Below are 144,179 nucleotides of genomic sequence, written 5' to 3'. Positions count from 1 at the left end.
GGAAAAGTCCATTATCTGAGTCAACAAAAATCCTCTGAAATATTTGCTGAATGACCTAGCTCACCAAATGTTTCCAGACACTTTTCTATTTACATGTATCTAGCCTGATCTCTATTTTCCATGCTGCAAAACACATAGAGTAAGCCAAGCCCTGCTCCTGGAAAGTTGGAATGTTGGCAGTGTGTGGTCCAGGAAAATGTTGACCACCCTCAGTTCCCACCATGGGCAATGGAAGTTGAAGGTATCCAGCACCCACAAGAAGCCCATGGACAGCAATGGACACTATTTGGACCTCCAGTGCAATGCCTGATTAGATAATGGTCTGTCTCTAGGTAGAACGTATATTCCCTCCCTCTCGTTCTCCCTTTTTCTTTCTCTGTCTTAATAATGCATGTAGCTCTGATTTATTTTTTATCAAGATTAACAATGGAACAATACGGCTTCAAATATTAAAAAGGCACAGAAATGTAGGTACTGAAAAGGAAGCAAAATACCTCAATTTCAAGCCTAAAGATTACTTTGGGTCCCAGAGGAAGCAGAAGCAATTTAGTGGCTCATACCCTTAGCAAGAAAAAAGGTTGTAAGATTAAGACCAACTGCTGTTTGGATAAGTGGCTGGTAATTGCACATACCAGCAATTATGTGCTGTCATATCATTTTTCTGTTACCTTACTCCTCTCTTGTGTCCTGTCAGGGTTTACTTGGAATGACCCTACATCTATGGTCCTCTTTGGATTCACCTTCTTAATGTCATACAACACTGTCTCGCAAGTTCAAAGAAAAAAAGAAGTCATTATCACAGGAGATGCCTGTTGGAGGTGCTCCTCTTCACAGCTGTAGCTAGAGGCTACTGCTGTAATAACCAGGCTTCCAGAAGAGAAATAAAGAAAGGCCTTCTGAACCTGCAAAAACCCTCCTTGTCCTCCAGCCTTGCAGGGGGAGAAGTGGGTATGTGAGGGGAGAGTGTTAGGAGGGAGAGGTTTGAGCGGGGCAGGAGAGGTTGTCTCTGCGTGGTTGAGGTGCCATCCCACCTGTGATGCTGCAGCACCTGGCTCTGGGTCACACTGGGGGGTCTCATCGGGAGCTGGGGGCCCCGAGGCTTGCTTGGTCAGCACAGGTTACTATATTGAATCCTCTTGAAATGAAAAGGGGGAGCTTGAGTTCACTGTATGTAGGCTGCTTATAACTCCTGCCCCATCTGGGGACACTTCAGGGGATAACGGTGGCCTGCCCTTGAGCTGAGCGGCGGGGCTCACTTCTGTAGCTTCTCAGAGGCTTTGCATGGCTCAGAAAGGCGAATGCCATCAGAAACACCTTTTCTCTCACAGAAATAACTGATTCCCCAGTAAACTGTCAAAAGATAACAAAGTCTGTTCCAGCTAAACTCATCTGCTCATCGCCTGAGGGAAGCCTCCAGCTTATATGGCACGGGGTGCTCCCATGGAGCAGAAAATATTTAGCTCGCTAATCAGATTCAGGCAGGAGTTGTAACTGCTGCTGTCTGCAGTGCGCCTACGGTATATCTAGAGAGGACAGGCAGTGGTTGGCTTTCAGGTATCCCAGTACTGACCTGCAGCGATGCCTCTGAGGGTAATGACTTTACAGGGATGTAAAGGAGCAGGGTTTTACAGGGGGATCCCACTGCACAAGCAGAGTGAGTCCTGTCTCTGCAAGGGCCACCATGGTGAGAAGCTCTGGGAAGGACGAGCAAACCGTTGTGTCAGGCTGTGGAAGATGCCAAACCGCAGCCGAACGCAGGAGTGCGAGCAGTGATAGTGAGGTGCCACCTAACAGCTCATGGAAGAGCTAATACCCTTTGAAAAGCAGATAAAAGATTCATCAGCACAGATGAAGATATGAGGGCTTGGGCTTAGACAGCGTGTAGCTCCTGCCAAGAAATTGTGCGGAAGGTAGAAATGAATTTAAAAGGTTGAGTGGGGGCCAGCAAGTCAATAACTGAATAATCCCACCCAGATAGGAAACCAAAGCATAAACAAGAGTCTCCACATACTGACGAGTTAGCACTGGTTGCGCTCTGGAAAGGATCCTAAAATAACAGAGATTCCTGGAGACAGAATAAACACATCTCTCAGTTGTCATCCTGAGCAGAGGGTAATTGCTGAGATGTCTGATTGACTCGCTGCTAAAACTAAATATGTAGCTCTCTGACACGCTGTCACCTCCTTCGCTGTACGTTTTGAGATTTTTCAGTAAAGCACATCAGGAATCAAAGCAAATGTCCACGAGGAAAGATGCCTCTCGACCTTGAACTTTAATCACCAGCAAAAGGCTGAAATTGTATTTAAAAGAAGTGAAGTTACTGCATTCCTGAGAGCAACACTTAATCTCGGAATTCCCTGGAGGCTTGTGCACACACGATCCGACCCCCCCAACAGAGGAACATGGAGTTGCAGCCCTTGTCTGAGGGCTGGGGAGCTGACGCGGGGCTTTCTGAGCTCCCCAGTCAGACCATGACACGGTCCTCGACTTCGCGTCTGATCCCCATTTCCTTTCCCGAGGTTTTCTTCAGGGTTTCCTTCAGCACATCTCTTCCCAGTTTGCACCGCTGGAAGAGACAGAGGAGCAAAGTTCCCAAGTTAGTCTCCCTTCTAGTTTTAGCAGCTCTTTCCCCCCAAACCTGAGTGCTTGATGCCTTCTCAAAGCCACCACAAGGCTCTTGGTTCACGATTCCTATCGAGCACTGAGCAGTCTTGTTTATCCTACTCATGCTTTGCTTTCTTCCCACCTCAGAGCTAGTCTCAGTTTCAGCTATGTTAAACTTCTATTTATGTAAATGTAAGAGAACCTACCCAGAAGACTTAACACTGCAACGTTAATATGAATTTTCAATAAGTCTTGCAAGTTGCAGGTAGCTGGAGGACCGTCCACATAATACTGATTTTCAAAAGTCAAACGACCCGGCCAAACCCTAGGCTGGCCCAGCTCCTGGGAAGGATTATGTGCTGGTTCAGAGGTCATTTCATAATAGATATAAAAGCTAATACACTAAATGCAATGCAGTGAGCTCATGAAGGTAACAGTTTGTTAACTTGATATTATACTCTAATGTGTAACAGACTTCTATAAAATAATTATTTACTCCATACTCTGTGACAGCTTAGGTACTGAACTCAAACCAAAATTAACCTGGCACATCATAGGTGAAAGGAAAATGTTTAAACAACAGGCCTTTAAAGGTAACTATAAAAGAAAACTATCAGTAAATGAAGGTAATTCTGAAAGTGTCCCAGTTCTAAGTCCTCAGTTTTTCATATTATGCATTTGAGGAAAAAAGTAAAATCATCATCAGAAGGCACAGACATTGGATGTGTGAAAGGGTTATCAAGCATTTGAACAGGCTGCCCAGGGAAATGGTGGAGTCACCATCCCTGGAGGTATTTAAAAGACGAGTAGATGTGGCACTTAGGGACATGGTTTAGTGGTGGGCTTGGCAGCGTTAGGTTAATGGACTCGATGATCTTAAAGGTCCTTTCCAACTAAAATGGTTCTATGATTATATGATTAATAGTGAAAGGATAAATCACAGATGTGGGGTGATCTGCATCACCCGGTGAGCTGCACATGGGCCATCGGTGCGGTCATGTGCACAAAGTAATTCCTCAGCAAACAAGACATGCCGGAGGAGCTGCCACACAGGCTGCACTGGAACCAGCTGAAAGCCAGCGTGAAAAAGGGCTAATGCAAAACCTGGGGAAAATCTGCGAGTGGCAGACTGGAGGAAGGCCACATCACCTCCCACGGCAGGTCTGCTATGGGCACTGCTGTGAAACTGGGCTGCCTCCAGGATGGCAGCCCAGCAGTACTATCATGTGATGGAGTAGGAGAGGCTCTGAGAAGCTCCACCAAGAGACCAGGAATCATGGCATGGGGTGGGTGGAGAGACAGCTGCTTCTTTCTCCCCCCCAAAAAAGTGACACTGGAGGCACAGGAGGGCTCAGGCACGTGGCGAGGCAGTGGAAACCACACACCTCAAATCCAGGTTGGTGGCCCAAGGACAAGACTATCTTCTCGATCTCTCTGTGTTTGAGAGTTCACCCCGGAGTAAAGTGAATTCCAGGTCAGAGAGAGCTTATGAGGCTGGTTTACAAACCTGTCCCCTCCCCTCGCCTTCAGCCTGTGCCAGAAAAAAGTGTTTTCTAACAGAAACTTCAACGGAGCTATCACTTTGTGAGCACTGCAAATATATATAAATGAAGCAACTTGTCTAATATATGTTCAAGATAAAAGTTTGAGATGTCAGAGAACTTTATCTGAAAAAAACAGGTATTCATGCACAAGAGGATAACTTCAAACCTATCAACCTACCTATTAAACTCCGAGCTCTAGGTAGATAGGGAAATCTAGCTGAAGCTAAAGCAGGCGGACACATGTGAAATGACTTCTGCAGGCAGAGAAGAACAGGACGACCCTACAGTACTGCTAAACCGAGTTTTGGAGAGAAAAGTGGCGATTACCCAGCCTGTGCCTCCTGCCCTCCCACACACGACCTTGGGAGCGAAGTGATGCGCTCAGCTGAGACAAACGTGCCCCAGGGGACTGGGATGGCCCACGTCCCCACTGCAGCCAGTTCTTTTTCTATCCATGATGACCTACTCATCTTTCTCTTTCACTGTAGGAAGAATATTACAATAACCCAGGGAACAGCAGGGTAGGAAGGTGTGCAGCGCAGACAGGAGGAACCCAGCCCAAGCAGAAGACCAGGTGCTCTGTCAGTGCTCCCTCAGTCTGATTTCATGCCAGGAATGATCAGAAATAAGTCCAGCGATTTAAAACCAGTATAAATGAGTCCCAGCTTGGGCTCATCATACAGTGAATTGCCTTTTTCTCCAAAATTTTGACATCAAGAACCTTCACTCACAGAGACTGTAAAGCCAGAAGGCTCTCTCCATTCATTACATATTACAACTCAACAGATGATGAAGGAGATGCAACTACTCAGGAGACAGGAATAGTAGTTTTCTTAGTTATGTTTATTAATTTTATTTTTGCTCAGTAAAGTCTATGCTCAACAGAAAGCTGATTGTTTCAGACACCGTTGTAAGTGGTGTTTTACACCATCATACACTAGTACACAGCACGTTAACTTAAAGTGATTTAACACAGTCAAAATGAATGAGATAACAATGCAAAGGAAACATGCGGCAACATCTTTTGCTCCTTTCACTAGCAATGCCTGCCTACACACCTGCAGGGAGCCCTGCCATTTCAGCTGGGCTGCGTCTGCCCCTCTGTTAGAGGAGAGGTTTGTCCGCAGAGCCCAGACCTGAGCAACACCTTGAGGCAGTGCTTAAGCGAAGGGTGCTGCTCCCCTGCCCTGGACAAACAGAAGTTCACCTCTGCCCCAGCAGCAAACTTGGCCATTGCAGCCTTATCCTTGTGATTGCTAACGGGATGGGTGCTCTTTCTCACCCAAAGTCCTCTGCGCAGAAGATGGATCCTGGAGATATTTTAAACTTCCATTTTCCCTTCAAGTGCCATTTGGATTTATTTTTTCTCTCTCCCACATTGTTTCACGTTAACTGTACTCAACTACAGGGAGTATCAGAAAATATTACCTCAGCTTGAGAATAGATTTGCTCTCAAGTGACATCTTCCAATACTACTGATTTATACCCTTTTCCTGCATTGATCTCTTGGGAGCTTTCATCAGCTATATCTGACATAAACACTGTATTATTCTGTATTGCATTATACCCTAGAAATCCACTCAAATCCCTTTGCTCCTCAAATTAAAGCAATATGCATTACAGTGTCCTGATTTCCTTCTATTCTTGCATTTGCATTTTTGTATCATGCTCTAGATTACTCCTGTATATTTTGGCATAAGCATCTCCCTGTTCATTTAAGAATATTGCCTTTAATCTTCGTTATACCTTGAAGCACACAAAATCCTGGCCCCAAAGGACACACGGAGACATTGAGTTCTCACAGTGGCTGAATTTCTGTGGAAGTTATTTAAAGCAAATGTCATGTTGTTCAGAAGCCCAAGCCTTGTTCCAGGGCGATCCCGTGGACACCCACGATGTGCCTCTGGTCTCACCGCTCCACACGGCACGTGAGGTTCATCTGCCGCACTGCAGATCACCGTGCTTTCAAAAAGGGATTTTTCTTCTCCTCCTGCCACCACAGCACTGACTGCAGCTCTGCAGCCAAAAGGTTTTAGTCGTGTGGCTGTGCCGGGATGTCTGAGCTCCTCAGTAGTTTAACCATGGGGTTCGCTTGCCTGCAAGCAGCTTTTTGATGGCAGAAACAGAGCAGCAGCTGTAGGTTGTACTTTTGCTGCAAGAGATTGGGTGGATTCATTCCATTGTTCTTATTCACTCTGAGCATCCCTGACCATCAGAATGACCCACTATTATATTTTTTACAAAACATAATGCTACCAGAGTACACCTATTAATAGATCTCATAGTTTGGCAGTTTGGGTGGAGTTAGGATTTTTTTCTGGGTCTGCATTGCTTCCCAGATTTTTTCTGTGGTAGGACTCCATGTAGGTGCAATGTTTGCCCCAATCAGATATTAATGGTTATACTGGGAATGTATTCAGTCAGACAGAGTCCTGAGTTCGGTAAAGCTACATGACATATATGAAAGGGCAGGATTTTCCTTGAAAGAGGAACTTCAGACTTTTCTGAGGTAGTTTACAGGCATGTTGGTTCAGAGCTGCTCTATTCGACAGCCAGTCTAGATAACCTGGCATATTCTTTATTCTAGACTTTCATGGATTATTACATCTCCCAGAATGTGGTCTAAAGTAAACCTGTAGGAAAAAACATCTGTAATTTAGGGACAAGTAAGTAAGTCCACAGGTGGGAAGGAAAAGAGAAGATCCAGGCTTTATTCCAGTTAAGGCTGAGACTGTCATGTTCAAAGTGACCCTATTATTGTCTACTCTTATTTTCAAACATCCACCGTAAGATATCTCAGATCTGGCTTAAAGATCCGAGCACCACAGACTCTGCAGGCAATCAGAGCACAAGGTGCACAGAGACACTAAAAATGCCCATTCGACCAGGCTCAGGATGGGCTCTCGAGAAACATCTTAAAAGCTGCAGTCCCTTATAAAGAGCAGCAGGCTACCCGCAATGCCAAGGAAGATCCAGAGGCACGTGCAAGCCGTGACCCATCACTGTGAGCACATGTGGCCTTTGGGTCCAGCATCAGAAAAAAACTGAAATATTGACCACGGTACATGGAAGGGAGGAGCCTTTGTACAAGGCAGAGCAGAAGCTGAAGATGGTTTGGCAAGAAAACCACTGTCCCACCAGTCATAGCAGAAATGTGTCTGCAGCTTCCACGTCAGAACAGGAAACCTTTCTCCACCCGTATTTAGGCAATGCGCTCATGCAGAGCCACTAACCAGTCCAGCGTAGCTTCAATCACAGCCAGTAACATGGAGCTCTCCTTGGAGGCCAGTCCAACATCATTGATGTACCCTAAAGGACAGCATCTCCTGGAATCTCCCACAAAATGCCCCTCCCTGGCCTGTTCACATACAAGAGCAAAAGATGCTATCGCTGCTAAAAACGACAAAATTTTATATCCAACCCAAGCATAACAGACTCATCTCTGCTAATGTCCACTAGGAGAGAAGCAAAAAGCGCAGACAAAAAGACAGAGAGCTGACAAAACCAGTTTTGTTGTGCCTATCAGAGAAAGCAAAACATCCTTGCATATTCATTAAGATTTGTTCAAAAGTTCAGAAAATTCCCTCCAGTAATATAATGGGTGATAATTCAATTTATTTATGTTTTTAAGGCATGAAGACTAGCTTTAATTTCCCTCAACTGTGCCTCTATTATTATTAATCTACTTATCTTCTAAAAAGATCATCTAAACTACACTTCTACAGGGAATGTGATCTTTGGCCATGTAGGGCTTTGCAATTATCCAGTTCTGAATGAACTTGTTGTTAAAACATTTTTTAAGTCTAATGAAAACATTAGATCAATTCCTCGCAGTGACAGTTGTCATTAAATCAATAGTGTGTGCAAGTCCATTACACTGATATTTGACACGAGCTGCCGAAGGTCTGCTAACAATGAAACCATACTGAAGCGTGTCCTCTGCTAAGCATATTTCATACGAGATAAAAATCTGTTAAGTCTACAGTAACTGAAACTTTTCTTCTTTAACTAAAATAAACAGATATCTGAAATGTTGCTGTAACTCACACTAGGACCACCATGATCACACAGGTTTTGGAGCCAGTCCTTTTATCACACCTTTATCACAGCTGTGCTCTCAAATCAGTTAGAAAACCTTTTTTTTTGATTGTTTATCTGTACGGCTTATGAAGCACAGGCAGAGATTTCGTAATGAAGTTCTGCTAAGTACAGAGGACCTGATCCTCAGGTCGGACTGTTCCTCAAGTCCCTGGGAAGGGAAAGGTCTTCCCAAGGAGGAACAGCATCTGCATCGCAGTGGAGCAGCTTGCAGGGGCAAGAAACCCAACCAGATCCATTTCCCCATGGAGATGAGCAGTTTCTTTCTATATGCCGTTATATTGCAAATGGGAAAGATTATTGAAAGACCTCTGGCTCTGTGTTCTTTAAGCATTTTCCCAGTGGCCTGCAAACTCAGTTTCCACTCCTACCATGGGTGCTTCAGAAACAGCATTACCACCAATGCAATCCTGCGAGAGTGTCATGTCTGATGTACGTAATATATTATGGGATTTTTACCATAGAAATATAAAACTTGAGAAAATGGCTAGCTGATGGAAAGACTGAAGCCCAGAGAAGAGCCATTCAGCATGCCATTTCTTATGATTTATAAATCCAACAATTGTTTCGTAGTAGTATGTAACATTTGCTCACAGGCACAGGAGCTGTGAGCACACAAGTGTAAAGGGAAATAATGGTCAATGGCAGACATTGACAATTTTCTGGCTGAAAAGGCCACTTCAAACTGAAAATTCAAATAATTTATTTGAAATATGTTAAAGATTTACTATGGATTGGGCAGAGGACCAGTAAAACTCTTCATCAGACAATTTTTGGAAATTTTGGTCCTCAGAAAAGGTATTTTTTTTTCACAAACAAATGAACTAATTGATAGAAAAACAAATCACCTGAGACATTCTCTGAGACTTTGGCTTCTGTAATTCTTGCAGCAGAAAATCCCAACCAGTGCAGGACTGGAGTGAGGATCCAAGCGGAGCAGGGTCCTGCCCTGCCCTGGGCTATGGCTCCCACTAACGGCAGCAAGGGAAAGCTCGGGCACTCCCAATAGAGCAGAGAGAGAAGAAAAAACTGCAAAATGTTCTTCACCCCATTTTTCATGTTTGGTTTTCAAATGTCCAAAAATACAGTTACTAACTAGATTTTCCTGAATCATTTCCACACTCAGAATATGAGTTTAACAGAAAATAATCTGAATATTAGTCTCCTTGGATGGGTTTTATCTCACCTTCAGACATCTGCAACGTAGCCTTCTAGAGCTGCATCCTTGTTGCAGTCAGGGGAGCGAGACACAGGGTGTGATTCCCATTGATGGTCTGAGATATTTCAGACATGGGATGAATCATGATGTCGATTTCGCTGCCAACTTCTGCCTTGCCTGTATGTGGAGCTGGGGCGACCGGTTCAGACACGTGGTGGAGATTGCCCTGGCGCGACTGCAAGGAGATGCCACGCAGAAAACAAAGTCCTTTTGCTCAGCCGGCGAGGATGACAGTGGTTGAAACGAGGACATTATGTAGGACTCCCCTTCAGGAAGCCCAAATAGGGGGATCATTGCCATGGGATGGAGGTTCTCCTTTACGGTTGAGGAGATCTTCAACGTCCTTCACGTGGGGTCATTAGATTTTGGTCAAGCCTATGCTTCAATTCTGTTACAAGGAGGGGAAAGTCAAAAAATCTCAGGTGAGAACTGGCAACTGTGGAAGGAGATGGACAAATATGTTTGTTTTACATTTCGGTTCTGAGCATGACAGAGATTATAAAAACAGCCGAGTAATTTTCTGTTGGTAATGCTGCAGAGATATCTCCCCGCAATCAGACGCAGAGCCCAGGTGCAGGCTGTCCTTGGGTCCCACTTCTAAATCTCAGAGACATTTTTATAAGGCCTCTGACTCAAGGAATAAACACGAGAGGATTACAGCTAATCAGAAAATATGTCTTTATTTAACTGCAACATCAAAAATTAAGCTTGCAGTATGTTCTTAAGAGATAGAGTCTTCAATCTAATTCAAAGATTTTTTGGAAAGATTTTTTTCCTTTAATTAAATCGTGTTGATTTTATTTGACATTTGATTTCAAGAGAACTACCAGTGTTTCTCCTTCACCGTCTGTCTCTAATCCGTGTGTCACGCGTCACAGCCAAAAGGCTACCCAGCTCCTCCTGAAAGTTGCTGTATTTTAGCTTCTCTGTGGGTCACACAGATCAGCCAAGGTACAGATCAGCCACTTAAACATTTCCCACTGAAGATGTGGATTTCTATATAGTGCAGCAGAGAGCTGTCAGGCAGCACAGGATGCATTCGGCACATATATATGTGCAGGGAATGTAAACAGGCTGACACAAGGTAGGCTTTCCTCACACCGAGGAACAAGTTACGCTGGGATAAGCAACAAATATCCTGTAAATACCAGGGAAGAGGTTTCGACCATCTTGTCTGCGGTGGGGCCAGATCGGGGGCAGCCAACAGTGGGAGGTTGAAGCGAAGTAATATCGCTCCTTTTCATCAGCCTGTCCATATTGCAATGAATTTTATATTTCAGCTCCATGGATGAAGTCTCAGCCTTAGGTCTTACCCTGGGTCAGTCCTCTGGTCTGGCCTCCTGTGTGACTGCAGCAGGTACCCACGATGGTGGTACCGTGGTGGAGGTGGGAAGGGCAGAGCTTTCCCTCTTGATGGCAACGCTCCTTGCAGGACCACAGTGGTGGCCTTTGGGGACCTCCTCGTGTTCAAAAACCACACGCATAACTGCAGAGCCCAAGAAGTAACTTGCAGAGATACTCCATATGTTAAAACAGAGTGTAAGTTCTTTGGAGATGGGATCCGATGTACCAAACCATAAAAGAGCTAAAAAAAGGATGCTGTGCTCTACAGAAGTAATTACACAAATATATTAAGGTTGTAAATCAGGATCTCAGAAGTCAGAAAATGCCTGCCTTACTGTCGGCTGGCAAAGAACTGTGTCCACTGAATTCCCCTCTCATTTGTTGCTGAAACTGGAAGCTGCCCAGTGAATGAGGCAGGAAATTCGAGGCGGAGGAAGGAGACATGGTGAAGGCAGCTGAATGGTGTCCTGGGGAACTGGCTGCTATCTCTGTCCCTGCTGAAGAGTTTCTCTGAGATACTGCCAAGTCATCCAAACCATACATCGAAAGCTTTGTCTCGGTAATTGTGTGGGGTTTTGTTTTTTGAATGCATAAATTAATGCCCCAAGTTCTGATTCACAAAACTGCTGAGCACTCGTTGCTGTGAAAGAAAACAAGGGCACTGTCCTTCCAGCGCATAAAGTGCTAGAGAACGTGAAGCGTTCAGAAAAATCAGGTCATTAGGCATGCAAATTGGGTCATCAAAAATAGTGGATCTTTTTGACATTAATCTCTCTAGACTTCTTCCTGGGAAAACAGGGAGATCCCATACCCTACAGGAGAGTTGTGAACTAAATTAATTTAATGTTTGTTTCCCCACCAGCTCCCACTCCATCTGATGCTGATGCTATTTGCATGTCAGGCGGGCTGTTTCCATCTCTTCCTCGCTTGCTGCAACCACCGAGGACACGGTCGAGGCAGGGATCGCTGCCGTACCAGTAAGGAGCATCCCCAGCCCTGGGCAGACATGGAACGGGAGCCCTGCCCTGGTCCCTACAGCTACACCAGGCACCTCTGGTGCTGATGGGTCCATCTGGGCTGCTGAGAACTATGAATTCCAGGTCTCAAATTCTCAAATTTGGTCATATTTGAGCATTGTTTCACATGTCCAGAGTATAGCGAAAGCCAGCATGACCTGCCCAATGCCCAGCTTTAGGGCAGTGCTCCAATATGTAGAGCTTCCCCACAGCGAAAGCAACTTCTGAACGTGCTTGTTCCTCAAGGTGTTTCTGCTCCCCTTCCATTTAGACAAGCCCAAGTCTATTATCCCTAAAGTAAAACACTAAAACTCCTACTGCAGATGTTTAAAGCAAGCATTTCTCAGAACAAAGAGCTTATTCAGCTTGAAAAGACTTACTACCTATGGAGAAGTACTAATGCCTCAGCTCCTCGCATCTGGGGGCCGTCTCAGTCACTGCTCAGCCTGCCGCCTCAAATCCTGCTGCCTCCGCTGGCAGGGAGGGTGGGACCCCTCAAAACTGCTGTGCCTCCATCACCCACGGCTTCGTCAAGGGATTCGGGGAGAGAGGTATGGCTCCGTCTGAAGCCACGGCGTTCATCAGGGAGGACTTATTTCAATATGTTGTTGAAACTATCTGATGTCAGGTTATACGTCTCAGGGGGATGTGCGTTTCGTGTAGTTTGTTATGCCATCTGTTAAGAAACGCAGCCACTCGTCTCTCCACTACACGACCACAGATGGGGAGTCTTTCCCCCCGTGTGCATTACTGTCAGTATATGACAAAGCCTTCTTAGCTGGAGCCAGGTGGAATCACCACCACGACGAGCACGCCTGGGAAGAAGGGTGCTGCACGGGTCTTCCCAAGCACCTTGGCTCATGGCGTACAGGCGAGCTTAACGAACAAAGCCAGCCTACGCCGGAGAGGTCTGGTCCCCAAAATCCCTCTGGCTTGCAGGGCAATGAGCGATGACTCCAGCAGTGGAGCTCCAGGAGGAGGTCGCGTGGCTTCGTGCAACACGGCAGCCCCGGTTGCAGCTTTGACCCTCCTGTTGGCTGGCTGTGGATGGTGCTTGCCCCCAGTCACCATCTGCCAACAGCACCGTGAATCTCAGATGCAGAAAAAAAATCCAAAGACCTCAACTGCTGCCTCTGTGGAGACGCCGCAGCTCTCAAGGGAGGCTTGGTGTGCGCTTAACTAAACACCGCGTCTCCAGCGCTCCAGACTGCGAAGGAAACCATGCTCTGCTGCCTGACTGACCGAGTCTTGCAGGGGAAAAAGCAAACACGAAGCAAGCAGCAAGTCCCCCAACGGCTATAAGCAGCTATTGACTTAAGCATCAATAACGGTCCTTTTTTTTTCAGGGGTGATTATCGCACCTTTTAATATTGAGCTGACACTTTTCCAGAGTGACTGGGTCTGTTCCTGAGCCTGTGGGTTGGAAGTTTTAAAGGGAGGTTTTATAGAAAGGGGACTGTAACTGGAAGTTTTACTGAAAACTGGAAGTTTTACAGAAAGGGGATTTCATTGGGAATGGAAGTTTTAGAGAAAGGGGGCTGCAAAGCCAGCCTCCACTCACTGGTCTCTTTGGGGCAGGTATTTCACCCAAGCAGAACAGGAGCTGGTATCAGATTCATTTTCACTGGAAAGCAAACGGTCGCCCTGCTCTCGCAGCACTGCTCCCGTCTCACGGGCGGCAGCACTCGGCAGCGTTCCCCAGCGCAAGCAGTGCTGCTGTCCTCCGGGAAGGCCCACGTCAGCAGCAGGAGCAGCAAAGCAGCTCCCTGGGGGTGAGGAAGCACTTCTGAGGATGGGGGCCATGCCAGAAAGTCTGTCTGAAAACTGAACCAAAAAAATATAAATTCTTCCACCAGTGTTAGAAAGATCTTCCCCCGCTTCCCCGCACAGCCCCGCTCCCATCTGTGGGTGGTGCTCAGCCCTTCTGCAAATCTGCTTTCAAAGCTCAGACCTGGGATGCTGCCTTGGAAGGCAGCATTTTGGGACACTAACAGATGTTTGTGCCCCATTGCTTCTTATAAAAGCCTGACTGGCCTCAGAGAACACAGACCCCCACTGAGACCCTCACCTCTGCAAAGCTCTGCAGGCTCCTGCTCCCTGTGCCCACTCTGGCCAGGCTCCATGGACCAGTAGAGGAAGGTGAGGTGGCCTCAGCTCCAGGGGTGAGGTGGCCCCAGCTCCAGGGGAACCAAGCAGCAGCCCCAGAAACCACTGGGGACAGTGGGGGACCTGGAGGTACCACCGAGTGGTTCTGAGGCACCAAATGACCAACACTTGCTCATCCTAGATTTTTATAACCAAATGCAACTTCTGATTGATGTCCGGTTCATGCAGCAAGAAGGCAGATGCTCTACGCAAAGATTTCACTGGTGCTCTGTGTGGACTTCAGGCTCCTTCCTCCTGTCTCATACCGCAGGATTGGGGCTTAATTTACCAAGTGATGTAAGCAAATAAAAAAGTTAAAGCACTTTAGTATAGTACTGTGACTAATAGAAAGGATATCTTAATTCACAGGTATCTTCTCTACTTCTGCCATAATTTAGTTCTGCCATAATTTAAGTTTGCACATGCGCATGGAAAAAACCCCAACATCTCATAAAACAATTTTCAAATAAACAGATATCTTACATTATGCAGGCTCTGCCTGCCGTGAACTCTCAGCAGGGACTGCCTCTGTGCATTTATTTTGAGTGCCCACATATTGCACCTGCATCTCTGATGGCACGGCAAGGAGACAGCTGGCAGGATCCCCTGGCTTGGGGATGCTTCAGCCATGGACCGAGTTCGTCAGCACTTATGTGGAGCCCCACGTATCTGCAATTTTCCTCCATGTCTCTTACAACTGGGAGGCTGCCAGTGCTACATCTGCCTCTACAAGTTACGAGTCCTGTAACAAATATTTGGACTCAAAAAAATAGGGCCCCAGGAGAGAAAGGATTAGGCACAACCCTTAAAAAAAAAGAAGTCTTTGTGTTTTAATATCCGCATTCATATCTCAGCCTCTGTCAAGCTTTTCACACAGTGCTTTGGGTGGGGGGCAGCCAAAAGTCGTGGCACCTTGGAGGGAGCTGCCGGTTGAGGGAGCACGTCCTTCGACGCCAGAAAGGGCAGCAACAACACAGACCTTCGAGAGTAGAAACACTTGCTCCGTTCCGCACCTGTATAATTCCCCAGATGGACACCCACTAGGGCTGCCAGATTTAAAATCTGAAAATACGAGACACAGCAGCCGCAGCAGCTGGAGGAAGCTGTGAGGAACTATTTTTCCATCATGTCACTGCAAAAAAAAAAAATTGGAAATGGAAGAGAAGATGGACTAGAAATAGAAAAAAAAAATAGAAGAGTAAAAACTGTGGGGAGGCCAGAATGGAAAGGAGAGAAATAGAACGAAGAGAAAGATTAGAAGGAAAAAACACTCGCTTGCAATCCTGAAAATGAGTAAATTTGGAGAGAAATAACAATTCTGCTCTTACAGAAAATTGCAAGAAAACCCAAACAAAAAACTCTGAATGGGCAAAAATGCTGGCCCACATAAAAACTCAGGATCTCCTCAATTTTTTAGGCAAATGACCAGCAACATGGCAACTTTTGTGCATCGATCCTTAGGAAACAGCACTCCTCCCGACTCCTGTCAAGAAGGACAAGGGATTAGCTCCGGCACCGAGGAGTTGACATAGTTAAACACTGCTGCTGGCAGATACAATCCAGTTTATGACTGAGGTTGTAAAAACACGCATGAAAGCAAATTTGTAAGAAAGATACTCTAATGAAGATGTATAGAAGGGCTGTAATGCCATGTAGCCTCTTGATAGCTAAGGCCCTGATCCTGCAAATTAAGCTAAGCGGCGAAGTTAATCAGATGCATAAGCATTTGCAACATCAGTGGGGCTTTTTTTCTTCCCCAAATGAGCTAAATTCAAAAAGCCTTGGTTTAAATTACACGAAGATATTAGCAACGTCGGTCCTTTATTAGAAGCAGTTTATTCAGGCAGGGTGTACAGTACAGAGCAACATGCCTGGCATGGTTAGTGATGCGTGAATCTGAAGGGGAAGAAATCCCTTTGCATTCCCTTCACAGCCAAGCCGCACAACAATTCAGGCTGCTGCCTCAGCAGCCAAACAGGCAATTTTCCAAGCCTAAAAGTCAGCAACAAACCCAAGTGTTAAGGCAGCTTTGTTCTCCCTTAAAGCTGACCACATACCCTTGGAAAGCTCCCTCAGATCATTCTTTTTCCTCCCCATCTTCTCTCTGACAGCCTCTTTCACTAGGACAGTACAACCATGATGCTGCGTTTCCCAGCCCTCTGCTCCAAAGCAAAGGGTAAAAACTTCACGCAGCCTCACAGGGTCAACAGCAAAACCTTTGGCTCGAGGCAAAGCTATAAACATCCTGGTGAGGATGATGGACTTTATTCAAAATTAGAGCAATGCACTTGAGGGAAGAGGAGAAGAAAAAAATCCAGACTCTCCAACAGCTCATGTTCTATCTCAGAGGTAAGTTTAAAGCTGTGGCAAACATGTGTTAGCAGCAGGCATGGCGGGGTAACCCTCAGGAGCCGTCCTGCGCTCGTCTTCATGGCAGGGGGTGAAATACTAACTCAAAGCAGCAAATCCTGCTTACAATTTGCACACCTCAAAGACGTCACCAAAATCATCTCTTTTGTAGGATGCAGTTCAATGAGAAAGAAAAACTGTCAAAAGCTGAACAGCCAAAGGAGAGTGAGAAGCTGCCTCTGTGAGCAGAGGATCTCCGTGATGGTAATATAATGCAATCAAGGTTGAGAGGGCAGGGGAGCTTGTTGTCCTCTCAGCACACCCATCAGCACCCCGGTAAGATTCTTCACGTTGATCAGTTGAACACAGTTTGTCATAACAAAGCACCCGAGCAGCATCCATCAGGTACGCTCGTGAGATATCGGCGTGTGGGTGATCAGGGACTACCTGCTCCACAGTGAAATGTAGGTGATGTGGGGATGGGATGTTTAAGCTACACTGTAACATACAGCAATGCTGTATAAAGGGGAAAATTGTGTAAAACCTTTTAGAAATAAATTACTTTATTCAGGAAGAAATACAACACCGAGGGGAAAGAGGAATACAAAAAGAAAGAGCAAACAAACAGATCTTGCTTTTCTCCATCATTTTTAAAGAGGTTTAAGTGAAAATTTCTAAACATATTTTTCAGTTAATTTCCAATTTTTCTCAGTGTACATCCTCTTAATTTTCTACTGTCTCTGATAAAATTCATTTCTCATTCAAGCATTCCAGCAACCTCCTTGACTAGTATTGCCTATTTAACAAATATTTCCATCCCACACCATGGCTGTACTTAGCTCTTTCGTAGCCAGTCTGTGCTGAACAAGTCACAAGGCATTTAGAAACCAAGAATATCTACAAATATTTCACTGTGCTTGACCTGAAATTTCAGGGAACCTCCCCCAAATTTAATGGTCACTTGTGGTTGTTCATGACTGCACTTTTGCAGCAGGAGCAAAGGATCTAACTTTGTCTTTGAACCTTGGTCTCATATCAAGTGAAAAGGAGGATGGCAATGACAAGAGTGAAAGAGTATTACGTGCCAAGGTACCATTTCTAGTCCCCTAGCCACAAATGTCTAGAAAATATTTTGAGTACATATAAATGTTCTTGCTCCCTTTTTCGGTCTTGGTTCTACATACTTCTTTCTGGTCATTCTTGGAGATAAATACTGTGCCAGATGGACTTTTGTTCTGACCTGGTACACAACTTCTTACATGGCTGTAGGATCAAGATCTAGCTTTTCTAAATTTCCCAGGTTTGGAAGTGTTTCAAAGGGAAAAACAGAAAAGAAAAAGAAATGCTATCAATCTAGTAACATTTTTAAATGTTGTTTTTTTTTTTTTACCATTCTTTCTGCACCATTTGTAATAAACAGACAAGTATTAAATAGCTACAGAGGGGCACGAGGAAAAGCAGATGGAAAAGGGAAAAGAAAAATTCCTAATATCTCTTATTATTTCCCACAAGGCAAAAAGAGATAAAGCGAATATTAAAATTATCTTAAGAAGCAAAAATAAATGTTAAGAATGATTAGAAAAACAAAATGCTGTTTAATTTCAAATCTGTAAGAGAAAATCTACTTTTTTTTTTCCACTTCATTAAAAATGAATTCAAATAATTAAATTAATTCATGAGGTAACCTCTTCATTTCAGTCTAACTCCTCCACATCAGAGTGCCGGATGAAGGGGACATGGAGGGAAAAGAAGAGGTGGCTTCCTGGAGTGCTTTGTGCTGAGGCTATTTTGGGTTGCATAGCAGCTGGTGGGCAACTGTGGGCAGCATCTATAAGCTATAGCAACGCTTGGGGTGATGGCTGGCAGCTGTGCCAGCCCTTGGATCAGTCCTGAGGCCCAGAAACGCAAAGACATCACAAAGCCGTCTTCCTCCCTTGTCTTGCTTTGAGCCGCCTGGGAGGAACAAGTCAAAACCTGGCGCTGACATTCTTCTTGATCTCTATCATCGGCAAGAGCCTCCACACCCACAACTCACAGAGACATCCACCCTATATGCATTTGCAGAATTGGTCCAATGTGTTTCAGATATCACTCTTTTCTTACAGTCAGAATGATAACAAACTAGATATACGTCAGCTCTTTGGAATAACGACTGGAACAAGATCAAATTGGTAGGCAGGATTTTTAGTCCAACAAAGTCTGGCTTTCAAGCCAGAAACGTTTCGTAACAGTGCTCCCTTAGCTTGCTGCAGGAGATCCCTTTTGCTAAACTCAGGCACTAACCAGCACTGCTAACTTGTTCTGTTCATGGGGTACCTGGAATGGTCCGAAAGCACTTTCTGAAATAATCTGTTTTACACAACTCTACAGCTGCTGTGTAAACTTAAGGACTGAACATGAGCTAGTACTTGTGCAATCACTAAGACATTTGCTCTTGAGTTGATTCACATTGACAATGGAAGCGAAGCAGGTTCTGGGAGGTACAATGCAAGGTCAGCGCTGTCGGTACCGGAGCAGGCAGCATTGGTTCCTGACTGCAAGTAAATGTGCGTTTTGGCATAGCTCCTGCTGGAAAGAGAGGAATGGGACTGTTAATCCCTGGCTTCTGAATAACGAAACACAAAATGCTTGTCAAGAAAAAAAAAACAACAAAATTAATCTTTTCTCTAAGTGGTTGCCAAACCTGACATAGACAAAACATCAAGCAGGCGAAAGATGCTGCTGTTCTCCCTGCAAATCTCTAACTGCAGAGAGCACTCGGCCACGGCTCTCCCCCAGATTAGCGAGAAGGTCAGCGGCTCCCATCAAAGAGCAGCCTTCGCTCCGCAGCCGCAGCCTGACACCTGTCAGCTTCATCAGCTGGAACTGAAACCTTTCCCAAACCCTCCGGCTCTGCCTGGGAGCAGGCAGCCCAACCTGAGCTCAGCCTGGACTCATTCAGAGCTTGATGCTGATCAATAAGTGTCCTCCTTCCCATTGGCATCTGCAATCTGGTGCCCACGTTGGAGAGAAATAGTACTTGCCAGCATGTCACGGGTCTGCTTCAAGGGCTCTCTGCTACTGACACTACCCCAGGAGGTGACACCAGGGACCTAAATGAAGAACCAAGGAGCCTCAGCAGCAGTCTCCTGCCTTGCCTGCATGAAGCTCCAGCCAGGTAGCACCAGTGCGAGGCTGGAATTGGAGTTACCATGGCAAAGCACCCGGCATGAAATGACCTCATTGGAGACTTCCTCCTTACAGGATTTTTGGGGGATGTGGTAAAGCTGTTTGTAATGCTAATTTTCTTGCAGGACTGCAGTGCTGTGCTTATGTCAGATGCTGAGCATCGCTGGTTGCAGGAGTGGTCCCCTCCCGCTCAGAGATTGGGAATCCTGCTTTATGTCATCAATAAAAACAGGATTTCACTAATCCCCAGTTGGTTGCATCACAGGAGTAACTCTCACACACACACACACAGAGCAGTGTCTGCTCCAGACAGATCCAGAGCGAGGACTTCAGGGCTGTAAGGAGGTTTGGGTTGCACCTTGCAATGGCTTCAGCATTGATGGCTGAAATCAGCTCTGTGCTTCAAGTCTTATAAATTCTCTCATACTAAGCAGCACATCTTCATCCCATGGCAGAGGTGAACACTGCTTCTTCCAAAATAACCTTAAAAGCAACCCAAATGGTTGGACGTGGCTGGTCTGCTAGGACAGCAGTTTTGCAAAGTGTTGTATGTGTGTGTCATACAATTTATTTGATAAAATAAAGCTTAATCTAGCAAGGTGGATTCGGTTGGGAAAACTATGCATTTTGGTGTCTAGAAAATCTTGAGTTCATGCAACGAGGTTGAGACTTCTGTTACCTTTGGGGTTCACACTGTCCTATTCATTTCAATCCACACAGCAGATACTTAAAGCACCCTCAGAATACCTGCAAACATGACCATGCTGTGCCTAGGACACCTCCAAGTTTTCCCACAAATCCTTGTAGTATCCACTCTGAGGCACTTTTACCACTTGCTCCTCCCTCAGCTCATCCACATCACTCTCCAGACCTGCTGCTTTGCTCATGCCCTTACATCCCCCTGGGGTTACCTTGCCTAGCAGCACGTTGCAGAGCTGCAGCTCATCAGGGTGAAGGATAGAGCAAGAGGCTCCTGACAGCTCCACATGCTGTTTGCACGGTTGTCTTTGCAAAGGAAGCCAGTTGCCATATTTCTCAGCACTATGAGGTGTGCTAGCAAGCCACTCTTCAGGACTCCAAGAGCATATTTCAACAGGGCATGGCTCAAATCTCAAGTACACATTGGTAAGACATTCTTCCCCTTTTGGCACCAGGGGAATGCTGATTTCAGACTGTAAGATGCCTTCCCTGTCATCCAATTTTAGATGTCAGTTTGGTACAAAATGGAAGAGCCCTACTGGCTCAGAATACTTCCAGATGTTCCACACAATGAAGCACAAGGAGATTGCTGGATAAATCTGGTGTGCATTTTGTCACAGATGCTAGTGTTAGGTAGCTCTAATGGCTTGTTCCCTGAGTGTTTCAACTTTAATATCTAGGAGACTATTCAGCATTGGTGAGGCCACTCCTGGAGAGATGTGTCCAGTTCTGGGCTCTCCAGTACAAGAGAGACATGGACATACTGGAAAGAGTGCAATGAAGGGCCATGAAGATGATGGAGTGGAGCATCTCTCCTACAAGGAAAGGCTGAGAGAGCTGGGATTGCTTAGCCTGGAGGAGAGAAGGCTCAGGGTGGGTCTTATCAATGTATATCACCTGCAGAGAGGGTGCAAAGAGGACAGAGCCAGGTTCTTTTCAGTGGTGCCCAGTGACAGGACCAGAAGCAATGGGCACAAACTGAAACTACAGGAGGTTCTGTCATCATCAGGAAACACTTTTTTTACTGTGAGGGTAGCTGAGCACTGGAGCAAGTTGCCCAGGGAGGTTGTGAAGTCTCCACCCTTGGAGTTATTCAAAAGCTGTCTGGACACGGTCCAGGATAACTGGCTCTGGGCGGCCCTGCTTGAGCAGGGGAATGGGACCAAATGACCTCTCCGGAGGTCTCTGCCAACCTCAACCATTCTGTGATTGTGAGGCTGCTGCCCACAAATCTATTGCCAGTCTGTGAATTACATCACATTCTTCACTTCTTATAATCCGGTGTAAGCAACTTTGCCTCTTCAAGCCCTTACTCCTTTTCCCATCTTCTCTGTTTTATCTTTTAGACTGTCATTTTGTTGGGACAGGAACTACCTTACCCAGAGCTTGTGAGGTACCTTATGCAACAGGATGATGCTCTCACTAAAGTCTTTTGATTGACACAGAAATGTTAAAAACCACAAAGATAAAATGGAAATCTAATGTTAAGTACTGAGTGCTTAATTTTTCCCCTACTTTTGAAGTAAAACTGAAGACTTCACTCCATCCACCCCACCTTGGCTTCCCGTCAAAGTCAAGTCAAAGGATGTTCCCACAGTGGCGATTCTGAAACCAGACCACATGAACAGCCACTGAGCAAACAGCCATGCAGCCAGCTCTGCTCTTGTCCCTGGGACTGCCCTGGGGTGCGGAGCATGGGTGCTTGTCCCTCTAGATCCCAGCTGGCACCGCTTTCCCTGGATGGCAAGGCATGAAGTCAGCATGCTGGACAGCCAGTGCTGCACAGCACAGTCTCCATACAACCTTCATATGGACATCTCAAGTCCTCCGGTGTCTCTTAACTCATTCACTTTTCTTGTTTAAGCAGATGAGAAAATGGTGGGTCTTGTTTTTTTTTCTAACAGGTAAAAATCAAGCTTGTTCCATATTGAACATAAAGAATTTTTAACTGTCTTGCAGCTATTGAAAAGAATTTTCAGGTATTTTGCTGTTTGAGGTTGAAAAATGTTCTTCTCTTGAAATATGTTGTCTAAGCTTAATTCTTTGTCTAGCTAAATCAGTAAACTGATGTGTGACCCAAACATAATGACTGCATTTTTAAATCAGTAAAAACTTCAAAGGAGCATGTTCATTGCAGACTACAAAACCGTCCTAGAATATTCACTGACATACTCTACATCAGGAAACATATACATATTCATTAGCGGTTTTTCTTTATCTACAAAACACTACAGTTCTGAAAGAGCAAATCAAACAGAAGTGTAAAAAACCTTTGTATTCAGCTAAGACCCTTCCACAGCTTCTCAGGCAATGATTAGTGTTATTGCAGTTGTACTGAGTAGACAGGACTATTAATTAAGACATATTGGTTTGCTCTGGTGCGCTCTATCCTGAGCAGAAGATCCTTTTGTACAAAAGTCTTCTCCACATACCATTTCTCATGTTTTCTAAAATTAAAGCTCTCTCAAAGTCTTCGTGTTTTCAAATTTCTCAGGGCTATATTCACTGAAAACTGTGGCAAAATTCCTATCAACTACAATCTTAACAGACTCAATCTAGAAACACATTTGTTACAGATTTAAAAGTATCTTGCTGTCCCCTCAATAGATAACCACATAATTTATTTTATGGGCCTTCAAGTCTGGGAACAACTGCCAGCAGTCTGTGTTCTGTGAAACAACGACCTTCAGGAGACTCGTGTTTGATATGCCACAGAAATGAAATCTAATCTCCTAAAGAGAGGAACAATGAGTCAACAGTCCTGTATAAGGCTGAGATTTAGGGAGGGAATTCAATTTTGCCATAATGTCAAACTTCTTGTGTGATCTCGGACAACACTCTTGTGAAGGTCTACACGGCACTGTCTGGGAAGCAGTCTGACTGTCATGAATTGGTGTATCTGGAGCCTCATGCTGTTGTGGCTGGCCTATTTACGGGTCTTCAGCCAGGTCCAAATGAGTTCATGCCGGTATCTTTACACTGATCTGCACTGTAACCTAGAGGGTACAATGTCATAAACCTGAGAAGACCAGAAAATTAGCCAACATTGAGTCCTGTGACACTAGACTTCTAGCAATAACTGAGGTAGCTCAAATATCTCTATAGATCTTTAGTCCTCCTGTATCATTTTATTCTTAATTTTAAAATGGGGATGATAGTGCTGACTGGTAAGGTGAGTCTGGGCACCCTGTTTTGAGGGTAACAGTTCAGTGAGCTGGGCCACTCATCCCCAGGGCCAGAGGGTGATCTCTGATGTCTTCTCTTTACTGATACAGGTGTAGCCACTCTCTTCATTCCAGGACTCGTTTGCTTTCTAAATAATGATCCTATGGCAAATAGTTTGAAGTGAGATTGTTCTGACTGAATAAATGGCCTGTGAATGTATCAAGATCTCAACACTTCCTGACAGCATTGATGCCTAACAGAAGGAAATCTCTATTTTCCCTAAACCGAAACTGCAATGAAATATAAGCAAATTTGATCCAGACTCCAATGAAAGGCAGTAAACAAGATAGATCTTCTGTTTCTTGAGCTACTTTTTCCAGTAGCTGCTCAAAGTATAACTGCATACTGATTCTTAATCTTCTTCAAGCTTTGACCAAAGTGACACTCTTATGAGGTCTTTTGTGTTTCATTACACCTGGAGACTCTTAGTGAGAATGGGATCTGCCTTTTCCTAGCTTTTGTGACTGTCCCTACCTCAAAGACCTCACAAAGTAAATGTACAAAGCAAGACAACCAATATCTTTAAAAACCAGTCCTGAGGATCATAAAGGAACAGAGGAGCAATTCCGAGAAGTGAAACGGCCACTGTCACAGCATGCCAACTCCACATAAACCAAGTCGCGTGTTTTATGTCTTAAAGTAAGCACAGCCACTTCAGCACTGCGTAAAGGTGTTCTTCTGAGATAAGCACAGGTCACAGCAACTCTTCTTCTACCCATCACACACTCAACGCACAGTCCTCGGCACATTTAAGGCTGCAGACTGCATTAGCACAAACTTCTTCCTGCAACTGCTTATTAAAATCGGTCCTTCTTAAAAAGTATTCCATCTGGAAATTTCACAGATATTTTGTCTGAAAAATGTGCATCGAATGCTTTTTGGAGGTTTGTTTTTTTTTTTCATTCTTCCCTCAAAGTCAAGAAGAACATTTTGGTCTCAATGACAAATACAAAAGCGTTTAATTGATATTTTTATATTTTCTCTGTCAAGTAGATGTTACTGGATTCAGCCCAAATCCCTATGTCCAGCAAAGCCTGAATTATCATCAACAACCTGACATGACTATCTATGGTTTGAGTTCTGTTGTGCTTAGCTGGAACTGTGTCTTCTTCTTTTTACAGTTTCTATAGTTCTTTACCTTTTTTATTTTTCAACTCTCCTTACTCCACAAGCCTTGTAAGCATCTTTTCCTTTGTTTAGGTTCTCCCCAAGAGACTCCTCATACCCTGTAGTGGGAGGACATACAGAAAACTGTTACACTTTCAGCTCCTCTGAATCTGATTCTCAGCCCGGAAGTTCCCTCTGCCATACAGGTCACCTCTGAAGAAAGGAAAGCTTGAGCCTGGATGGATGCTGTAAAATACTCCACGGAAAATCCTACAACTACTCCAATTAAGAGGGGTAGTCTTCATATACCATCTAGCAGATGGAGTAAGACTTGATCTTTGGCTTTACTGAAAGGCTCTTTGCAAACATTAGGGGCTTGTCTGTGCTGAGGTAAAGTAAAACTCTTCTACTTCAGTGGATTTAGGATCAAGATGTAAAAGCAAAGAGATATCCATAGTGATGTGGAGCCTAATTCAGAGCCTCCTACAGTGAACAGCCCGTTGGTTTCTGTGGGACTTCTCTGGGTGTTATGTTGTATGGCTGGTGCTAAAGATTTGCACATGAAAAAAATCATTGCTTTGAAATAATGAAAGCATTTAAAATCCCTTTGGATAATAATATCACAAAGAGTTCACAACATACACATGGAGAAGGATGGGAAGGAAATTGAAGCAGAGAAAGGTGTTGTGTAATGAAGAAGGTCCCAGAAAAAGTCGGTAGCAAGACTCAGAACAGAAACCAGGTGTTCTGGGTAAACTCAAGCACCAGCCAGACACCTTTGCCAGTAAGGAAACTCCTAGAAATTTTGGCAGGCACCTGCTATGGTGTCAAACGATCTCCTCCTCAGAACACAGCACCAACATATGGCTGTGACATGTGCAATGTCATGGCATTGTATCAGCAATACCTGGCAAAGTCCTTTGAAAAATCCACCTGCATTAGATGGCACATTCAGGTGCACACAACCTCAAAAGCAATAATAACAAAAGTAACAGCTGTGGAGTCAGCCCTTACGGACTGGCCATTCCGCGCAGAACTGTTTTACCTACAGCCAGTGCTTTTTCTTCAATTCTTTTTTAAAGACTAAAGGACTTTTCCCTCATTATTTTCTCATATTATACAAGGCATTCTAACAGCCGCTGGCAGCTTAATACCATGTTAACAATACATAATTTAGTAAATATGTGCCCATATTGACACTGAAAGAAAACCTGAGATTGCACCACCATACTGTGTGTTTTTATTATACTGTAAGTACAGTCTCAAACATAATAGGATTTATTCATAGCATATTTACTCCGCTGAAGTGAGCATAAATATGTAAATGTCTAAGGCTTAGACTGGGAATTGCCTACTGCTGCTTTCAAGTCATGCAGCGCTCTCCGCACTCTAAATGTAGGCTGACAGCAGCAACGGCAGAACTGTACTTCCAAGGAAAGTATTACAGAAGGATCAAGCTTGCATATCATTACCTTACCCCTGACTTCTAATACAGAATGACAGTGGACACACAGTTGTAGTTTTCACACTACTTTAATGGAACAACTACACAGAGAGAGAGAGACCAAACATTGCTGACTGGGGCAGCCTCACCAGAGTGTGATTTGAAGGAAGAAAAATCCCTTTTTATAAGATACCATTCAGATGTATGAAGCAAAATAATTTTGTGTTGAAATACATGTAAGCGAAGGGGGTTGATTTTGTTCCCTAGTCATCAGGGAAGAAGAGGACAGCAGAGTGCCTGCTAGCAGCACTCAGATAAAATCCTGTTCTGAGTGAAATAATAAGCACGAAGCATGTGGTGGGAAAGTTATTCTGCTGAAGCCACTGGATGAAGCTCTGTTGGCTTCTCTGGAGTATCAGCCGTCAGAGACCTGTTTCAAAGGCTTGCAGGCATGAGAGGCTACACCGAGGTGAGGCAACTCTATATGGGGTATATTAAGGTGAAGGACTGTGCTTATAGCTTTCTCTGAGGCAGAAAGCTCAATCAGTTTTCAAAGTTGCAAATAAATAAGTAAAAAGACACAGCAGAAAAATTGCTCACGAGGCAATTACCGAAGGGTAGTTGGAGCAAGAGAGAATAATCCCAGCTTCGCAGCTGGGATTTCAGGTCTAAGCAAATATCTGAGTAATCGTCTTTAGCTGTGTACACATTTTAATTCATACCTTTCCACTCACTTATTGCTTCCTTGCCAGATACTTTTTAAAAAAGTGAATCAATTGCCCATAAAAGGTGTCAGATTGTCAACAATGGCGATGAAATCCCCTGGTTACCGAACAAACAGGCTCAGAGCAGCACTACAAACTTCCGCTCACCACCGAGGCAATTTGCCTCTCGTGTAACCTGAAGGGTATCTCTCATTATAATTGCTACTCGGTCCTGGCTTGAATTGCTCCAAGCACTTCTAATACAATCTGATCCCTTCAGACCCCGCTTTACTGCCCCTGTTCAAGCATGAAGAATTCAAGCTGGAACAGGTGCAGAGCAGGATGATTAATACAATCGGGGGAACAGGGAGTCTTTCACAAGCAGAGCTGCCAACGCTATCAATTTATGTAGTAGACAACTGCTTTGGGCAGTAAACTACTGGATTTCCAGTATGTGGCAACTTAGGTTCTTGGATGCCTGGAAATTCAGGAGAATTTCACGGAGCCCACACAAAGCAACTTGAGGTGGAACGAACGGCAAGTTTGATACGTCCCTGGTCCCTGAAGCGATACAGAGTGAATTTGTGGTTGTCACTTCTGGACCTGCAAGGGTAGAATGGTCCAAGGGGGGCTCGGTTTACGCAGTGTAGTAAAGGCTGACTGCTGTCTGGGCATACCTTGGGATGGGAAGGAAAAACGCTGGCAAGGAAGAAATGTCACTTATGCCAAAAGACAATGTCAGCACATAAGAACAAACAAGTATGGACTGGCCAGGGATACAGTCACACGTAAACTGGAAGATCTCAGGTAACTACTAGTATAAGGATGTTGCACAACAGCCTTCCTCAAAGGGAGGGGGAGGCAACAGCCTCGCTACTTCTAAAAGAAGCTTGAACCTTTATGAAAGGATTCTATTAAAAAAGTGTCTGTAACTTCAGGGAGCATATCTGCTAAGTTCAAAGAAGCTGTTCTGTTTGCAACCACACAGTAGCCCTTCTGTGCCTTTCTCACAAAAAACATATGAACTTCCCTCCTTTCTCTGGAATCTCCTCTATGGTGTTCTCCACTGAGCATTAGCAGCAGTATTATTTTGTGTTTTCCAGTGTGTTCATCTTATTTTAAGTGTCAGTTCTTTGTATTACCCTTAATGTCTTTGTATGTTTTCTGCTTGTATGCCTATGGATCACACGGGTAAAGGACTAGAGCTTTTGGCATCATTTAGCTTAGCTGACAACACAATCATTAAAAGAACTGTCTTGAAATTATCTGTATCCCCCACTTTCTTCTATTGTGGAATCCCAATTTTTTCTAAACTTTACAACATAATCACAATTGTAGCCCTCTGAGATCAGCAGTGAATGAATCTCTTTGATGGCCATGGCATCATGGAGTCACTCCTGTAGATCAGAGGCTGAATTTCCACTTGAGCTGCAAGCTGGTTCATTGTGAATAAAAACTACATAAATCCTATTAATTTCACTCAGTGAAGGCCACTGGTAACATTCTTCCCTGTTACAACCTCCCTTATAAAAGTCCATCTGAATCTTTAATACTAAGCCATGAAGAAAAGACAACAACCTAGAATTTAAAAAATAAGGTCCTTTCAATTAACGATTTAAAAGCAGTGGAAGGCACCTTATGTACCTTTTTCTTATCTTTCAGATAAAGACCTCTTGGGTAAGCTTGGTAAATCCTTATCTGCTAGATAAAGGACCACTATGATGGGCCTTATCGCTTAATTAAATCCTAGTACTATGTACAATGAAGTCAATAATTTGTTATACAAGATAGCACTTCAAACTGTGGCTGCATTGGATAATGCATCTCTATTGGTTCCCCGTACCACAGCACGCTGTAACGGGTCATGTCCCATAACGTGCTCCTGCGCTGCAAGGATCTCATTATAGAAAAGGTGCCCAGCTTAACGTGGACGGGCTGTGACAAATAAATCTGTTGGATCGACCAGATAAACTAAGGTCCCTGGATGAAACTGATTTGATATGTAGGGTCTAATTCTGTCAGTCTTCCTTGTAAGGAAATTAGTTGAATGTGAAAGATTTGTGCATTTTGGCCCAAATATAATACTGATGCTGTTGATCAGTGTAACAGAAAAATAGTACAACCAAAGTTAATGTTAGAAGATGCTGCGAAACCCATGGAACAAATGCAGCTACTGAAAAAAACCCCACATGATAAGGTCTAAATCCTGACCATCCTTTTACTCATTAAGGTTCATGTCACTCGATGCATTTACCTCCACACGTTATCAGGGCGAAAAAAGAAACTGGTCAATAACAGCTATAGCAACTATGACAAGATATCATATTGGTAAGATCTTCCTGAATACTAAATCCAGTCCAAATGATTCTCTTTCCCACACAGACAAACACATTTGCATAAAGAAGTCTAATAATTGCAATGCTTCATTTCACTAATAGGCTTATTGGTAATGTGCTAGAGTGATCTGTTCCTGAGTTTGTTCAGCAACAACACTTTTGTACATAAGGATAATCCATAAAATCAGGTGCATTGTATCTCTGAAGGACTCCATTACAGCCTAAACCCAATACTCATTAGGTCCAGCAAACACAGAAATGTCTCGATCCTGCAATATGTACTGAAGCTCTATACAAGCCAGGAGTCTTTTCTTGGTAAATGTGGAAAATTTTAAGACTTGAGATCTGCTACTGGCTCTAATCTTGCTCAGCACTATCGAAATAGAAACTCTATGGTTGGGATTTATTTCGCCTCGCTTTTACCAAGACAGGTCTCCCACAGCTAAGAGCCGCCATTCAGTCCATCTAATGTAACTAAAGGAAGTTCACACAAGCTTAGACTAGGCATCTAACTTCTAGCCAACTAGAGCTAGAGAACACTTATTCTTCCCTTAGGAAGAATCCCCAAGGAGTGTCTGAGCATGCAGCTGTAGCAGTGCTATGACACAGATGTCTGTCCATGAAGGATGTGGCATCAAAATTCTTGGGTACTCAGTAAGACAAAAGGTCCAGATGCGGATCTTGTTCATACTGAAGATGGTGATTGCTTTGAAGTGCGTTATCTTTATTTATTTATGCCAATGATATGCTCAGAACTACACTGTCAATGTTAAGAAGAGACAATTCCTGGCCACTGGGATAAACAGGAGTAACCATGAAATAAATAACTCTAGATGATGCCAACCAAAATCATCCCTGTTAGGGCTATTCTGTAAACTTAGCATCTCCACACATTTACAGGGTTTGTTACAATCACATTCATGCTTTCATAAAGCTGAGGGCACAAAAACTGCTTCCAGGAGCCACTGGTATTGAGGCCAGGCTAAATATGCTCTAAGTTGCTAGAGCTGTGTGCAGGAGTTCTTGGATTTCACAGCTGGGTACTTCTAGCAAATTGTACTCCTTTCTGTGCATAGTCCCAAAGGATTTCCCCATAAATGCATAGACCTAGTTCTCGCATGTCTGGCAAACTCTTCCTGTATTCTTGCCAAGTTTTAAACGGCAAGGAATCAACAGCTGATAATTTATGCCAGGAACTTACAATGATCCAAATTCACCCCTCGTGTAATTCTGGTAAAGCCAGCAGAGTTCCAGGGGAGAATTTGTTGGCTTAGAAAAGTAAATTTTCACTGACATTTGAGGAATACACAGTATCAATTAAAGCAGAGCTAATTATTGCTACTATTATTTGCATTGCAGTAGTCCCCAGAGGCTTTCAACAGGATTATAGCCTTCCGGTACGAGGAGTTCTTAGGAACGTAAGCTCTGATCTGGAAGTTTATATACAATGACTGACACTTGGGACCTGTGCATAACGTCTCTACGTTCAGTGGGGCTCCACAGAGCACAGGGCTTTGCTCACAGGTATGAGATGCAAGAACCTGGGCCACAGAAGCTGCTTGTGATGTTCTCAGGTTTGCCTAGAGCCATCACAGGTCTTTCTGATCTTTACAGAGGTGAGAGGGGCCAGCAGGGCCTGTGTCCAGAGAAAGCAAGCCCTTCCCAAACCTCAGCAATTGGGCAAGGCCAATGATGCTGTACATTGGCTCCTTATCAGGAAACCTTGGGAAACACTCCTGACCTTTACTTATTCTGACATGTTTATCATGAGGTACCACTCCCTTTGCCTAAGAAGGGGGCATCTTAGACATTTTCTACTTTATTCTGAGTCATTCTTGAAAGGAAGGACTGCCTTACATTTGTCAGTTCACCCCGATTCCCATGCGGCCCCTGACACCAGATGGGCTTCCTGGTGAAACAAAGCAAAGCTTAGTCAGTACGACTTATAGCATCCAGACTGAAAAAAAAAAATTACAAATAAAATGACGCAATATGTTTAACACTTGGATTCCTCTGGTGTTTCTTGATTTCTTTTCTCTAGATACCTAAAATATATTGCAAACGCTGCGATCCAGGGATATACCCAGGCTTCTGCTTGCTGCTCTGAGTTCAGAACCCAAAGTTACAGCCCAAACGTCCCTGCAGCCAGTTGGAGCTGGTAATAATTTATATATTTTACACTATACTTCAACAATATATGCGTTCTGTTGAGATTTTGATCTTTGGTGAGTGACCAGCTTTCTCCACATGTGACACATCAATAACACACTTGACAGACACATTACTTGTTTAGACCATTTCTCAGCACATGAGCTCTCCCATTCTCCACCCTAGCAGCTGTTTCAGGGGTCCTTAGGTCATGTTGTTCTGAAAAAATTACAGCCGAAATAACAAGATGCATCAAGTGGATTGCAGACAACAAGTGGATAAATAAGTAACAAGAATGGGGGAGGAAACAGAAAGAAAAACTACAGCGATAACAAAATCTGATACCCATGAACACTGCCTGCAGCTCTGAAACAATGGTTAGTCCAGAGGCTGCACCACACTCATAAAGTTTTCTATTCAAAGTTTATCACACCAGTGGTTTTTGTATATTTTAATTGTTTTAATCCTCATACTGTTCTCTTTCCTTAAGTAAGGTATTTATTAGTTTTTAAAGTCTTTCTCATTTCCTACTCTGCTTTTGCCCTTCTGGGGAATATGCTCCAAGAGAAAGCGTCTTTCACCTGTGTATACATTTTAAGCAGTACTGCTGCCTCCTAAGATTGCTGCCACTGTCAACAGGTCATAGATCAGGCCCAGTGGCACCTACAAGAGAGTGAATTTGCGTCTGCACCCCTCATTTGTACACTTCAAATCCAGAATTTCCTGTCAGGTGTGACAGAACATTTGCTGCATCACAGGATGTTGCTGAAATAACCCAAGACCTGTTTAGTGTCCAATTTGGAGGAATTTGTCCTAAGACAGGCTTAACTTCGAATGGAAGATGGTGTCTTGGAGTTAGATGTCACTTTGAGAGGTTCATCACAAGAAGGTTATGAGCCCAGCCCACAACTGGACTGCCCATCTCGGCCAGCCTGCCATGCTACGAAAACTCAGTCTGGTTTTGTCGGACTGAGTGGGACTAGAATGAAAGCACATGAAGAGGGAACTGTTGTTAAAAAATAAGCCAGAAGCACATTTTCTCTAGAGAATTAGCGGCCATTTGCTGTTGGTAACACTGTTCTTACTATCCTTGTATTAATTTTAAGTGTTTACTGGAATTAAATTTGGAAGTCTGCTTTACTGGATTTCTGACTGGCGATTTTTAACCATTTGAGTATGTGTGCAAAAATAAATACTAATTTACATTAAAAAAAACAGATTAAAAAGGAATGTGTCTGCCTGAAAAATAAGCTACTAAGTATTTTGGAAAAAAAAAGTTAAAATCCAAAACTAGTGTAAATAAAACTGACAGTGACTATTGCAGTGGAAACAGTTTAATGTGGAGAAGTTAGGACACAACACTTTTTACCAAAAGTTTTCAAACAATCAGAAAAAAAAGAAGTTTAGCATCATTCTCTCCATCTTAGAGAGGGAAATCTGAGGCAGCAGATGCAAGGCGACCTGCCCCATGCAGTAAGCGAGCGCAGAACCAGGATTACAGGTTTCCTGGGTTCTGGCTCAGTTATTTGTTTAACCTTTTTGCAAGACCATCATCTGTTGCATTCCCAACTGCATCTGGATTTGCTTTGGAAGACACACAGGCAAATACATTATTTATGCAGAAATTCCAAAAGTATTTAAATAAATTGATGATGATTGGTTCATATAAAGTCATTTTAATTCATGGATTCAAGAAGCAGCAAGTATGTTAACCCCCATTCACAGAAAAGAAATGAGCACACTTGCATTTTATAGCACTTTAGGTAGTATTGAGGAAAAGTTGGAGTTTTTTTAAACAGAACCCAGAGCAACTATAGTTCCTGGAGTCTGAAAACTCACAGAAAGTCCTGAGTGAAGGCGAGTAGAGTCACCATACTTCTATCTGTCATTGTAGGTTACATCCCTGTTCCACACCTGCTGAAGTTCAGACATCTGGGAACAGCCACTTTTTTGTACCAGAGCTGTGCAAAATGGCTGAAGGGTCTGTATATTAACAAACAGTAATAGCGAACTATCTTGTTATTCCTCTTTAATACTGGATTGGTGTGTTAAGCAAATGGTAACTTGATTTGTATTTGGATGGTCAGTCATGAAAATCAAATCAGCTATTAAAATGAGCAAAGACATAGAGCATAAGATACCTATAAAATATACTCTTCCATATATCTGAATGTCACAAAGATGCTAATTGTGAATACTGCTTATGTTTAACACTTCATTTCTCAGCCTCAAACAGAAGAGATACAGAGAATTATGACAAGAGCTGTGAATTGTAACAGGCTGCTGCTGAGACTGGCCGAGTCTCGCCCCACACACTTCTCTGTCCAGCCTTTAAAGGGTCCAGAAAACTCCCTCCCTTGCCAGGAAATCCTTTGGTGTTGCAAACCAGCTACCCAAAAGAAAGACTGATACCAAGGAGCGACGGCTAAAATCCTGGCCCCGCTGAAATCACCACATTTTTTTATCATTGATATTAATGTTGACATTTCACCACCTCCGCGTCAGGCAATCAATCAGTGCTGGACTGATGAACTATGTATTAAATTATCAGCAAGCATCGCCTACTGATGGTCTATTTCCTAAATTAAACGCAGAATTTGGATGTGAGTTTGTAGGCACCTGTAAAGAATAAATCTCTAGCTGTACAGTTGTGAAGAAAACCTAAAAAATGAGAAGAAATGCAATGCAGAGCTAAGTCTGCAGGGAGCTCGGAACAAAGTGACATGAGAACTTCCCTATTCTCATAGTGAGGGTTTAATCAGATAACGCCGATAATTTAAATACTAACATTGTTAATTATTTCCATGAGGACTTGTCCACCTGGGAAAGTTTTGCCTTTTACTTGAACTAGTCTTGTTATAGTAGGCTCCATTAAACTGTTTTTGATCAGATCGGGCTTCTTCACAAGCAGTGTAACCTAAAAGTTTGTATCATATCAAGACATTATTTTATACTGTGTTTAACCCAGTCTGTGCTGAACACCACAAGTCCTGGAAAACTAGGAAAACGCGGGAAGGAAACTCAAAAGGAAAATTCTTTTTTTGGTGAATTACTTTTCTGTAGGATCAGTGATCCTAACTGATCTGCTCTGCACCATGATCACTACGTCCTTTGAAAAGGAGAGGTGGGACACATAGCTAAGCAGCCAGTAGGGAAGTGCTTAGAGAAAGGGCTGGCAGAAAAGGACTTTTAGCTTGCAGTAAAACTGGATTTAACACGTTATGCCACTGAGCCTGTAAAGTATGTACCCAGGTGAGGTCTGAGCAGAGAAGCAAGAACTATATTGCCTGAGCTCTTCTAGTTTATGCAATCATTAACTCCCCTGCATGCTCAAGCCTTGAAAGATGGGAAGACCACAGATCTACCCAACATAGCCCTTTCATGGTGTATTTTAATCCCATTAACTCAGGAGGCTTTTTTCCACACAAGAGGCAGCCGAGCTTATAGAGCACAACTTGACCTATAACCTACTGAAACCTCGATGCAGCCCTACGTGAGCTGGGCATTTCAGAGGTGTTGTGAGCAGCCTCCCACTTCGGCAAGAGATATCTACAGATCCTTGCAGGGAGGCATGGGAGCGCTGAAGAACAGCGGCTCTTTCTCCCGTTCCCACTCTCCACTATTTGTCCCGGTCAGGCAAAGGCACCGCAGCCGGCTCGGCCGCCCTCGCACACAGCCTGGCGGCGGACAGCAGCCTCCCTCAGAGCCGAAGGCCGGCGGGCCTGCTCCCCTGTGGGGGGGAGGCCAGGCCCAGGCACCCCGGACTGTCCGCAAAGACCCCGGGCAGGGTGTGGAACCCGAGGGAGCCGCGGCGCAGCCCACGCCCAGCCGCTACGCTCCCCCCACGGCGCCCTCGCCTCGGCGCTCCGCGCGCATGCGTGCCCCCGCCCCTCCGCCGGAGCACGTGCCACCCTGCGGCACATGCGCACTCCTGCCCAGCCCGCCCGGCCGGCGCCGCCGAGAGGGCGCCGTTCGGCGCATGCGCAGAGGGCGCTGACGCGCGCCGGCGCGCGGAGCGTCTGGGCCCCGGCTAACCAACCAGCGGCGCCCGCTGCCTGCCCCCCCTGCGAGGGAGGGACCGGTCCGCCGCCTTCCCATGATGCAGCGCGGGGGCGCTGGCGACAGTGACGGTGGTGGTGGTGGCGGCGCCGGCCGCCATGTTGTGGTAGTTTGTTGTTCTCCTGCGGCGGGTGCGTGCGGAGGGGCGGCGGGAGGGGGAGCCGCCGGGCGCTGAATCCGAGCCCGTCCCCGTCCCCGTCCCCCGCCACTCCTGGGGGTGGCACGCGGTCGCTGCCGGGAGCCGCCGCCGCCTGAGCAAAGCGAAGAGCCATGGCTGCCGCCCTGGGAGGAGGCGCAGGTGGGTGCCGCGGCCCCGAAGGGTTTCGTCTGGGGGCGGGTGGGGGGCTCGGGGCGCCGGGGCCTCGCTTGGGGGAGCGGGGCCGGCGGCAGCCGCGGCGCTGGGGCGGGTGGGGGGCTCGGGGCGCCGGGGCCTCGCTTGGGGGAGCGGGGCCGGCGGCAGCCGCGGCGCTGGGCCTGGCTGGCGGCGGAGCGGCCGGCGGGGCTGAGGGGAGCCGTGGGCTGCGGGGCCTTCCTGAGGCGGTGGCGCCGCCGTCCCCCGCCGCCTCTCTGCCTCCGCCCGGGCGGGGGCGGCGAGTTTTGCGTGCTCGGGGGTGCCGGCGGGGCGCGGAGTGGGTGGGCCCCGCGCACCCGGGGGCGAGCAGGAGCTCCCCTGGCCCGCAAGGCCTCAGGGGCTGCGCTCTTGCTAATGGGAGTCGGCGTCGTGCGGTGGTGGGAACTGTTGTCTCCCCTTGGCCGGGGCAGGGCCGGGAAGGGGTGACGGCTTCATTGCTCACCACAGGTGCGGGACCTCCGGGTGGGATGGATGTGTTTGTTTAGAGACGTTAATTTCCATAGTTTTTACAGCTACAGTGTGTGACCTGTTGGAGTAACTCATCTGGGGAGTAGTTATAATTTATTTTACAGACTGCCCAGAAGCAGAAGGTCTCGCTTGGAAAGTGTAAAATGAAGTCAGTACTTGACCCCAGAACTCTCAGGCACCCCACTGCTCTGCTTCTTGACAGTATTTTAAATGACAACTCAAAACCCTCTATGGTTCTGATTGGTATATCAAGAAATTTTAAAATGAGAACGTTTGGCTGAGTGATTAAAAGAAAGATTTGCAGGGGTCACACTGGGGTGTTCAAGAGAGATACAGTTAAGAGAACATGTCTGTTTCTGGTGCTGTGGGCCTTGCTTTCACTAGGACTAACAGTTTTGATAAAGACTGGTCAGAGTTGTCTGTTGACCCACTTGTCCTTGTCTGTACAAAAGTTTGTGATGATTTTAATATGTTTTTTCTGTAAGTAGGTGTCATGGAGAAAAGTGTGGCTTGTCTTTGTGATCACTTACCTAAGTGGTCAGACTGTTCGCCATTTTTGGCTTAATTGGTAACAAAGTACATAAACACCATTAAATTTCCTACTAAAGGTTAACGTTACAAAGAAATTACCAAATTTTGGAGTTGAGTTTGGGAAGAAGGCTAGGAAGGACAGCATGGATTGGTAAAACAGTTAATATTTGATATATCTTGGGCGTTGTTTTAATGGTGTTAAATATATCGCAGTGTTTAAGTTATTTTACAGAAGTCTTTGTGCTAGTTTCTGTGGTTCAGATCAGTTATATGTGATATGGAAGTAAACTTTGCGTGCATGTTCTGTCTCTGGAAGTTTTTTTGTAGTATTACGAGGACAGTATTTAAAAGAAAGTGTCACTTTTGAAGCATTTTGATTCATGTGTTTAAAACTCTGCTGCAAGTTGAATGAGCCTGCTTTCATGTACAAGGTGTATGCAGCAGACAACGTTCACTAAGTGGTGAAATTGCAGTTTCAAGACTGTTTTTTTTTGCTGTGGAGTAGCTTTGTGTCTAACCAGGAATCAGGATCCCTTTGTACTAAGTGGGCACAAGCAGTTGTTTGCTCAGCGTTAACACTGTGCTCATCAATAAACGGTGGCCAATTAAATACATCTTTGCCCCATATAAGCAGTGTTTGTTTAGTCTAGATGATCACTGTGCAGCACTTGCCTGAATGAAGAAACACAGAGGTGTTACACGCTTATGTCCATATGACTAGTCAAGGAAAATTTCTGGTTGAAGTTGTTAAATACACTTTTAAAACCCCATAAGAAAGCCTAGAACTTACAGGAATAGTGTGTGCAACTCCTTTTGGAAAGGGACTACTATCCAGAGTCAGTAGTGGTAACAAATGGGAAAGAAGCCCAGGACTAAGTGGTTATTGGGCTTAAATGTTTTTGATCAGTTAAAGTTTTAACTGTGGGCACTAATGTTTTGAATTTAGGTTTTTGATTTTTTGGGGGAAGGAAAGACTAAAATATGGAGATAACAGCACCTCAGTGTTTTCTTTAAAAAAAAAAAGGTCTCTAATGATTGGTAAAGTGGTATGAAATAGGTCTTGGAAAAATAAATGGAGTGTTAATTTGATGACATTACAGGATAACAGTTGACAAAGTGAGGTAGTTTTGGCTTTGAAGATGCAGATTAAAGTTTAAGTCTTCTGTAAGGATATGTTGCCGGGCTGAAAAAAGAAATATGAAATGGCTATGTCAGCTGAACATGTAAATATATTTGATGGAAGGAAGGTGATTTGTCTCTTGGACAGCATGTATAGACTCATTGGTCATTTTTAATGTTTTAGGCTCATGGGAAATACGGCTTGATTCATAAGAATAAAGTATTCATATGTGCCTTTGTGACCAGATACTTGTGTTGGTGCAGCTAAGCTTTCTAAGGATGAAGGTAAAGGCTGTTTTGGCGATAGGTTTCACAAACATAGACTGGAAAGTTCTCCAGTGGTGGTCTGTGAGGTCTCTGGAAGTGATTCACAGCTTCATATTCACAAATTCCTTTGCTATGCAGCCTGCTTCAACTAGCTTCTGATTCTAGAATGGCTGTATTGAAACATAGTACAAGGTGGGTGTGCCTAGTGATGGTGAGGAACTTTGAGGGCTTACGTTAGTCCATTGATATGGTTAAGACAGCGGTTCCCAAACTTCGATTCAAACTTTCTTATAAAAACAGAACCAGAGCAAACATGTTGAATATTGAGTAACATAATCTTACATAAAGGGCAGCTACAAAGAGCACGAAGGCCCTCGCTTCACAAGTGGCTGCATGGAAAAGACAAGGGTGAATGGCTACCAGTTGCACCAGGAGAGGCTTCACTCAATAGAAGAAAGACTTTTTTTTTTTTTTTTTTTAACAGTCAGAACAATTAATCACTTGGAAAAACCTCCCCAGGGATGTGATGGAGTCTCCATCACTGGAGGTTTTCAAGATGCAATTGGAAAGGGTGCTAGGTAATTTATCTCATCTAGGTTCCCTTTCCCACAAAAGGTTGGACCAGATGGTCTTTCGAGATCTCTTACAACCTGGGCTGTTCTGTGATTTAGTGATCATCTGCGTATAGTGAAACATAACAACTGTATTGTATAGATGCTGAAATTTTTTCTTGGTATTCACTGCGATCAATTTACAGCTAGATTTTAATCTTATTTAGGGAGAGATGGTTACAGGGTAAACAACCACCACTAAAACAAAGCAAGGAACACTTCTTACCTTGATTGTCTGCCATACTGAAATAAGGAAACACTATTGTAAGTTTTCTTCCATTCAGATTAATTCACTTCTGATGAACAGCAGTGGTCTAGAAGACTTTGAGTGTAGGTATCCTTGGGGTGTGAATCATGACGGGATGGATGAGGAGCTGAAGAGGGCTCCATCTATAAGTGTCTACCCTGTATTCCGGCTGAAAGTCCTGTAGCAAGAGTAGCTGAATGGGTGTTTCCCTACCTCTGAGCCTGCTATGTTATTCCTCCAGCTTGAATTTAAGCTGTCATCAGTTTAGTTTCATTTTAACTAATCTGAGGGCTGCTGTTTTGCTCTCACCAATGTAGTGGCTTTAAAAACCTCTTGTGAAGCTGTTGATAAAAATTGGAAAAAAGCTTATACTGCTAGCACAGCAAGCACCTTTCTCTGTGTTGTGAGTCACTGTCCAATTCAAAGATGTAGTAAAAATTCTCCAGTGTGACAAATTCAATTGAGTTTGTCGTGCTGCAGGCTATTCGGCAGCAGCATACAGGGATTGGAAATAGATTCTGCATTTGTGCCTAGATGAAAGTGGGTGGAGTGCTGGACGTATTTTGGTCTCTGTGGGTATTGCATCCTATTTTATTAGGTGGACTGATTGCAACTGGTCACTATAACTTACAGTTATATTGGAATATGCACACACTAAAACTCCTCTAAGTGTAAAAGGTCTACAGAGTTTACAGTTCGTGAAATACAAATGTATGATCACGGCCTATTGTGCCAGCCGAGGACTAGTGCCAAAAAAACCATTACTGCTTGAATGAGTTTGTGGCAGGCAGATTTGCTTCAAAGCATAGCAATTTTTAATCTCTTTGTGCTTCTTTGACAAGCTTTCACTGAATGTTCTCTCATTTCAGGTCATCTAAATTAAACATAGCCTAGTATCACTTGTTTTTACAAAAGCCAAACCATGCTTTATTGCATCAAATACTAAACTGCAGATTTTAGGTCACATAGAACTTGTTGTCCAGAATAATTTAAGATCATGGTTGTCACTGACTTGAACAAAAAACCCCTCCAAGTAAGTAATGTGATTGATCCTGTATTATATTCTGCTGTAATGCAGCCTCAGTTTTAACTATGACTTTTGGTGGCTGTGAAAGATGCTGGAGAGTTTCTGGAGAGTTGCAGTTTCTCATCAGGGTCCAAAGCCATTTGGGAACTGAGTTCATGTGGATTTCATTTAAAGTTCCTAGTTGAGGAACATGTTATGCAATTGTTAAATTGTTATGAATACTTAGTCACTGAATACTTAAGGCTTCTGTGAGTAATTGTTTACCAATATAAAGACTAAGTGATGTCTCTTCCTGAACAGATAAACTAAACTGTTGGTGTTTGAGTGTGGTGTATTTGTACACTTGTGTTCTTGTGCATAATGCGGTAGTAGGAGTGAATGTAATTTTTGTGATGGGGTAAAGGTCTTGCTTGATTACCTATAGTAAATGAGGCTGGATACATAGTGTGCTTCATAATGTGTTAGGTTTACATCACAGACTCAGGTTCAGGAGTTCCTGTTGACGTTGTGTTTTTACTGTTGGATGTTGTTGCGATTTGTTATGAGAAGTTTTCATTCAACTGGTGTTAATAGTACAGTTACACTGCCAGCCTATATTTTAGACATGGCTGTTCCTTATGAAGCCTGTTATTTTTCGGTAGCACATAGCAAAATTCAGTTCGCTGTCGGGCAGAAACATAGACCTGTTTTTAAATTGTATACTCAGTTCCTGAAAATCAAGGCTTTACAATACCTGTGTGTTTTGCAATAAAATATGAAGAAAAATATTCTGTAGAAATAAACTATTACATAAAGATAAGCTGGTAAGCTGTTTTTAATCTGGAGACTTGTGCTTAAAACACTGTCAAGTTGTCGTGTTGGGTGTTTCAGATATGATACAGGGAAATGGAATAGCTCAAGATGGACTTGTTTTGTTCAGCATTAAATCTAAGTGTAGAGAAGTGATGTTTTTTCATGTGGTAAATGACTTTCTTTCTCTAGTTTTCTTTTTTTATTTTTTTTTAATATCTCCCTTACCTGTTCTGCGCCAAAGCAGTGCAGCTTAGTTATTTTATTAAAAGACCTGTTGGGTAAACAGTGAACTATTGGATCCTTGTGGCATCTCCATCTTGTTTTGGATAAGGAGAAATCTTTGATGCTTTTTCAGAGCCTAAAACTAAGTGTTTGATATTCCTGGTAATGTAATATTGAAGCAAATCAAAATACAAAATTTTGAACTGTTAAGGAGGTTTATGAGACTGCATGTGGTTAATGTTCCAGAAAGCGTGCAGGTGTATTTCTAGGAAGACGAATGATACAGTCATCACACGTTTTCCTAGTCTAGAAGTCTTGGCCATCTCATTTCAGTAAAATACTCCCATCGTAGCAACAGTTGCTATGTAGGACTACCTTTTTAGGCTGTGTTGGTACCATTTTAAGATGTTAAGAGCTCTGCAGTGTTGCTGCTGATTCACCTCCTACGCTTGAATGTGTAGCTTAGGACTTCCATTTTACGTAGAAAAATAATTAGTGAAGGTTTTACTGAAAGGGTGTCCACAGAGTTAGAAACTACCATCAGCATAGCCAAAGAGGAAATAAGGCTTGTATTTTGTGGGTTTGCAGTGTGGATGATCTGTTCTTATTAAGCATGAAAAAAGATAACAGTTCTTGGCATATATCATAAAACCAAAAAATAAGCTGTATAGAACAGCTTAGAACACTGCTGGTGCTACACCAGGCTAAGTATAAAGCAAATAGGAAGCTTTTAGTGTGGGGAACCAAGTGTGTTTTACTGTCTTGTGCTTATTCTGGTTCACAGCTGGCCAGAGCCTTGTGGGACACAGGCTGGTCTAACAAAACAGCCAGCGTTAGTCAGTCTCTGCAGCATCCTGCAACTTCTCTGTCGCTTTGATAATGGTGATTTTCTTAGAGCTGCAGTAGGAAGAGCCAAGCAGTGGATTATTTCTTCTGTTTTCCTGTATAACTGGTCTGTCCTGCTTACTTAGGCAGTTAGTGCTTTTTTGGTATTTGATAGGTCTTGTGTTGTTTTTTTTTTTTTCCTTCTAGTGCTGCCTGGAAGTTAGAGAGTGGGCTTAGGGTGTTTAGTGGTCACCTGTCAGCTGATACCCAGCTAACGTGCACATCTCTTGGTGAGCTTTGCCCTTAGAGCCTTGACATATGAGACAAGGAGCCGTAGCCACGTCATTGCATGTCTTAGCAACAGTTGCTGTGTACCTTTCTAGGCTGCACTGATACTGCTGGAAGAAATACAAAACCTCTTCCCACTCCTACAACGGACATTTTCCTGCTTAAAAAGCTTGTGTTCATGGATTCCCCCCTCCCTCTTTTTCTTCTCTCCTCACCTCCCACACAGTAGTACTGAGAATTAAAAAAGAAAAATCTTTGGCTGTTGCTCTCAGTGACTCTGTGCTCTGCTGATGCTGACTGTTCCTCTTTCTGTACAAGTTAATGTTTTACTGGCGCTTAACCATGCTTGACACAAACATTGACTTATAAATGAGTTTCTCAAGGAGAAACATCCATAAATGTTATGTTGTTTGTTGTTTACTGGTATTTTCCAATGTTATTGCCTAGACAGAAGAAAAATGAAAATATGCGGTTTCAGAAATGGAAAAAAAGTTGTGCCTCACTGAGATTTGCTGGATATCACATCACACTGCAGGTGTAAGGCCTGTGTTCCTTTCAATGCTTGCTATCTCACAGACGATGGAGCTTGCAATGAATGCTATTTGTAGATGTGTGACGGTTGTGACCTCCTTTTCTAAAGGAGAGCTACAACCTGCTTTGGGCTGTGACAGCACTTAATGTCAAAATGGCATAATTTGTAACGCTCATTGTCAGTGTCAGCTGTCACAGAACAAATAAGCATAAAGAAGAAAAGCTGGCTCCCTCTGTGCCAAAGATCTCTACATTGTAAGTGTATGATGAGATAGGGAGGGAAGAGGTGAGAACAGGGAGGTGGTGGGGACATATGTGGAGCAGTTCTTATAAGCTGTGGTCACCACACACAGATGGACCTGTCATTTTTTAGGCTTTCGTATGCATCCTGCTAGAGGGAACTCGTGAAAAGGGCTTTGCATGGATGTAATTCAGCTTTGGATTTTGGTAGGAGTTGCTTATAAATCAGGAGAGAAATTTGGAGGGGTTGGAAGGGCTGGAGGGCAGAGGTTCATTATGTTGGCTGAGTAGGAATCCGGGTCTATACTAGAAACTTGGTAGGAAGTTGGATCCTGTTTTGTTATTGTTTCTTCACTAGCAGTAATAATAGGTTGAAGCACTTTTATGGCCGTAAAAATTATCTGGCCTGGAAAAGTACTATGAATTATACTGAAGAGTGTTTCTTTGTGCTGTAGAGAGATCTCAACAGAGAAAAAGGGATTGGTACATAACTTTGTGTTGTCTAGATTTAAACCTGGCTGACATAAAAGGACCATCTGTGTAAGAAGTCTGTGCTGAAGAGCTAAGATCTTGTCTTCAAGTGGTGTTGGTTTATAATACAGCGCTCTGTAGTTCTAAAAGTGGTGCCTGGCATGAAAAAATACGGTATCTTGCAAGCAAGCAGGCATAGTTTAAAAAGAAGTTGCTGTCTTCCTCATGGTGGTCGTTGTCTTGAGCTGTGTTAGTCAATATGTGGACACTAGTAATTTGGGTTGCTGCAAAACCAGTCGCATTGCCTTAAAAAAAAAATCTTTGGAGGTTGTTACATCGAGTCAGTGGATTACTGTAATCCAGCTGTAAGAACAATGACAGTGCAGGATATTTGTACCCTTAAAGTGGCAGCGCACTAAGATAATCACTGCAGCATGGTTTTGAATGACCATAAGGAGAGCAAAGTGACGTTTTTTTCAGAGACCACAAAATTGGATAATTTAGTGTTCAAGAGGAGGATAGTAAATGCTTGGCTATCTGGCTTTTTCCTGTGGGTGAAATAGGAATTGGAATTGAAGGAGCTTGCAATATGTAGATGTTTGAGCAGAGAAATGTTGAACAACTGTTTGTTTCAGTGGTGTTGGCCCATGTAAATTAGTTTAAATATAGAAGATTACCTAAAATATAAAAGTATCTGTAGGGGGTAAAGGGGGGGAACCTGATCAAGGGGAATTGTTTTTCCCTACCGTTTCAAAACAAAACAGTTGCCACACTTGTCTTGTGTTGCGTCCTAATTCATACTGAGCAGTCTTATTTTTGTAGCTGTTGATGATTAAAATTTCTGGTTTGAAAGCTCCTGATTTAGTGACATTGCAAGAACTGAATTTTCTCTTTTTAATGTTTTTACCTCCTTTTAAACTTCTACCGGTCACTGACACCTGTATTTTAATTATATGAAGTAAGAAGTGAATAGGTTTGTCATTACATGTGGGGAATGACATGTAGATGAGGGCAGGGCTGTGGATGTAGTCTGTCTAGACTTCCGTAAGGCATTCAACACTGTCTTCCACAGCATCCTCCTGGACAAACTGGCTGCCCGGGGCTTGGATGGGTGGACTCTTTAATGGGTTAAAAACTGGCTGGATGGCCGAGCCCAGAGAGTGGTGGTGAATGGGGCAAAGTCCAACTGGCGGCCGGTCACTAGCGGTGTTCCCCAGGGCTCAGTTCTGGGGCCGGTGCTGTTCAATATCTTTATAGATGATCTAGACGTAGGGATTGAGTGCACCCTCAGTAAATTTGTAGATGACACCAAGCTGGGTGGGAGTGTCGATCTGCTGGAGGGTAGGAAGGCCCTACAGAGGGATTTGGACAGGTTAGATAGATGGGCCGAGACCAACGGCCTGAGGTTCAACAGGAACAAGTGCTGAGTCTTACACTTCAGCCACAACAACCCCATGCAGCGCTACAGGCTGGGGGAAGAGTGGTTAGAAAGCGACCCGGCAGAAAGAGACCTGGGGGTGCTGATCGACAGCCAGCTAAACATGAGCCAGCAGTGTGCCCAGGTGGCCAAGAAGGCCAATGGCATCCTGGCCTCTATTAGGAATAGTGTAGCCAGCTGGTCTAGGGAAGTGATCGTCCCTCTGTACTTGGTACTGGTGAGGCCGCATCTTGAGTACTGTGTCCAGTTCTGGGCCCCGCACTTCAAGAAAGATGTTGAGGTGTTGGAGCGAGTCCAGAGAAGGGCGACCAAGCTGGTGAAGGGTCTGGAGGGTCTGCCCTACAAGGAACGGCTGAGGGAGCTGGGGTTGTTTAGCCTGGAGAAGAGGAGGCTCCGAGGTGATCTTATTGCAGTCTACAACTACCTGAAGGGAGGTTGTAGTGAAGTGGGAGTTGGCCTCTTCTCCCAGGCAGCTAGCGATAGGACAAGAGGACATAGCCTCAAGCTTCGCCAGGGGAGGTTCAGGTTGGACATCAGGAAGAATTTCTTTTCAGAAAGGGTTATTAGACATTGGAATGGGCTGCCCAGGGAGGTGGTGGAGTCACCATCTCTGGATGTGTTTAAGAAAAGACTGGACATGGCACTTAGTGCCATGGTCTAGTCGACAGGGTGGTGTCAGGGCAACGGTTGGACTCGATGATCCCTGAGGTCTCTTCCAACCTGGTTGATTCTGTGATTCTGTGAATATTCACTAAAGGATACTGGCTTGAGTTTAAAGAGCTGAAGACAGATTTGGTTTTGAAGGTTCATTAAAAAAAACCAAACAAACACAAAAACTCAGTTTATCCTTGGCAGTGTACTTGGTCAAGGAGTTGAGTGCCAATAGAGTTGTGAGAGTGACTGGATATATGGCATCTTAGTGTTCACCAGTTCAGACTGGAAGGACCGGATCGCTCAGCCTCCTGTATTTTGCAGACCATGAAACTGCGGCCAGTTTCCCCATGTGTTGAGCGTAAGTTTTATTTGCCCACTTGTTTGACTCTTACAAAAGTCATTAAAATGTGTGAGAAGACACTTGGCAGTCGTGGCAGTCTGGTGAAGTTCCCACTGACTGGAAAAGGGGAAACATAACCCCCATCTTCAAGAAGGGGAAAAATGAAGACCCGGGTAACTACATGCCAGTTAGTCTCACCTCTGTGCCTGGCAAGATCATGGAGCAGATCCTCTGGGAAACTATACTGAGGCACATGGAAATCAAGGAGGTGATTGGTGACAGCCAACATGGCTTCACCAAGGGCAAATCATGCCTGACAAATTCGGTGGCCTTCTATGACAGGGTTACAGCATTGGTGGATAGGGGAAGAGCAACTGATGTCATCTACCTGGACTTGTGCAAAGCATTTGACACTGTCCTGCACGACAACCTTGTCTCTAAATTGGAGAGACTTGGACTTGACGGATGGACCACTCGGTGGATAAAGAATTGGCTGGACAGTCACACTCAAAGAGTTACGGTCAACGGCTCACTATCCAAGTGGACACCAGTGACGAGTGGCATTCCTCAGGGGCCGATGTTGGGATCGGTCCTGTTTAACATCTTTGTCGGCAACCTGTACAGTGGGATTGAGCGCGCCCTCAGCATGTTTGCTGATGACACCAAGCTGTGCGGCGTGGTCGACACGCTGGAGGGAAGAGATGCCATCCAGAGGGACCTGGACAGGCTTGAGAGCTGGGCCTGTACAAACCGCGTGAAGTTCAACAAGGCCAAGGGCAAGGTTCTGCATGTGGGTCGGGGCAATCCCAAGCACAAATACAGGCTGGGTGGAGAACGGATTGAGAGCAGCCCTGAGGAGAAGGACTTGGGGGTGATGGTTGACGAGAAGCTCAACATGAGCCGGCAGTGTGTGCTTGCAGCCCAGAAGGCCAACTGTATCCTGGGCTGCATCAGAAGCAGCGTGGCCAGCAGGTCGAGGGAGGGGATTCTGTCCCTCTGCTCTGCTCTCGTGAGACCCCACCTGCAGTGCTGCGTCCAGCTCTGGGGCCCCCAACATGAGAAGGACATGGAGCTGTTGGAGCGAGTCCAGAGGTGGCCACAAAGACGATCAGAGGGTTGGAGCACCTCTGCTATGGAGACAGGCTGAGAGAGTTGGGGCTGTTCAGCCTGGAGAAGAGAAGGCCCCGGGGAGACCTCATAGCAGCCTTCCAGTACCTGAAGGGGCTACGGGAAAGCGGGAGGGGGACTTTTTACAAGGGCAAGTAGTGACAGGACGACAGGGAATGGTTTTAAACTGAAAGAGGGTAGATTTAGATTAGATATTAGGGAGAAATTCTTTCCTGTGAGGGTGGTGAGACACTGGAACAGGTTGCCCAGAGCAGTTGTGGATGTCCCCTCCCTGGCAGTGTTCAAGGCCAGGTTGGATGAGGCTTTGAGCAACCTGGTCTAGAGGAAAGGTGTCCCTGCCTGTGGCAGGGGGGTTGGAACTAGATGATCTTTAAGGTCCCTTCTAACCCAAACCATTCTGTGATTCTATGACACTAAATCCAAGTGTGCATTCTCTGTTGGGCTGTAGCCACGGGATGGGAGAGTGAGGGTTGAGTGTTTCTGAAGGTATGTGTTTCCAGTTTACAGATGACAAGACATCTGGGTATCTGAACAGAGCAGATGAGCTTTGCGTTTCTTTTGCAGATAAATGGAAGTTTTAATATTTTTAAGTAGCAAAATTGTCATTTGCAAACTAAGCTACGCAAGAACACTGGAACAGGCTGCCCAGAGAGGTTGTGGAGTCTTCTTCTCTGGAGACATTCAAAACCCGCCTGGACACGTTCCTGTGTGATATGATCTAGGTAATCCTGCTCCAGCAGGGGGATTGGACTAGAAGATCTTTTGAGGTCCCTTCAAGTCCCTAACATTCTGTGATTCTGTGAAGAGTAATTTGTGATTTGATAGGCTAAAGTGAGGGTACTTGGAAGGCATGCACATGCTTAGGTACACAGTGTAACCTGCTTCAATGACTTCTAGTGTTTTTAATGCCTCAGTTGAGCTAATTTATGGTGTATTACACCTGACTTGCCTCTTCTGTTTCTGGTTGCTGGTACCATCCTGCCTTGTGCTGGTGTGAGGTTTACACCTATTTTTGAAGTGCCTGTGCAGGCTTAGTGTGGGTAGATGAGCTTGTGGCCACCAAGACAAGCAGAGATCTGGCAGACGTGGTTCCCTTCACCGCCATTGCACCTCAGTTTCATGCATTTCTGGGGAGCTCCTGTCTCTGGGATGACCTTCGTGGGCAATGTTTTCCAGTGATTTATCTCATGCTCTGTCTGTTTGCCTTGGGTCATCCTCACCTTAATAGTGAGAAGAGGGAAAGGTATATAGTACATTGTGTTTTTTTTATTATTGAAGCATGTTGGTATTTATCTGTTTTCCTCATGTTAAAATGGAAAGTAGAAAAAGCTATTTTTGCATCTTCTAAAAAACAGCCCCCCCCGGAAAATCCTGCTTCAGAAACCTTTCATTTCAGTAAGAATTATTTAACGTAGTCACCTTCTTTACAGATGATGACTTTGATCAGTTTGATAAGCCTGGTGCAGAAAGGTCTTGGAGAAGAAGAGCTGGAGATGATGACTGGGACAGGTAGGTAGAATTTCTTCATGTTCAGTTTCTGTATGCTGAAATACGTTGCTCTGTTTTCCCATTCTGGCATTTTGTATTCTGCCATTTAGAGTAGCGCACATTTAGATACTAATGAAGATGTTGGCTGTTATGCATGTGTCGACTGATGCTCGATTGTTGCCTTGAGGAATATAGAGAGCACTATGAAGAGATACCATTTAAAATTGTATAAATACAAAGTATTTGTGGTGTGTAATTACCTTTGCAATTAATGTCCTGGTTTTCCTTTTAAATATTTAGTAGATCTCAATGGTTGAAATAGTTAAATTTTGCTAGTACTTGAATTTGCCCAGCTTTTTTTTTTTTTAACTAGATGTTTAAATTCATATCCTCAAAGTCCTACTTCAGTTCTACATTGGGGGAGAGTAATGAATCTTAGGTACGGGCTTCTATTGAAAAAAATCGGACTGTTGTAAAGATTTAGAAGTATGTATGAATTTGGTTATTTTGGGGGAGAATAAGAGCGTGTTCTTTTACACAAAAGCACTCTAGCTGGGAAAGACTTGAATCAAGCTGCTGGCTAGACTTGTCTGTTCTTTCTGAGAGAAAATTTTTCACTTTTTTGTGGGGTTGCTTTTTTTATTATTCCTTTTTAGTAACAGAGAGACTTGTACAGACTTTGCCGGTAGTTTTCAGCATAAAAAGGAGAAAAAACCATTCCAAACAGATTTTTGTCTTTTCTAATAATCATTCAAGTGATTGTAGTAAACAGATTTTACCCTAAGTAGTTTTCCACTGAGCTGAGCCCTTGGAGTGAATCAGCTACTCTACATTTATCATCATTCCAGAGGGATTAGTTTCCTCTTCCGTGCTTTTCTCCTAGGTTAAGTGGGTTGTTTTCATTGCTCTAGGAGGTAAGAGTGAATAAGGAATTTGAACAATAGCTTTGGTATACAGGGTGTTCTACTGTATGCTGGGGAGGGGTGTCTGCTCTCTGTCATGCCAGCACACCTGTTTTTGGGGTAAATAGTGAACTGCATCAAGGAACTGATCTGGTTAGAGTGTAATTAAAATAACTTGTTCAGGCTGGGTCACTGTACTGTACCATGCTGCCTCCCAGCCCAAGCTCTGGCTATTCAGAAATACTGAAGCCAATATTGCAGGCAAAATGCTTTGTATTAGAATGTTTTCTGAACTTTTTGCCTTTACTGACTTCATAGTATGAATAGGTGGGCTGTTAGGTGCTGGCTGGACACGTTTGGTTTTAACTGTCGTACTCTTATCCCTTCAGAAGATTTGGAACAGTCAAACAGCCATTGTATCCGAAGTTGTAAGCTTATTGCCCATGGTGGCAAAGTTATTTTTATAGGACTTGAGAAGGGTCATAGAGCATTTTCACTAAGCTGAGACTTTGAAGCACACGAGGATTCAGTTTTAGAAAAAGTTTTTGTGTTTATTAATAGATGCATATAATTTAAGATAGATGATCAAAAATCATAGTTTATTCTCTAGTGAAATTGTAAGGCAAGTAGTTTCAGGTGTAGTGCTGGAGATTCCAGAGTTTCATCTTTCTGATAATTTCAGGTAACGTTTTTTCTTACAGCTGTATCTAACAGAATATTATTTTATTTGCATGTGTTGGAATTTTTATTATTATTAATTCTTTTTAGATTGCCAAGCTGTATTTGGAAGTGTTAAGTTATATGGTTGTCTGGGCAATTACAAATGCTGTACATGGATATGTTGTTTCTTAATGTAATTGTTTGAATTTTTTAGTTACTGGCCTAATTCAGTATAGGACAGTTTCTTGAAGATGGAAAAAAGGCTGAGTGTTTTTTTTAATCCTTCATGCTTTGTTTTGCAACCTAAGTCACTTTTTTTGTGGGGGAGGGTGAAGGTGTTATGCTCTTAGTCCTACATCGTGATCAACCATCAACTCTTTGTTTTGCTGCTTAACTGAGTCCCATCCTCCAGTCATTTAAATCATTTTGAATTTCCAGATCTTTCCTTTCTCAAACACTGGAGGGTGATAACTGAAAGTTGGAAAGCCCATGTTATTTGGGAGTACAAATGTGACATTGTTCTTGAAGAATTTTTCCCATTACATTTTTTTACGAATTCTTTTCCTGAAACACTTGTGTCCTTGCTGCTGCTCATGTTTAATGAGGCATGCTCATGAAATTGGAGGCCACAAATGGCCAGTCTGACGTCTTTATCACGGGCTGTTAATTTATACATTTATCTCTATAAGTAACCCAAAGCTTGGGTTTGGGAAAAACACGCAGTTCTGGTGCTATCCTGTGAGATGACAGGGCTGATTTAGTAGTTGGCTGTTGCTGAAATTCGCTTGTTCTAACCCTTCCCTGAGATTACTCATTTTTCTACACTGGCAGAAAACTTTCCGCTTTTTGTTGTATGTCTTTTTTGTTATTATTTTCTCTTCCTCATTTGGTGAGCTGAATTTATTCAGTGAGGGGAATGTTGAGTATTGGGAGTTGAGGAAGGAGAGGTAATGGGTCCGTCTCTTCTGAGAGCAGTGAACTCTAAGATTATTTTAACCCTAATTTCCTAGAATTGTGGTTTTGGAAAGACCTTTGTATCTTGATGATAGTGAGCGTGAGTTGCCTTTGGAACTATCACAAATGTGTACTTTTATTCCAGTTTGATTTATTTTGTGTGGCTTTATGTGGTATTCATTTTTGTCTGTTTCTCAACTTTCCTAAGATCTTTTAGTATTTTTTTCCTTTTTTTTTTTTTTTTTTAAATAGTCAGATCTGGTAATTCTGGTCCCTCTTCTTTCTGATAGATAGCTTAGGTTTGGCTATTTTAAAAGAAGCTTGAGATAGACCAGCTTTACTTTGCAGGCTTTTCACTGTTACTTTATTTTTTCAAAAAGTTACAAATGGTGATTTTTCTTATAATTTATCAATGAAAATATTGAATGACATTGAAGATTTTAATAGGTTTTGAGGGGCATTCTGTGAAATGCTTGTTTCTGTTATGAGCTTAATTTATGTGCTAGTGCTAATTTTTTTGACGGTCAAGTAATAAGCCAAAGCTTTTGAAAATACAGAGTATGTATGCAATTGCTTCTATTGACCAAATGTTTAACCTTTTTTTAAAAAAATCACGTTGAGGATGTTTTTAGTAATGTATGGAATAGCCCTAACTATGTTTAGGTAATTTAATCTTTCGCTTTCTTCTCCATTCCTTTTTGATGTGGATTTCTTGCTACCTGAACTCGCTTTTCGTCTTTGAATGCTGCTATAACACATGCTCTTGCTGTCTTTTGGAATTCTCTAGTACGGTTTTATTAAAAGCTGTCAGTGGTGGACCATAGTGCTGGGAAATATTTTCAAACCTTTTGGTGCATTTGTCGAATTACTGGCAGCTGAAGAGATTAGTGACTCTTCCCTACTTCAGTTTTGGCTCTAAATTCTTCTGAAACTATTTTTGTTACATAGAGTTTTCTGTCTCTGAAATAAATGGCTTAAATTCCAGTCACTTTGGTCTTTGGGATGTATGATATGTCTTGTGTCCCAATTTTTGTTTAATATTGCAGTGAGCACAAAACAAATCCTATTTGTTAATGCTCAGTCATTCCTGTAACTGTTTGAGATCAGTAACTATGGACAAATACTGTGTACTGATGATAATGTCGTATTTAGGGCTGATTTGGAATATTATCTGTTCTCTTCTAGCCCCCAAGATTTTCGTTCCCCCCTGCATTATCTTTACAGTAACCAACTCTGAAAGAGTTGTATCCACCTGCAAAAAAACCCTCTTAGCACTGATTTATGTCTTGGGATTTTCTCCCCATTTTCAAGTATTTCCTATGTAGTCCTAAGGAACTCTTACACATATTCCCATTCTGTTCATAATGCCCATTCTCACTTCGGGGTATTTAATTTTTGTGTAGTATCTAAGGCATGTTTTTTTGGGTTTGTGTGTTTTGTTTTTTTTTTTTTTAAGGTGTGCAGGTAGAAATAGGTTCACATTCTTGAATTACAGCTTATACTTCAAATCACTGGCATCTCATTTTAATATTAGGACATACAGGTTCTAATACAGACGTTCGTCAGTAATAAATGTTTATCATAGAAGGGGGAATCTGTTTATTCTTGTCACTATGTAATTCTTTCACTGAAGGAAGAATGAGATTAAGCAGTTGTCCTAAAGTTCAGCTAATCTGAACTGCAGTTCTTTGTGTTGCATCCTATTTATGGGACAGATGCTGTGTGATCGCAGAAGTTTTGTAAGCCAGGTATTTCTATGCTTCATGAATTCTTAGCCACACTTATAACGATGGTGTAACATGCATTTGATTTTGTCATCCTACAAATGTCTGTTTGACCTTACCCTCAACTTGAGGAGGAGGGAATAAACTATTTATGAAAGATGTAGGCCCAAGTGGCTCCCATGCCTGCTGACTTCCCAGTGTCTCCTTGCTCAAGTGCAATTTGCCCAAACGGCCTTGAAGTGAAGGATCTAGCGTGGGGACCTAGCTAACCATGTTTTAAATGCCTGCGCTTTGTCTAGGTCTATGTGTGGTGTTGTAGTTGGAGGGATATGGAAAGGGGAGCATATGAAAATGAAATGACTGCACAACAGCAGTCTTACTTAATGTGTGTGGTCTATTGTTTCATTTAAAATATATATACCTCCTTTTTCAACTTGCTGAATGCTTCGCTAAAAGGAAAGCTTTGTGCAGACTCAGCGACAATTCTTCTCGAGTTAGTTTTTTAAGGCATATACCTTGTATGGTGTTTGTTTCTGTTTTCTAAGGTTCAGCTTCTTAAATTTATTAATGTTTTCCAGTGAACTTGATGATGACTTGCTTGGAGAGGATTTGCTAACTGGCAAAAAGGTAAGAGATGTGCATTAGAGTGAATTGTTACAGATATTAAAATGTGAATGTTGTTCAACTTATCCATTTCAGTTGTTTGGTATGGCCTTTTCATATTTTACAGTCACCTCCCCAAAGCCTAACAGCCACAGGTACCTGAGATCTGCCCTGTTGCCAGAGTGTACAGCACCCACAGCTCTCTTTCTTTTTGTGAAGTACCTCCAAGTGTGGCTTTTTAAAATAAAAATTTCAGAAAAAAATATTTTTTTCTGAGATGGTATTTCTTCTCATAACACATGGTTCAAAAAGGAGATTGTTCTCAAAATCAGTTTATCTGTAGCTTATTTTGACTTAACAATTAAAAAAACAAAACAAACCCAATTATGCCTCCTGAGTGCTGATTAGCATTCTGGAGAATTCACTTCAACTACTAGCTTCCTGGATATTAAAAGTTACTCATCAAAATACCAGCAGTACCAGAGAGTAAATAAAAAAGCAATCAGGGGTGTCTATTGAAAATCCACTCACTGCACACAATCCGCTACTACTTTGTCTAACGAGTAGGCAAAGGATTTCCCCTTCTACAGTGAGGGAAAAATATGGGAGCAGCTATCATTGGAGAACATAAATGAGTCCACCCATGGCTATAAACTCCTCAGTCGGATACCTATTTCCAAAATTGAACTCTATGAAAAGAACTAAATGTATGTTTGGATTTACCAGATATCTGCAGGAGAAGACAGGGATTCTGCTTGGGAAATCAAAACTGGCTAGTACCTCTTTCTCCACTTTATCTGCAAATGAATTAATGTAGAAAATAGTTTTTAAAGTTTTAGTAGTTGGAGATGAATAGGTTTGTTAAGAAACCCAGATCTGGTAAAAGTTGAGTTTTAATTTATATAGTTTTTTACAATCACACTCTAAACATTGGAAGTTAGCTTCTTGAAATTATTCTGTAAGTAATCCCTATTGAAGATAGGAAGTTCCTTTGTCTCATGTACTGGCTTAAAAAATAAAATAAAATTCCAGGAGGATAGGGATTGCAGATGTGTATTATGCAGTTATCAAAAATATAAGCAGTTAGCCTTGCATACATCGTTGTGGCTGAAACATGAGTTGATAAAGCTACTGACTTAAAAAAAAATAAAAATTCTGTATGAATACTAACCAGTACTAGATTTCTCCAATGTATTATGTATTCTTGTGCTTTTTCTCTTGTTTTAAGTTTTCCATGTTACAGGACTCTGAGTGGAATCTGTGGGTATGGACTTGTATGGTGGAGTAATAATAGATTTCTTGTGAAGTTTTCCCTGAGCTCTTTAGGCTAAACTTGCTTCTACTTAATCTCATACAAGTACTTTCAGATAAATCTACCCTTGTATAACCTTTCTGTCCCTATTACTTTAGGGGATGGAAATAACGTTGCTGAGCAAAACTGCAGTTATCTCTTCCTAGTGGGTAATAATTAAAAAAAAAAAAAAAAAAAAATGAAATAACCGAAAGTATGATAGACAAATTAGGATGAGTTCAGAAAAGGCATGATCCTTTCTTTTATTTTTTTTCTTCACTTACTGACTAATTACAGTTTTTCAGTTTTCTTCATATCATCATATCCTTTCCTCCAGTCTCCTAAGTATCTCTGTTCTTTAGAAACTGCAGTAACACAGCGTTTTTTCTTGACTTGCCTAATGCATCGAGGTCACAAGGCAGTTAAATAAGAGCACTAAAGCTAACCCTTCTTTCTTCCTGGTACTTCTCAAGTGAGTTGTCATCTTTGTCTATATTTGGGAATGCATCAGTGAAAAGTGTTGATACCTAGGCAAACCTGAGTTTTGTAAATTTCTGTAAGACTGTCAAACATTTATTTTTCAGTCATTCATTGTCTTGTGTAGTGTATTTTTTCTTACTGAATTAGGTAGTTTCATTGAAGATATGATCTTAGTTTGGGATGTGTTCTTCATAAAAAATAGTGTTCAGAAGTTTCAATAGTTTCAGTACCTAGTTAGTTAAAAGTTTGTATCCTTTTTTTATGTTCATGATTGACTTTTTCTGAAACCTAGAATCAGTCAGACTTGTCAGATGAAGAGCTGAATGATGATCTTCTGCAGAGTGACAATGAAGAGGAACAGGATTTCCGGTATCTCTTTTCTAAATCTTGTGTTGTGGATAACTCAAAGCTATTAATGACTACTAGTACTGATAATTAATAACTACTAAACTGAAGTTATTGGTATATACTTAAAATAGTTTTGCTTTTTACCTAGCCAGCTACTTAATGATGTATATATAATGTGTTCAGTAGCATTGTGAGAATTTCACTAAAATGATTTTTTGTTTATTTGAATCTAATAAGTTTCACTCAAATCTATAAAAAAAGCTTATAAAGAAGAAACTGCGTCATCTCCTGTGCATTTAGAATTATTTATAAATACTTAGAGAGCTCTTGTTCTGTGCCTTCTTGGTATTGTTGTAGGCTCCCTTCTCCTGTAAAGTCCTTTTCTGCCATCTTTCTTTTAAAATTATATCTTAACTCCTAAGACCCTGGGAAGAGGAGCTTCACAGTTTGTAAGGCTTGATTTGTGGCTTAAATGTACAATTACATAGCAGAAGATTTTGTACAGAGTTTATAAGTTTGAGTAGGTACTTCCATGGGAGTTTACTGAGGATCCTGCCCTGTGAGTACTCTGTGCTGATACAGCTCCACAACTGAATTATGGGCATTACAAGTCAAAATGAGTGTCGTGACATTTTTACTTTTCAAACTAGACTGGAGGGGGAAGGAAGATGCTTGTGATGCAGTATCACTGCTGCTTGTGTGTTTTGACAGCTTTTCCTTGTTGCATGCTACACAGGCATGTTGTCTGAAGGGGTATGAATATAAATATATATATATGTATAACATATATATATATTGCTCTGAGACCTCCTTTCTGTCCTTGTCTGGAATTGGGATAAGGAGTCCTGTCCCTGTGTTGTATTGATGAGGGTGTGGTGAAATACCTCAGACCATCAGTCTCTCCATTGGCTGCTGTTTCCTCCAGCAGGAATGAGGGTTGGACTGTTCCCTTCAAAACAGGGAATCCCAGTTGCAATCCTTGCTGTTTCTTCTCTGAATTTCCTCCTTGTGAGCCCTGGGCAGCAGGGATGGCTATGTGACTGCACAAGTGATGAGAAAGTACCTGAAGTGTGATAGTAGTGCTCAGTGGAAGGTTTCTGTAGACAAGTCTTGTATTCTTAACAGTTGTATTGCCAGGGACTGAGAGCCTTGCTCCACTCCTTTCCCCTCTCCCTCCATTTCTATTCAAACTCATTTATGCCTCTATAGTTGGGAGGATAATGATAACCCTGCATAATGTCTTGGTTTTCGTGTTAAATATTCCCTATCTGATACATGCAAATAGCTCAAAGCTGCCTGGATCTTGTTCTCCCAAATATATGAAAATAGTGAATATTAGGAATGTAATTTAAAAAAAAAAAAAATCTTTGTTTTCCTTGTACCCAGAGCCCTCAGATCAATAAGAGCTTCTGTCCCCCACTCTGCTTTTATAGCTAGTCTGCAGATGAGGAGTCTCTGTTTTTGTGTTGACAGTATTAGCTGTTGTAAACAGTACGTTCTAAGTTTTGCTTTTCCTCCAGATTATAATCTTTGCAGTTTTTATATCGATTGCTTTTTTTTAGTGTCTGTGCCAATGCTGTTACTAATTCAGAATGTCTTAGTCATTTAAATGGCAGTTCTTGACTATATATTTTACATTATTTTGAGTATAACATTAAATCTGTCATAAAAATGTAAGTTTGAATTCAAGATAATCAAGAAGGAACAATGTTAATGCATTTAATAAAAAATAATTTACTAGGTTATTTTGAGAGATTGGGAAAACAGATGCAGTTATAGTAATTTTGTGTATTTTTTGTTAGTCTTGGAATTAAAATTGAATCCAGGCCGCTTTGGTTACCAAGCAGCACTTTTGCCAGTTTGACCTGCTAAACCATCTGGTTGGTTTGATTCTCCTGGTCAAATAGCCTGCAGCTGGTGATAAGCTGCAGTACAGTATGCATTATGAGAATATGGCATGGAGTCAAATAGTGTGTGAGGTATGATTTTGTCTACCAACTTAGAGAATTTGTATTTGTTGGCTTTGTTTTGCGAAATCTTTGTGGGTAGTTGACTGTTACGCTTCAACCTCTGAATTTTTATTCCCCTATGCCATAGTTCTCAAGGTGTCACAGTTAGCCTCAATGCTACATCTGGCATACTCACATCATACGAACTCTCTGAGACCATCAACGATCAATCAATAGAACATGAGTCTGAGTATGACCAAGGGGATGATGAAATTGTTTATGACAAATCTGAAGCACCTGAAGTATATGCTTCAGAGTATGCAGAAGAAGGACATTATGAAGGCAATGATCCTGAACTGACAGAAGACCAAATAGAATATGGGGAAGAGCCTGGAGAAGAAGATGAAGTGCTAGACCTTGAAATCAATGAACCCCTAGATGAATTTCCAGTGAGTTTCTTTCTATTGTATCTTCAAAGATAACACTGCTTTACGTGCATAGGGTTTTAGACTGATTTGAAATCTGTTTACCTCCCTAGGGAGGAGGGAAAATTAGACCTATTATCACTGTCTGCCAGTTTCTTTATCTAGGCTGTGACAAAGTTTGTGTTGACAGCTTGTTTGGGGGTAGGTAATGCTCCTTTGTCATGCTGGAAGGCAGTTGAGAATCATGACCTTGAGGATTGTATCCTTAAGGAAGAAAACAGCTTTGTGTGGTGGAGACACACTGCCAGTTGTTAGAAATACTTAATGCAAAAGCTTTTATCCAGGCTTTAGACAAGATCTGATAAAGTCCTTCGAAGGTGAAAAGATTATTGACCTGCTAAAGACATCTTTAAGGTGCTAATATCCCAAAGTGATTGATGTCCTGTTCGTTCGTCCTTTTTGTAACTGAGAACTGTCTAAACCTGAATAAAGAGATTGGAGGTTAGTTCAGAAAATGTCACCTGCATAATTCAATATAGTTTAAGCAGTGTATTAGAGAACATGCACTGGCTTTAATTGCTAGTGAAATGATTTAATCTTAATTAAAACTATATGTGATCAGTGAGGTGTTTTAAAATACAGGCAAACTTAAGAAAGGTTTTGCTGTCGTTTTAGGTTCGTAATTGTTCAGAGTTGAACCTGTTCATATGTAAGCACTTGCAGAATGTTTTAAGAATGTTTATATTTTTGATGGGGGAAAATCTGATGTTAATGTATATGTGCTATAGATGCATGTTTCCTTTGATAAGAGAGTACTGCAGTGTTTGCTTCATGAATTTGTAATCAAAGGATGTAGAAGTACAGAAGTAGGTGGTGCAAACAGTAGTAAATGGGATCTTTATGATGACATTGCTGGGATCTGAATGAAACTCTTTTGGTTATGTTTTTGATAATTTTGAAATTATTTCTAGTTAAAATCCCTAATAATTATGCCTTATATGATATGTCACTTATAATTGACAGTTCTGATAGATACAATACTTCTCTTCCAGTTCTGGAGCCAATAACTGCATACAGACCTTACCTCTTCATAGGTTTGCGATTCTATAAAGTTGGCCTATGTCTTTTCACCTTCTTGTGTTATTGCCTTAGGATGAAGATTACATGCAGTCATATAATGAGCAAGCAATGGAAGAACAAGAAGAATATACAGCTGATGACGAGCTGGAAGAATCCCAGACAATGACAAATGAATCAGCAGAAGAGGTATGTTGTGAATTTAATGGAAACTTAAAATAACTATTTTTTTCAGAATTTGAATTTGTAGAATTGCCCATATTGCTGGGTAAGAACTGATACAACTTTGCCAGTGTTGAGTTATTGGTGCTATTACTCTTTGTATAAGATGAATTGTGATCTTTGTATCAGAAATAGTGTGGCCAGCAGAACTAGGGCAGTGATTGTCCCCCTGTACTCGGCACTGGGGAGGCCGCACCTTGAATACTGTGTTCAGTTTTGGGCCCCTCACTACAAGAAAGACATCGAAGCGCTGGAGTGAGTCCAGAGAAGGGTAACGAAGCTGGTGAAGGGTCTGGAGAACAAGTCTGATGAGGAGCAGCTGAGGGAACTGGGGGTGTTTAGCCTGGAGAAAAGGAGGCTGAGGGGAGACCTTATTGCTGTCTACAAGTACCTGAAAGGAGGTTATAGCAAGGAGGGTGCTAGTCTCTTCTCCCAGGTAACAAGCGATAGGACGAGAGGAAATGGCCTCAAGTTGCGTCAGGGGAGGTTTAGGTTGGATATTAGGAAAAATTTCTTCACTGAAAGGGTTATCAAGCATTGGAACAGGCTGCCCAGGGAAGTGGTGGAGTCACCATCCCTGGAGGTATTTAAAAGACAGTAGATGTGGTGCTTAGGGATATTGTTTAGTGGTGGACTTGGCAGTGTTAGGTTAATGGTTGGACTTGATCTTAAAAGTCCTTTCCAGGCAAAACGATTCTGTGATTCTGTGATAGCATCTATACTGTCAAATACATAAGATCCCCTCTCCCCCTTGGGATGAAAATCATAAGGGAGAGCTGAAAATGTCCATATTTAATCTTAGCTTCAGCATTAGAAACTTCAGGGGCCCTTTTGGGTAGGAGAATGGTAGTAATACTGCATGCTGTCTGTTAAAGCTCTAATAGCTATGGTGCCTCACTTTCCAGATGGGTAATTTGCTGCTATTGGGAGTGTAGATACAGTTCTTGGGTATACCACTTTGAGGAGGAGTCTGAGCATGGAAGGTTCTGTATGTTAGAAAGGCAGAGGTCAGAATATTTGTTGTTTTGTAAAAAGTTGTGTTGGGACTGAAATATCTGTGAAGGTTGTCTTAATTCTCCGATTAGGAAGAAGGATGAGTTCCTTCATTTACAAGGAGAGAGCTTATGCCAAAAACCTTCAAGTATACATTCACTAGTTACAGCTTGGAACAGTGGTATCATACCTGTTACTAATTTGCAGCAAGTTTTTGATGTGTGTTTTTTTTTTTTCATTTCCCCACCAGGAATCTGCTTTAATATTACTTTTATTCCGGTTCTTAATTAAATAGGATTGAATGGATTACCTGCTGAGAAGTGTAATCTGAGTGTGTTTCCTCTTTGGGGCTTTAATTCATCAGGAAATTTAATTCCTCAAAGACACAGCAGCATTCTTCTATGAAGTTCTAACAAATGGGTGTGCTGTGATACTCTAGTTGTATCAAACTTATAATAATAAAACAACATACTTTGCTAGGTGGAGGGAGGTGCATTGAAAGGGACCACCCACATTGTTCAGTCTTTGCTGTTGCAAGCATAAAGTTACACCAAATATACCTTAACATAGTTAGTTTCCTGCTTCTTAAGTATTAAGTCTACCCTTCCAAAGAACTGTGAAACACTTAAACACTTTTTATTCATCCACTGGATTATATGTGCTTTCCTTGTGGTGTTTTAAAAGCAGACTGATGCATTTGTGCTATCTGCAGCCACAGTCTGTGAGACGATGAAAGCACTGCACATCGTGTAAAATTAAGTATGTAGCTGGGCTTTGCTGTGGAACTTACTACTTTAAAAAAGCTTCATTTTTAGAGTGTGAACTAGTGCGAACTCTGTAATAATCATGTCTAAATTTGTCCAATTCAGAATTAAATTCCTTTCATTCAAAAGATAATAATAATGCAAGTTTTTAATTGATCTTGTTGATAGAACTCTTAGAGAATTTCTTCATCATGTAATGTGAATGTTTTAGCCACATCTTTATTCAGTTAATCTACATTGTGGCTTTATTCTGATGGCTTGCAGATTGCCACAAGTTTCTTGTTTCCAAAATTGTAGCATCTTTTTATTCCTTTATTATTTCATATGTAGCTTATTTACATTTGTCAGAAGGCTCACAATTTCACTCTCCAAATGCGAATACCACAAAGAGAGATAACCTTTGTAGAGTATGCACTTCTGTTTATTATGTGGTCAGATGCATGCCTCCAGCTCTGAATAGGTTTTTTTTGTTCTTTATTCGAGTGTTATGTAACAGCACTCCTCCTTAAATCTCAGAGCATTCACTGCTTGTAAGCAAGGGTAATTGTTGGCATTCTCCTGTAGAAAATGCAACACAAGAATGGAGCTGTAATAGATGCAGTACAAATAAATAGCATTATTATTTCGTGTTTGAAATTTGGCATCTGAATAACTGACAGTGAGCTGATAAAGTGTTTGGTAGTGTTGTATTTTAAGCAGTTTCCACATTAAAAGCAAATAAAGCCTCTTACTATATTGCATGAAGAAATTTTGTAAACCAAGAGAAAAGCTGACTGGCTGGGGAACTGGAACATGATGGGGGAAAAATGGTGAATAAGGGAAGTGAGAGACCTGTTAAGAGTGGCCCTGAGGTGTGAGAAAGAGGCAGGAGAAGTTGGTGTCCTTGGCCAGATCAAGTTCAAGGCATGCTTTTTCACTTGATATTTAATTTGAAACAGTGCTTAGAACTTGGATTTTGAATAAATAACGCTTGTTGTGGAGCTTTCTTGAAAAATGTAGCAATGCTTCAGAAAATGTTTTTGCCTTCCTAAGGTACAAAGCAAAACCCAATATCCAGAAGTTTCAGCAGCAAATAGGTGTGCTAAAACTGCCAGTTACATGAGTTATCATGTCCTAAATATTTTTAGAGTAATAATACCATTAATCATTTCTATGAAATGTTCATAAAAATGTAACCTCCTAAAATGAGAATTCATCTTTTCTTTGCTTTATATTGGAACTAATCTCCTGTGAAGTCTGTGATAGGGGGTTTCTCATTTGTTGTTGTTTAACCCCAGCCAGCAACTAAGCACCACACAACCACTCACTTGCTCTCCCCTGGTGGGATGGGGGAGAGAATCGGAAGAGTGAAACTGAGAACAATCGTGGGTTGAGATAGAGGCCGTTTAATAGGTAAAGCAAAAGCCCTGTTCACAAGCAAAGCAAAACAAGGAATTCATTTGCTACTCCCTATAGGCAGGCAGGTGTTCAGCCATCCCCAGGAATGCAGGGCTCCATCATGCGAAACGGTGACTTGGAAAGACAAACGCCATCACTCCAAATGTCTCTCTGCTTTCTTCCTCCCCAGCTTTTTATTCTCAGCATGACGTCATATGGTGTGGGATATTCCTTGGGTCAGTTGGGGTCAGCTGTCCCGGCTGTGTCCCTCCCGACTTCTTGTGCACCCCCAGCCTCCCTGCTGGTGGGGTGGTGTGAGGAGCAGAAAAGGCCTTGACACTGTGTCAGCACTGCTCAGCAATAACAAAAGCATTCCTGTATTATCAGCCCTGTTTCCAGCACAAATCCAAAACATAGCCCCTTACCAGCTACTAGGAAGAAAATTAACTCTATCGCAGCCAAAACCACCACATCATTGCATAAATTTAAACCATGTCTTGGATTATGCTGATAAGAAATGATGAGGACTTTAATCAAGAAAACATTTAATGAAGAAGTGCTACATACTACTTTTCTTTTGATAGAATACAGACTTGGGGAAAAAAGGGCAAATGTTTCTGTCTGTTGAATTGTTCTGTCTGTGTTTAGCCAAAACTTACGTATTTTCGTTCTTCTGTTCAAGTTTGAAGACACTATGTGTCAGCCTGGAGGAAAATGATGAAAAGAGTGCAAATCAAAGCAGCCAAGTTTTAAACATGTTTAGAATCTCTTAGGTTTGTTTTTTATTCCCGTTTTTCATCTGTGAAGTGGAGGTGCCCTTGGAATAGGTGTAACATCCTCTTATCTGCACTCTGTTATTTCTTGATCCCTTAGGATTGAGCAATTGCTACTGCTTCAGTGTTAGCCTCAGGTAGAAGCCTTCACTGCTTATTTTCTAGTCAATAAAAGTTCCTTGTTTCACCTTTGTAATGTTTCATGTGGAAGGAATCTGGTTTAGCCTTTGCAATGCTTATCTGTTTTGTATATCTTAGCACTCTCTGGCACAGAGCTCTCCAGAACACTTGACAATCCCATGTTTAGGAGGATCCTGTGCTAAAATCAGCATTTATCATGCTGACTAGTGGTTTTTTCCTGCTTTCCTTGGGCTATGTCTGTTATCAGTCCTGCAGCTCTGAGGTAAGCTGTGTGGGGTAGGAGCACTCACTCTTGTTCCATAGCAGATCATAACTCAGTGTGGGGAGTGCTGATCAGTGGCTGGGATTTATGGCATAATTATGTAATGAGGATGGCAGAAAACTCTGACCTTGTGGTAGAAGAAAGGTCGTTACTTTTCTTTAAGGAAGAGTCAGCAAAGCTCTTGGGTAGCTTTGTGCGAGGTGTGGTAATGGGAAATGTTAAGCTTCCTTTGAGGAGAGCTGCTAAGTCTTGGTTGGCTAGTCCAGTCGAGTGCCCTCAAGTGGCTGTTCAAGGACTGTATAAGTATATGCAGACATATTCACGGTTAGCAAGTATTAAATGGAATCCTGTAAGTACTAGCATGTATTCATTCTGTGTCTGCACTTGTGTCTCTTCCTGTATAAATTTCCAATTTTTCTATGGAAACATAGAATATACTGTAGTCTTGGCAAAACAACTCATCCTGTTAGGCTGGAAGTTGGAAAAGATGATCTAAAGAAGTCTTGCATGCTACAACTATTGAACAAATTGTGCGGGAAGGGTCTATGCTCCTACACAGCTCAAATAACCTTTCCTGGAGCTACATGTAGAGAACATATGGTTGGCTGTCAGGCATGTTTGTGTCTCCATCGCAACTAATATAAATCCTTCAATAATACGTGTAATCAGGCTTGGATGTGGGTCAGTTAGCATTCTTGAGCACTGCCTTTCCTTGGTGCCTGCTTTTTCATTAGCTCCTTTGATTTTTTTTTTTTGTCTTTGATATTTTACGCTTGTACGGCTGTTGTTTGTTAATAGGTGGCATGAGCTTTATACTGATGAATAAAGTGAGTTAGACCTAGAAGACTGCAGAATTGGTATAAGTGGCTAAGGATAGAGTAGTGCTGGTCTAGAAAAGTTTGAGAAATGTTTTTATTGTTGCATAGGAAAGTAGTTGTCTTGTAGTCTGTTACAACTTGCACATATTTTTTTGTAGAATGGATATATTTTTTTCCAGAACGAATAATTATCAAAGGGCAACAGAGTTTCCGCAGGTATTTTCTGTAGCGTTTCATTAAAGCATTGCAAAATTTTTCAGGACCATGCAGACTGCATTAACCATTCTAGTCCTGATTCTGCAGTCTCAGCCACACGTAGAGCCTTGCACGAGTAAGTTCTGCACTCACAGATGCGATTGCATGACTGAAACCTGTCTTTGATGAACAAAAACTGGAAGTCCAATGTGGCTTTTAAGGCGCATGGACATAGAGAGTGGATGTGTCTGGGGTTTATGCTCTGAAGTAAAGCAAGAGGCTCGGTGGAGTGAGAGCATTGTCTTGCAAAACAGCCACTCCAGTTCTGACTTCCAAATCCTGATCCTGAAGGGGAAGTTTTTAAAGACAAGCATTGCCTCAGTAAAATTATTGGGTTTATGATATTTAGAAACATATATTTGATAGAGATACTGCTACTTCTTTCTCTTTTGGAAGTCCCACTTTTGAAAGTAAACTGCTAATTCTGTCTTTCTCTCTTGTTTTTGTTTTTGTTTTTTTAATTAAACCACATTAGTGTCTCGTTCCTTGCTAACATCCCTCTGTTCCATGAGTCTCAACTGCCTGCCCTCAGAGGTGGTTTATTATACATGGATATGTTAATCAGACCAGTTGTGCTCAATTTGGGTTTGCTTTTGAGGTTTGGATTTCTTTCAGTTTTGAAGGATATTTTTTTTTTGCCTGTTATCCTGTCTGTTCTTTTTAGCAGCATTTTTTGATATGATAAAGTCATTATATAAAAGTAAATCTATTTTAAAAATATAAGCCTTAAAGCTTTTTGTAAACTTTGGCTATTCTCTTAGTTATATCTTAAAGCATTTTTGTGAGGTCAGGAAATGTAGTGCTTGCGTGTTTGCCTGGAATGGATAAAACACATTCAGAGATAAGGAGATGATAAAATGAAAATAACTTGGGGTTAGTAGCCCATGAAAGCCCAGCAACTAAGTACATAGATCATTTATTCACCAGACCAAAGTTGGAGTAGCTTTGAGCTTCAGTTCATGTGGTGTGCTGTCTTTTAAAGTAGAAACTGTCATGCCGGGTCCTGTCTCTGATCTTGCTTCCCATGTTTCTTTTTGGTTTTGGGCTCCTGGATAAGGAAATTTGCAATCTCTTGCACCATTCTGCCATTAATCCTTTTGCTTGATTTGTGGCTTAGTATCTGTCCACCTGACTGACACACTTGCTGTGCCTTTTTCATATAAATTACTGCACCAACCTGGTTAATTAGAAGATTAAACCATTTTTTTGCATGTTACATTTCACTCATTTTTTTAACTGTCCTCAGGCAACATAAAAGTTGTGATGTGTTCAGTGGCTTTGCAGAGAATTAAAATGCATGTGCAGGCTCTAAGAAATGAGCAAGTAGGCTTGTACAAGAAATAACCAAATACACTGTAACCAAATATTTTATGGAAAATCATACTCTATTAGAACACTTCTAATTTTCAGCTCTAGAAATCAAATATAACTTGTGTAACATTCTGAACATTAATTTTATCATGCCAGCACAGGAAAATGAATTTTTTTTTCCTTTTAATTTGAAGGAGAGGGATCCATTTTCATTTGGCACATTGTTTCATCTAAATAAATGTTCTCTGTTATAGAGAGGACTGGAAAGTAAATGAGGACAAGGGAGTAGCATTCCAACATACAAATTTAGTATATTCAAATTTTATCCAATCCCTTTCTCCATTTTCTTCATCAATTGCTGAATTAAAACTGGGAAATATTTGAGGAGTAGAAAAAGTAAAGACAAGTACAGTTATACATACCTAGAGAAATAAAACTAGGATGTAAGGTTATCTGCTTCTGTTGTGTGGGTTTTTTTAACAAGCTGCTACTGACAGTTGTTAACAAATGAAGAAAAAAAAAATAATGATTTAGTATTTGTATTACTTGAACCTGGTAGTATCCCAGGTTTGCATCTTAGTCAATTCAGTGATAAAATGTTGCTCTGTGTGCAAAAGTAGTTGCTAATCAGATGGTGGTTCTAACTGGAGTTTCCATATTCTCCTAAATACTGCAGCAAAATAGGTTTTCTCAGTAGATTTTGCTGTATAATTTATTATATAATTCATATCTTGGTAAAAAATTCACAAAGCTCTTAAATGTTCACTGAGTTATGTATGAGAATAATGTGTAATGCCAATGAAATTTGTGCAAAGAGGACCTTTAAAGAAAACTTTGTCTTTTGACACTCAATGATTGCAACACAATAGATTTTTCAGTTTGCATGTCCTCTGTATTTTGTGATTCAGGCAGCTATTGAATCTCTGGAACTTCAAGAAGAAAGAAAAGAAGAATCTGATGAAGAGGAGGATGACGACGAAGAGTCTGGACGACTACGTTTCAAAACTGAACGGAAAGAAGGAACGATAATTAGGCTCTCGGATGTGACAAGGGAAAGGAGAAACATTCCAGAAACTTTGGGTGAGGTTTTGTGGCAATGGGCTATTTTGAAGACTTTTTAAAAAAAAACCCATAAAAGACAGGCTTGCCAAAACTTTTAGAAGAGAGTTTAATGGCAAAAGATAGAACAGTTTCCTTCTAGCTTGGGCTGGCCTTATCCAAGTTGTCCAAAATCACATGTAGTCTGTTGTAGTATGTGTAGGATCTGTCTCCTTGGGAAGAATGTTTAAGCATATGTTTTGAAAACCAGTGCAATGTTTGTTCATTGAGACTTCTGTGGTGTCTTTAAAAGCTTTCCTGTTTTCAAGCAGCAGCTATCTGATCTGTCCTTCACTATGTATTGTGGTGGAATACACTTTAAGGAGTTTCTTTGGACTTCCATCCTTGGAAGATTTTCAGTTGGTAACTCGAATCTTGTTACTTGTGTTCTGCTGTGAAATACCTGCATGTTTGCTGTTTCCCCCCAGGAACGTAAGTGTGCTGCGAACCTGTTGTGTTCCTGCTGTTGGATTGGCATAGAGAAATTATAACTTGCTGGGGAATGTGTTAGAAAAATACGGAAACCCCTGTTTTCTGGGTTCAGCTTTTCTAACGTGGAACAATCTGAATCTCTTATACCACCTTGATTCTTTAGGCAGTGTCTAAAAGGGTCTATTTTCTTCATATTTGAGTAGCATAACACAAGTGTGTTTCTAGAAACACTGCTTCATGTAACTAATGAATTTGCCACTGCTAGTTCAGAAGAAGCAGTAGATTTGCAGCTTTCTTGCAGCCTCTCTGTTTTAGTCTATAAATAAAATCACATTGGTTTATGGTTTTGAAAATTAACTTCAAGATCCTTCATGTGCCCTGGGTACTCAAGTATCTGATACTGGTGTTTTTAAAATTCTCTGGCATGTGCCTGCCCCACTGGGGTAACTATTGCCTCTTCCTGTTGGCCTTACGGTGATGGTAATATTAATAATAATAATAATAAAAAGTCAAATTAAAAAGGTAATATTAGGGAGATGGGCAGAAGTTAAGAGTTGTTTTCAGAAAGGTGTACCATTCTCATAGTTTTGCTACTGAACCAAAATATCAATTCAAACTATGGAGAAAAAGCCCCGATCTTTTGAAATGAATCAAGATATGCGAGAGAGGTGAACTGGTAATGAAGGCAAATTGTCAGATACTGTTGGCTAATTGTCAGATACCACTGGGAGAAGATGTTTTTTTTTTATGATACTTCAAGTTTTGCCAGACTGTAGGGGTGGATTCTTCACACAGGATTGCTTTAAGATGGGTGCCACACAGCGTGAGCTTGAGGCTGGGTGCTTCTGCTTTCTTTGCACATGAGTCAGTGTCTTTGCGACAACAGGGCATTTGGGAATTAATGTTCCCAGAGCACATACTTAGGTTGCTGGAACTCGTCCTGATGAAATTTTCCTCTTACCTTAAAAGTCTTGCTTTGCAAAGGATGTTAGTTCTAAAGATTTTTCTCTTGAGTTGCATAGCCTACTAATTCTTTACTTCAGTTGCAAGGAATTTAGTCTTTTACTATGCATGGAAAAATTGAGAAGCCTTAATTCTATGACAGAGGTGTTGTGGCTAAGAGGACTTGTTCATGAGCAGCAAGGAGTCAGCTGAAGAGGCTGAACCAGACATTCACGTAGGCCATGCTGTGCTGTGAGTGAGACGTCAGTGCATGATTTTGAATCAAGATTTTTCTCATCCGTTGTTCGTATTTAGCAAATAGTTTGTCTTACTTGCAGTTTCAGGCAAGGTGTGTATTAAGGGCCTCTATTCAACATTGTTTTAATAGTCAGGAATCGATTCTGATTAAAATAAGACTGAAGGGAACCCTCTAGAGGCACAGAGTAGTCTATATGGGCAAGGGGTATTTTAACTGAGGTGCATTCCAAATGTGTTTTCAGCCATAAGACTATATTTCTACATACCACACGCAGACCATATCTTATACAAAAGGTGCTGGTGTCTTTACAAAACAGAATATTTTAAAAACAAGAGTGCACTGGAATAGCTAGATCTCTGCACATAATTGCAAAGTAAATGACAATTGCATGCATTTTCATATATCTGTGAATTTACTCTATATAAAGACAAGACCAGCCAATGAGGAGATAACCTGTAGTGGAGCTTGACTGTTAAAAGAACAGTGATTTGAACTAGACTTATTTTTAAGTGTAATTTTAAGTGATTTGGGATGTAGCTCTGAGATACAGGGAAAAGGTGATGCAAATGTGGATGAACCTATAAACTAAAGAGCATTTTTTGAAACTAGTCTTTGGCAAAAATACAGTCTTGCTGTTGTGAAATGGTTTCTCTTCATACTAGTTTTTAATGTTAGTTTGTTGATAAAGAGACCAAATGATTGACCATGTGGTCGAAAGTTAAACAGCAAAAAATACTTGTTTGCATAAAAATATCTGCTTGCTTTTGAGATTATAGAGTACATTTTTACAGGTGCTACTGGTTTAAAAATGAAACTTCATTGCAGAGCTACATCTCCTTACTTTAAAGTCTGAACATAGTTGAGAAAACACTTAAAGAGGAATTAACATTTCAGTTGAAGTTACAAACGTAATTTCCATCCTGTCACATTTTGGTGACCTTTTGTGACAGCTTGTCTCTATTGGAGGAGTGCATTCTTACTTGCTGATTAAAGGTGTCATTTGAAACCATTTTATTACCAGCGATAGTGAAATTAATCTTGACACTTAGAGAGACTAGAAAAATAATTGCTGATTCACTGCATTAACTGTGTATGTGAGAACTGTACAGTCAAGATGAGAATAAATGCATGCTGGTAAAAAAATACATAAAAATACATTCTCATGAATGTAGCTGAGATCTTTCCTAAACATTTCTTTATCCAAGATAATATAAGTAGTGGTTTTGAAAAGTTCAAAGGAAAGGTATTGTAGGACAACTGTGCAGTTGATTTCTAGAGATACTGAGTTTGTCATCTTAGATAAGAAATACATAACTTCTTTCAGTGCATGTAGTTGAAGTCTTCCCAGAGCTGGAATTGTTGTTATGCTCTGGATTTAGTTACCCGTTAAGGAATGTGAAGAAGAAAAATGGCTTTTTTTGGTGTCACCCAGCTAAAGTATTCTCTACCTAATTTGAAAACCCAAACCAAAACCCTACACTTCTACAGAGCCATTTGCAGTGTGATAACAAAGATTATTGGATGTGGTAATACTTTTTGTTATGCCCTGCTTAGTTGGCTTATGTTCACTCTGATAACTAGTGGCTGAGATTTCAGGCAAGACTAGGAAATTAAAACGAATGGTTTCACTGTTGTCCTGTTACACTGTGTGCAGAAGCACATAGTATAATCAGGTTGTGAGTCTGGATGATGGGGAGAAAAATTTAGTTAAAGCAAAGGAGAACATTTGCTATCTCTCTCAGTTTAGATTGCATATGTATGTAAATGCATATGTATATTTTTTTATAGCTATTCTGGAAAGTATGTTTTAAATACCTGCATTATCCAGGATAATGGGGATTCTGGGATTCTCAAACCGGGGGATTTGAAATGCCATTGCTCTTGGAGCCACCCAAGGCAGGTGCAGCCGCAGAGACCTGCGCTCAGGGTCGGTGTACACAGGAGCTGGTGGCCATGTGCAGCAGCACCCTGCGCACACTGTCCAGGGGCATGGCAGCATCCAGCCTGGCTGAGTGTGTTTTGGTCACAACACACACCAGCTGTTAGTCAGGGAGAAGCAGTGGGCCTTTTCATGTGAATGCCTGGCTGTGCTCTGGAAGAGTCTATGGAGGGAAAAGGATCTCTTCTTCCTCTACTCATCACCTCTTTTCTAGTTAGCAGTCTGATCTTGCTTTCAGGGAAGACGGGGACTATTTTCCTTGCTCCCCTCCCTGCAAAACCTTCTTCCACACTATCTCCTGTGTGTGGCACAGTGCTCTCAAATTCGATAAACAGCCCACCTAATAATTGAGCTGACTGTATATTTTGCTGCATGGTGACTGATAGCAATATACAGCACTTGAGGGTATTCATGAGTTTGGTTCACTGCATGAGTCTTCACTTTTGCAGTTTGTCTCTGAGGCTCTGAACCTGCAGTTTTGTGTGTAAGCAAAATTCTTCACGGGCAGGACAGTGTTGCCTTCAGTGACATGCTGTGGGAGAAATATGTATAATGTATAGTATAACGTAATCTTACATTCCTTTTTTTTAAATCAAATGGTTATGTTGTACTTCTGTGGTCACAGAGGTGGTATGAATGTAATGATGCTGCAGTGAATTTGTGGGGGTTTTTGTTTTGGTTGGGATACTTTTTCAAAGGTCAATGTTACAGTTTCACTTTTCTGGCTGAAAAACTGAATATGTGGACTGTGGCTTTAAAGACACAGCCTTTAAAATTTTAGAACTTTCGTGTAGAGCGAGTAGGAAAACTGTTAGTTTTCATTTTGAAGAGCATGAAAAGTACCTGCACATTGAGCATCAGCAGGACTGACTTTGCCCTGGATGCTGTCATCCCTTCCCCAAGCTTAATCAGCACAGCTCTCTGAAGTCATTTTGTGTGGAGCAACCCATTCTTTCTTCTAAAGTTGTTTCTATTCAGTGTCCTTCGATGTGTGCACAAGAGGCTGAGAGACTCGAACATGATCTTGCCTCGTAGGAAGCCTAGCTCTGTTCCCAGCTTCGTTAAGAATTGCTTTCCTCGCATGTGACCTATAATCAGTTTAATAGGAAATAGCATCTTATCATCTTGAATGAATATCAGTGGCAGGTACTTGTTGCAATGACTGAACTTTGCTTTCCAAACTACCTTGCTGAGTTCAGGGTTGTAGTGTGGAAGGTGGCAGAAAAATTGCCCTGCCTGTCCTATTCTGGGGTCGTGGGGGGGTGGGGAGAAACCTTTCCAACTAGCAGCGTGCCCAGGATGCCCTGCAGGATTCGGATCCTCTCTGGTTAAAGGGAGGAGAGCTGTTGCTTTTGCAATGTAGTGGCACCATTTCTTTGTATATGGGAGCTAGTGGTCTGTCTTTCCTGCAGACCAACTCAAAGCCTGTGTTAGCCCTTTCACGCTTGCAAGCCTGTGAAGAAACTGAACTTGCTGCAGATGTGGACAGGAAAGAGGCTTGAAATCAGAGCTCTGTTTTTCCTGTTAAACCAGCTTTTTTTCATCCCTGACAGCTAAGGATGGATAAGATGGTTGTTTTAGTCACTTCTAATGCTTTTGGTTGCTTTGGACAAGAGTACCTTTGTCTTAATTTTCCTCAGAAATCCACAGTGTGCACATTTAATACCATACTAAGACTTGAGGGAGTGTGATTCCTTGCCCCTTTCTAAGTATGCTGTAAGATTTTCCTGATAAAGCCTGATTGTCTTGGGCTCTGCCAGTCTCTTGAGGCAGGTGCTAGGACAAAGGTAGCATTTCATAAGAGTATCTGGTGTGATTGTAAATTAAGGCTTTATGCTACTTAATTGCGGTGTCAGAGAGGGGAGAGAGAAGGAGGTAGAGAAACTTACCACTAACATGCAGAAATTAAATGGGAAACTGCATGGCAGGTCCTGGGCTTTTAGGAGTCTGTCATGTTTACTGTGTTCTTAGACAGTCAGCAAGTTCTAAACTTTTCTTTTAAAAATCAAAAAGCCCCTGCTTTCTGGAGGTGCTGATACCTCTGAAAACTGGGACATGCAAATTTACAGTCTTTGTAGCTCAGTTATGCAGGTAGTTTTTGTAGCCAAGTAAGAACAACTGCTGCAGTGGGAATGCGTGGCACTCACCCTTCTCTGCCCTTCTGTCAGTCCTCAACTTCAAAGACTAGTTGAGATTACTTATGAAGATGTTTAAGATGGTGGTTTAAATAGCTTTGGCTATTAGACTCACAAGAAATTTTAATAGTTTTCTAATTGCTTTAGTTATGTATTCTTGATGGAGGATATGTCGTTATGGGGAGATGTTGTAGTAATGTCTCATTTGCTGGATACAAACGATTTTTATTCTGATCTTTAGATATTATAGCCACTATGTGTAGTACTAGCAAATAAAAACACTTTGTCCTGAAGAGTGGTCCCTGTACCCAGCCACCTTTAACATTAAGAGCAAACTTCGTAAATGGAAAACTGGAATTCTTGCACTAGTTGCCATTTATATGAATTCAAAATATGTTTTTATTTGTCAAGAGTGTGTTTCTTGTGAAGTAGTTTAATTCTGCCCTGTTAAAGGCAGAGGTCAATTTTAGAGGTAACAGGGGGTCTGACTGGCACATGGCAAAATCCTCAGCTGCAGGTTTGGGCTAAAGTTTATCCACTTTAAGTCAGTGAAACCTGCTGAGTGGCACTGCTTGTACTGTCACAGTGTGTTCCTGAAGTTTATTGTAGACTTTCTCTGTATTTCCAAGTAATTTGATTACCTGGGCCTGTTACTGCATGGTTTTCTCTCGATGTTGTCAACATTGTCCCAGGTTTCAAGCAAATTTGGCAGTCTTCATTGAGTACCATCTGTTCTCTGGTGTTTACCTGTGATATGAGTTGGGTGGGTGTTATCAGTGGCCATGTGTTTGAGCCGGGGTTTTGAAGTGTGCTCTCTTAAGTGGAATTATCACTCATAAAGTACAGCTGCTTCTTAAACCACATATGATAGAATAAATATTAAGTAGTTACATACTGGAAAGACACTTCAGTGACCAGAAGGTCCTTCTTTGGTACAGGCCAACGTGCAAAAGAATCTGGCGGATAAAATCTGTTTATATGGAAGACTCAATATATCCTTTAGTGTAAAGTTTACTGTGGGTTTCATTGTACTGCCTGATATCTCTGCAGATAAGTGAGATGTTGTTTAAGATAACAGAAGTGTGGAAGCAGCCACAGCCTCCTCTTACAGCATAAGGCAAACTTCGATAGCATTTAAAAAAGCAGCAAACAGTTGTGTTCATGTTTGTTTCATTTACCTGCTGCCTTTTGTCTGTGCAACAGACACAAGTATCTGTGTGCTTTTCCTTTTAAAGATGTCTAATGAAATGTTAACGTGCCACCTAAAGGAGATCAAAGTGCCTGCAAATTTTGTGTTAGTTGCAGGGATGCTTCTGTAGTTCTAGCGGGTGTTTTTTTCATGATATTTTTCCATCTTTTCAGCACGAAGCTAAAATATTTTTTCCCCATCTCTCTCTTTTCACAGAACTTTCTGCAGAAGCCAAAGCAGCGTTACTTGAATTTGAAGAGAGGGAAAGGCAGCTTAAACAGGGACGTTATGGCTCAAGGAGAGGAGGGCGAAGAGGAGGCTCTGTTATGTGCCACGGAATGGGAGAACAAAGGAGAGACAGTAACGATAGGGGAAGAATGAAGGATCACAGGCCTGCACTGCTGCCAAACCAGCCGTCGACAATGGTACCTTTTAGTGCTTAGTATTCTTTGAGTGCACTTTCAGGAAATTATGGCAAAATGATTCTAAATCGTGAATCTTGACAGAGGTGGAATATATATTCCAAAGTACAGTTTCTGCTCTTTCAGGGCACTGTTAGGCAAGATGGGCTTTGCGTAACGTGGTGATTGTGAAATTATGTGCTTAGTCCTGTTACCAGGCCTGCAAATGAAAAGTGGATTTTGAGTCATACAGCGCAATCAGGCTTACCTACTGGTTTGCATAAGGATAGAGGAAAAAGTTAATTCCTGTGAGAAGTCCTCTACATGCAACATGGAAATGTGTTCAGTCCCACACTATTAATAGTAACTTAGTTTTAAAAAAATATGATTCTGTACAATATTTCTTCATTTTTGTCAAACTAATATTTTTGCTGCTACTTCTGTAAAAATCTATTTCTATTCATTTCATGCTACTATGGAGACAAAACCCCAGGAGGTAGTCACCACTAGATAAATTAGTATCTTGGGATTTCAGATGAAATTTAGCTTTATTACTCTTCCCCCTCCCACCCCCTACTGTGCTTTGTATCTCAAACTAAAAGATTTTACTTCTTCCATCCAAAAAAAAACCCAGCAAGTGTGTGATCAAGAGGTAGCCCACGCTTATTTTTCTTAACTGTCATAAAAGGTACTGGAAGCTGAGACTGTAGAACAAAGCCTGTGTATGTCTTTGCAGGACAAGGTCATCTGTATTAAACAAAGGGGATTTTTTCCAACAGCAGTAACTCTAGGTGCTGATCACTAGCAGGAGTCGGTGGATATCTCAGCAGTTGAGAGCCCTGCAGTAGAATATTTCATGCTTTTAAAACAGTGAAGGTGGAATAATTTTTTTCTGTATTGCTGCAGTCTTTGCTAGTTATTTTGATCTTAAATGTTGTAAACATTTTTGTGCTCAGCACATTATCTTCTTCTTGTGTGTGCTTTGTAGCTGATTTGCTCTATGTATATGGCTGCTGAAAAAAACGATGTGTCACATCTTTGTTACTGAAAGGTTGCCTGTTTGGGACTCTTCTTGCACTGCCATTTGGCAGTTACTGGACTAGGACTGATACCTAGTATCAGTGAGTTCAGAAGCAGAAGGATGTCTGAAGAGAAATATGATAGGTTTTTTTTTTTTTTTGTAATTGATTTTGGCCATTTGTGTTTGAGAGTGTTGAGCAGCAAGAGACTTTCTTCTATGTTAACGAAAGGTATCTTTGAAAGGTATCTTTTAAAGTAGTTTTTTCTTCAGGCAGTATGGATGGGTGGGCTGCACTGATATCTTCAGAATCTAGCTTAATTTGTATTTTGACTTCTGTTGCTACTGTTAGGCCTGTTTTCTCAGAGAGGCTCTTCTCTACATGAGACAAAAGTTAGTGGATTTGTTTTGATACTAGAACTTAGATTGCTAGTCATCTTCACATATACTTTTTTGCAGTTGATGACCCTTTCCAGTGACATATGCAGAACCCTAACATATGGAACTAGACAGTTTCACTGTTAAAAATAAGTGAATGAATGTCTGCATTCCCTGTGTGCTTCCTTGCTCTTTGCTGTCCTCTCCTTCACGTGAATGTCTTCAATTGTTCCTGTGCTGATGGTTCTTAGCAGTTTCAGTTGATGATATGGGAAAGAAGTTTTTCTGTTCATATTTGGCTTTAATTGTTCTCCAAAGGTGTATTGGTTTTGTGCTGGTTTGTGTCAGGACATTTTAACTTAAAAGCCTGTTGACTTTATTCTTTTGTCTGACTTTAGACTCATTCACAGAGGTTAATTCCAACACACCAGCAACCTGTTAGGAGTCTGTTCCAGCAGCACCAACAGCAGCAGCAGCAACAACAACAACAGCAGCACCAGCAGCAGCAGCAACAACAACAGCAGCAGCAGCAACAGTTACAATCTCTGCTTCCTTTACAGCATCAGCATCATTCTTCTCCTCCTCCAGGGCTACATATGCCCCCTCAGATAGAAACGCCTAGAATAATGATGACTCCACCTCCAGTGACACCTCAGCAACCGAAGAACATACACATAAATCCACATTTCAAGGGGACAGTAGTGCCACCTGTACAAGGTGAGCTTTCTGAACAACTTCTCAGTCATGCGAGCAGGACTTATCTTATTCTTTGCTGGGGATGCAATAATTTGTTTGTTTATCAGTTCATGGAAATGTGCTTCAGGCTGATATTTTTTTCCTTAAGCTAGAAACAAATGTTTTGCCTAAAGTAAGACATAATGTTGTTGGGCTGTGGCCAGCTGAAATAGCAAAGCCTTTTCAACTTCATCTTTGTTACTCTACTGTAAAGCCTGCAAAGAGCAGTAAAAATGGAAACTGAAAAGAGAATGTGCTTTTTAAAAGTAGCAAATGTCAGTTTTCAAAACTAGGTAAGTACTGCTGTTCATAATTTCCCACATCATTCCACCTTCAGCCAAGCATTCACAGAATGACCACCCACCTGTTTCAGTGAGGGTACACTGAGGCACTCCTTGCACTGTAATTGCTCTGTGAAAGGTAGCAGCCGCTGTCCTTACTTGACAAGATACATGCCTTCAGTTCTCCTTTCAGTGCCACATTTGTGATTGTTTAATTCGCAGCCTGCAAATACACTTTTTCAGTAACTTAACACAAGCACTCTTTGGGCTACACTTTTTAGGGCAGCTCTCAGCAGAGCTGTTAACATTACTACTTATTTGAGAAGTGTTTAATCCCTAAAAGGATTCAAAAAAACCCACTTATGTAGCTCTGATTTCTGATACTGCTGGCACTAGACCAAGTAAAGAAATACATACATTTTTATATGTATTTACCATTAGGTTTTCTGTATTTTTTCCCCCTTCAAATCAGCAGAACTCCAAGCCAGTGCTAGCTTTGCTTCATTTATTTGGCCAGTGAAAGGCAGGATTTGACAGGGTAGGATATTGCCCGTTGATAGAGATCTGTTAGGCTTCTCACAAGTGGCTTCATAGTACCTGCATTGTAGAGATTATTTCACTTTTTTCTAATAAAAATCGGTGCTTCCCACCAAACCGTGCATCAGGACAGATTATGTGGAAGCAGTCCAAAAGGTGCTTCAGTCTTGGATTTATGCCTTCTGTGCATTTCCTAACATTTCTAAAGCAACAGTTCTTGTTTTGCGAAAAACAAAAATTGGTTTTATACCATTCTAGATGCCTCTCCTCTATCCCTGTGAAACAGTCAACAAATCTTCTGCATCTAGGTGAACAAGTTTCCTCCTAATGCCAGCCATGGCTACTGAGGATTTTTGCTTTTGCAAAAAAAAGTATACCACTGTATCTTCTTCCTTTTCGCTGAATTTTTTTCCAAATTATCGGGTGGCTTCAGGCTTGCCTCAGTGTTACCACTACATCTGTGGCACTGTGGGTATTCCATGGGCTGTGCTTTATCTTGAGCATAGTATTTATTTCTGCCTTTACTTGCAGATCCTCCTTTTAATGAGGTTGTGTACCTCCTGCTTGTTAGGAGATCTTCAATATTGCATTTGTAGTCTTTTTTTTTTTTTTTTCAGATCTTATACCTGCTGACTTTGCACATTCATTGCTTGACTGGTAGAAGTGTAGTTGTACTCTCAGAATGAGCAGCCTTGGAGAATGAGTGATCCGTTTTTGAATGGTATAAGACCTGTATTTCGGTGAGGAAGATCTTTGCTATGTGTATTGGTGGCACCTGGCTCATATGCAATACCTTTGCTATCTGTGCCATCCATTTTACTGAAGGAATCCTTGGCAAGACTGCTGAGTATTTCTGCTAATAGGTGTGTAGCATACTATTAAATGCAATCTTTTAAATCACTGTAGAATTTTAATCTTCTGAATTAGAGAGCGTGTATGGGAAGCTGAGTTTTCTGCAGTGGCTGAGTGCCTCAGTCTTTTTGTCTGCAGCAGTACAGCTATGTTACATGAAAGTATACATTTGCACACCTAAGGAGAATGTGTATGTAGGAAATCAGTAGTCGTCTTGAGGGAAGATGAGCATAATTCTAAAATCTTCAGTGTCATTTGCATATTAAGATGAATTTTTAAGCAGTCACTGCAGGCAAAAGGTAGACAGAAATTCCAGTGTAGGGAGAACTGTTCTAAACTTCCTCTTAAAAAGTTCTTAGTTTAATCCATCTGCTTGAGGCCCCAATAGGCAGAGACTGGTAGTTGGCAATATTAATGATGCTGCATGTGAAACACATCCTTATTTGAGGGTAACAGGAAGTATGAAAGATCAGATTGACTTGATGTTCTTGATGATGTCCTGCCCCTTCTTGGCTGAATATATTTCCAGATACAGGAGGGTTTTTACACATTGGAGAATACAGTCAGGTGGAAAGTATATTGGGATTCTGTTGTTGAAAATGTGATGCCTGGAAGCTAAAAATGCCACGTCTGGAAGTGCATGATATGCACATTTAGGTTCTGGTAATTGTAATGGCGTGCTGTCATGTTTTAGTGTAGACTGGCATTTTTTCCTCTCTAATTTTATGGCAGGATTAAGCTCACATACTTCTAATTGTCAGCACCAGGGACACTTTTTCTAACTGCAAATCATAGAAATATACTTTCTTAAGAACTATTGGTTTGAGTTAGTCTTGAAATACATTGACTGTATTAGTATTTTCTAAAATAGACTCAAACCTCCTGTAAATTGTTACAAAATTTTCCTTTGAATAAAATAGCATGCATAAGACCTGTGGTAGCCAGCTACTTCAGCCTGAAAGTGAGTTGAAGCACTCTTGAAGAATCCGGTTATTGGCTTACTCCTTTGATGTCTCAAAGGCACATCTCTTCCAGTGGCCTCCATCTCTGCAGCCTTGAATCTAGGTTCAAAAAAAATAGTGACTTTCAAGTCAGTTTTGTTTCAAACAAATTTCTACTATTTTTAGTCTTTAAAGCATCATAAATGATTAAGAAGGACTCAGTCTATCAAAACCCCTGAAACAGTTATGTGAGCCTCTGCGCATACCTGCTGCAGATACTGGTCAGTTGGCGTTCAGATCTGCATTTTGTGGCATTTGAATCCCATGTCTTCTAGTTGCTTACTTGTCGTAGTTTTCTCTCTTCTTTGTGTCCTGTGCTGTAAATTAGTTTTGAGTTGTAAGTAGTAATTTTTGGCTGAATGCATGTCCAAATTTAAGTGTCATCAATTTACAAGTGCTGGAGGACTGGGCATAGATGTACTGTGAAACACTAATTCATCCTGTGGTACAGATATTGAGTTTTTTCCCCTTAATGTTTATACCACAGATAACTATTTCAAGGATACTGTGGTGTTACCAAAATTGACATGAACTAGTGGGCAGTTTATGGCAGCTCAGCAGATCACTATGCCATTTACCTTTTAAAAAACTGTTCGGTTTCTTGGGAAAAATCACATTATAATTCTCCTAAATAATCAATATGGGAATTGCTTCTTTATCTTTTCAGGTATAGCATTGGAATTTACAGCTAAAAGCAATTTAATCTTCTTAAAATAGTGTCTAGCAACATGCTGTGTATTATTTTTGAAACATACTTTTGAACCTATGGCAGATTTGACATCAGGAAAATGAATGCTTATTTGAGACTACTTTGCTGCTTTCAGCAAGTGTCCAAGGATTGAGAGGGCACAGAGTTTGAACTACTATCTTTCATGAGTATTAAGTTCATTTGCTTAAAAAATATAAATATATATCTCTCTATATGCTACTGCCAGAGGCAGGATACTGAAATAGACACGAGTGCCCTGTTCAGTTGACATTTCTCTACATTTCTGACCTAACGCAATTTTTCTCAGTGCCTCTCTGACCTGTAATACCTGAGCTATTTTAGTCCTAGGTCTGTCAAGAGCACCCTGTCAGTTTTTTCCAGGTGGCCATGGCTGTTTGATATTGACAGATGTTCTTTAGAAGCCAAGATGAGACTATTCAACTAATTTTCTCATGTAACCTGATACAAAGTTTGCATACAGTCCTTCAGTGCTGAAAGACTGGTGCAATTAGTTTACCCCATCAGTCCCTGAACTAGTAAACCACAAGTACTTAACAAAAGTGGATAGAAACCAGGCATGGACATGAACTAAAAATAACCACTAATGCATTATTTTTTGTCAGATTTTTGAGGCATCTTAGCAAACTCCTGTGTTGGGAAACGCACCCAACGTCTCCCTTAAACTGGCTGTGCTTCTTAACATCTTTCCTGCTCTGAAGTGTAATATAGTAGTTGTCTTACAAAGTCAATGTTTAACTCTGTGCGGCAAACATTTTCCTGTCACTTTCAGAAATGCTAAAAACAAATTGAAGAAAAATAACCTTACTAGAAGATTTTAGTAAATTAGCGAACACATTCAGTGCTGTTTGAAATGCTTTGTTTAACTTCTCTGGGCCTTTTGTTTGACATTGAAACATTTGTACATGTAACCACTTGGACAACTCAGAGAGGAAAATAAACTGCACTGGGAAATGGGAAATCTGTCATTACACTTTGTACTGGGGATTCAAATAAAGATTCAGTCCCCAAGGTGATCCAGCAGTAGATGCTTTGTGCATTACGCCATAATATTAAGTGAATATTTTGGGAAATATTTTTTGTGACTAGTCTTTTGAAATGCAGTTGTATGGACAAGTACAGGTTAATCACCCTGAAATAGTAATTTTGGAGGTTATTTTTCAGGAAAAGTGTCTCCTAATTCTTCTTGGTTTCTCTTTATGAAATTTCATGTTTCATCTTAGTTCAGCGGTCCTGTGATCACAGTTGTACATACCATTATGGTGGCAAGGCCAGATAAGTAGGTTTTGCTTGCTGTTAATTGCCACTGCCTGCCTCATTTTACCCTTCTATGAAGAGTGAGTTATACCAGATAGAGCCTTTCCTGCCCATGCTTGTTGTGGGAGGTTGGTGGTGAGATTGGGAGATACCTAGGAGATCTTGAGGGGCGTGAAGTTGAAAAGGCAAATTAATCATGTATCCTTCTATTTAAAACATGAAATTATCGTCAGCTTTGTCTAAGAGACGTCTTTGCCTGAATAAGTATTCTAGTTTTCCTTCCTGCAACAAGGAGCAATTTAATTCTGGAAAATGCAGAATTAAATTATGTAAATTAACTAGGAGAATCCTAATTGCCCTGTTGCATGTTACAGGGGAGGGAATGGTTGTTTGAAGTTAATTGTAGGAACTGTGACGTGAGGGTAAATGTAGCAGATTTTAATCATGGCTTCTTTATGGCAACCGCTTTTGGAAATAACAGCAACAACTGTTAGGTAAAACAAATGGTGTTAAAAGGTGCTTCTTGTTTCAGTGCCCTTGCTGCCAGTTCCAGCCCAGCCAAGACCTGCTGTAGGACCCCAGAGATTTCCTGTGAGTAGCAGCTGTTTCTTCTTCTCTGATATGGATAAGCATACATTTGCAAGGAAATATTAATATAGCAAATAAAAGCTGTTCTAGTGAAATATAATTTTAAGGATTTGTAAATATTGACAATACACTCTGCAGTTGAAAATGTTTGTTAAAAGCTTAAGGTCAATGGATTTTTGAGAGTAGAATTAATTCTGTTTAACTGTAAAATTGTTGAGCCAGTCTCTCCAGTGGGAGAGGCATGAATGCATCTTGTCTTAAGGAATATGGGCTTCATTTTATTACTTGACTCTTTCTGTATAAATAGAATCCTTATTTTATTTGATATAATAAAAGGCTATTTAAAATAATCCCTAAGCTTAAAAAGCAGTAATACATATTTATTGTAAAAATCAGCAATCATTTTTATAATTTCTTCAGGCATTGAAATGCCCTCATGTTTTTTATATAAAAAATGGGAATGGCATTGCATGACCTTGCTTTCTCGTGTGCTTCTAACTTCTAAAACAAACAAGGCACTTAGCTGCTTCACTAGGCTAATTTCACTTGATAATTTTTTTAAATTCTGTGAATGGAGAGTGCATGCTTCTAGACCCTTTCTCATCATTTCTGTTTTGTTGTCCTAAATTTTTAGCTCAAGTGGTTTGCAGAGTAGCAAAATAAGCAAAAGAAAAAATAGTTTGTGCAATATTGCCTTAAATATTTTCGAATAAAGACCCATATATTATCTTTCCCAAATATATAAAACATGCAAAAACTATCTTCCATTAACGTGTGCAGTGTTGAAGGAGGAAAGCTGATGTTCATGAACATCTCTGTAGTATCACACAGTAAATTACTTGTGTAGAGATCAGATGTATATGAAAGAATCAGATTTCAGAAATGTGCTGTGACTTTTGATTGCCATGTGCATACCTGGTTGGTTTTGACACAAGAGTATTTTTCGTACAGAACATCTGTCTGAGGAATTGTGATGTCCGTATTTTGTACAGTAGCTGAGTTTTTAAATTGCCATATTTCTTCTGTGAAGTATAAAAAGCTTAAGCAGTAAAATGACAGTTTCATTAAGTAAATTCGTGTTACATAATTTTATCATCAACACTGTAACCAGAGATATTTTTCTATTTAAAGATATTGTGGTTTTCAGAGGAAACAGTTTTCTTCACCAGCTTTTAGTATTATGTGGGGACCTTATTAACATTTTTAAAGTAATTCTAATTGTTTTTTATGAAAACAAGTATCTTGCATTTGTTTTCCTTTGACACTAAATTGCTTTGCCAATAAACACAATTTGGGATGGAAAAGAAACTGGAGGACAAGGAATATCTGTAAAAGCATTGTAACTGACGTCTTTGAAGTGTCTTTACATCAGTGTAGAAAAACTGGAAATTAATTTTTTTTTTAAAATTGACTGTGAAATTAGATTTTTCATTCTGTTCACTTTGGTTTTGCAAGTTGAGAAGTACTGCAGACCTGGATAATCCTGTATGCAACAGTTTTTGAAAGGGAATAAAATAGATTAAACATTTTTGTTAGGACTCTTGCTCCTTCTGCCTGAAGGAAAATACTTGACTGCTTGCTGCCTTTTTGTGTTAAGCAATGCACTAACAAAGAGTCAGCGTAATTCTTTTTTCATAAAGAAGAGGAAGGCTATCTTAACAAAGAGGATCCGGTACTGTGATTTGGTCACCCTGAGTGGTTTGGGTTTTTTTCCCCCCTACTTCAGCTAGTAACCTGCTGTATGACCCTGGGAAAGTTACTTAATCTTCCCATGACTCACTGAGTTAAAAAATGGGTATAATATGGACTTCCCTTATGAAGTACTTTATAAATTTTGCATAGGTTATCAGTCATATTAGGATTAGGGATTAAGTGTCACTGTGTACATATCTCATGTTTGCTTTATTAAATGTAGTATGTTAGCTCTTGAGCTGAAAACAAATTTGCTTTCTGACTTGAACGTTTTATCTTGCAGAACTACCTTTTTTGCTCCGTTACATGTCAAATGCCTTTGTGCCATTATAATTCACTTGTTTATGTGTAAGTGTTGACTTATAGCAGTATAGCGATAGTTAGACAACTTTGCTGACAAGCCATTTGAAAAAGATCAAAGAAGTATTCCAGACTATAATTCATTCATCCTTTTCCTCATTGTAGAAAGAATCTCTGGATATGTAATAACTCGAATTTGCTCTTGTCTTTAGGATTACCTAATCAAAGGATAATAGTGAACTGATTTTTCTCATTGCTTTGTTTCTAAAAAACTGTGGGGTTAGAATTAGGTATTTGTAGCCTGCTTTCCACTTCAACTTTGAACTGGATGGTTTATTTTGAATGTGGCAGAGGTGAAAACATTGAAGGTAATGAAATTCTTGCAAGGGAGAGACGTAAAAGGGCCTAGTGCCTTAACTGAAGGAAGAAATGCCTCTGAGTTCCTGTGTTATCCAGGAGAGAAACCTCTCAGCACAGAGAGCGCACACACTGAGTTCTCCAAACATGGGAAAAGCTTCAGTCAGAGCTAATCAATTGCAAGTCATAAATCCATTGGAAACCAGGTGTTATTAATTTAGGGCTAATGAAGTAACTTGTAACCATGTAATGGTTAATTCTTACAACCTTGTGCAGAAGGATGTAATTGAAGAGTTGAACAAAGTTGTAATGAGCATGTTAGCATATTGGTGTGAGTTCTAAATTGTAAGAAATAATATAGTACTAAATCAGGGTAATGTTGATCAGGATTGAACCTGCATGGCGTTAGAACTGATTAAATTCATTTAACCTTGAATCTAAATTTTAATATTTCAGGGTAGGGCTCATTATTCAATTATTTCTTACTTAAAGCTTAACTCCTGAAATATTTAGAGAATAAGTACTAGAAAGGATGTAATGGAATAAATCTGTGTTCCCTACTTAGTTACTTCAACATTTACAGTAATCTTGAATCAAGCAAGGAAGTTGTCTTTCTCCTACTCTGGAAGCATTCAAGGTGACTTAATGTGAGTGATGTTTGAGAGCTATATTCGACTGACTAGGACTGAATGGTAGATCTGAGGCGTGTTACAGCTGAGAAACATGGTGAATATGTGGTAACTGGGAGTTAAAAGACCTGAGTTCTGCAAAGGCTTCTATGGCTGTCTAAATTGCACAATACTCTTCAGGTGGCTGTAGTTGATAATAATCCAATCTTCAAGCATAGTTGATGCTAATATTTTTCCAGGTATTTGAATTAACCTGGAACTGTGCAAGTGCCAACTGCGTGTTTTCTTTAAACTGTTTAAAGAACAGATTAAGTTGACCTCTTTGACAGAGTCCTTCTGAAAGTCTTGCTTCATTATCTGCCTTTGCTTTAAGTGGTTAAGATGCATTTTTCTGAGGTCCTGTCTCAGCTGTCTGGCTTTTGCCAGTAGAATTTTCAGGGAATTGGGATAAATTCCGATTTAGTCGCTGTCCTTAACTTGACACCCTGGGTGTGGTGCAAGCTGGGCAGGTGTCCATCCCACAGACACATTTTATTAACTTCGGTCAACTTGAGTTTCAGAGCTGACGTTAGGAATAGTCTGAAGTGGCATGAAGCACAAGATGAAGTGGCATTAGTGTCTGCCTGACTAATTTATGCCAGGAAGGCTGTGATATTTTTGAACGCACAAAGCTTTTCTCTTTCTAAGGACACCTTACATAGTGCACTGGGTGCTTTTCAGGTAACTGTTGAATTTAAGTCTGAAAAAGCTGAATTGTGTAACATAAATTCTTTTTTATTCAGTATAAAAATAAGACACTAATAGAGTGACTTGTCCTCAGGCTCTTGTGAATATTCTATGTGACATGACTTTTCAGCTCCCAGGAGGTTTGACATGATTTGGTTTTGGGACTTACCTTATAATTTCTTTTCAAAATCATCTTTGATTTTTTTTTTTTTCTTGAACTACAAAAACCTTAGTAAACTTTCTTTATATTCTCATTCAACATGCTTCCACTTGATCTCCAGGACATCAAGTGCTGTCTTAAGTGGATGCTGTGAAAGGCAGTTGTTTAGTTTTGATTCAATTTTTTCACCAGTTCTGAAAACTCTAGTTTGACAAATTCTGAGCTTTCAAGTGTTGTTTGTAATTCAGATACTGTTTTTAAATGCTTCTTTATGCTTAAATCTGTGAGAGGTTTTTAAACAGGTGCCCAGTCATTGCTCAGAACAGAGGTTGCTGTCCTTCATTGCCACTTGCTTGAAACATTTGTTTTAGACAAGCAAACTATCAGTGCTGTACAGATTAATTATAAAAGGTACATTAGAGTACAGTTTACTTCTTTTTCCCCAAAGTGATCCTTGGGCTGATTTGGATCAGCCTGTGACACCATTTTAGTGAACTTGCGTCGCTTTAATGGATATAACAGTGTACCTGGGTCTGTGGGTGTGCCTTTCTGTAAATACCCCTTGCAGTATGTAGAAGCAGAAATTTGTGGTGCTTTTGAAAACAAAACTCCTTTCAGTAGTGTTTGCTGTTTGTTGTAGGAAATGCAAATAGAGAGTAAATTTTTTTCCATTGTTTCAAATTCAATTTTGAGTTGCTACAAGTGAATAAGGGTTTTAGCAACTGTTACTAAGGTCGTGGCTCATATTCTCCAGTACTCACAGTAAGGACAATTTACACGGTCCTATATCTGAGCACAGGCAATTGTTTTAAACTGATATTTGGTAAATAATGGTATTTAGTAACTAGTACCTGTAGGAGACAAACTGTTAATGGAAATAAAAAGCCACTTGTGAAAATGATTCTCCTGCTTCCTCAGAATTATTCTGCTTTAGCTATGGCTTTACTATAATGAGTAACAGTAAATGAAATTTTCACTCTATTACTGTGTAGCAGTGGCAGATCACAGGTAGTGTAGAAAGCATTTTGTTTTCATTTAACAGGATACATGGTATCAGGTGGTGTTGATTGACATTTCTTGGATAGTGCTTTATCCAGCATTTCATGCAAATCATGTTTGAATGAGACTGCTGCATCAAATTACATTTCTTTCAGATTATAGCCATTGCAGATGTGAGACAGAGCTTGTTCAGCATCTAGCAAAAAGCTTTCATTTTTAACACTGTTTTCACAACTTGACTGCAAAGCCCTATAATTACAGCACTTAAGATAGTGAAGGAATGATGGGCACTTTCTCTTATCAGATCTATAAGTAGTAGCAAGCAGATGCAGCATGAGATCCCTCCAGCTGTCAAATATTGTCAGGCTGGCATAGAGGGAATGCAGTTTAAAATGCAGGTGACATAATACCCAACATTCTCCATTTGCTAGTGGGCTTCTGATTAATCACGATTACCATACATTATCATACCATCAAATTTAATCATATCAATGAATTCCCATCTGCAAAAGGAGCAGCAGCAGCTAAACATGATGGTAACAGCTATTAAATAAGAGAGAAATAGATGCTTTCGAAATGCAGTAACCCTTTAACTTGTCATGCTAGCTCCAGTGTGCACATGCTCTGTAGATACTAAAATCAAACAGAAAACTTGTACATTTATATTTCATAGTTATTGTCATTTACCTTTCTGTTAAGTGATTGCTGCTTAGCACCACCAAGGAGACCAGAGTTGTAGAATTAATTTTTTTCTCTATGCCTAATGATGCTAGATTTTCTTCAGTCTCAGCTTTAGTAGCTGCTAAATACAGAATGACAGAATGGTTGAGGTTGGCAGGGACCTCTGAAGCTCATCTTGTCCAGCCCCCTGCTCAAGCAGGGCCACCTAGAGCTGGTGGCCCAGGACCACATCCAGATGGCTTTTGAATATCTCCAAGGATGGACACTCTGCAAACCTTTGGGCAACCTGTGCCAGTGCTCAGACACCCTCACAGTAAAAAAGTTTTTATTTATATATATATATATATATATGTACATTGTTTTTGATATATTTGTATGAATTAAATTTGAAGTTTTTTAAGCCTTGTAAGCGAAGCACAAATTTTTATTGAGGCTAAGAGGAAAAAGTATTATGCATATAGCTATGTAGCCATTAATTAGCCACGGTTAAAGAGATACTTTGCAGAAGTCAAGACTCATAAAGAAATCCACTTAAAATATACAATTGACTTCCTATTGCAATGCAGTAAGAGTAATCTAGTGCTTAAACACTGAATGGAGAACTAAAATATATTTATTATAATCTTACAGAGTCCTAGATGACAGTATAGTTCTCTTAAGCTATTTTCACTGAGCTGACAAAATGTCCTTTTAAAAGATAATCCAGTACATTTGTGTCACCACAATACAAAAAAAAAATACAAATCTATAAACTGGTATTTATTCACCTTCTGCACCTTCAGTTCTTGCTAATTCTATAGAATGTGAAAGGAAAAAATGCTTAATTCATTACAAAACAGTAAGTCGTACCACTTTTTACAATAAAACGAGGTCATTTAGAGGAGTATTATGGGTTGACTGTAGGATACTCAAAAAGGTAAAAATGTTTAGGCCTTCATACACAACACATGAGTAGTACCTCCAGGCATATTGGGAGCTCTGGGTATGTAAAGTTCTTGCATCGATGTATTTGTAAGGTCAGAGATGTGTAAAACATCTCAAAATGAGATTTCTTTACAGAATTAAAAATCAGGAATCGGGTAATTTTAACTACTAAATAGTCAGGTCTGAAATGTCATTTTCTAATACAGATGAAAGTCCAGGTTAGCAGCAATTCTTATATTTGTCTTCTGTAAAGCTGGCTGCTTCTTGACTTTTTTTGTAGCAATCTGAGCATTTTTTGTTGATGGGAGAAGCATCATCTTCAAGTCACATGTATTTATCTTTGAGGTTCTCAGATTCACAGAATCACAGAATCAACCAGGTTGGAAGAGACCTCTGAGTTCATCGAGTCCAACCGTTTTTAAATTGTTTTTAACTTTTTTTTAGATTGTTTTTAAATTAACTGTAACTGCACCTTCAAGCTTGGAGTGTAATGTAGAAATACTTAATTTGATATTCATGATTCAGTATAGTTCTGACCTCAGAGCGGTTTCTAATCGTCAGTGACTTGCAGGTCACCAGGATACACTAGGTCAATAAACACTGTAGTAATATTTCCATGGATTAGTCTGGTAAGTCCAAGGATAAGGTATGAATTTTGTCAGATGTTTTATCTCATTAGTTCTGAAAGCAGAGGAGGTCCAAAATTTTTGGATCCCTAATTTTCTACACAACCCTAAAACTGTTAGCTTTCAGCACAAAAAATATGCAGAAAGATTTTCTTGTCTTTAAATAAAATGGTTATGAAATTATCTTCTTTTAAGGGAGAGTTCATCATTCTAAATGGCACTAATGTCCTTTATACTCTTTCTCCGATTTCTATTTATATTATACTGAATTGTAAAAAGTTAGAGGGCACCAAACAAAAATGATCGTGCAGTCTTCTACACCACACCCCTGAAGAGGATTACAAACTGAAGTGAAACTGAGTCTTCCAGATGAATTAGTTTAAAACACCCATTTAAGAAATTATTTAGGTTTGTACTGTAAAAGATTTGGGTTTACTCTTCCTTCAGACAGTATGGGCTGCTACAACTTGTCTGTCACACTGTTTCTTATTATGGCCTGTCTCTGCTTGCTGGAGACTCTTCCTTCATCCATACAAAACAGGTGGATGGGAGCATGGTTTTTCTGCACATCAGCACTGTTAGGAATTTAAAGCTAGAACTGGGATTTAGTTAACAATCCCTTTCCTATACTTGCATTTCATTTAGGAGTGTTTTCTGAGAATTGTTCTTGAATGGGACCACTTGTCCTGCAGATTTTCCTGTTCTAACATACATGCCTCAATGGCAGAGCAGATGGAGGTTCAAGAAACCTTCTGTGAAGCAATCCTTCTGTGTACAACTGGTTGCTTGTGGGCCGTTCTGCATTGTTGCTTCTCTTACAGAAACACACTGAAGTTGGGAGTATTTTTGTCTCCATTTGCAACATGAATACGTCCCTAATTGATGTATTAAGGGGGATGCCCTGAAACTTGCTGAAAAGGGATGCTTGTAATATACAAGGAATCTAATTTTTAGCTGTAGTCTGCTGAACTGTTTGGGATTGTCTTAGTATGCTGGGAGTATCCTTCTTTTTCTGTATTGCCTGTGTATGTATTTTAGCTATTTGATCATGAATTGGCTTAAATAGCAAGGGATTCCATGCCTTTCTCTCCTTGCTTGTACTGGTTTTTCATGATGTCTGAGTTCTATTTTGAGACCTTAAACAATGAAATCGGGCATTGGTGATTTCTTACATATGACCTAGACTTGTGCCTAAACCTTCCAACACACTTTCTTACCTCTTGGAGTTGTGTAGCATGAAAGAGAAGCTTGTCCAAGTTATGTGGTACATTTTAATATTAAAAAATTACTTTTGGCTCAGTTGAGGAAAATATCAACCCGTTGTCTCTGACTCAACCTGCCCGTAGTATTAGGATCTGTGCAGTCCGCATACTTGAATCAGCACTCGCTATCTCTTTCTGTTTTCCCCACAGAAAATATATTCCACAAGCTTTGAAAAGACTCATGTATGGGTAGCATACAATCACTGCCTTGAGTTTTGTGATCACTCTGAACTTTCATTTTTGTCCTTGATTGAAATGTATTTAAGGCATGAATTTTTATATAAGGTCGTCTTATAATACTGAATCCATTGGGAAGATCATGGTACTTGCTTAGGTTTTAGTTCACCTTGATGGAATTACATGATTGTCAGAGACATCACAGGGACACTACTGAGTCATTTAGACTGTATTTAAGGAAATATCAAGATAAGTTGTATTATAAAATCTCAGTGAATCATTCCCTTTCTGTATGCTGTGCACAGTAAATGAGAATACTATGAAACCTGAATGCGAAGAGCCATGGTTTGTGGGATATATACATTTCTACTTGAAAATTTTTGAACCATATCCAAGATATGTGAAGCAGGGCTTCCTACACGAGAGGATAAAAAGTCAGTTCCTTGCACTGGAAGGTAGGCATTTTAGGAGAGCTTTTCAAAAATTCTAGTAGGTGTTGAAATAAGAGGATTAACATCTTGTGACAGATGGCTATAGTTTTAATTGTCATAGGTTATAGTGGTCATTATTCTTTGCATTTAAACCATATAAGAAGAATTAACTGAGTGGCTCTGCTTAACTGTCAATGGGGTTCTCCTGGCTCTTTGCATTTTAAGTGAGATTAATAAATGAAAACATGTTGTAGAGGCAGGGTGTATTTTATTGAAAGATTCATGAAGTTTCAATGACATTGTTAAGGTATTTAATTAGTCTCATGAAAAAAAGCAGAGTGACCCTTTTAGAGACGCTGATAAGTCATATAATAGCTGTTAGATCCTCTTTATTCCTTGCTTTATAAGATTAACTTTGTGCTAAGCAATTTATGCTAAGTTTTCCCTTTTATTGGTAACCAAAGTTATCTGTGCTTCATGAATAGATTATTGGAGATAACATCATGTAATTAGCAAGAGATGCAGAAAAGTAAAAGTACAATTTGTGTAAGAATTGTATGAGAGAGAATGTTAATTTCTTAACTAGGAGGGATATTTAAAGGGATAAAAAGGAAGGCAAAATAGTGCAGTTCTTTGAAAGGATTAAAGTAACCTTATCTCGTGTTCTTTCAGAAGGTGGGATTGCCGGAGTGTGTGAAAGTCATGTTCAATGAGCTATTCACAACTCCAATGAATTGTAGACACAAGTTTTTACTGCATTTTTTTTTCCCAGAAGTGATTGATAAGGTGTAAGTTATGCCTTAGCTATATTGAATAATGGAAGTTAGTAAAAGGGGAAATTGTACAACCTGCAGGCATGTGGAATCGTATAAAAATGTCAGTCTGAGGTGCTGTAAATTATAGTGTGTCGGTGAGGAAGAGTGGGTAGATTTTTGTCAGAGTAAACTTCACAAAATTAAAGATTTAAGACATTTACCTGTCAGTAGCACTTCAGTGTGCCGTTATCTTCTCCTTTCAAGTATTTCTAAAATGTCTGTGATTGTGGTCTCTTTGGAAATCCACACAGAACCCTATTTCCAATGTCATTTCCTTTTAGACCTCAGTTCTTGTATGAAAAAAAAATGGTATGTAAGAATTTTCAAAGTAAAATTAGACTATGATAAATTAGATGAGAGAGTTCAACACACTCTTTAAAACCAGGAAAAAGTACAGACCAGAAATAACTTTCTTTGGTAGTTTAAGGAAAATCGTGATGTTCAGTACCTTGCTTTCAGTGTTCAGGCATTGACATGTTCTGGTTTTCACAGAAGAAAAGAAAGAATGTCCAGAGCTGTGTCCCCTTGCAGCGCCCAAAGCCTTGCTGCGAGGCTGTTTGAGAGCCCTCCAGCTTTCCAAAACTCTCTCAGGTCTTTGAAATACTCATTAACACCAGGGCTGCAGGTAGTGGTTTAGAAGAAAGTACAGTGCTGAAGCGGTTGCAGTTTTGTGAAGGGGTACGTGTTGGTTGGTTGAGGACTTCAAGGCTGGACTGTGCCACGACAGGTACGACTGCTTCAGGTCTTGTGCTGTTTCCTGATCCTGTGCTCTTTGTGCAACTAGCTTTAAAGCTGGAAAAAACCTTAATTTTAGGAGTCTTTCCTCGCAGTTTGGTGCACTTCTACTAAGTAATCAATCTGATAATGATACTAAATAATCAATTTTAATGATGATACTAAATCAATAATAATGACCCTATATAATCCAGTAACAATGAGAAAGGGAGAAGGCTCCTCCAAAAAGTTACCATATGTGCTCTGCTGAGTCTTTCTGATACGGACATTTGGTAGCTCAGTCTTTGTAACCATTTCTGTATGAATGTGAACCAGCCTTGTGGGATCTCGCTGGAAAGGCAAATCAATATTTTGTCCTTTCCCCCAGTGTCAGAGTTGGCCCCAATGTTGGACTGAAATGTAGAACATTGCAGCCTTGGCTGATCGTAGGAATTCACAGTTCTTTCTTTTTTTTTTTTTTTTTTAGGTTGAAACCTGTTAACTTGAAAAATAGGTATTTTGAAGACTGTGAGATTTATTAATTAGGGAAATTTGTTAAAAGGTATAATAATGGTGAAGTAATAGTTAAAATAATTTTTTTTGTAGGGAGTCTTAGTTCATGTGTGTACTGAGTAGTTGGTTGTAATTTGAAGCTGTCCAGATAGCAAAACCATGAAAAATGGGAGTAACTACTGTGCGCATAAAGATTTATTATGCATCTATGTTACAGTATGCTTATTTTATCAAAAATAGACCAGTATGAAAACTGGCTTTTGCACCTGCTCTTCATTAATTTTTGAAGTTAAAGAGCTCTGAGTGGTCTTTTCTGCAAAATACCAGAGGGCACTTGGGGGTTATTAGCAGCAAATACTTGCTGAATATAGATTTTAACACTAATGGTAAAATAATCCACTCGTAGAATTATAGTTTAACTACTGTTAAGCAAAATAAAAAAAAACCACCACAAAACCAAAACAAAAACCACCAAACCCACCACCCTCAAAAACTTTTAAGTAATGGAGGACTGTTAGATTACTTTGTACTATTTTTAGGAGAATTAGAATTTGGCATAAGTAAAGGTTGAAGTTGTAGAATTAGTGTATTCCTATTACATTGGAAAAAAACTAAGGAAAATGTAATGGTATTTCAGAATAATAGACAAGCACCTCATAACTTAGAAAAATATCCACCATAGTTTACATATTTTCTAAAAAAGAAAAAAAAGTTCATTTGGGTTTGGAAGTAGTAGCTCTAGTTGAACCTTCGAGTTTTAGTTTCACATGTAGTGCGTGAAATTAATCCATCACACAATCAAATTCCTGTTGGAATTGTCCTGAAAGCTTTTTCAGGAGAAAAATCTGAGCAATCAGAAAAGACAAGCTTCCCCCTACCTGTGTTACCATAATTTAGGGCAGAATTTTACTTCACTCTTTAGGGATAGTAGAAGCAAAGCTGGTTTAGGAAAAAAGTAGAGGTCAGTCTTTTTCACAAGTGTTAGGAGGAAGACAATCAAACTAATTTCTTTTTTTTAAGAAGCAAATATTGGTAATTCGTTTTTCAGCAAATAACAAATGTCTTTGCAATTAATTTTGCGTGATTGGCCTTTGGTTACCAGCCAAGAAATGTGATCAGTCATATTTTAGTAGTTCTTCAAAATGTCATATGCATAAAGTTAAAATCTGTTTCAGATAAGTAGGTAATTCTTAGTAATACTCAGTTGTCTGTATAGCATGCAGCTTTACTGTGCTATGATTTGTATCAGCTGTACTTCTGTAGTTTTGCTGGTTTTGAAACTTTTAGGTTTCAAAAAACCCAGCACTAATGAATCCTGACAGTGAGAGGGACAACTCATGTTCGTTGCAGGATATAAAAAGGGTGTTCATGTTACTTTAAATGCAAAATGGAAAAGGAGGGTTGGCTTTAGGATTGGAAAATATTTAAAATATTTATTTTATTTAAAAAATATTGAAAAACTTCTTAGCTTCAAAGTTTAACTGGAATCTTACTTAAAAAGTAAGTGGGGGAAAAAAAGCAGAATTCTTAACTGTGAGGGATGGGAAAAAAGAGAAGCCAATAGGAAGAGTTCCAAACTTCAAATATTTCCTTCTTACTCTGATTTTGTTGGACTGTTTTGGAGTTATTTTGACTCAAACTGGTGTTGTGGGATATGCTTGTATGAAATATATCACTAATAAAACTAGAGCAAAAAAAATTTTTCTAAATTTATCTTGGTGGGCATTTGTTGGGATTTTCGGATACCAGCCTTTGAATAACAGTTAGATAACTGTTAGTTTGTCTTAAAATCAGTGAAAGTGTCTAGAGGACAGTAAATATTTGCTTCTTAAATTAATCCAGATGGACACCTTTGGTACTGAAGGGAGCCTGAAATCAATATTGCTTATATTTTTTAACAGTAAAATATCTTGCTGGTTATTGGTTTCTGTAAATTTTTGTAAATAAACTATAATCTCATTTTTTTAAAAGTGTGGCCTTAGATCTAAAATAAACTTGTATTACTCAGTTCCAAAACTTAAACCCTTATGAAAAAAGCTTTGGTTAAAGTTTCCTTATGTTGAGAAATAAAAGGCTTGCTCTCAGTGTGTGTAGCGCTACCAGACTTCTGGGGTTTGAACCAAGATGTTGTGCTGGTTGCCTGCCTCAGTTTGAATCGTTTTGGTTGAAATTCTCCAAATACTTTGAGATTGAAACAATGGAAAAATGTTCTTATGCCCAAGTGAGTTATTTGGAAATGTTTTATTTTGCTAGTTTTTCAAGGAAGAAAATTGAGTTTGGCTACACTGAGGATGTTCCAGTACTTAGGATCTGTGTGAAATTCAACAGGACTTACCATGCGTTTGCAATTCAGGGCTGCTTTGGGATGAGGTAGATCTGGGCATGATAATGAGGGTACAGGTTGGCAGGAGAGGGAGAGCTGGTATGAAGAAGTGTTTATTTAAAATACAAGTAGAGGATCTTTTTTCAATGTGTGCTCTCATTTACTTCTTCCCTGGCAGGAGAAAGAGGGGAAATTGCCTGGACTAAATGTATGGGCAAGAAATGCAGGGTCTGGGTGGGGTAAACAGGAGCTCCTGACTGGCTGCAGCAAGAGAATACCACCAGCTTGGAGTCAGGGAGCTGGGAAACTGGATCTGCGCTGGGATTAGGAACCAGCAGGCAGAGTGAAAGACGTGATGGGGATGAGAGAATGTATCTGAAGAGCAAGCAGGACCAGGAGAACAGTAAGGCTAATTGGACAAAGAATTAATATTGGGGAAGATGCTTGAGACTGGGTTACAAATTTGGTCATAGAAGCGGAGGTGCCTGCTTATTTTGTAGCCTAGCACTAAAACTGAAGTTTGGGAGTGAGGGAAGAGACCGATAAGGATCTGTTACCTTGACCAGGGCAGAATATGTCGAGTTTGGAAGAAGCAGGCAGAGACTATGCTCACTGCAGTGCCATTTGGTGCTTGGAAACAAGCCCAGACGGATCATTACTGCTGCCAGTTCTTCAGCTCAGGTGGCAAATATGTGATACGTACGCTTTATTAGCTCAGGTTTCAGTAAGTTTCCACATAATTTGTTTTTCACTGGCTATTTTAGAAATGACTGAGATATATGTATGCATATATTGTGTCTAGAGAAAAATATAGGGAGAATTTCAGAACTTCCAAGTCAAGCTCTCCAAAAATAGAAAAAAGCACATTGTCTGTCAAGACGGCTTTCTCTCCCCAGGTACAATATGCTCATGTGACTACGTGCTGTAAATAAGATGCAAGAGAAAAACCATCTTGTATGAAACTGCCCTGATGAACTGGTTTCTCCCCTGCCTCTGTTGCAGTGACCTTACGCATTATCCAGTGATAAACTAATAACTAAATAGCTAAATATCAGTTGGTTTGCTGGGTGCCTCCCTTGAGGCTGTGCGGCTTGTGGAAACGCTGCATGTTCACTAGGATGGCTGTAAGAGCAGTGCTTTGAGAAATAGGCTTTTATCCCCAAGGCTTCCAAGGTGAGGGCATGTGTTTAACCTTAGTTTGAAAGTACCTCTGGCAGCTGCTATGTGCGGTGATGGTAGAGGTGTGTCTCGGGAGCGAAGGGTCAGGATCCTCAAGGTTTGTGTTCAATTGCTCTTTTGGCAGGCAGCCAGCGCTGTCCTGCTCAACGCGAGGGAAGGGCAGTGCAGTTGAACAGCCTTGTTCAGCTAAACCTGAACAGATTTTGATGGGACAAATAAATGTCACTTTCTCCATCCCAAATAGTTCCTTCTTCCTCCAGCTGCTGCTGTTTGCAGATGGCCTGTGAAATCCAAAGGCGTTCGTCTCTTCTGAGATGGCAAAAATATTTTGTGTTGGTAACTGTTCACTTGCAGAAGTGTAGCAGCTCTTCCTACAAACAGTATGTATGTTATGAGGACTGTCATGCTTCAGTGTAGTATAATGTCTTTCCACTAAATGAAATAGCCACAGGAGACTGGCTGACTAGGAGCACTGGCAACGGGATATAGACCCTTTCATCTCTAGGAATGATAAAGTGTTTACAGTTGATGGCTGTATCATGGCATAAAATAAATAGCCACAGTCTCGCTTCCAAATGGGAAGTCTTAGTATCTGATATATCCCCATTTATGGGTTTCAAGAAGGCCACAGACTGAATAACGGCTGTGATCCTTCTTCAGTGCCTCTCATCTACTTGTTTGGGCCTTGCCAGTCCCAGTTGTAGCCTGCTGGTAGAAGAGTGTGAAGCAGCTTTGTCTTGTGCTGCTTCGGTCGCAAGTAGACTTCAGTTTCCAGGGCAAATACCTGGTTTTGCTGTGATAAATTAATTTGCTAAAATGCTAATATTTTTGTAATACAGATAGGATGGGGTGAGACTGCGCATGCTGTTGGTGAGGGCAGCTCAATAGATAAATGAAATGCCACTGCAACTTAGTGGTTTGGTCCTTTGCTGAAGACCATGTTTCAGTATAGCAGGGAGTGTTTGGTCTGAAATCTGTCTTGAAAAGCTTGTTTTCTGCAATGGCAAGTTTTAAGCTTTAAGGTGAGCACCAGATGTAGACAGAACAGATGACACCACTAATTTCAGAATCTGTATGAAGAGGAAAACAAGGATGTTCTTAGATTATTTTTATTACTTGATTTGCTCATAATAAAGAAATGTTTGTGAATATAATGGTTTATGTGAGGCATAGCTGATTCCAGTTATCAGAGGTTGCCAACGTACTTTGTCAGCTTTTGATATAAAAGAAAAAATTATAATAGTGTGAATTAACTAAGTGTGGCTTCTGCAAAGTTCTGCTTTTGGATTAACATCCTGCTTTCTGCAGTATATAAAGGCTCACTTACTGGAGGAAAGATAATTTTGCACTCTTTCTTATAATGCTTCAGATGCTAAGTTGTGAATAGACACAAGTGTTACTCTCCTGTTACTTCTTTTAAAAGATGATTTCTTTAATTTTCTGGATGCCATAAATTGTCATTCACACCCCTCACCCTCTCCGCTTTTTTTTTAAGTAAAGCTGCTTCATTTCTGTAGCTTACATTGTACGAAATTGATGCCGAAGAATAGCATGGTTTAAGATGATAAATGTCAGGAATATCTTCTAGACATTCAGATTTTTTTGGATTAATGAGAAAGAAGGTCAATAATTGCATGGATTTCAATAAGCTTGAGAAGAAATGGCATTCCTGTGGTGCTAGTGATTATTAAAACGTTGTGAATTCATTTCAAGATACTGTACTCGGATTTAATATATCTTCCATTGCAAAAGAATGACTCAGTAAGGGCTGCCAATTTGTGCAGATGATAGGAGGTAATTCATAAAGCAATTGTATTTTTAAGAGAAAAAAGTTATAGCACGCACTAGATAGTAGTCTGACTGGATGGTAGTCTTAATCTTAGTTCTGCCTTATTTAATAGGGCCCTCCAGACTTTCAGCAGCATACTCCTGGGCCAGTTCCTACCAACTTTTCCCAAGCTCCAAGGCTGCCAATCCAGGACCAGTGGAGAGGGCCACCACCACCGCCACCACCACTCCCTCCTCCACCTCCCCAGGAAAGAGATCCTTTCTTCATAGCAGGTAAGCATTTTCATTTCTATCAACATGCAAAATCCACTTTTTGTAAAGTGGCTGTGCAGTGTCAGTGTGTATCATATAACATGAAGTGTGTGGAAGAACCTGAAGGCTGGAAGGTCTTGTTTCATGTAGCCGGACTAGTACATGCCAGAAATTCCAGTGGCCTGGTATCTTTTTACTTTTGTGATGTAATTTTATGTCTTCATCTGTAACTACCATCAATCTGGATATTTATAAATATACAAAGTAAAATTAATATCTAAGTGATATTAATCTTCCTTCCAGTACCTGAAGGGGGCCTACAGGAAAGCTGGAGAGGGACTTTACAAGGATGTGTAGGGATAGGACATGGGGTAATGGTTTTAAACTGAAAGAGCGTAGATTTAGATTAGATCTTAGGAAGAAATTCTTTACTGTGAGGGCGGTAAGAGACTGGAACAGGTTGCCCAGAGAAGCTGTGGATGCCCCTCCCTGGCATTCAACCTGTTCAAGACCAGGTTGGATGGGGCTTTGAGCAACCTGATCTAGTGGAAGGTGTCCCTGCCCATGGCAGCGGATTGGAACTAGATGATCTTTAAGGCCCCTTCCAATCCAAACTATTTGTTGCAATAAAGTTGTAATTTATTACATTTTAGATAACTAGCACTCTCCATACACTTTGGTTTCCACTAGTGACTCTTTAAGCTGCCTGGACTATGTATGTACTGTAAGAAATCTGTTAAGTTTAGCTAAAACGCTACACCATAGGAAACAAAATAGATACTAAGTGCATGTGTATGTATATATATAGAGATATGTGTATATACCAGATATGCATAATATGCATATATACAATGTATATGTCTGTTATAGACATTTTACACACAGTATGTAAAAATTTGCTAAATATCTGGTCAGCAAATGGTATCATCGTTTTGAGTTCTTGTGTGGTTTTAACTATAATCCCTGGAATCCTTCATTGATTTCATTAAAGTAGAATTTCTAAAAGGTATTGCTAATTCCAGTGAAGTACCAGTTGTGCTGGTCTTTCAAGCATCAATTCCTTTTATACTCAAGTGACAGAAGCAAGAGAAACATAACCTTGAGGGTAGTTCTTAAAATTAAAACATCCCATACAATTTTGCTTTCTACACATTTCAGGTTACTTTTCCAAATCAAAATAGAGCTTTATGTTTTGAAAGTGTGTTTATGTCCCAGGGAGGTTGTCATTTGTGTCCCAGGGAGGGTGGTGAGAGACTGGAACAGGTTGCCCAGAGCAGCTGTGGCTGCCCCCTCCCTGCCAGTGTTCAAGGCCAGGTTGGATGGGGCTTGGAGCAACCTGGTATTAGTGGAAGGTGTCCCTGCCTGTGGCAGGGGGGTTGGAACTAAATGATCTTTAAGGTCCCTTCCAACCTAAACCATTCTATGATTCTATGATTTAATCACTTTATCCCCTACAGATCCAAGGTTTCCAAGTCATCACTTGTTTGAGCAGCGAAGCCCCCCACCACCGCCACCTCCTCAGCTTCTTAACAGTGCGCATCCCGTCCCTACGCAAAGTCCGATGCCGTTCAGCCAGCCCGGGCCAGCGTTTAACCAGCAAGGACAACAGCCGGTGTTTCCCAGAGAGCGGCCGGTACGGCCGAACATGCAGCCTCAAGGTCCTGTGGGGATTCTCCACTTCAACCAGCCAGGTTCTGCGAACCCGCGGCCGTTCATCCCTCCGAGGCAGCAGTTCCTGCAGGCTCCGGGACAGCCTTTCCTCGCCGCGCACACCCAGCCCACCATGCAGGTACGGGTCTGCAGTGGGACGGGGCCCACAAGAGATGTGTCAAGTGCCTCCGTGCCACCATGTCGCTTATAGGACTAACGTAACTAAAGGGGAATTGAGATTATGGGTACGAGGCAGACTGTGCCTGAAAAAGTGATTAATTTTCTCCCCGGTTGCCAGTGCTCATACATTTCTCATAGCCAGCCTGCAGCCCAGCCCTGGCTCGTTAAGTTGCTTTAGCTCCGCAGAGGGAGGGAGGGCGGCCCGGGCCCGGCCCGGCGGGGCGGTGAGCGGCGGGGCGGGAGCGCCCCCTGCCGTTCGGCTGCGGAGCCCGGCGGGGAGCCGGAGGGTTCCCCACAAACCGGGAGGAAGGTGAATCACAGCTTGAAGTGGGTAAGTGTTTTGGGGGTGTGGAGGGCCCTGCATGGTCGGTGGGCTTTGTGCGGGATGTTGTCATGGTGGCTGTGTTTTGAATGTGGGGAAATTCTGAAGTCCGGTGCTGTTGGGGGTGGGGGGGAAGAAAAAAAAAAAAAACAAAACAAAACCAAAACCCAAGCAGTTTAAAAGTCACTAGAAAAGGGGACAGAGGGCAGGAACCCTTGGACTTGCCTTTTTCCACTTCAAGCTGTTGACTTACACAGGTTTAAGTGTAGAGCTACCTTGCACAGCTTCTGTTAGTCTGTTTTTTACTCAGTATATTTTTGGCTTAGCGTGCTCCATAGCTGCTTACAGCTGTTTTGAGGACTTGGGAGGCTGGAGCTACTTTTCAGGAGTTTATTACCTTGATACTAAAACCAAATAATTTTTCTTTTCGTGTGAAGGGTCCCTTGCATCCTCCATTACAGCCTCAGCCACAACCTCAGCCTCAGCAGCACCATCACCAGCAGCAGCCACAACACCATCACCAGCAGCAGCAGCAGCAACATCATCATCATCTTCAAGGGCCACCACAACCCTTGATGCCCATGAACCAGCCACAGTTCAGGCCTCATATGCAGACTACGCAGCAGCAGCCAAATAACAACAGGATGCAGTGTCAGCCACGACAGGGTCCGATGAAGCCGAGACATGTAAGTACCACATACCCATGCAGAACTACGCAAGGCAATACTGATGTAACAGGCATGTAAGCACAGGTTTCCAAACTCACTAGCGTGGTTTTTCAGTCCCATTTATTCCATCCTGCTCTGTCACCATTTCTTGCTCCTTTTCTGCCTTGATAATTTTATAACGTACATCCAGAAACAGCACATGTATCTTTCCCCTTTTCTTTTCTCCACCAGTCTTCAGCGTTTTTCTTGATCTGAGTCAAATAAGAGATGACACAGTTGCCCAAGAACTGCAATAAAGGGTTTTTGGAGGATAGGTTTGCTTAGTAAGATTTTATAATTGCTGGTAGCCTGTGATTGTGTGTGAGCCCAGTTCTCTGACACTGTCTTTCAGTTTGAAGGTCTCTCTGTACCACTGCTAATAAGTATTCTGGTTCAGATAGTGCCACTCATGTCTTGTGAGTTTGCTCCAGTGCAGCATATTCTGTTGCTCAGTACGTTGGGGTAGCACAACAGTCTGGAGCAGTGCTCAAGACAATGTGACTGAAGTTCAGAATAATTGCTTTGATTAGGAAAATAAATCACACAGTGAAGCCAGTTTCTGAGAAAGATGTTAAACAAGTGAGATTCAATTTTGCTTTTAATTGAAGAAAAATTAAACCATTGTTAAAATGTTCTCCTTTCTATGATTTTTCTTCTCACATTGAAAATATTGTGCATCTTTGAAAAGCTTATTTTCCCAAACTTAACTAAATGATGAAAATGTGAAACAGGAAACACTTTAGTTTGTAGTGGAAGTCTACGTGTTTTTTCCTTTCTGCTTTTCAGAATACACCATCACAAAATATTGTCAAGCGTCCAAATCAGCAGCTACAGTCAACTGCTCCGAGAAACAGTAACTTGCGTGAGTTGCCGATAGCACCATCACACGCTCTGGAAATGAACAACAACAGGCGAACTTCTACCCCAGCTGCTCAGGTCAAACCCATTACCACCACAATGTCTGCCACCAAGTCTGTAGCTGGTGTTGGAAACTCACAGGGAAGGCCTGAGATGAAAGCTAAAGCAATCACACCAGTGGGCCAAGCAAAATCAGAAGCAAAATCTGAACCAGAGGTAAGGATTTTTTTTAAAAAAAAAACCACCACCAAACCAAAAAAACTCCCATCTTTCCTAGTCTGACTTGTGAACTGCAAACACACTTAATGTATTATTCACCCAATATTTTGGTGCCACTTAGAGGCCCCCCCTTCTGAGTTGCACTTTCCTCTTTACTGTGGTAGCAAAACCAGTCTCCATTGATAAAAAAAGAAGTCTGGAAGTCTGGCAGGGCTATGGTGAGTCTGTTTTGCAGGAGGAGTCGTCATTTCTACTACGAAAAGACAGAGACTGTGTAAAGGTCATCAATGATACAGGCCTCCGAAATACCCATTGTGCCCATTTTTATCGTGCCCATTTTTGTCTTCCAGGATTATGATTGGACTTTTTTTCAGGTAATCACTTCTTTCTAAGTCAGCAAACCTTTTTTCTTCCATTTTCTATGATGCTTTATGGCTCAAAAAAGGCTATTTGAGAGAGCTATCTTCCTCATGCTGTCTTCTGTTAGGCTGCCCAGTCTCCTCTAGGGTTTGGAGCACTCACGCAGGAGGTTGCAGCCGCATCGTCCATAGAGCTTCTTGCTCTTGAAGAAGAAAACCTCTCTTTTATGAAACCTTTTGATGTGAGGGAAAACAGGAGATGCTCCCAAGTTTTTCATTTTGGAGAAAACGATGCTGTTTGCCCTGCTAGTACTCTGCATAATCAGAAAATGACATGCCAGTGTTTTGGGCTTCACTGGATCATGCAGTGTGAACAGATGAGCGTTTCCCTACACTGATCATCCTGGAAGCTAGAGGAGACTCTCCGTGAGCACTGCTAGTTTGAGAGGGCAGGTAGGATTGCATTGATGGTGCTGTTAATCAGGAGGTGCCAGAGGAGCACGATGGCTAAATGCACCCTGTATAATTTCTAAGTGTCAGGTTATTCTGAGCAGAACTGTAAATCTTTATAGATTAGTTGACCATGAATCTTGTCTCAAGGACCAGGTTTTCTTCAACAATTGTTGAAAGCTTGAATTGTAATAATACTGTCTTCCCTTTAAGCTGCTCATGATTAGCTTTTCATCTTGTTCTTGAATTAGGGATGGTCATAACTAATTTTCACAAATGAGGCACAAAAGAAACCCATAGCTAGCAGTGTTTGACCTCCTGTGCACTTGCTTTTCAATGGTAATAAAAAAAAAAAAAATCCTTATTTCAGCTTTTAATTTTGATTTTTTTTTTTGAAAAAATTACCTAAGTAATCCCCTTCCCCTCAATTCAGTCCCTTGGAATAATCTGAGTCATAGAAAATGCAATGCCTCTTCGAGAAGCCTCTCTCTCTCAGGACATTAGTAAGGTAAGTTTTAAAGCAAATCAGCTACAGGCCTCCCCATCTAAAAGATCTTAAAGTTCTTTCAGAGTTTAGTATATGAAAATTAAGGCATTAGTTCCAAAGTATCTCTGTCAGTGTTTAGAAAAATGAATGAATATTTTTCACTTCTCTTAATCAAATGAATTAAAAACCCACAAAAAACGAAACAAAGCAGTCATCTTGTTCTCTCCATTTTAAGTTTTACACATATCCTAAGAAACCTGTAGTTACAAAACTAACTTACCTTACGTGAATTCTTGGTTTTACAAGTAAAGCTTTCTTTTTATTTCTATGTCAAAGCTATCTTTGAAAACAATTTGATACCTGTTTCATGTAAGTTTTTTTGCAAAACAGGATAAAAAAGAAGTTGCCTTGGAAAAAATGATGTCTCCTAGTGTTTCCTATTATTAACCATAACAGTAAACAACAAAGCCTTTGTAGATACGCTTAGCAAGTACTAGAAGAGTGTGTGAATGTGTGTGTGTGCAGAACCCTTCTTGTTTCAAAGCGAACTTGAAATAGAGCCTTGTGCTGCGAACAATGGTGTAGTAGCAGTTGTCCCTTTTCACCTGTGCTGGTGCGGTAGTCTTGTTCACTGATAGCCACCTATTGTCACTTCTACAAACAGCGTTGCTGCACTAGTAATAATTTCCAAGCATTTAATCATATTCTTCACTGTTATTGTAACGTAAGCTGTTACATTTCATTCCTTAGGCAAATTGTAATGTTTTCCCAGTCTTTTGTGTGCGTTTTTCTTGTAATTAGCTAACTTCGTCCTGTTCTTTTGCTTCCTGTGAAGATGAGAAAGAGTTAAGTGCTGTCATCTTTTCTAGCTGTATTGCTCGTAACTGAATTGGGCAGGTTATTTTGCAAGTGTCTTCAACTGGAAAATTATTAAGACTTTTCTGTGCGTCCTTCTTCCCAAAGAGTCAGTGGCCATATTTATGAATGCCCTGTCATTCAGGAAGCACCAAAAAACCAGCAATATTGGCTATTAAAGGTTTTGCTCACCTTCAAAATAGGTATTTGAAAGGTTTGCAACCTGAGTGACTAGAAGATTAAAAACTGTATTTCTGCTTTACTAAGGATATGCTTGTATTCCTGTTCCTGTGAGGCTGCAAAATACCGACTTTAAATGCCTTTGTCCATTTAGAATAGCTGTGACTCTTCAAGCTTTAAATTTGCGTATCCTCCGTCTGAAAAATCATTTTGTCAATGAAACTGGAAAGTATGGGTGATGACTGCGGGCCTAATTCTGCTCATGCTGAGGTCAGTTTAGGATAAGAGGACTTAAGGCAATATTAAGCATTTTTGAGTTTAAAAAAGAGGCAGAATGTAGGACGGTGATGTGAATCTCCTTAGAAGAAATGGATATTGGAGCTCAGAACAGGAGAGAAATCAGTAGAGTGCTGTATAATGATAGGTGTACTGGTACTACTACTTATTGCAGATAATGTCCCTGATGTACTGAAAGAAACCTTCACAATCCATTCTTAAAAATGCAGTAAATTTTGAATACCAAAATAAAACACAGATTTGTCTTGGTGGTGCTAGAAATCACAGAATCAGATGAATTTTGGCTGTACGGGACCCCAGGATGTTATCTACTCCAAATTCCTTGTCAAAGTAGGGCTGCCTTCAAAGTCAGGTCAGGTTACTCAGGAACTTGTGCAGCAAAGTTCTGTTGCATTTTGTGGCCATTGAATTTCTCTCTTCTATCCAGTGACCTGTTTTTTAATGACTTACAGAAGAACTTCACATCTCTACAACTTCTGTGTTAAGTAGTTCTTACGAATCTACAGTGGACTTCGGATTTCAAACTGATCACGGATTAAATATTTATGTATTTATTTACTTGCCAAGATAAACTTTCAAATTAGATGTTCTCTTTAGGAAAGAAAGTGCTTTGAAACTTTTTAAGGAGATCCAAATCTTTGCATGTGAAGTGTGCATATAGTATCTTGCGGAGGTTGTCACTACACAGGCAGATTGCAATCTAAGCCCTAACAGAGGTAAAATGGTAAAGTTGGGTTTTATGTTGCTGTCTTTTTTTTAAAAAAACTTGCAATGTGGAAAATAGTTGCTACATTGCTATTGGAGCAAATTTATCTAAATCCTTCTCATATTTTTGGAAATTACCTGGAAAATTGTACATGTCTAAATTTGAGTTTTCTCCAGTATAAGTAGGTTTGATTTCCAAATTTTGATAATGGTGCCTTCTGTCTTGTGCTTAGAAAATTCTCCTTATCGCAATCTTTTTCCAGTTGGAAGATTGCAAGAGGGCAGTGTGCTTCTCAAAGTAACTTGTAACCTTGTTCTTAATTCTCTGTTTGTCCAAGATGCCCCACACCTGTGTTTTGTAGGGTGACTCACACCTTCCCAGGGTTCAGGAGCTGATGGCATCAGTAGTGTGAAGCATGTGATGTGTGTGTAGGTGCCTTTATTTAAGATACTTTGTGGTTTTGAACACAAGCAGCCAAATGGTATAATTTGGATCTGGCCTTACCTTTCATGAAGACTTGTTATAAACTTTTGGACAAATGATTCTAGCCTCTTTTGCTTCTAATGTTACAACTGAAAAAATAAAGATAAACCTGCTTGAATAGATTTGTGTATATGCCATAGATCAAACCGTTTTGATTTCTCTGTCCTTGCGTCCATTCTACTGAGGGACACAAGTGAGCCTGGTTGCATGATGCCTTTTTTGTTCCTTGATAGCAGAACACTTACAGTATCTGGTTCTTATGACTCTCCATTTAATTCTATTAACTAATAATAATAAAGCCTGCAGACCTCTAAAAAGGTGTGGGTTTGTTTTTTGTAATTCACTGTATGAGAAGCAAGCTACTGATATTAGGACTTAAATTACAGTAGAAAACTTAAACCCTTGTTTTAGAGCATGTCTTTGGTGTCTTTTTCCTCAATCAACAGTGCCATTCTGAGTTCTCCTGGAGAATGATGTAGGACTGCTGCTTCTCTTAGTGCTGCTCTTTAGTTAGACTCGGACAAGCAGCCTGTAACACTTTCTTTTGGCACTTTCTGTCAAAAGCTCTTTGGACCTTAAGGCAGAAGAAAACCTATAGCTAAGGCTTGGTCTTCCCTTCAAACTACAATGTAATATGTTGTGCTCAAAATCTCCACTTTAAAAAAAAACCAAACCCAAACCCCCCCCAAAAAAACAAACCCAACAAATCTAAACAACAACCACCAAACAAAACAAACCACTGTCCCCCTAAACCCCAACAAAATAACCCTCCAGAAAACCAAGGCAACTGCTTTGCATCTCTGGCCTTGTATTCTGTAGCCCCCTGTAAAAGGAGGAGCCATACAGAACAGACCGTTTCTTCATGTTGTGGAGTTTTCTACAGAAAAAGGTGAAATGTCAAGAGTTTATCTAAGAAAAGGCTGCTTCAAGTTCTTCTGCTTTTTCACCTACAGATAATGTTGCTTTTGGCAGAAAACTTACAAACAGAGCTATGAACTTTATGACATGCGTGAAGGATGTCTACTTTCTCCTAGTTGCTGTCTTTTTTTTTGGTTTGGTTTGGTTTTATTTTTGGCAGTACTACTGCTTGTTGGAGAAATCTGTACTGGCCTTATTAAACTATTGGGATGAAAATGATTAGCAATAGGCATTGTGCACTGTTTCCATCTTGACCTGATGTACTGTCTTGCCTGTTCAGTATGATGAAGCTCCTCAGTACGTAGTGTAGGTCATTTATATATGCTATAGGTCATATATATACATATATATACACAGTCATACTATAGTATAGTGTAGAATATATAAGGTGCTCTTAAAGCTAAGCAGCAGAGGATTTAACTGACCTTGTTTTCAGCTTAGTGAAGAGTTTCGCCATTCTGAATCTGTACAGTTGGGTCATTGCACAACTAATTCCAATTAAACCTGACTCGGAATTCAAATATTTTGGTAATGATCACAGGGTCTTTGTTTGCTCTATTGTTTGGTTTTACTCTAGCTGCAAGGGTGTTTTACTGAGAACTTAGCAGTAGTAGCAACTTGCTTACGAAGATGAAGGATTTAGGTCTACCTATAGCCTGTTAATGGGCTGATCTGCAGTTGTCATATAACCTCAGAGCTCTTGGACCTTGATTTCAAAGCCTACCCTTTAAGAAGGAATTGACTGAATAGCATCCATACTGATTTCCTAAGAATTGAGTTGAGTTCCTGAAAGGAAAATTTCAGATTATATTTGAGGCCAAGTTGCCTGAAGATTCTACTAAGCATTCATCTAACGTCGTATGTGTTGGTAATATAGTTTGTCAGTTGTCTTCTGTGTTTAATGCTAGCATAGTTGAAATTGGTGTATCTGTCCATACTGCACGGACATATTGGTCAGAGTCCCTCAGGATGTTCATTCCTTGTTTGCTGGCAAGACTCATTTAAGAGTGCCATGAAGTGCACATCTCTGTGCTGCTATATGTAGCCTTTGAGTTAGTGTTTTGTACTTACTAGATCGGGATCTACAACTTCCAAGGCCTTCAGAGCTGGTTAGATGATAATATGAGCAGATAGGTCCCTGATGATAAAGGACAGCTGATAGAAGAGCTGGTCTCATGCAGATTCTTGCTGGTATGGACACCCTCAATTGAACAGCAGTGCTACCTCCAAAGGTGAATTTGATACTGGGTCACTGACATCCATCAAACCCGTTTAGATAAAATGTAGAATATTCTGATTTAAAGCAAAGCAAGTGAATAAACTAATTCATTAAGTGGAAGAGGTTTTCTGTTTGGACAGTTTCAGTAACTGAGATATTTACAGTCTCTGAAAGTGACTGAAAATGTTATTCATTGCATCAGGATCCTCATAACAGCTCATCCTCCTTCTGTCTGGAGCTTATCTCTATTTTGTCATTCTATGCAAACTACGTTTAAGGGTCTTGTCCTTTTACTGTATTTTGTAAGGGCCTTTTTTTTTTTACTACAATTCAGCATCTCCAGTTTTCAATATAAGATAGAATAGATGAGTTTTCTCCCACTCTCTGTTTCAGTTTGTAGAAGTACATTCCTGTTACAGTCTCTCAACAAAGACCTGTAATCTAGTTGTTATAGTGAGTAGTCATTAATTACCACCGTTGTAGTCTGAACAGTATAGAGGAAGATCAGAACCTTTTGCTATATGATCCATTCTCCTAAAAAGGACAGTGTTAGACCTCATTCCAGAACTATAGCCCATATTTAAATAAAAATAAAAATTAAAAAAAAAGTGCAGTTTTGTTGAAGTCTTATTTTAGCCATTGTTTAAACTGGACTTCTAGTGTGAGACATGCACCTATTTCTTAGTCACTGTGGGAATAATTTCTATCAGTAGATGCTCAGGGAAGAAGCAGGAGGAAACAAGCATTCAGGATTTGTGCATCTGGATTCTACGAGTACAAGTATGACTCTACTGGGCTTTTTTATCTGTGAACCAACTTTATGGCTGGATCTGTTCTGTTTTGTTTTTCTTTTTTTTTCCTTGGGTTGAGGAAGATTCTGGGATGTACCAGGAACAAAAGCACTTGAATTAAAAAAAACCCTACTCATCTATTGTTGCATATTCGTATTGTATATGTGCAAAAAATGGCATTTGTGTTGACAAGAGTTTGCACCCAGTTACTGCAAGGCACTGGGTTCATGGATTCACAGTTTTGAGACATATCTTGGCATTCTTTATGCTGTAATTTACAAACATGCAAAGTATTGTTACTTTGAGAACCCATTTTTGTTAGGGGTGAATAATGTATCTTGAATAGGTTGTTGTGCTTATTAACGTTTCTAAGCAGTTTCCACAAGTCTCTAACTTAATATTTCAAATGGTTGAAAAGTAAAAATAATATAATGAAAAAGTATGCTTTGTAATTCTGAAAAATGCATGTGGTTGTATCGCAAGAGCAATGTGGTTTCTTTTCCAGGATGATGAGAATCTGCATTTCCTTGACTCTTGTCCATATTTATACAGCTTTTCGTAAGAACCCATTGTGCCAAAGTTGAAGAATCTTTAGAAAGGTTATTTGATGGTGTGTAATACTTTCAGAAGGGCTCAGGGCTGGAATATTAAAGGCATTCTCCATATACCATTAATATTCCAAAACTGCGTTTGGCAACATTTTGATTCTGAAGAGAGTGCACGAGTTCAAGGTCAGACAGATTGACTTGTGCTGTTCATTATAACCAATTATTGTGTGACAAATGAGTTTGAGATCAGACTGAAAATTCTGTGAGAAAAATCAATAGTTCTAATCAGGGCCTTTCAGGTCATTTAGCACCCTACCTTTTGTTACTTTGTCAGAAAAGAGCAAGATAAAACCTGTGTGACAGTGGGTTGCCTCTGTATTGTTACTTTCCATTTGAAATATATTTTGATATCTTGAATTATATTAATAGTTTAATTGGTTTTAGAAACTTCTGAATGAGTTCCAATTTGTAAAACTTCAATTTTTTTAGTATTCTGATAAGATTTCTCAAACGGTATTGTAGCTCTTTTTTTTTTTTTCTGTCTAGGAAGTAGTATATCTAAGTCCTAAACCAGATTTGAGCTGTTTGTCTGTAATGAATAGCAAATAAACCTTACCAGCAGATACACTCCACTAATAGCCTTAGTTTGGTGTCAGGGATAATTTAAAAAGCTCTTCAGAGAGTTATAGCTTTACGACATCTTAAACAACAGTTTAATGTTGTTTTACCAAGCTGGGCATTTGTTGAGAATTTTATAAATTCATTTGTATTTTCCTTTGTAGTATCCAGATGAAGATGAAGAAACTAGATTGTACCGTTTGAAGATAGAAGAGCAGAAGCGTCTAAGAGAAGAAATTCTGAAACAAAAGGAGCTGAGACGGCAGCAGCAGGCTGGTGCTAGGAAGAGAGAATTGCTTGAAAGACTTGCACAGCAGCAGCAGCAGCAACCTTCTACGCAACAGTCCTACATGCAGCAGGAGGACGACTCTTCCGAGTTCCCCACCAATGGTGGTCCTTACATACCCCACTCTGGCTTACACACCAGGCAAAATGTGAAAAACAGACTCCTTGTTAAAAAGCAAGATATGGTAGTTCCAAATATCCATCCCAAACCTACCGATTATCCACAGGTCGGGGCGAATATGCAGTATCAAGGACAGCAGGTGAAGCCGGTGAAGCAGCTGAGGCAGACTAGAACAATACCTCTGAGTCAGCCTCAGGCAATGCAGAAAGTATTACAGCCAAAACCTGCTGCAGCATCGCTGCCCACGACACAGACTGCTCGAGTGGCTTCAGTACAAGCAAGGCCCCAGGAACCGAAACCTGGCGTGAAAAGGACTGTCATGCAGCGGACAAACAGTGGTAGTGGAGATGGGCCCCATGTCGGCAGCAAAGTCAGGGTGATTAAGTTGTCAGGAGGGGTAAGTTTCCAAGGCTCATCTTGTGTGTGTGTGTTGTTATGGTTTGGTTTTGTGTGTTTCATTCTGTGTAATCCCAAAATAAAAAGTGGGCCTAAGCTGACGAGGGAAGTAGCAGGTTTAGCAGACCTAATAGTCCATATTTTATATTTTCAGAACTATAAGTTATTAGCAGTTATGCAGAAATTAATGTTTCCTGTAACACTTTACTGCCAGGCAGTTATCACTAAAATCACACTGAAATAATACTCCTTTTTTTTTTAAGTTGTAACTTGAGTCTGAAAGACTCCTCAACTGAGCTCCTTTTGTTTAAGGTTAATAGGTCTGATAATTGATCAGAGAAAAGGATTTGGATGGCTGTTTTTAAGGTTCGGTTAAAAAACTAGGCTCTGCTTATTTGGTAGTTGAAGCCACCTAATTTAGTTGTGTGCAGATGCTGGTGTTAGTGTGGTTTCTGTACTCAAGGGAAGATTGTTTTTATGTTCTCGGGAAGCATGTTGTGAAACTAATTTAAGCAGTATATTGAAGGGGGATGTTTTCTGTTAGAGGCTGGGTTTAAAACGTTACCATTTCACTTCTGCATCTAAATGAGATTTCCTTATCTTTTGATGAGGGGTCTATTATCTGCAGAGTGTCCCTTGAGCACCGGTGTTGTGGAGGACTGACAATGCTGGTCTTGATGGCAGTGTGCATATTTAAGATCTGGGGCTTTGGTTAAAAAGTATCTTGACCAAATTTCTTCTGTCTTAATGAAAAGACAAGTTAATTTATTAGGGCTCTGAAGAAACTGAGATGAGGAGACATGTTGTATGGGGAAAATCTGTCCTCTGCTTTATGCAGAGGCGGAAAGAAAGATGTGATGTGGTTTAATGCTGTGGTACACTGGAGGTGTTTTTTTGGAAGAATGCTTCTTAAATTATTCAGAGCATTAATCAGGGAAATTTGCAGAACTGCTCTGATCTGTAGTGAAGTGAACAGTGTGTTAACAGGGACTGAACCAGACCTTGGAGGCTAGGCTTTGGTCTGTAGAAATGGGGAAGAAGTAGAAATGCCAGCGTCTTAACTACTTTTTAAAAATGTTTTTCTACAGCTCATAAAACGTAAATACACTTAAAATTGTGAACTGCATAATGACCATGTAGTCTTTCAAAATATTAACATAAAGGGCCTTAGTGAGTACATAGAGCTGACAACCTGACTTGAGGATGTCTAATTCCTCTAGACATGGTAACTTAAGTACAGAAGAATAAAGTACAAGAACTTGAAAGAAATTGATTCTGTTGGGCTGAAAATATTTATATATAAATATGTCTGCAGGATTCCCAGTGGCCTGCAAAAGGTATGACAGGTTTGTTATTCATGAATAATTGAATAAAGCAGTCATGCACAACTTCTTTTATTATGTGGTGAAACAAAACAATGCCAGTCACCACTGTACACAGCTCTTCGTAACAAATGGTTATCAGTGCCTACAGTAGCATTCACAATGAAATAGTTTTCATCATAATGCTCTATTTCAGAAAACCATAAATTATTTGTTTCAGATAAGTCTCATGGTAAGCAAGAGCAATTAGCTTTATTAAATGCATGTGCAACCCCTCTTTCATTGTATACAGAAGCAGATTTGCCCTGTCCTTCTTAACTTTCAGATACCGAGGTTTTAGCAAGGTAAAGCAGGTTCTTTACATGTAGCCTTTGTTACTTTTTTCATATTGCCAGGACGTTTTAAGTTTTCCTTCCAACTGTGGAGGAATAAAAGCAAGCATTGCAATTAGCTGTTTAACACTGATCAAGATAGTTGATTAATTTTTAATCAGTTAGTGATAAGCTGAATCTATGCTTTGTTTCTTTAACCACACAAGGAAGAAGAAAAAATTGAGCAGCAGGAGGGCCAATCTTATCTGTTTTGACAGGATTTTAAAGAAGAATTAAAAGCCGCTTGGACTCCGAATACTATAAAGATCACATTTAGTTTCCACTTCTAGTGTTTAGTCCTGACACGTGCTTTATTTATTATCACAACTTTTGCCTCAACCCTAAACATAAAGCAAAAGCTAAATCTCATTTTCCCGAGCCATTCTCCTTAGCATGCAATTGTACTTCCTCTAATTCCCTGCCTTTGGCCAAAGGGGTGGCTGGTGTCTCTTATCTATATGCACTGACTTGATCCTGCAGTTAAGCAGCCCTGTCATTGCTCTCTGTTTCATCACTTGTACCCTCTTTTGTGCAGAGGGGTTTTGAATACCCATGTAGGAGTGAGATGGCTTGCGATTAGACACAATGCACGTTCCTTTTCGAAGCTCTTGATTCATGTTGGTACAGACTTGGAAAGTCCCTTCTCTTTCAGCATGGCAGCCATGGTACAGCTGTCAGTTGAAGATGCTGATTGAGGCCAGACCCACACTAACTCTGTCTAGAGCAAATCCATACTAACTCTATCTAGAGCAAATAGACCTAAAACAGGAGCTGGTAGTGAGGACTGTTCTAGATTTAGTAGGACCATCTGTAGAACAGGATTAAATGGTGTTGCTGTGCTGCTGATGTTTTTTGTTTAACAGTTAAGAAGATGTACTTGGTGTATTGGTGAGGTTTATGGTGTACAAATACTATCAGAAAAGAAAGGTTTCTTCTATTCAGGGCAATATCTTTCCCAGTCTAAGCTTCTAACTATGTTTATTTGTATTGCTGGTCACTGCAGTACTACTGAGGATCTCTGACCTCCAGGTAGAAGTATCCCTTGTTACTTAAGGTAAAATGGCCTTTCATCTGTTTTCACAATATTCTCTCGAGAGGATTTTGCTTTTTAAGTATTTTTATGAAATTGTAAGTATTGCTCATTAAATTCCAAGAAATATTTTAATTTGTCCACTTTATCTGATGCATAAGATGCCTTAATTTACGGCTTCTTATATTTAAAAGGGAAGTAGAAAATAATTCGGCATTTCCTGTATGTCAAACTTAAGTCTGCATGTCAAGGTGACATATGTTAGGTACCATCATTAGATTTTGTCTGATGCTTTTTAAAACAAATTCCCTTCCCCCCAGTACTGATATGCCCATCCCTTTCTAATACTCCTGTAATTTATGCAGAAATGGCAGTACAGTGAATGGTTTTCAATTTTAATTAACTCCTTTAAATGTTATGTTCCTGGAAAATGAGGCAGTCCTTAGTGTTTAGCAGATGAATTTTGAGGTTGGGTTGTTTGGGTTTTTTTGTTGGTTTTTTTTTTTTTTTCATGGAGGCCCAAAGGTCTTTTGATGGATCTGGTCTGCTTTGTTTTGTGTGGCGTGTCTTCAGAGCAATCCTTTCCAGGTGTAGGAGTTCAGCATACTTGCTGAGTACCCATACTAGTATATTTTCCTAAGAAAACGTCTGGGATTTGTCTGGCATGGTGAGTAGCCTGAAGTCAATACCAAAGATATGCATAAGAATAGACTCAGTGAGGTTGTAGAATGTTGTTTGTTGGGAAGAAACACCCTAATAAATCACTTAAGCACGTGATCATAAAATTATAGAAAATAGGAGTGAAAGGACCATGGAAATAATATGTTCTGTTGTGCAGGGGGAATGAATTCAGTAGCATTCCTGACAGATTTGACCAACCTTTTTCTGAGATCTCCTTACTGGAGATTTCTTTGGTCATCTATTCCAGTGTCTAACCTGTACATTTAGGAGAATTTTCTTAGTGACCAAACCACATTTTCTTTCTGCAATTTTGAACCTATGACTAATTGTGTTATACTTCAAGAGAGATGGGAAAAAAAACGCTATCCCTCTTTGTGGCTCTCTCTCTCTTTAAAGATCTCTTAACTGTTTCTGAGCACTCTCATCCTTCACTCCCCCTTGATAGTGCATATTTGCTAACATCTTCGTGGTTTGTGGTGGTCTCCTTCAGGCTCTCTGTGGTCAGTCTGTTGGTAAATAGTTCCAGTACCAAGTGCAGCTGAATTCCTTAAGTCAATATATTAGAAGTGTCTTTAGTCCTGGAAGAACAGGTTTGTACCAGCTACAACCTTAAATATCTTAAGATCCTATGAAATATGTGCTGAACATGTTTTTTTCATTTAGTTAGAGGCTCTGTGGGAAATGGTAGTATCTTAAAACCTCTGTATCGTTCAGTCATCTTATATTGTTGTTGGGTGATTTCTCTCTAGCCAGAAAATGGCCTGCCATGCTCAGAGAGATGTGTGTCTGTCCCAAAGGCCTGAAAATGCTGGTTCTTATGCTGCACCAAGAACACACCGATCTTTGTCTCTGTGGAAAGCTGCACAATGAGCTTTTTTCATAAATACATATATATAAAAATACAAAAAAAATCTCAGTGTTACCTGTTGGATTAGAAGCAGTATCTTATTAGTGGTCATAATTCCTGGAAACCTGAGATCGTGCTTCATGTGAAAACCTTGAAGAAAGATTTGGCAATTTCTTTGTTTGAAAAGCCTGTCACAGAAAATGTCCTTGGATTGTAAAAAGAAAAAGAGAATTTGAATGGGAGGTAGACAACTTTATTCATATTTAGAGTAACCGAGAAGTGTAAGAAACTAATATGGAGTTCTAAATATGGAAAAAGATACTGATTGAGATGATTATTGTTTTATAATGTAACCTTATTAACCAACTCTGCATAACGTTTGTACTTGTTTCTGCTTGCATGTGTATGTTTCAAGTGCAATTAAAATATTTGACTTGAAAGCTCTATAGCGCCTTTCATCTAAATATGTCAGGAATTACAAACACTGGTTTTTGACATTTGCATGACAAGTTCTTGAGGGAGCCCTTCAACCAACTCGGCAGCACTACCAGCTGTGAGAAGCAACACAGGAACTCTCACTGCCTACCATACTACTAGTTTTTAAGAAGCAGGAGAATGGCATTGTGGTTTATTCGTATCCCACTATTTGAAGGAGGTATGGATAACATCCGTATTGTATCAGCGGCAGACTGAAGGAGCTGCAGAAACCATGATATCTGAATGCCCAGGTATCGTGTTTGTCATTTAGAGACTGTCAAAATGGGCAAGACCTTTGAAGCAGAACTAATGTGAATGCTGTTGAAAAAGGACTCTGCCTGCCACAGCCTGCAAGATTTAATTCTGGAAATATTTCACAAATGGACATTAATTTTTTTAATTCCATCTCAAAAAAAAAAAAAGAAAAAACAGATTAAAAAAGGAAGTCAGGGAGCCCTGTGGTATTCCAGTTATGAAAAAGGCATAGTATTTTCATGAAACATTTGAAAATGAGCAATAAACCCTGTCCTTTCAGACCTCCAGTGAGGATGGTCACTATAGAGACAGTATTTCATGGCTTGAGGGTAGTGAGGTGGGCTACGCTGTACTGTTGGGGGCATATTTGGTTTCTGGGAAAATTAAATACAAGGGCATGTGTGGACACACTTAGCAACTAGAGGGACTGACAGCCAAACCGGATGCAGATAGTTGCTCTTATGGATTTGTAATAAAATCCTCAAAAGGGAGAAGAGATATCGAACTAAACTGAATTTAGATTTGCTGTGGATATCTTGGAACTAAAGTGCAATAAAGTATTTTCTGTTGCAGGCTGCAGTACAGGTTTCTTCTTTTCCTCAGGAGACTTTTAAATTGTATGTTGATGAAGAGTGCTGCTGCCTCCTGAACACCCTGAAAGCAAGGTGTTTGGTATTGCTTGTCGCTCTTGTGAAGTCTCAAAGGAGAGTTTTTCTGCCATCGTGTTATAGTGCAAAATTCATATTGATACGATGTTGGTGTTATGGAACATCTAGTTTCCTGATAGGAAGTGACTAAAGGCAACTGTAACACTGTTAAAGTACATTACAAAGAGAAAGAGCTAGTTTTCAGCTGAAAACTAATTGAATGCAATCTCTTAATTGGGGGGAGGGGGAGAACGTGCAGATTTGTCCAATCTAAATTTAATGTTTTGAGAAGTCACAATGGCTTTGTTAAATGGTATTTCAGGTTTGACCACTTGGAATGGACCTTTAGTCCAGAGATGTGGCTCTGAGTCGGGAGAATCCTGACACTGTAAGTGGTTGGGGAGGGAGGTAATGTGGGTCGTCCATGTTGAGGCTACAAGGAGCTTAGGGCGACACACCAGAGGGATGCAATTTGCCATTAGTTTTAAGCTTCGAGGAACTCAAACTAGAAAAACTAGACATGACACAAGAAGGGAAGCTCCAGTTGTACTGGTTTCTGATATCCAGTACTGGCTTTCTGTGCCATAAGGTGGTGTCTGGCTGAGAAGTACTCCTTCGGGAGCTTTGGGCTGTCAGAAGTTTTGAATTGCTGATATTTTCCAACAGGAGCCTTTTCTCGTGGTGATTTCTCTGCATGTCCAGTCTTCACTAGAATTCTCTGTACAAAAAATTATCCCAGAGACTGGCGACTGAAAAGGGAACCAGGAGACTTTGCTCAAAAACATGTTTATTGACATCTACATTGTGTATTTTGCAGGCAGCAACGTAAAAATTAAGGTACTTCTGAGAGTATTATACATACCTGGCCAGAACCTTGATTTTGCTGTAGCTTTGACACAGAATTTGTATATTTTTCATAGTGAACTGGTGGGTGATTGTACTAGAAGAACATGTAGTTGTGATTCAATGTCTGATCAATTGTGTTTCTGTCACTGGTGAAACTTCAGTGTAGCACAGGTATGGCTAGGGTTCTCTAACATCTCTTTGGCCAGTGCTTCTCTGTGCCTTAGTTTTCCTCTCAGGCGGATGAGGAGATACTTAAGGTGAGAATTCTGTTAGTACATGGGATTAAATGGAATTAGCTGCTTTTTTTACAAGACATTTTCTTCTTGTTCTGACTCTTCATACACCATTAGGCACAGAAGAGAAGATAGTCATCACATCATGGCTTGGTGAAGCAGCTTGGCAGTGTCTTTTTATCACAGGAAGGGAACTGTTTCTGCATTTTATTTATTTATTGCTTAGTCTGGGTGCTCTTGTTTGATGTAAGTTTGCCCCATGCAAAAGTTTTAGGGTGGGAAAAATAACCCATAATTCACTGGCCAGCACCAGAAGTGTCTTTTTTCTGGTGTGAATGGGGAATGCTTTGGCTGTACTACCACTTGTGTAGTCTGATGTAGCTTATTTCTGTGTGTACTCTTGAGTCAAAACTAGACCATTAGTATGTCTTAAACCAGTTGTTAATGATGAGTTGTCTGTTGATAGAGCAGTGTATTCTAGCCTGGCTGGAGAGCAGGAGGGTTTTTAAGTACTGCTGTTCTTGAATTTAAAAAAAAAAATACTTTTAAAGGTCTTAGGCCTTTAAAGAAAGGTCTCCAGGTGTTTCCTCATTGGAATTTGACAGATTGAAAACGGATCTTCAGCTGGTCAGAAACAGTGCTTGGTCATGTCACTTGGTTGTGGGATATTTGGCAAGTGATTAGGCTTCGTATTCCCAAGTCCCCAGTCTGTCAACTGGCCGTATCAAAGTGTTAAAGCATTTGGAGCACCACTTGAAGAGAAATAGCTAATTATTAGAGGTTTGCCTTTAATATACATTTCTGATAACTGTAGTGAGAAAATACTCATGTATATTAGATGACAGTCTTTCTTGCTCTGCATGGTTTTTGCTTTACTGTTTTTTTTTGTTTGTGTTTTTTTTTGTTACCTGGGGATCCCAGTTGTCTGTGTAGATGTCTGTCTTTTTTACAGTAGTCACTCGCAGTATCAGTAAAATACAAGTTTACACTTGAAAGCCTATATAGCTGATGAATAGTAATTTCTTTTGTCCTTGAAGTGAATATGAATTTAATAACCTAAAGGATGTTTCCCCCCGCCCCTCTCTTAACTACTGTGATACTGTAGAGGTTCTCATTTCTAGAAATACTGACTTACGCATGTAACAGATGAGGGGCTTCTCCTTTCTTAAAGGAAATCAATTACAAGCCATTTTTGGATTGAGATTTCCCTGCAAGATTTAAGCCTTCATCATGCTACAGAGAATTTGAGTTACAGTGCATCTACGAAAAGATGAAAACATTTTGCTTCTCTGTATTATTTTTACACAAATCAACCAGAGTTTATTTCCTTTAAGTGCTTTATCCGACATGCGCATCCCTTTACTATTGGGTGATTTTGAATTAGCTTTATAAAGATTACATGGATAGACACAGCATTGTCGTCGTTAATAGAAACCTGTGCAGTGAGGTCTGTGGGCTGCAAGATCACTAACAGTGCCGATGACAGTGAAGTATGGCCTTATCGAAAGGAGAATTCATAAGAGGCTGCCCTGGGACACTGCACCACTGTCCTTCTGTGTATCCTGACAATGTTATCTGTCCTCTCAGTACGGAGTATCAAATGTCTGTCACGAGTACAGAAATTAATTTAATGTCACCTGAAGACATGCAATTAATCTTTTAGAGGTTTTCATAATACCTTTACAGAAAGAGTTGCCAGTTTGGCGGATTTGGATTTTGGGGTTTAGCAGAAGATAAGGAAAATTAATTTTTCATCAGGGTTAATACAAGCTAGCAGGGCCACAAAGGCTGAGAAAAATGGTTTGGGAATTTGTCAAGTGTTGTCACTCTAGAATAATGCTGCTTAATGTCTGATAGGTGTAATCAAGAGTTGAGATTTCTATAGAGGGGGATTAATCAATTTGCTCACTACAGAATGCAAGTTGGTGATACCATTCCTTCGTAGGGTTTAAGAATGAAAATAAGATTTGATCTGTCAAATTGCAAGCAGCTCTGACAGTATCAATAGGCATTTTTATCAGTACATTTTAAAGCATTTGTTATAAATAAATTTGTCCTGCTAATGTTAGTGGCAAATAAACTTCATCTTCATTGTAAAACTGTCGTAATGATTATGATAGCTTCAGCTTGCTAAATTCAAGCAGTCCCTCATAAAATTCTGCTTTTAGAATTTGTGGTCTCATACTGACAGAATAGTCTTTATGTTTCTCAAAACACAACACTGACACTATATATATATATATGTACGTGAGAAAGTCTCACTATTTAAAAACAGCCTCGATAAGTATCAGGGAATCAGTTCTAAAATTCATGGCCATTGAATAGTGTAATTTCTCTTTTTTGTTAGTCCAGTTTCAGATCAAACTGTGCAGACTCTTCCACAGTAGAAGTCTGAAAACCATTTACCATGTAGATCAAATCCTTTTGTGCATCAAATTGTATGAGTCGGGCCATGATGATGAATAGATGCATCTCTGAAAAATTTAGTGTTGCCCTGTACATCCCAAAGTGCTATAGAAGAAATCAGATAAAAATGTATTTTGACAAGAGAAGACTTAAAATTTTACTAGCTCCTTCTGTTGCTACATGTTTAAATTTGGAGAGGGGAGTGATGTAAGCTAATGAAAAATTAGCAATACAGAAATTGTCTTTAGGAAGAGCAAAAGGTGATTTCAAATGAGCTGGAACTGAGACTTTTAAGTAGAAGAGGTGCTAGCAATTTAGCTTCTGTGGTTTAGATGTCATTTTGAGTAGCTTCTGCAATACAGCTTCAGTTCACTTACGTGCTTGCCTGTAGCTTTGCTGTGTGTTTTGACTTACCTTCTGGGTGCCAGCTTGTTGTATACCTCATCAGTGAAAATCAGGAGTCAGCATATGTACAGTCATCTTTACAATCATACCTCTTTTCCTCCAAAATGCTAATGTTCTCATAAGAACGTGTGACCTCTAAGTAATGTTCTGAGGTTTTACAGCTTTAAGTCCAGATGTTAAAAGCTCTTTGTGGGTGTTTTTCTTGACTTAGTTCTTCATGGTGCCTGAAGAAGCCACTAATTGTCTTGCATAGTAGTAGTTTAAAGGGTGATGTTCGTGGTGAGTCTAATTTGCCACTAAGTACTACTACATAGGTTGTTCATTTTGGCTTGTATAGTGTTTGTCCTTGCACTGTCATGTCTTTAACCAGTGAAAAAGGCATGGGTGATAAAATTTGTTTTCTGAGGCTTTGTTGTTTTGCTTATTAGGCCCATAGTGACGTAGGAGTCACTTTTGGTTTTGATTTTCTTAAGAAAACCACCAAATTTTGTGTTCAGTTGAAGCCAGGGCTACCTGTAACGGGAAACAATGTACTGCTGACTGGCAGGGAACAGTCAGTCCTTGAGCACCAAGTCGCTCACTCACGGATGTCTCTTGAGAAGCAGTGCTGCACGTTCATATCTTCTTCCCCTCTTCCAGTCATTTCAAACAGCAGTAGATGTTCAGAGCAGTAGTATAAAAAAGGGTTTTGATCCAGTTGCCCTTTCTTCCTTCTTGTTGCAGGAACAAGCAGACCTTGCTCCTTCCCCTTTTCTTACTATGGACTTTCTTTGTTGTCTTGTATAGATTTTCTTATTTCTGAAGTGTATTAATTCATTAAAAAGTCTGGAGATGTTTCTACCTTTTCAGACTTTTGTAGGAGCATCATGCTAGCAGTGAAACCTAAAGGTGGCATATGAGACCTCAGCAGGGAACAAACCCCATCAAATTTTTCATCAGTGTGAACCAATGTTGTGTGCTTTTGCCTTTGACTCTGTTAATAGTTGTGTGTTTAGTTTATACAGATTTATTTGGTGATAATTTGGCTTGGTAGTTAAATATTGGGTGGTTGTTGGCCATCCCAGGCTTTTATGAGAAATGATCGTTTCCTTTTGAAGTTTCAGTAATGAGCGTGTTGGATGTGTTTCGTACCTGAGGGCTTCGCTCTCGGATGCTCTTCCTATGTGCTGGGATCGCTTTTTCGTTTGGAAAGAAATGGTTGCAAATATTTACGGTTGTTTTTCTGCAGGCAGTTAGCAGAGATTAGATTTTAACTCCCAGTTCTTCAGTTTAAATTCCTCCTAGAATTTTTTTTGCTCCTTTTAGTTTCATCATCTTCCAGCTGCTGTAGGGTTGAATAAAAGAAATTATCTGGCCAGGGCATAGGGCTTATGGTGATGCTGATATTAGAACTAATACTAAAACGAGGAGGATTTAATGCTGGTTTTCTGGTAAGGTTTTGTTTGTGTGCATACGTTTGGGTTTTTCAGAAGAGGAGAGCTGTTGCTTTTACACTTTTGAGCAGTAATTGAAGAGAGAGACTCTGAAGAAAAAACTTTATAATTTCTCACTAGTTACTGCTCTCAAAGGTTTATATACAAAATTTTCTTTGAAGCCATGGAGCCATTGAGTTTAGCAGAGAAAAAAAAAAGTATTTCATTAGAAGTGGAAGAAACAGATGCAGTTTTCCATTGCTTTCTTGTTTTGGACAGTGTGGATGAAAGCCCTTAAGTGGGAAGAGCTTAAAGATTTTCCCGCTGACAGATTGTGCTTTTGAAGTGTAGATGGTGCAAGGGGGTGACGAAACATGAAGCCCTCTGGTTTGTGACGTGTTACAGATGCAAAAGGAGTTTTGACTTGTCGATATTTAAGGAAAGGGAAAAAAACCCTATGTAAATACACATGCTTTCATGATTTTTTTTTTCCCTTCAGATGTGCCTTCTGTTTGAGAGGTTTTGCAGGATTACCTGAGGTGGGTTAGGGTCTTTGACGAAGCCTTCTGTGTGCAGGTATAATGTTACTAGTATTTGAGTTCTAAAGTTGGAGTCCAGTTAAGGTATAGATAGTGCTGTTGAAACCATGCAATAATATGACACGCTTTATAGGTGCAAAAGTATGTGATCATTTGTTGGTCTCTGCTGTCACTTAATCCAGGGGATGTTTTTCAGGGACTGAGCTGATCTGGATAGCAGGACCCAAATTCAAGAATCACCGTTCTGTTTGTAGTAAAAGCTGAACTGTTCGGGTAGAGACAGTGGAAGGGAATAATTTCTTTCTTAGTGCTTTCAGCTTACACTTTTACTGTGCTCGATTGCACTGAGAGATGTAGTGGAAAGAGCTACATTGGATGAGAGAGACACTGAGGTGGTATTTCATTGTGCTTGTGATTATAAATATGTGTAATAAGAGCTTTATAAAACAAACAAACAAAAAAACCTTGGGGAAGAACTGTTCCAAGTACAGACAGTGTTTGAGGAAGGACACTGCTTACAAGGCTGCTGGTGTAGAAGTTGGCGGAATAAGTATGTGCTTCAAAATAAATGCCAGTTTTTAACCAAAGAGAGGCTGGAGTTTTAAAGATGAGCAGAGTATATGCCTGGTTCTTCCAGCCTTCACAGTTCTTTGCTCTTTTTTCTGCAATGTGTACGCCTGTCTCTAAAAAAAAAAAAAAAAAAAAAAAAAAAAAAGTAATAAAAAATAGTGCACACCATAATTCACGTGTAACCCTGGAAGGAAGGATGATTCGGAAAGAGAAGTGAAAACAGCTTGCTTGCTTTGTATGTGAAAAGACATTATTGAACATTGTAGTTATAATAAAGTCTGAACAAAGTAAATTGTACTTCAGATACTGTGGATTTGTTTTCGGCTGAAGCATAATTTCCAGGCTGAGCCCTTACACGTGGCCGCCACTTTGCTTTAGCAGGCAAACGGCTGGGCGCTCTCGGTGCGCTGACTGAGCTGGATGTGGCAGGAGGTCGCTCAGGGCGAGGGTTTGCAGTGCCTGGACCCTGAGCCGCCTGTTGTGTTGTTGATTTCAGCAGGGGGGAGAGGATGCTGGCTTTTTTCACCCAGAGGGCCAGCCCCAGCGGCCTCAACAACCCCTGGAGCCGAAACAGCAGCCAGTGCGGAAGGTCACATTGACACAGGGAATGCAACAGCAGCAGCACCATCAGCAGCAGCAGGCACAGATCCATTCACCAGCTCCTCAAGGAGTCAAAAACATCCAGGGAATCCATCAACCTAAAAAGGTGATTTTTAGATGCATATGGCTGCCACAAGTTTTACTGTCTAGCTGTGTTGCTCTATTAATAATTAGCATTCTGTTTGTCAATTGCTAGCGCAGGGCTGCATGACCCAGGGGATGCAAAATTGCATATAAAGCTTTCAATCTAGAGAGGCCTGTTGGTACCCTGCACAGACTGGAGATGCCTGCAGGTCGTTTCATCTGCTGACTTTCTGGCCAGCACAGTTACTCCCTGGGGGAAATGCCTGCGTCCCGAGGGGAGCTACTGTAGGAGATGGTATCCAATGTGCTTTTGGGCTTTAAAACCAAGAATTGTTCTGAAGTTGTGCTTAAGCTTTTATTCTGGCTGTTTCCTGCATAAGTAGGAGCACACAGCGACTGTTTCAGGATGCTCTTTGGTCGATCCTCAAAGTTGGTACCATTCAAAATAGTTGGTGATCTCATAACTGGATTTTCGCACTGGTCGTGCATTGGGAGGAGGCAGGGGGAGGATTTGGGTGGCACTGGCATGTGCCTTTGCATTTGCAAACTGGCATGCTCCCTGAAAATACCTGGGGTTTTGGCTTTTAAGTTATATCTTGGTTTTGAACTGTTGGCCGTAATCTTCCTGCTTTCCTTGCTGATGCGGAGGGGTGCAAAAAGTCATTACCCTCCATAGGCTTTTCAAGTAGGAATTGAGAAACCGTGTTGAGTGTTAACTCAATGTTAAGTGTTAACTCTGTTTAATGTTTGTTACCCTGTTTCAGTGTTATTTTTTCTCTCTTCAACTGTCCAACCTTTAATTTACAAGAATTAAATCCACACGTTTCCTGCTCCAGAGGATACTGTGATGCCAGATCCTACAGGATTTGGGGGAAGGGAACTTTGAATTTTAAAGTTATTTGCCATGTGCAAGTACTCCATCCTGATAACAGCCCAAGAGTTGATAGCATTAGAGGCTGGAGGCACTTAAAGCAGTTTGCTGGTCTTGTGGGTACATTAAATTTACCCATGGGTTGAGAAGAGAAAAGGGAGAGGGATCACTGGTTGGGTTTTTTTGGCCAGACTCAAAATACAGGAGCTTAACCCACGCTGCTAATGTGAGCAGTGTTGAAAACTAGGTTGTATATTTTGGTCTGAGACCCTCCATTGCTTGGTTGCTCTGTACTAACGCTGAGGCTTTTAGCCTCAATGAAATATATATATATATATATATATATAACCCAGTATATAACTTGGTGTCCTTCTAAAAGAGGTTTGTATAAGCAGTGGATGAATGTGTTAATAAGTGACCTTTCAAATCAGTGAACAGCAACAAGCTCTTTTAAATCAATGTGTACTTTAATCAAGTTTCTAAGTAAATCACCAACTTCTATATCATCTGTCAAATGCAGTGGGCAGAAGCACTAGGTAAGTAAATCAAAATACTGTTACTTTTGTTGTTGGCAGGTCATTATGCACGGGAGAGGCAGAGGAGTAGCAGGCCAGATGGGCCGAGGACGCTTGATGCCAAATAAACAGAACCTGCGAGTGGTGGAGTGCAAACCTCAGCCCTGTATTGTGTCAGTTGAAGGGCTTTCTTCATCAACTACTGATGTCCAACTGAAAAACCTGCTGATGTCAGTGGGACCCATTCAGGTAGGTCAACCTCGGTTTATCATTTTTGTGCCAAAAGGCTTTCATTCCAGAAAGCTCAATTAATTCCCTGACACTAAATACAATGTGTGTTTATTGGTAATTTATGTTTGAAGGCACCCCCACCCACACACACTACACCTGGTAGCAGAGACAAGCACGTCATGATATTGCGGCACGGGAGGTACAGTAGGATTTTGCTAACCATCACATTCCTGCTGCAAAAGAGTCTCCTTCATTTTGGAATTCTTGTACTATCTGTGTTATTTTCTTAGACGATACGAGCATGTCCGTTCTATGAGGTTGTTTAAGACAAACGATCATATCAAAGCAAATATATTTTTGGTTGCTGTCCTTGTTTTTATTGTTGACTTGCACCTGTCCTCTTTGTTTTTTTTTGACATTCACTTATTCCTGTCGTTGCAGTCCTGGGGTAAGAGCACTTAATGACCATTACCCAGGGGAGATTTTGTACCATGTAGCACCATCTACTTTTTCAGATGAAAACAGAGTCTCCTTTGAAGGATTTGCTTTACAATTTATTTTTTTCAGAAAGTTCTCTTTGGAAGGGGCCTATGAGCAAGGTTATAACACACACACACACACGCGCACACACACACACACACACACACACACACACCCCACCCCCCCACAAAAAAGTAAAGCTTCTGTGTCTAACTGCCTCCTGGAACTGATGCATCAGTTAAACTGACTTTAGGAAAACAGGAGGTTTTCAAAGCACCGAAGGGCTTAGGAGGCCCTGTCTGACTTATTGTTAGTACATTTGAAAATATCAGTCAATGAATAATAAAACATACAGATTAGGAACATTTTTTGTCCTTGATTTTTTTCAGTTATGGGTACTCCTTTTGACAGGATCAACATTTTCAGACAAATGCAATGCATGAATTGGAGCTATTCTGTGAGACGTCGTTAGGAGTGGGATCATCTCTCTGTTGCAAAACACACTGTTCTCCTGAAGATGTACACTCTGCCTCACTTCTTCCTCATTTAATAAATGGAATAATGCTGAATTATTTATGTTGTCAATTGAGAGGTGTAATTTGTTTGTGAAAGCAAAAATACTCTCACAAAATACTTTGTTCCTTTATGTTCTTTAGTACTCTAGGAAATTATTCATACAGTTCCAAAGCACATTTATTCAGTGTTTACTTGCTAAATCTGGCATGAGAATATTAGAAGGAGATTAATAGAAACCCTGCTAGGAAATACTCGCAATTGAGAGAAGTTATTGAGAATGTGCTAAAAAATTTATTTGGTATTTGCTGTTTCATAACTCTTATCTCAGTTCAATATTGCAGACCAACTTAGAAGGGTGTACTTACAGGAAAAAATTGATAACTAATTTTCCAGTGGGATTTGATACATCCCTGTGCCCTACAGAACTTGCGTTGTTGCAGCAGCATCAGGTGTACCTTTGGAAATTATGGTTTCTAGATCATCATCTATTTTCACCTTATCAGAGATCTAGAAGTAGTACTTGAAAGAGATGCTTGAATTTAGCTAACGATGCAGAAGCCTTTTGTGCTAATTCTGCACTTGAATTTCAAGTCGGACTTGTAGAAGGCTAGAATTTTCCTGGCTTTTTTGAGACTGAATGATGTTTCACAAGTGTGGATAGTGAGATCTGCAGGGGAGAAGTGATCCTTTTGTAGAAAGAATGAGAGTGGGACCACCGTATGCAATATTTAGTTGTTTTTTTTTTTTTAATGGTACTGTGACGTACCACAGAAGTGTTAACACACTAAATGAAGAAGAGGCAGCAGCAATTTTAAGTGCTTTGTAAGGCAAGAACTGAAAACGAAGTGTTTGAAAATCCGTGTTGTCCCTGTTCACAGTAATCATTTCTATAAAAATGGTGCTAGGTTTTGAAAGAGGTCAAAATCCCGGAGTGCACGAGTGGATTTTCTTGTGGCTATAAATAAATGTTTTTACTAGTGTTTGTGCTCAGTGCTGTACGAATTCCCCTGCAACTGGCTGTGACAGAGCAGGGATGCTCTACTTGGTTATTTCTTCATTCTTCCTTGAAAATGCATTTCATGTAAGTGAGTTGCAATGAGGAGTGCAGAAGTGAGCCGCTGAAGAGAGCCAAGCAGTGAATGGAAGGGTTCCTTGCCAGGTGGGCTTTGGGGGTTTCATGCGTGAGGACACTTAACTGAGAGGCAAGGACAAGTTATGGCCATGACCAGAGAAAGACATCTCGGGTATTGCAGAGCTCTGATCTTCTAAGATGTAAGTGTTGCAGCTTGATGAACTGAAATAGGAGGGATGGCTGTTGTGAACAAACAGCAAGGTGAGAAACTCTAGCTGCTTTTTTGGAAATTAAGCAAGGTGCCTAGGTTTTCAGCTGATTTGGATGGAGTTCAAGAGACGGAGCAGGTGAAGGTGAGAGTAAGTTGTAGCTGACTCCATCTTCAAGATGTAGTGTATCCTGTCTTTAGCTGTTGACTATATTCAGCAAAACTTTCCTTAATGAGTTGAACTCTGAGACATCAGTTTCTTGAATTTTATCACCAGAGAGTAGAGGATGTATGTCAATCTCATGCTTATTTTTCACAATTGTAAGAGACATTTCAAATCTGACTCAGAACTTGAGTTACCTTCCTGCCTGGATGGTGTCTTGAAATGACATGTGCCAATTATCCAACACCCAAAGCCCTGGTTTTAGGTAAAGATTCCCAAGCTGTAGGACATACACCTCTGATGGTAAGCAAGCATCTTGCTTCAGTGATGTGCAAATGCAGCTGATAAATCTGAATATTGCCTCGTGTATCAATTTTTGCTGCAGTCAAGACATGAATGTGGGAATGGCTGCACTGAGGCATAGCTCCCGGAGAAGAGGAAGAGATACTTCCCAGTGATCTCTCTGCTCTTTGACAACAGGAATAGATCACAAGCACTTGTCCCACCTGGTGGAGGACCTCTGCTCAATCTGCATCTTCCGTGCTAATGCATCTATAGAGCAATTGACCCCACACTAGCTCCTGTTTTCAAATATTGTCACGGTTTAAAGCTGGGCTGGCTATTAAACCTGTGGCAGACGCTCTCTGTTAACCCTCCCCCCCGACCCGAAGGGAAAGGAAAAGGGAAAAGGGAGAGAGACTTATGGGTTGGAAAGTTAAAACCGTTTTAATAAACTATAATAATGAAAGAGTATAATAATAATATTGGAATAATCAAATATATACAAATATATACAAAACCAAGATCGAGCTCCCCCGATGTCGGCCACGTCACCCCCAGCACTGCAGGGCAGGCTCCGGGAAGGCCCCGGCTGGGCCCAGCGACAGATGGGAACTGGATTCAGGGATGCACGGGTCGGGATCGGGGGCAGCAGGAAAACGGACGGAGTCCTCTTCGGACACCGGCCAAAGGCTCAAGCCGCAGAAACAGCCTAAAGCAGCAGAAGCAGCCCAAAACCAGGAGGCGGAAGGGGCAGGGGCCAAGACCCTCGTGATCCCCCCACTTTATACTGAGAATGACGTGTATAGGGTGGAATGTCTTCGTTGGTCAGTTTTGGGTCACCTGCCCTGTCCGCTCCTCCCTGCAGGTGTGACCCCCCCTTCTGCCCTTCACTCGTAAGCAGTGAGGAATTTAGCAGTGACCTTGGTTTCTCTAAGACTAAGTACAGCAAGAGCCTTTCTGCATAACATCCCTACCGGTGCCTCAGTGATAACTACAAACTTCGAGCATTATCAGTCCTAGAAGCAGACACTGTCTGCAAAACACACAGGTAAGTTTCAGAAAGTGCAGTTACTTAGAAGAGACTTAGCTGAAAGTAAAAATCACTGAAAGGAAAATTGGCCTGGTTTAGACTAAACCAGGACAAATATGTAGCTTGACTCCCGATTTTGTTTCAGTGTGCTTATCCTGCATATGTTTTCTCAGGAAGAGGATCTTTGCTGACATAACAGAAAGTTTTAACGTATTTATGGAAAAAGTCTGTAATTTATCAATGGGGTGAATGGGGAGGAAGAGATGACTGTTTTCTGGGGTACAAAAGGGTTGGATTTTTATTTTTAGCTTTTTCATGTCAGTATCATTATTGAGGTACAATACCTCGCACAAACCTTGGGGAGGGAAGTTGAAAACTTCCCTCGATCTATGATGTTCAATGCTCCTGGTTTTGCCATCAGCTTGCATTGAGGTGGTGGTTCTGTGAGTCAGGATTTGGGAATAGCTGGGCATGCATAAGAGAAGGTGAAGGAGACTTTTACAGTTGAAGTTGGACATTCACCATTTTTTCACTTTCATACACCAGAAATGGAGAAAATTATGTTTTCCTGTATGTGAGCTTTGAAATGACCTCTATTGCCTAGTAACTGAAGACTCTTTTAATTCTCATCCTTGCTTCATTAAAGCTGCTCTGTTATTAACATAGGAGAAAAAATACCATTAAGATTCTCAAGATACTGAATAGATGAAAATCTTTGGGGCTCCAGGAACAACCCCTTAGTCATAGCTGCATTTTACAAATCAAACATGATTAAGTTAGCAGGAAAAATGCTTCCTTTCAACATATGGTTTGCTGTCAGACTCTTTTCTGGAGAGGATGAACTTCCTGTTACAAATAATACTCCTGCAGTAAAATCTGAGTGCTGAATCTAAAATAATTACATACTATAAATAAAATCATGCATTCCAAAGTGTTGGAAAGTAGCGAGATTTCTGAGCACACCACCAAAATAGAGCCTTCTGGGGACCACACTGGAGCAGTGGCATTGCGTACACATCCATCCAGAACCACTTGCCAAAGTAGATGACTCATAAGTTGCAAAGGTCATGAAAAGCCTAGAGCATTTTTTGGTGCTCTTGAACTCGAATTTAATGTTTATACTGTCTAAAGAGGCTTGTGTTCAGCTTGTTATTGCCACCTTCAGATTTTGTTGTTTTTTTTTTTTCTTTTTTTAGGATGGTGGCAGGTAGAGGGGCTTGATTGCTACATCTCCAGATAATTTGAGTACTCAGTGATCATTCTGTGGAGGTGATCCGTCATCCTCTTTAATCATATTTTCATAAATCAAATAGTTGCAAACATAAAACATGAGTGCAAAATTTCAGTATTGCTTTGTGAAGATTTGTCATAAATTCTCATGTTAAAAAAAAAAAAAAGGAAGTCTCGAAAAACTCTACAGTTATATATCAGAGGTGATGAGAATGCTGCGTCTGTAGCTGTATTTTGAGTAGTTTTACAAATATGAGTTTATTGGTGTACTCTGATAACGTAGTCATTTCTGGTCTCAGAAGGGAAAAACAATTGCCTTGTTGATGTGCTTCCCTTCACTTTCTTAGAGTGTTAGTGCTACCTAGTGCTCAGTTAGGGTAAAGACAACTATCTGCACTGACGCTGTTTTCAAAATCAATTAATTTATTTTTAGTTTAAAGGCCTATCGGTGGAGATGACAAACATGCATGGATGAGTGTGCCCAGAACGTGAGTGCTCCTCCAGGATCAACAGCAGGGTGGTTCTCTGTGTGACAGGCCACACAGGGCTGGTGTGGTGACCTGTATGGTCTTGACCTGCCTGTAAAAATGTTTTCAGCCGAGATTTTTTGCCAGCTTCATTGACTGGGAGAAAACACAGGCAGTCCTGCTCCATCCTTGGGGCTCGGGGAAGAGAAGAGCAGCTCCGTAATAAGCCTGTCTAGTTCAGTCCTGCAGTAGAGCAGTATATGAGCTCGAGATGTCCATCTCAATGACAGGAGATCATCTTCTCATCTTGCAGGTGGAGATGGAAAGCTGAGCACTTTTAAAGGTGGATAGTAGGAAGTCAAAGGTGGCAGGAAGGAGGAACAGAAGGTGGAAGAGATCAGTTGCAACAGCTGAGGATAAAATAAATACATTCTGCCCTTACTTCCATGCCTGTTGGTAATGGCTAGGAAGTGTTGATCCCAGGAAAGGTACTTCAGCTGTCAGGAGATTGTGAAGATAATAAAAATGTGTCTGCATTTGTTAACTGGGGGGAAGAACAAATTGAATTAATCTTTCTTTTTAGAAAGTGCCTGCCATGCTTCTATGCCAAAGTGACCCACTTAGTAGATGAGGGCAGGGCTGTGGATGTAGTGTATCTAGACTTCAGTAAGGCATTCGACGCTGTCTCCCACAGCATCCTCCTAGACAAACTGGCTGCCCGGGGCTTGGATGGGTGGACTCTTTAATGGGTTAAAAACTGGCTGGATGGCCGAGCCCAGAGAGTGGTGGTGAATGGGGCAAAGTCCAACTGGCGGCCGGTCACTAGCGGTGTTCCCCAGGGCTCAGTTTTGGGGCCGATGCTCTTCAATATCTTTATAGATGATCTAGACGTAGGGATTGAGTGCACCCTCAGTAAATTTGCAGATGACACCAAGCTGGGTGGGAGTGTCGATCTGCTGGAGGGTAGGAAGGCCCTACAGAGGGATCTGGACAGGTTAGATAGATGGGCCGAGAGCAACGGCCTGAGGTTCAACAGGAACAAGTGCTGAGTCTTACACTTCAGCCACAACAACCCCATGCAGCGCTACAGGCTGGGGGAAGAGTGGTTAGAAAGCGGCCCAGTGGAAAGAGACCTGGGGGTGCTGATCGACAGCCGGCTAAACATGAGCCAGCAGTGTGCCCAGGTGGCCAAGAAGGCCAATGGCATCCTGGCCTCTATTAAGAATAATGCAGCCAACTGGTCTAGGGACGTGATCGTCCCTCTGTACTTGGCACTGGTGAGGCCGCACCTTGAATCCTGTGTCCAGTTCTGGGCCCCGCACTTCAAGAAAGATGTTGAGGTGTTGGAGCGAGTCCAGAGGAGGGCGACCAAGCTGGTGAAAGGTCTGGAGGGTCTGCCCTACAAGGAACGGCTGAGGGAGCTGGGGTTGTTTAGCCTGGAGAAGAGGAGGCTCAGAGGTGACCTTACTGCAGTCTACAACTACCTGAAGGGAGGTTGTAGCAGAGTGGGAGTCGGCCTCTTCTCCCAGGCAGCTAGCGATAGGACAAGAGGACATAGCCTCAAGCTTCGCCAGGGGAGGTTCAGGTTGGACATTAGGAAGAATTTCTTTTCAGAAAGGGTCATTAGACATTGGAATGGGCTGCCCAGGGAGGTGGTGGAGTCACCATCTCTGGATGTGTTTAAGAAAAGACTGGACATGGCACTTAGTGCCATGGTCTAGTTGACGGGGTGGTGTCAGGGCAATGGTTGGACTCGATGATCCCAGAGGTCTCTTCCAACCTAGTTGATTCTGTGATTCTGTTTGCCTTGTTGCAGAGCAGGTTGGATCACCACACTGGAGGTGGTGTTGGTTAGGAAAGTTTACACTTTCTTTTTGCATAGACCCTTTTTTGACGGCTTCATATGGACTGCCACTCCTAATCCCAAACTCACCAATGAACTGAATGTACAGTCTGTTAGGTCGTCTGTTTACATCAATGAAAGAAATTAAAGGAGGAAACTTTTATTTCCCATGTGTCTCCTATAATTGAAATGAGTGCTTGCTCCAGTCTCACTCCTACCTGCTTGGTTTCCATCTCCCAGTGCTCTGTTATTTCCCTTTTAACTTCTTCCTCTCTGTGCAACCTCTGAGAGTTTTGGTGTCAAAGATGTTTGCTTTCTGAAAGAGATCTCTTGCTTTCTACTCATGGATGTCCTGCTGCTTGTCTCAAGGCTCTTCGATTTGCAGTGAAGCCAAACTAGAGATTGTTGTGCTGCTGTTACCTTACAGGCTTTTCAGTATTATTTTCACTGACATTGTAAAAATGTAGATTTAATTACAGAGCGTGTGTGAAGGAGAAATTTGGGGCAGTGTAGGTCTGCAGGCCTAAAGAAATGTCTGCAGAGGGAATGGTCCTTTTATGATATTGATGCTTTAGTCACTCATAATAGTTCAGTTGCAGAAAAAGCCAGGGTTTGTGATGGGTTTTTTTTAATTGTGTAATTAGATAGTATGTTTTAAAACAGTTGTAGGCAAACGCTCAATCAAAAGCATGAGTGATCATGAAATATTGGTTGGTTGTTGCATTTTGCATTCAACACAAGATCCGCACCTTCCCATCACAGTGCCTAAGAAAGCAGAAAAAGGAGATAATCAAGACAAGTATGAGCTCTATGCTGCCTGAATCCTTTCCATATAAAATACTCCTTCTCAGCCTAAACCATTTTTTTTTTATTTTTAATGCTGGGAGTGTGTCAGAATGTAATCTTTCTTCTCCAGAGTCAAATGGGAACATGCCCAGAATACCCCATCAGGCTGATCTCGGGAAGTGCTGTACATTAGATCTGTACGCCTGAATCTGTAAAGTAACCAGTCATTTGAAATCCCCTGGAAGTTATTTTGTGTGTTGTCAATCCTTTACACCTGAGTGGATCTGGGAAGGGGTTTTCATCCTCTGCTGATCGTCTGACTAGGTCAACTTAAAGAGAAGATGTGAATGAAGTTGTTTTCTGAGAGCTGTGACGTTTGGAAGGATTGTGATATTTCAGTTTAGGAATTCATGATAGAAGGAGATTCTAGTGGAGCACAGTGTGGCAACAGGGAGTCTCCTGTGGAGGAAACATGAGTGTCCCACCATTAAATGAGAAGTCAAGTGATGCTCGGTAGAACCAGCCCGTCTCCAGAGGCAGTGCTGCGTGGCTAGTCGTCCACTGCCTCCCCCGAGTGGCCTTTCAAAATCAGTAGGTAACAGAGTAATACTAAATTCAGATCAAATTCCTAATGAGACATGATACTTTGGGAAAGATAGACTCGTATTTTTATCATCATAACAATGATCATAAGACAAAGAATTACTTTAGTATTATGTATCCTTTGAAAATGAAAGGACAGCTGTCATTAGTACTATATGAAGACCTGTCTGATGCATCTTAGTAGGTGTATTTGGAGTCAAAACAATCAGAAGCTGGTGAAGTAAGTCTTTAAAATAATGCCTTGAACAACATTTTGGAGCTAATAAAATTCCACAGGTTACACAAAAAAAAAGTATTTTCTTCAGACTATTGCTGTTATCATCTAAACGCAGGATCAGCTCTAAACTGCATATCATCCCAAATTCAAGATGACAGCAGTAATCCAGAAGGATGAGTATGCAGTTATTTTACTTCAGGTTTCCAATGAAGTGGAACACTAGTTTGTATTCCCAGCCGATAACCCATCTGCTCAGGGTGGGATGGCAGCAGCTCAGGACCTACACGCTCTGGCAAAATTGTCCCTACTTGTTCTGTGCCTGATGATCAATGCTGTTAAGCATAAAACTCAGGGCTTAAATAGTGTTGCAAGTAAGTAGATACTGTCCCAAAATCAGAACACAAATTTTCAAGAGATCTTTGTCAGCAGGATGAATAATATTCAGTTTTGCAAGTAATGATAGATGAGGATTTGTTTGAAAACACAATGTAGATCATGATTCATGTTGAGATATTAAAAATGTTTGTCAGCAAAGATTTATGGTGTTTCAGACTACAGTATTTCAGGCTATGGTGTTCATGTTGTCAAAGGAACTTAGCTTAGTAATTGCCTTATTTATTTCTTGTTAAAACAAAACCAGAACTTTTTTTTAATGCCTAAGTAAGATGTATATACCTAATATACCTAAACAAATATGAAGTGATTCCGCATCATTTTCACTATCATGCTTTGAGCACAGTGGAGGCTGAGAATTTGTATTAAACCCTTGGAATTAAAATTTTTCAGACAGTTTCCAACTGCAGAAGTATTGTTTGTGTAGTGTTAGTTTATCCTTTTGTTTTACAGTCTTCAGTTCTCTCTTGTTGAAGCGTAGGCATGTGTAACTACGGGAGTTGAGAAGACCCTAATGCTAGAAGTTACTGCCTTACCCCTGGGCTGTGTGAAGGGTGGTGGTTAGGCGGTTCAGTGAAGGATCAGATGGGTTGGCTTTTTGTTTCTACAGTTGTCTGTATTGAGAAGTGAAATTAAATCTGTTAAAGGTGCTTTTCAATAGACTTATCCAAGAATTGATGCCTTGTTGCCAAAGCAGTTGAGTATGAAAATGTATTTAGTGTTTTGATTGCATTTTTTTTTGCTTTGGAAAATAACACAGTAATATAACATAAGAACAGACTTGGACATAATACTCAAATTAGTCAGTCAATAAACTTCATTAAATCATATGAAAGTGTAAATAAGTTGTCTATAATAAGATTTGGATACTTTGCCTTATTTCGCTAATAAGTCTGCACTATACCAGAATGTCTTCCTTTAGTCAGTTTTTATATGCTAATTACTGAGCAACTTCTTAGTAATTTATCATTATGGGTGTATAAACTGGAAAATAAAGTTTTGCTGATGTGCATCTCAGGAATATTAATGCAATAATAGCTCAGTTCTTGTGGAAAAAGTCACTAAATGCAACTTTCTTCAATTGGTCACAATAGGGCTCTGGAGCATAAAGCATTGGGAGAATCTCCTGTGGTAGTTGAGTGAGACCTGGCGTTATTGTGAGGACCAGTTGTCAGCAGGAGGGCTGGAGGTGGTTCAGGAGAGGGGAGAGAAGCAAGTGACAGCAGGACATGCAGGGTACAGCTGAAGGGATGTGTCCCTGGGTTCTTTTCCAGCTCCTCTTGTCATCTTGTTCTCTGAAATATTCGTCCTTTCAGTCGTTCAAACAAGTTTTTCTCATATTAAAAGTGTCGAGTTCTTTGAAAGGAACAGATTTACTTATCTTTTTTTTTAATTGCAATTCAGAGATTCTTTCTTTTCAACTCTTACAAGTCTCTTGTTTCTAAATCTTATTTAATGGCTGTGATTAATTCTTAATCTTCAAAACTTAGTCGTTAGCAATAGGACTTTCTTAGTCCTTAGTTCTTTTCTAGCCAGAAAAGTGGTGTCAAGAGAATATGTGTTAGATACAGTTCTATAAATGATAATAAACTGACATCAGTCAAGGAGGAGAACACAAACTTCAGCACCTCCTTCACCCACTCCAGCAGATAACCTCCAGGAGAACTGCGCTTTGACCGAGGTCTTTCGTTGGTGCTTTGTGCAGCGTGACTGTATTCTTGTTGGTAAAATGTGCTTAGCCTTGTCAAGAGCTTTCTGATTACAAAACCCAAAAACAGTCTGACAAGTGTTTTCTTTTTTTAAAAGCTAAATCCCATTCCTACCCCCTCAGAAACTAAGAAATTGCAGTGACTTAGCTAAACCTTTCCATCGTAGCAGCTTTCCAAGAACTATATGGTGCAAATTAACCTGCTGATGCTTATCAGGTTTGCTGAATCCTTTAACTTTTCCTCAGCATTCACTTTGAAGTCACAGGGGTGACAGAAGTATTAAACTTCTGTGATTTTCCTGCTGAGAGGGAAGTTTCCTGTCAATTACAAGAAGGTGCAAGGTAGCTACTGCCAAAATTAAGTGCTTCAAAATTGCAGATAGTTAAGTTAGAAAGAGCCTAGAGCTGAACTGTCAGGCTTAGACACAAAGAGATATGATTATTGGGTGCCATGGCTCTTGTTAAATAAGCATCTTATCAATGTGAGTCTTACCTGTTCAAAAAAGATACGAGGCGACAATTTTAATAGCAAATTTCATCTAGGCACATGACATCTTGCTTAAAATATGGCATTAGATTGAATTAATAGGGAACACTTGGATTAAAAATTGTTTCACTGAGAGATGTCAAAGTATGTCGCCCTTAAAATGTATCAACAAGTGGGGTTGTATGTGGTTGCCCAAGGAATAGTAGGTTGTCTAAAGATCTGTGGTACTTTTTTCATAGTCTAGATGATGATACAGAGTTTTTGCAGGTGAAGTTTAAAATCCTGGAGACTGAACCATCAGAGTGCTGGAATCATCCAGATGGGGGGGGGAGGGATGCTGCTGAGTTCCAGGCGAGATGCAGGAGCAGAGAATTATGTTTATAGTTATTCACCAGGAGGTTATAATGAAATCTAGAAAAGTTTTGAGGTGCCTATATACATAGGTATATGTGTGTGTGTATATTTGTATGTGTATATATATAAAAATATACATACAGCTCAGTACAAAACTGGATTGGCTTTATGTAGAAACTTATGCACAGAAAAGAATGTTAGTAATTCTTTAATTCTGCATCTGGAGCCGTAAGAACAATTGGAAACACATTCTGTCTTCAATGTGCAGCAGCACAGGCTGTTAAACATCCAAAACTTGCTGTGAGATACTGGAATCACTGTGGCATAGAGCTTTAAAATGACCACTGAAGCCTTCAGAAGATCTGTTTTAACCTAGTTACTGTGAAATATCTGTGGCCTGTGTTCGCAGGCAGTGGGATGACAGGGTCGTAATATTTCTATCCTGAATATTCTGTGGTGCTGAATACTTGTTGCATGTTCTCATTGATTGTTGGGTGTGTACTTACTTCATGTATAAAACTTCCATCTTCTCGAATTTCTCAAGTGTCTTTTTGAAAAATATGCTACTGTAACTGAAGTGCTAACTCAAAGCATCAACTTTAATCTTTGTAAGTCTGATAACTTCTCACTACCAAAGCCAGAGGACTGCTCTCTGGGATCATCTTGGCATTGCCTGGACTTCCTGCTGCAGCAGGGAGCAAGGACACGAGTTCTCCAAAGCCCTGGCAGAGGTGTGCTATAGTTTTGGAGACCTCAATACTATGTAGGGGTTTTTCTGATAGTTACAGCATTGTGAAATGCTACTCTCATGGGAAGCATGTATCAGATGGACTTGTCTGGGTAGATGTGTGTTGCATGGTTTCCCATTACTAGGAAGACTTGGAAGTGATGACCTAAGCCATCTCATTGGAGTTGTGCAGTGGTTAGTGCCTGTCAAACGCTAGCCACTTGTTTTCATTAAAACAGTGTGAAGATGTGCAGTGTAGCGATCAAAACCTACCGCTTCTTTTTCCTGTTTCTGTCCTGTTTAACTTGGAGTTTGTCTGCAGGGTTTGGTTCACCTGTATGGACTGAACTGAAGAGCTGTTGCTTTTGCTTAATGAGGGTGGTCTGGGTTTTCCAGTTGGTACAGTTGTGTAATGCACCAGCTCAAACACCTTCAGCTGGGTCCCTGACTGCAGTCTCAGAAGTCTCTTTCCATTCCCTGGGCACCAATTAGAGAAAATAAGTGTTTCTGAGAAAATAAATATGGCAAAATTTCAATTGATTTGGTACAAAATGACTTTTTAAGAGGAACTGCAAGTGAATATTAAAAATATGTTTTGGCTTTTTGTCTCTGCAGAGTTTACAGATGCTTCCTCAACAACGGAAAGCCATAGCAAAATTTAAGGAGCCAGCACATGCTTTAGCATTTCAACAGAAATTCCACAGGTAAATAATTAAGCGCTGCTGCTGCCTCAGTTCCTTCCCTTCATTCGAAAGATTAAATCAGTCTCCTCTACTCAATGTTTCTCTTAATCCAATCAAGCGTCTGTTTATTAGTGACCTTCATAGAACCTCCTTGTCTGTTCTCCACCCCTAGAATCAGTTTGAGTACCAGGTTTAAATTTCTGTTTAACTTTTAACAGGCACATGATAGATCTGTCCCACATAAACGTGGCACTGATAGTTGAGTGATGTCTGCTGAGAGAAACCCTGACACTAACAGAAGCGTACTGTGGAGCTACACGAGGCACAGTGGCAAAACCATTGCATTGTGAAACCTTTCAGCTTAGTCTTTAATTGCTATGTTGAACTACAGAAAACAGCAAGATGTCCTCCAGAAGAGCTGAACTTGAGAGGATCTGCAAAGGTGGAATTTCTGTTCGTTTGTTCACGTTCTGTTGTAACCACATGGAACGACAGATATTTTTTTCAAAACGCTTTCCATGCATGTAGACACTGTTCTTCAAGATCCTACTGTGTGACCACAGTGACTTGAGAGAGAACGTTTACATCGAAAGATTTGAAAACTTTCTTCATAGCAAAGAATATTTGATAATGGTTGCTCTTATCTTCAGTGTGAGGTATTTGAATGAAAACTCACTTTTCTAAACAAAACATGTTAGTTACATTGTGTATCTGAGAGCACAGAAGGTATTCTTGCGTATATTTAAACGTGGTCTACTTTATTGAGTAGCAGTATGCTGAGAAGCTTTGGAGTTGACACTGGAAAATTGTAGTTTGGATCTTTGTAAATATGTTAAGTCTGTCTTTGCATTTTTCTATTCCAACACAGACTTCCATCTTCTCCTTCCAACTCCACTTATTCCATAAAACCCTCTGTAGGAATAACATTGCTGTATTTTCCCTGGGTTTTCAAAAACAAGGATCTTTGCCTTCAGTAGCATCGTGGGGTAGTGAACTCCCAAGCTGTAACTAGGCTGTTTTAAATGACATTGCCAAATATGAGGAAAAAGAAATATTTAGTGGCTCACTTCAGAAATGTTACACAGGAAGAGTGGCACATTCCTAATAGTTCTTTTGGGCTAGCGTTTCATGATTGCCTTATGCTTTATTTTCATTAGTTTTTTTTTTTTCTTTGAGATTTATTTTGTGACTAATGCTGAACCATAAGAAACCCATAACAGAAAGGACTTGGTTTGATGTGTTGTTCCCAATACATACAGGACTATAAGGGTATTGTGAATCTGGTGGTGAATGTGGCAGTTCCCAAAAATTATGTGCAAACATTATGGAGCTTATATTTTGTTAAAAGTAAAATCCATAATATTTCCTTTTGGTTAGAGCCATCTAGATGGTGTTGCCAAAAGAACAATTTTTTTCAGTTACTTCTGAATAAACGTATTAAAATGTCATCTTTATATTGGATTCCAGTTTTTATGAACATTTCCTTAGTTTTTAGACTGAGCTTTTGCTTCATTGTTTATTTTAGGAGTACTCTTAAGCACTCCACCTACTATTTGAACGGGGGGGACTTACAGAAACCTTATAGGTTTGTTACCTGAGTGACTGCAGAACACCACTATTGGTATGTAATGAAACAGCTGCAAATGGGGTCCAAAGTAGGCATGCCAAGTGTGGAAGGATGAACTAAGCAAGTTTATAGTAGCATAGATTTAATTTGGTTTTTGGAAGATTTAATGGTAACCAAGTCACAAAGACCTAATTGACTGACTTACAGTTTTGGTCTAGATTTTGAATTAAGTAGAAGTTACTAAAACTAATCATTGAATAATAAATACTGTCAAAAGTCTTATAGGTAAAACTTCTCTTTCAGTGAAATAATACAGAATAATGTGGTACTTTGGAAATATTGCACTGGGGAAAAAAAAATTAAAGAATACTCTTAAGCCCATTTACAACTTAGTGACAAGGCACAGTAATATCATAAGAATTTCTGTGTGGGAGTGAGTTTTATGCCTGTCTGTGTAGTTCCCCATTTATGCATAATACTTAATAACATCCAGCAGAGTTACTATACGTAAAGTGCTATTAGTGGTTCAGAGTAGACCCAAGCCCAGGACAGAGAATGAGCCGCAGGTAGGACATGCCCGGTGGGAGCCGACCCTGAAGACTCACGCGAGGTGATCTGCCATGTGCTGTTTAGCTACTCGCACTATGAGCGCTAGGACCCCTACCCTGCCTCCTCAGGTGATGGAGTTCTTATTTTTAAGAAATAAGTGCTTATCTTTAAAATGAGTCATTAAACAGTTATTCATCTCACTGTTAGGGAGCAGCTTCTCTGGAACGAGAAGGTTGGGAAGACACCTCAGAGTAGAGCGATAATAGTGTGTGTCTGGAAATCTGGGTTAGATGCAAAAGCCAGACAGGCCAGCAGCTGAGTTTAGTAGTAGGAACATCTGCAGTTGATCAGCTGTCCTGTCAGAAGCAAATGTTACTGGGGTTAGAGGGTTTCTTGGAGCCTAAGAATATGGGTTTGATTCAAAAGTCAAAGTAGTTTGTAGAAACACTCCTGCTTTGGGTCTTGAATCTATCCCAAAGAGACTGAGGTTCAGCCAGCTTAAGTTTTAACAATTTATATTCAGTTGTTTGGTTTTTTTTTTAAAAAAAATCTTTTTGAGACAAACGTGTGGCTTTGGAATAAAGACATGAAATCGCCTCAGATCTATTTAAATGTAGGAGGCAACGTAATCTATGCCTGTCTAATGACTAGGTGCATCCTCTTTAAAGGCGGTTGCAGTAGATTATTGCTTGTGCATAGACAGAGTACGAGCAGATCGCTGGTGGTGATTGTAGCTGCTTCTTGCAGTACCTGGCTGTCTCACTATATGTAAGCTTACTATATGTATGTATGTCTATATACATTTTATTATACACATACATACATACCACACCCTGTGTCTCTAATACCTTAAAAAACTCAGTAGCAAAAGTAGCGATTAGGTGAGTCATTTGTGAAAATGTTTGTGCTTTGTTAGTTCTCAAATCCTAACTTAGAAGTGGCTCTCTTGGCAATGATCAGTTTGGGTGATACAGCTCGTTTAGATCCATTTGTTGTCTCCTTCCCCAAAAAAACGCAAAGGAAGTAGAGGTAAAGCTAGACGGACGTGTTCTTGCCATGTTCTCTTTCAACACATAGTTAAATCTGGGCATCTTACGTTAACTTTCTTGGAAGATCTGTTGCAACCATTATCTTGTTCTTTCTTTGTCATGCATTCAAAATACGATGCGAAATGGAAAAAAAAAGAAAAGGCATTTAATGTAGTATGTAAATATTGATCTTTTAAAATTAAAATGTTATGCAAAATGCTTACAGTCAACCACATCTTAGCTATTTGTTAGTTTTTTGTGTTGTCTTATCTAAGTTTAATGGATACAGTTCCATAAATGTTGATGTGTTTTTGTGTATATCTTCAAATTTTTATAAAGATGCTAGTAAGTCAATACATATATCCTGATCTGTGTATTATTTGTTCAGTTTTTATTAGCATAATTTTATAATGATTTTAATAGGCAACTCCAGTAGGTGATTATATGGAGCTGACTTTTTTTTTTTTTCAAATTATTTTGTTTTCATCTTGTAGCACTGGAGAATTCACTTTATAACTAATCATATTTTGCCTTGACTAAAAGATTGGATTGGCCATATGATCTGTGGTATTTTAGTAGAATGTTCCACTTTTTTTTATTAAAAAAAAAAATAAATCTCTGTCCTTTAACTTTTGAGGGGAAGTACAGTGCACTGTCAGACCAAGGCGTGGGGTTTCTAGGTTTGTTCCATTGTGCTGTACAAGTACCAGTTAGGTCTGTTGTGTAATATTGTTCTCAAAAGTTTGGGATATTTTGGTTTTACACATAATTCAAGTTGGTCATGTAACACATTGGTTCGTCACAATGTTAGCAGCTGATGCGGCACCTATACTGTATGATGGAACGATGTGCAGTGTTGGAAAAGCTCAGTATAATTGGTGCTGGGCAGGAGGAGGGCAGGTCCGTAGCATCTTTGTAGCTGGAGGAGCTCCCATGCAAATGTTTATCTCTTAAGCAGTGCTAGAGAATAAATTTAGACAGGGATATTGTTCTTGGCTCACTTACATCTCCAGTATGACTTTGGGAAAGAAGAGTGAATACTGGCACCCCCTCTGTAAAGTGTCTTCAAATACCTAGTTTATTCCCCAGTTTAAATCTGAAGATTCATTTCACATTTCCAAATTTCTGTAAAAAAAGTCCTTCTAGTCATTAAAATGCCAAGCAGACTGAGCATTTTGCTTCTTTGATGTTAGGTTTCCCCTACAAGGATATAGATGAGAGATTTTTTTTTTTTATATATATAAAACTGTAGGTTATTTCAGAATAGCCTTGAGGGTCTTCAGGGTCTTCATCGTTTTTTCTTTAACATTATCTAGCTACTTTGAATAAGAAAAAACCTTTTACTAGGTGCTGAGGTTTTTTTATTTTTTTTTTTAAACATAGCATCTTTTATTTGTTTAGCTTGAAATGGTGCTGTTTTCCCAGAGCTACTGTAGGCGCTTCCTACCGTTACCCACAGTAACTGCGTGTCCATATGTGTGTGGGGGTGCGCTGCCCTTACAGCTGGGGTGCGAGGGTGGGCGGGAGGCTGTGGGCTCTCATTTCTTGGGGGTTTTTTTTGCCTGTTTTTTGACTAACTCGGGAGTTATCCTGGATTTGTTCTCTGGTGTAGTATTGTGCTGTTCTTGTCCTTCACGTAATACTGTGTGTGTTACCCGAGTCGTGATACTCGAAGGTAGAAATCTGGCTTCGCCTGTTCGCTGTCAAAAAGGTGTTTTGTTCAGAGAGACATGAAGCTTTTTTTTTTTAATTATTTTTTGTGCTTTTATTTTTTTTTAGCAGCATGTTGGATGAGAAATTAAATGTGAAGGAAACGAATACTGAACAGATTACGGAAAGCTAGCTATATTATAAAGGTCATTTAGGGTAACATAGGGCTTCTGTTTCAATGTTACCTTAAATCATGCCTTCACCTCTAATTAATTCATAAACATAATACTTGAAAGTATTTTATGTTCAATTAGTATCCAATCCTAAGGATTTTATGTAAGGTTTTTTGTAACCTGTTTTTTTTAATCATGGAAATGACTTTTATTATCCACATGAGCACAGGGTCTCATGTACAAAAACACGGATTCATATTGGATCCTCACGTATACCATCTTCTGGTATAATATGGTTGGGAAGGATCATTTTGTTCTTTATAATGCTGCTTTTTGCAGGGTTGGGTTTTTTTTCTTAAAAAAAAAGCACCTCTGTTTTCTACTTCTGTGCTTATTTTGGTGAAAAGTACAGTCCTTATTGCACTAAAGAAAACCTCAAGGGGAGAGTTAATCTCAGTGGGTCTTTTAGGTGCCTGTGTTGCTTTCTCATTTCTTGGTTGGATGCACTGATTTTTCTAACTAACGGGAAACGGGCTGTATATATACACTGGTTTTCAACAGGTTACACTGCTTTTATTTAATGTAACAGCACTCGGGTTAAGCGATTTTTACCATTTAAATAGTTTTAAACGGTATTACAGATTAAGAATATTTTTGTAAAAGAACCTGCGTGCAGTTCAGTGTAGCTGTATTGCAATGCTGTGTGTAGTCACTTGGAAGATCACAATTTAAAATACTCCTGTATTAATGTTACGTTCCTTCAGTGGTTCAGGATTTTCTTTGTGTGCATCTAACGGGTTTTAATATGCATTGTGTTTTTTCCTAGTGTATCTGTCAGGCTGACTTTGGAACCTTACAGTTTTATTTCTATGTATATAATAACAAGACCTTTTTTTTTTGCAGGATTTCTTTTTCAGGTGGTTCAATGTCTTTCAGCGGTTTAACTTGTAATTAATACACATTTTCACTTACATATACAGCAGCGACAAGATACTAATGCTCATTTATTCACAGCTGATCTTCTGTACCATTGCATACAGTTTTTATTGATACAAAGTGCCCTTAGAGTAAGTCAGCT

At 40.6% G+C, this 144,179-nt stretch overlaps 1 protein-coding gene across 3 annotated transcripts; it reads left to right on the top strand.

Annotated features, from left to right (window-relative positions):
- Window positions 1-35,275: 35,275 nt before the first annotated feature.
- RBM33 (RNA binding motif protein 33) lies at window positions 35,276-141,638 on the top strand. Of its 3 annotated transcripts, none has more exons than XM_068404558.1 (19): window positions 35,276-35,507; window positions 48,191-48,269; window positions 53,067-53,115; window positions 55,155-55,231; window positions 57,308-57,608; window positions 58,737-58,850; window positions 66,486-66,657; window positions 73,788-73,996; window positions 75,767-76,085; window positions 81,291-81,349; window positions 97,756-97,915; window positions 99,352-99,683; window positions 100,484-100,732; window positions 101,540-101,827; window positions 109,906-110,544; window positions 123,084-123,290; window positions 124,715-124,903; window positions 138,067-138,155; window positions 138,353-141,638. In XM_068404558.1, exons 1-19 carry the CDS (start codon window positions 35,480-35,482, stop codon window positions 138,399-138,401), a joined length of 3,609 nt encoding a protein of 1,202 aa, XP_068260659.1. In that variant the 5' UTR covers window positions 35,276-35,479; the 3' UTR covers window positions 138,402-141,638. The 3 variants fall into 3 exon arrangements, with proteins under 3 accessions (XP_068260659.1, XP_068260658.1, XP_068260660.1); XM_068404557.1 differs by having other exon boundaries at window positions 123,081-123,290; XM_068404559.1 differs by lacking the exons at window positions 138,067-138,155; window positions 138,353-141,638 and adding an exon at window positions 125,755-125,934 and having other exon boundaries at window positions 123,081-123,290.
- The last annotated feature ends 2,541 nt before the right edge of the window (window positions 141,639-144,179 follow it).

Source organism: Nyctibius grandis, chromosome 7 (genome assembly GCF_013368605.1).
Source record: "Nyctibius grandis isolate bNycGra1 chromosome 7, bNycGra1.pri, whole genome shotgun sequence".
In the NCBI taxonomy this organism is placed as follows: domain Eukaryota; kingdom Metazoa; phylum Chordata; class Aves; order Nyctibiiformes; family Nyctibiidae; genus Nyctibius; species Nyctibius grandis.
This window is presented reverse-complemented; position numbering and strand designations above follow the sequence as displayed.

Excerpts from the sequence above, each read along its gene's own strand:
- RBM33 (XM_068404557.1), top strand. The coding sequence starts at position 35,480 with ATGGCTGCCGCCCTGGGAGGAGGCGCAG. Across the intron at positions 53,116-55,154 it reads ATTTGCTAACTGGCAAAAAG|AATCAGTCAGACTTGTCAGA; the intron begins GTAAGAGATGTG and ends TCTGAAACCTAG. Across the intron at positions 57,609-58,736 it reads AACCCCTAGATGAATTTCCA|GATGAAGATTACATGCAGTC; the intron begins GTGAGTTTCTTT and ends TTATTGCCTTAG.